We start from the raw sequence: 121,896 nt of genomic DNA on the forward strand, positions 1-121,896 counted from the left end.
AAGGCACACTTGTTTCATGAAAAAAATCTCGAGGCACACCACCATTACAGCCCCGTGACGTCAGCGCGCAGCGTCACGCCGGGAGGGACGCACGAAAGTGTAAGTTTCAATTTTTTCCCCTCCCCCTTGCCTTCCTTCTGTGCCAGCCGCCAAAAAGCCAAGAAAAAAGCCAAGACTTTAGGGCAGCAGGTCGACACGGAAGAAGCTCCTACCTGAGGACAGGTGCGACGGCCGTGTCCTCTTCTGCCACACTTGGCAGCCCTGCCTCACGGTCGTGACTCCCACCCTGATTTCTCCCCGCAGGTCGAGCGGCACAGGCAGCCCAATGTGTCCAGCCCAGACACAAGCCCCGCTTCCCCACTCTAGATCCTGAATGCGACCAAGTGCTCTGGACTCCCGAGCAGGGTGGGAAAGAGGACTCGCATCTGGTAGCCTCCGGGCTCCTCGCCTGCTCGAGGGATGGCATTGCAGGCAAGCTGCCGGCCGTCGCCATCGCCGCCCCCTCATGCGAGTGGACCTGCCCGGAGTGGTGGGCCGGGGGAGGCTCGCTCTCTGTGGGGATGTGGCCCGCACGCGCGGCCCCGCTTCCTCCTGCCCAGGGCTGAGCTCCTTACCCGCGATCTCGGTCTCGCGCACGCGGATCCCACTTATTCCGAAGCTCGCGCCACTAGCCGGGGCTCTCACACCGTGCCAGGGCGAGGCGGCGCGGCCCACTGACGTCATCGCGGCTCGCCGCCGCCCTCGACTTCCCTGTTCCCTCCCCTCCCTCGGGTCGCTGTGGTTACCGAGGACTGCAAGCTGCTCGGGCGAGCGTGGGGCATTAAGTGGGAGAAGGAAAATTAAAATTAAAACTCGCCTGAAGGCCGCCTCTCCGGATATCTTTCGAATTTTTTAATTTTTCCCGCGGCACACCAGGCAACGTCTCGCGGCACACTAGTGTGCCGCGGAACACCGGTTGGGAAACACTGGGCTAGTAGCCATTGATCGCCCTTTGATGAAGAGATGGCGACTCTTGGGGCCTCGGCTGTCCAATCACGGTTGCTGGCTCCCATCTGCCAACGCCAGTTGCCAGCCCGGCAAAGGCCCCCCCCAACCCATTTGTCTTCCATATGAAAAATGCCACGGTACTTTTCAGCCAAGCAAAGGCGGGTTGCGTATGTGTGCTGGGGAAGGAGGCGGGCTGCCTTTTTGCTTCCTTCCCTCTCCGCTCACCTCGAGAGACCAGTAATTGCTGCTGACATTTCAACCAAGAATAGATTCAACACCTGCTTGAGGCTTTTTTCCCTTCTCCCCTCTCCCTTTTCATTTTCAAAGCCCGGTATCCATCACTCATTCCTTTCAACAGCGACGGAGAAAAAGCAGAAAGGACTTGGCTGATCTGCGCCATCGGAAAGCGTTTTGTAAAATAATAGAATTGTAGAGTTCCGGAAGGGGCCACGAGGGTCATCTAGTCCAACCCCCTGCAATGCAGGAATCTTTTGCTCAACGTGGGGCTTGAACCCACTGCCCTGAGATAGAGAGTCAATGCACAGCAGGAGATATGCAATCTCTCACTTATTCTGGTTTGCTTGAAAGCTCCATGTGAGAAGAGGGCTGGTTCTGAGGGTCATGTACTCAAACATGGGGGGCCCAGGTGGACCCCAGGGAGAACCTAAGAAGACCCCTGCTGGATCAGGCCAATGGATCATCTAGTAATTGGGGGATATAGGAAGCCCTGAACACATATTTTTTAGATGTCCCTTGAGGCACATAGAGAAACCATTGACCCCCCCCCCCCGGTGAGGCCTGCTGACCTCCTGGCAAAGCAAAAATTCGATATTCTCCTGTTAGGCAAAGACCGCAAGACGAACCGCACAGATCTGTAGGCACAGACCACCACCCGATTCAATCTAGTTTGCTAAGAAAATTCCCAAACCCGGATCCACGGGCGACTTTGGGTCATTTCTCTAAGGCAGTCTATTTTAAAGTTTTTATGTGTTTATATGCCTATTGCACTTCTAAACTTAAAATCCATTGTTGTACATTGTTTTAAATGTTTATTTTGCTATTGGGATTGTGGTTCCATTTGTTTCTCAAGCTGGTCTCTGACCGTAATAAATTTCATTTCATGTCATCTAGTCTAGCATTGTGTTCTTGTTGGTGGCAAAACAAATAGCTATGGGAAACCCACAAGGAAGACCCAAGGACAAAAGCAGTCTCAGCATCTGGTACTCAGGCATTGCTGCCTTCAACCGTGGAGGGAGAACATAGCCATTTTGGCTTGTAGCAGTCGGTAGCCTTCTCCTCCATGTGTTTGTCTAATCCTCTTAATCTAAATTGGTGGTCATCACTGTCTCCTGTGGGAGTGAGTTCCACAGTTTCACTCTGCACTGTGTGAAGTTCTTCATCTGTCCTGAACCTTCCAACATTCAGCTTCATTGCATGTCCATGAGTTCTAGTGCTACAACAGAGAAAATCTTTCCTCTACCCTCTTTCTCCTCGCCATGCCTAATTCTATAAACTTCTAACATGCCTACCCACCTTTTCTCTGAACTAAGAAGTCCTGACCGTTGAAACCTTCCCTCATAGGGCAGTCGTTCCATCCCCTAGATCGCTTTGGCTACCCTTTAGTGAATCTTTTACAGGTCTACAATATCCTTTCCAAGGCGAGGTGAAAGGGGATGGGGTTTAGGGAACAGACCTGGGACAGAAGACAACCGGCAGCAAGCAGATAAAAACAAGAGCTTTGGCTACAAGCAGCAACCATTTCAGGACCAGGGACAGCTCCCTAGGGATGCAGATGTTGCTGCAGCCAAGGTTATACTTTGACCAGCTTCTTAGATCGCCAATCAGGGCCCAATGATGACCAGAGCTCTACCCTTCAAATAAAACTGTAAGGGATTAAAAGGGGAGGGGCTCTGACAGCTGCACACCTCATTGTTTGGCTTTGAGTTGCAGCTTTTTGGCCTTCAGTAGAGATGTGGAGGATAGCAAGCAGCTCTTGAGTGATGGGTGGAATAATTCTGTGTCCTTTCTTAAAATGCCCACTTTCTGATTAACTAACAGTTCTCTTCCACAAAGATATATGGGGCAAGGGGTCATCTCTCACCGTTCCTGTCTGTGACTGATGGGAGCTGGGGAGTCCAATAGGTTTCCCCAATCTTGGTCCATGGTCTCTTTCTACATCCATTGAGAGAGGAGATGTCAAGGTGGGAGTTGGGTGCAGGTCAGCAATAACTCACAAGGGTGAAGTTAATTCTTTATTCAAAGAAAGAGAACAGCTCAGGCTAATGAGCACAGCAACTCTTCCCAGAAAGCCTTGCCCCAATGAGGCACTTGTGAGGACTGGCGGTCCCTGCCTTCCAAGAGCTCCCTAAGTCTCCTCCTCCTCCAGGTCCTTCCCTTGCAACCCAAGACTACTTCGCCTTGTCTGTCTTTGCTTCGCCCCCTTTATAATACCTCTGCAGGTTCCAGGAGATGGACAAACAGGGATTGGTTGTACCAGGAGGGGGAGACTCCCTGGCTTCTTCAGCAGCCTGTCTCCACCCTACCCTGCCTCTTGCCTCCTCTCGAGTCTCCGCTTCTGCATCCGCTTCTGCACTGCTCTCTGCCACAGCCTCTTCCTGCTCACTATGCCCTGTTGCCTCTTCAGCTTCCAACACCTCCTCCTCCTAGCCTGCTCCCTCTGACCACTTATCGTCATCCCACCACCAATCCCCTGTCTCTGAGTCTTCTTCCCTTGGGGATTCCCCAGCTAGTTCCTCCCATCACTTCACTCCACTGCATCCAGACAGTCCATGACAGGAGATGACTCTTGACTAGAGAATATAGTCAAGACTCTTGACTTGCAGAGGGGTCACAAGTACTCAGGGGTGGATGGGAAAGGCACTCTGCATATTCTCAAGGGACACGTTGTTTTATTAACATGCCCAAGTACTGAGGCCGAGCGATGAGGTTCTGCTCAGTGTGCAAGGGAGCAAAATAGCTCCCCTTTCCCCTGCAGTTGGCCCTGCTGTTAGACCTGGGCTGCAGAACCTGTGACCCTCGTCCAGATATTGCTTCCAACTCCCCTCAGGCCCACAGCCAAAGTCCAGGATCTGCAACTACACTAGACAGCGTGAGATCATTGCCTCAAGCAGATGGTTTTGGAGATCATGAATGGGCAGCAAATTGTCAATCCAAGGCTGCAATCCTAACCTGTCAGCTGGGAACAGGCACCACTGAATCCAACAGGCCTTACATCTGAGGAGACATAATGTCCTTTGCTCTAATGTGTGTGGTTGGGGTTGTGTGTGTGTTTGTGTGTTGGGGGGGGGGGGTTGATCGATACTGTGAAAAGCGGATTAGTCTCTCCTCGTGACTTCCATTCTTGGTGCAGAGGTCTCCCCGAGGGCAAACCAGTGCGATGAATGAGCTTCCCATAATCCGACATCTCCATTCAGCCTTCCCAGGCGAATCGGCTCACTGCAGCGGTAATATTCCGGTTCTAAATTTATTACAGAGTCTTAAACATTCACGTCGTCTCCCTCGCTCTCCCTGCCTGCTGCCTGATTTAATTTTAAATCCAATTCTTCCTGAGCGGAGGCGTTCCTTTGGTTCTGGAGAGACAATGGGCACCCCCAAACTCCTGCGGTTTTTCAGGTGGGATTCAGTTGTGGGCCAGGAATATCGGGTTCTGTGCAACTGAAGTTGGTGGGGGGGGGTCTTGCACATCACACCCGCTCCCCCACCCCAAATGAAAACACTTCATGATAACTATAAAGGTAAAGGGACCCCTGACCATTAGGTCCAGTCGTGGCCGACTCTGGGGTTGCAGCGCTCATCTCACTTTATTGGCCGAGGGAGCCGGCGTACAGCTTCCGGGTCATGTGGCCAGCATGACTAAGCCGCTTCTGGCAAACCAGAGCAGTGCACGGAAACGCCATTTACCTTCCCGCCGGAGCAGTACCTATTTATCTACTTGCACTTTGATGTGCTTTTGAACTGCTAGGTGGGCAGGAGCAGGGACCGAGCAACGGGAGCTCACCCCGTCGCGGGGATTTGAACCGCCGACCTTCTGATCAGCAAGCCCTATGCTCTGTGGTTTAACCCACAGCGCCACCCGCAGACAGAGGCCTAAAGGGGCACGTCTGATTCCCAGACCTGAGCTTTCCCAGCCCTTCAACCAAGGCCCTTCCCACTCCACAAAGTTTCAGCCTGTGAAGATTTAAGCAGCAGTGCCAGAACAAAGAGACTAGCGAATGTTTTACTCTGCAGTCGGTGTAGCTTGAGCCTCGAGGCGGCACAGGCAGTGGTTATTTCCGAGTCCCTGGGGGGACCATTACTCTCTTTTCTCCATCCCACACATGCCAACCATTATTTGCAGCCTGGGAAATCTCTTTTTTTCATCTGCAGAACCAAGATTTGAGCACAGGATCTTTGGGGAGGTTTTTCGCAGAGCCAGTTCTTGGAGAGATTCAAGATTAAATTGGGGGGGGGGGAGAAGGGGAACCGGGGCTTCGTTTGGAAATACTTAATGCTAACTACACCAATGTTATTAAGCCAGGTGGTTGGAGTGAGGAGTTTTGACATGTTTACCTAGTATCTAGGGACACTTCTTCATTTCCGCAACACTTCAGAAGTTGGAATGTGCATCAGCGTTCCGTGACTCCTCAGTGAAAAAGCCAGCCACTAAGGTAGGCTCAGGGACACCAGTGGCGCTGTGGGTTAAACCACAGAGCCTAGGACTTGCCGATCAGAAGGTCGGCGGTTCGAATCCCCGTGACGGGGTGAGCTCCAGTTGCTTGGTCCCTGCTCCTGCCAACCTATCAGTTCGAAAGCACGTCAAAGTGCAAGTAGATAAATAGGTACCACTCCAGCGGGAAGGTAAATGGCATTTCCGTGCAATGCTCTGGCTCGCCAGAAGCGGCTTAATCATGCTGGCCACATGACCCGGAAGCTGTACACCGGCTCCCTCGGCCAGTAAAGTGAGATGAGCGCTGCAACCCCTGAGTCGGCCATGAGTGGACCTAATGGTCAGGGGTCCCTTTACCTTTAAGGTAGGCTCATTTGAATCAGGTCTTGCGGTCAAGCTATGGCGGTTTCAGAATCTGCACCTGGCCTTTGACTCGAGCTGTTCATTTATTTATTTTTGAGCTGCCTTCTTTGATTTGGCTTACCTGATTTTTGCGGGACGCGTTCCAAAATGACTGCGGCAACGTCTGCACTGGAAATTTATGGTTTGCAATTAAATTTGATCCTTCCTTCATCTCTCGATGATCCCACTGACACACCCAAAGGCAGGGTTGATGTTGCATGACATGGTGTTTGTGTGTTTTTAAAAAACCTTTTGAGCAATTGGAATGTTTGCAGACACTCCGTAGCCCCCCTGACAACCGCCAAGACCTCTTTTCCAGTCAGCTGACAGGTGGAGCTCTCCTAGCTCTGCAGCTCTCAAACACCCGCAGCCTCCCTTTTGACTTCCCTTGTGTCAGGCTTATCTGATTTTTCCCCCCCAGGTAAAATTAGCAAGAAAAAGAAAAGGGGGGGGGGAGAGAGAGAGAGCTATTCAGTTGCTTTTCTGTGCAAGGCTGCTGCGTGCTCCTGTGATTTGACATGTCTCCCCACCAGCTCAGCGAGAGTGCGGAAAGATTATCTCAAAGCCGAGGGTTGAAATTGCAAATAGATAATGGATTGAGGGAATACTTAATAAAAATTAGAGGAGAGAATGGGCCCGAGTAATCTTCTGATCTGGGGAAGGAATGAAAGAACAGAGAACACACAGAGAGAGAAAACACAAAAGGGTTTCAAAGCCTTTTATATCAGGACTGTCTAACACGTATATGCTGTGTCCGCGTCTCTCTATGTAGGTATCTACATAAATTATATACCCGCATAGGTGAAGACATAGAGAACGACCTCTTGAGATTCAAGTCCAAGGCACTTTTTTTTAGTTTTACTTTTTTGATTCTTTACAGTGAACAGGTTAAAGCCATTAGTTTGGATTCAGACATGATTGTTTCTGGGTACAGAGCTGATTGTTGTTTTTCGAGTGGTGGGGGGACACGGTTGTTGGAGATTGCCAATTGCTCCCTCCCATCTCCTCCTTTCCCCCTCCTGTGCCACCCCCTCTGGTTAAAGACAACCCGCCCCCCCCCGCTCTTCCTCAACTCGGGCACAATAAAGCATGGCTGCTTAAGGTTGCCAACTTCTCCTGCTCGTGCCAGCTCCTCCGCCACAAAACAGCAGCACGGCCTGCAAGCACACTGTGGAGGGGAAATAGCCACACCTGCTGTTTACTCTTAAAAGGCACAGGAGCAGGCTGGTGATTGGGTCAGTTGGCAACCTTACTAACGAGCCCAGAGGGGGCGGGGAAGGCAGGGGGAACACACACACACATGCTGCTAATAGTTTCTATTCCTCATTCTCCTTCAAGCTAGCTCCCAAGGTCTGCAACTGATGGTCTGCAAGCCCCTGTCCAGCCACTAAAATTCAGCCCTTGGCCTCCTCCATCAGTCTTCTGAAACTTGAAATTGGGGAAAGACATCCCAAGTAGGGCTGCGTGATATATCAACGTATTGTCCAAAACCACTTTGAAGTCCATATCGTGATATCAATTTCCTAATTTTTGACCTGGCAACAGATTGAGAATCACGATGCATCTTAGGGCTGGGTGATATACTGCCCCAAACCATGATATTGGTTTTATCATTTTTAACCTTGCAATATATTGCAAATCGTAGGTGTGCGGGTGGGTGCTATGCAAAAATTGCAATGTGGGGGGAAACCGTGAAGCCAGCCAACGCCTCTACCTGGCTCCATCCTTATTTCAGGCCTTGTGATATATTGGGATGTTTAGCTGGTGATATACAGTGGTACCTCGGGTTAAGTACTTAATTCGTTCCAGAGGTCCGTTCTTAACCTGAAACTGTTCTTAACCTGAAGCACCACTTTAGCTAATGGGGCCTCCTGCTGCTGCCACGCTGCCGGAGCACGGTTTCTGTTCTCATGCTGAAGCAAAGTTCTTAACCTGAAGCACTATTTCTGGGTTAGCGGAGTCTGTAACCTGAAGCGTATGTAACCCGAGGTACCACTGTATCATGAAGTTGAAAACCAGGTATCGCCCAGCCCTAATCACTAGTGCAGGGAGGAGGGGCAGGCTATGTCCAAGATGTTCTTGGACTGCAACTCCCATCACTCCTGACCATTGATCGTATTGGCTGGGGCTGATGGGAGCTGGGAGCCCCATGTCTTGAGCTTCCTCATCCCCGCACTAGACTCTGTTGCTGCTCTGCCGGCCTATTTTGTCCCTCTGGAGCTTCTGTAGAGGCCCCTCCAGGAACTGCTCGGAAGGTTGTACACAGGTGACCAGGCTGAATGAGGCACACTGCACGGTTGTCAGCAGTGCCAGCGTCCAAGAGACATCAAAACTAGGGTTGCCAGCTTGTCCAGCGGCCAGCTGCTTCTCTGCCTTTAACAGCGGCGTTCTCCGAAGATGTTCGAAGGTGACAACGGCAAGCGGAGCACCTGTTCAGGGCAGAGCAGCTGGACAAGGCGGGGAAGTCGGGTGGGATCTCCATGTTAAGAGGTACTCGCTCGCACCCCCCAGCGCTGCCAGTCAGAGAAAACAGAACTGAGCTAGATTGACAAGTAGCCTGACCTGGTATAACAAAGGCAGATTCCTGTGTTCTGAAGGCAGGATAATATAATAATAATAATAATAATAATAATAATAATAATAATAATAATAAATTTTTATTTATATCCCGCCCTCCCCAGCCGAAGCCGGGCTCAGGGCGGCTAACAACAATAAAATAATACAACATTCTAAAATCATTTCATTATAAAATTAATTCAAATCAAATTGATGGCAACCATGGGGCTAGAGTTCTGTGAAGATTGCCAAAGGAGGGAGTCAGGCTGTGCCCTGGCCAAAGGCCTGGTGGAACAGCTCTGTCTTGCAGGCCCTGCGGAAAGATGTCAAGTCCCGCAGGGCCCTAGTCTCCAGTGACAGAGCATTCCACCAGATCGGAGCCACAGCCGAAAAAGCCCTGGCTCTGGTTGAGGCCAGCCTAACCTCTCTGTGGCCTGGGACCTCCAGGATGTTTTTGGTTGAAGACCGTAAGGTCCTCCGTGGGACATACCAGGAGATGCGGTCCCGTAGGTACGAGGGTCCTAGGCTGTATAGGGCTTTAAAGGTTAAAACCAGCACCTTAAACCTGATCCTGTACTCCACCGGGAGCCAGTGCAGCTGGTATAGCACCGGGTGAATGTGATCTCGCAGCGAGGACCCCGTAAGGAGTCTCGCCGTGGCATTCTTCACCCGCTGGAGTTTCTGGCTCAGTCTCAAGGGCAGCCCCACGTAGAGTGAGTTACAATAATCCAGTCTGGAGGTGACCGTCGCGTGGATCACAGTGGCTAGGTCAGGGCGAGAGAGGTAAGGAGCCAACTGGATGCTCACTGAATAGACCAGCTGCTCTGCATGCAGAAGGGGGAAACGATGGCCCTCGAGATGTTGTTGCCTATCATCCCAGACCACAGCCCATGCTGTGGGGTTGATGGGAGCTACAAGTCCAAGAACACACATTCTCCCAGAAGCACGGTTGGGGGCGGCATGAGACGCAGCCTTTTCTGTGGCTGCTCCCTTATTGGGGAATCCCCTCCCGAGAGATCAGACCAGCTCCTTCTGGCCTTTCCTTCCACAGGCAGGCTAAGTCCTGCCTATTCGGACAGGCCTTTGAAAACTAAGCTGCAGACGAGGCCAGTTACTGGGCTCCTGTCAGGGCGGACTGTATTTTAATTGCTGCTTCTCAGTGTATTTTAACTACAGTATTTTTTGCTCTATAAGACTCACTTTTTCCCTCCTAAAAAGTAAGGGGAAATGTGTGCGCGTCTTATGGGGCGAATGCAGGCTGCGCAGCTATCCCAGAAGCCAGAACAGCAAGAGGGATTGCTGCTTTCACTGCGCAGCGATCCCTCTTGCTGTTCTGGCACCTGAGATTCAGAATATATATTTTTCTTGTTTTCCTCCTCCAAAAACTAGGCACGTCTTGTGGTCTGGTGCCTCTTATAGAGCGAAAAATACGGTAGTTTGCGCTTCATGTTTTTGTATGCTGGAAGCCACCTTGAATCCCAACTTAGGAGGAAGGTGGGATATAAACACGTTCATAGAATTAGAGAGTTGGAAGGGAGCACAAGAGTCTATCTAGTTCAACCCCCTGCGATGCAGGAATGTTTCGCCCAATGTGGGGGCTTGAATACATGACTCTGAGATTAAGAGTCTCGTGCTCTAGTGACTGAGCCAGGGTGTGGGTGTGTGGACACACGCACACTCTACATTTGAAGCACTAGGGTGCCAAATCTTGACACTCATGGCTTCCCCCAAAGAATTCTGGGAGCTGTGGTTTGTTATGGCCACTGAGAGCTGTTAGGAGACACCCCCCAATTCCCCTCAAAGAGCTACAATTCCCAGCGTCCTCTATGAAGAGGGTTTGCTAAACCGCTCTGGGAATTTCAGTTTCCTGAGGGAAGAAGAAGAAGAAGAGTTTGGATTTGATATCCCGGCTTTATCACTACCCTAAGGAGTCTCAAAGCGGCTAACATTCTCCTTTCCCTTCCTCCCCCACAACAAACACTCTGTGAGGTGAGTGGGGCTGAGAGATTTCAGAGAAGTGTGACTGGCCCAAGGTCACCCAGCAGCTGCATGTGGAGGAGCAGAGACGCGAACCCGGTTCACCAGATTACAAGTCCACCGCTCTTAACCACTACACCACACTGGGTGTGGGAGGACAGGCGTCTCCTAACAACTCTCAGAACCCTTAACAAGCAAGAGCTCCCAGAATCCTTTGGGGGAAGCCATGACTGGTTGAAGTTATATCATAGTGCTTTAACTGTATGGTGCAGAGAGAGAGAGAGAGAGAGAGAGAGAGAGAGAGAGAAGTGGAGGGAAGGAGGGCAAGAGTGGAGAGTGGGTGGCTGGGAGAGAGAGCTTTAAAAACATTTGGTGGCAATGAAATCTGAGTCAAGTCACACTTCAGAAAACATAGAGCCAGCTTGGTACAGGTCCAACGCAGGGAAGAAGGCCAAACTGGCAATTAGCCACGGAAGGTTTTAAACCCACAATACAGCAAAGTGGGTGTCCAGCTGTGCCTGGCCTTTCCCAACAGCCACCCCGTATTTAATGAAAAACAAAGAGCTGGCAGAGTTCAGGGTGGCAGCGGAAGCCCTGCCCAGCCCTTGCTGAACGGTGGAGTCTGGGAGAGAAAAGACCATGCGGCAGTTAATGAGGTTCCTATTCAGCTCGCCAGGCAGGGGAGTAGCTGTAATCTGCTTTTGTGCCCACTCCCTGCTCCTAAAAGACCTTCAGGGGAGTGAGTGGTTTGGGCAAAGCACAAGCCATTGGAAAGAACACCCCCTTCCTGCCTGCCCTTTCTTGTTCACTGTTGCAATGAAATCCTCCTTCTGCTATAGGAACGCAGAGCAAGCGTGTTTGGAAGGTGTGGGGAGAAAGCACGGAAACGAACAGTGCAAAAACCCACCAATCGCAGCACCCAGCTTCCCACGGGTAGGCTGCCTCTGACAGTAGGGGTTCCATTCAGGCATCGCACCTAACAGCCAGCATCTGTGCATGCCCTCGCTCCCCCTCAAATGTCAGTGCATCCTTGCCGGTTTCATGGGAGTGGGGTGGACAAGAGGCATTAATGTGCCTCTGAACGCCAGCCGCTGGGAATTGCAAGTGGGGCAAGCCTTGCTCTTGCGCCCAGGCCCTGCCTTCAATCTTCTCCAAAGAAACATCTGGGGCAGCCCTTGAAGGGCTGGACGGATCATTGGCCTGATCGATCCGCGAGGCTCTTCTTGGAGTCTTAGGAAGCCCAGGGGTCAGCTCTGCAAACAAAATGCTTGTTCGCTTTGCCAGAAATCTGTGGCCTGTCCATTTTCTGCTTTGATAGCTCCAAAACTCTACTGGGAGAGAAAACAACAAACTCTGCCCACATTCTCCACCAAACCTGAAGGCTGGTGATTTGCAGAACTACCGTATTTTTTTTTGCTCTATAAGACGCACTTTTTCCCTCCTAAAAAGTAAGAGGAAATGTGTGTGCATCTTACAGAGCGAATGCAGGCTGCGCAGCTATCCCAGAAGCCAGAACAGCAAGAGGGATTGTTGCTTTCGCTGTGCAGTTGTTCTGGATCTTGCTGTTCTGGCTTCTGGGATTCAGAATATTTTTTTTTTTGTTTTCCTCCTCCAAAAACTAGGTGCGTCTTATGGTCTGGTGTGTCTTATAGAGCAAAAAACACAGTAGTTTCCAGGTTGTTGGTGGAGAATGTTTTGTTTTGTGGGGCTTAGGAACAGAAACACAGGAAGATGACTTATGGCGAGTCAGGCCACTGGTTGATTCAGCTCAGTATTAATTATCTCTGCTGTCAGCATCTTCCTAGGATTTCAGACATGGGGGTTTCTCCCAGCCCTCTCTGGAGATACCATTGGGGACTGAACCTGGGAGCTCTCACATGCTCTGCAGACACTCTCCCACTGAGCTACAGACCTTTCAAGCCTTACCTTCAGGTGCGGATAATTCCCAGCAGAGATCTCTCTAAGCCCAGTTTCAGGCTCCCTCTCCTTGGGTGGCGGGATGACGACAGAAGACTTCAAACCAGCCTGGAACCAGTTGAAAACCTTCCGCCGTGTGTCGACGCACCACGCCACGTCCCCTTGGTCTGCCAAGTGACCCGTAACCCCAGAAACAATCACACGAGCAAGCAAGGTTCAGGCAGGGCCACCCTCCCCAAACTGCCCGCCTATAAACTAGCTCGTCAGATACAAAAAGAGTACTTTGAAAGTTACAATATTATCCTTTATAATATAGCAATATATTTTCATAGGTAAAATAAAACTATGGTTATGCTTTCCCCTAATAATCTTTTTTTTTTTAAAAAAAAAGAAATAAGAAAAGAAATAAGAAAAAAAAGCGAGCTTTTAAGTGCAGCTTCCTCACCGAAGCTCTTATCGTCTCGAGAAACGCGTCAAGCGCCAGGCTAGGTCAGACGCAGCTATTTTGTAAAGGTGTGCAGTTGCTCCGGCTGTTTGGCTCCTTTTCTGACGGTGGGGGGCGGGCAGGTAGACATTTGTGGGTCAGACCATGGTGGGTTTGCTGAGGCGGCATTAGGACTGTCGTTGCCAACACCTTCTCGGTGGTACCAGTGTCCCCTATTCCTCCGCCTCCGCAGGCATTTCCAGAAGATGGGTGGTTATTAGCAGCAGAGAGAAGTTGTGGGAAGGTGGCTGGAACCTGAGCCCACAATGGCAAAGTCCAGAGAATGAGCATAGGGTGCCTGCTGCACCGGACCAGTGGTGCACCTCCGAGGGGCCAACTAGAAGCCCGTGGGAAACCAGGATCCGAGCACAAGAGGAGTCTCCCCTCCTGAGGTTTCCAGAGGCTGGTATTCAGAAGCACATCAGCCTTCAAAGCCATGGTGGCTAGAAGCCATTGGTAGCCCTCTCTCCCATCAATTTGCCTAATCCTCTTCCAAAACCATTTAGGCGAGTGGCCAACACTGTCTCCTGCGGAGCAGGCTAACGGGGCAGAAAGGAAAAGGGCAGAATTGAGTTTGGGCACATACCACGCCCTGTTTCAAAAGCAGTATGCCATTTCAGGAGTCACGGCTTCCCCCCCAAAGAATCCTGCAGTTTAAGGATGCTGAGATTTGTTGGCAGACCATGCGCTATTCCCCCCATGGAGCAAGAATTCACAGAGTGGTTTGACAATCAATCCCTCTTCCCAGGAGACTCCAGAAATTGTAGCTCTGAGAGAGGAATAGTGGTGTTTCCTAATAACTGTCGTTGCATTTAACAAGCCACAGCTCCCAAAATTCTTTTTTTTGGGGGGGGAGGCCCGAGCCGTGGCTGTTGAAGAGGCATCATAGTGCGTCAAACGGTGCAGATATGACATTTATCTTGTGCCTGGCATCTCATTGCCTTGCCAGATGGTTAGCTGAAGGGGACGTCTTTGCAGAGACCTCTTGTCCCATTTTCCCACCCCACCCTTTGTATACCTGGGTGTGTCGCCTCAGTGGCGGAGATGGCTTGTTTACATTTTTTTTTTAAAAAAAAGGTCGCCGGGGGGGGGGCGGGGCAGGGGCTGCCGCAAGGTGACTTGGTGTCAAAAATACGCTCCAGAGCTGATGCACACATTCAAGAAGTAAAAACAAAGCACCTGATACGGCTCTGCTGAGACTGTACCACTCTGGAATGTCAGGAGGCACCACCCAACTACACTTTCTCCTCATGTCATACATGACCAGAATGCTAGAACGTAGGAAGCCTTCTTGTTCTGAGCCAGATGAGCTCAGGCTTGTCCACACTGACTGGCAGCAGTTCTCCTGGGCTGGCAGATGTCTCCAGATGTCTACCTGGGATAATTTGCACGCAAAGCAGGGGTTGGGCTCTTCCACAGGTGCCCCCTCCCTAAGCTAAGCTGCAATCTCTCTCTCTCTCTCTCTCTCTCTCTCTCTCTCTCTCTCTCTCTCTCTCTCTCTCGTGAAGATGGTGACTTTCCGAAAAAGGGGTTTTAACTGAAGGGGGTGGGCATCGAACCTGCAATCTTCTCCCCTTGCCCAAAGCGGTGTAAGAAAAGCCCCAGGCTGCAGTGTTTCACAAGCTCTTTCTAAAAACCAAGCCCATCAAAACTGGTAAGGCATTGCAAGATTGGCACCTTCGGCTGCACTGAGTGTCTTGGGCTCATTTCTGTTTAGTAAAAGAAAAATAGGGGGGATGATCTCTGGTGAGCGAAGGAGTTACTAGGAGGGGTGTTAAATCTGATCCTGCAGTCTGTAATCATTGCCTCCCAAAAAAACCCTCCTTCAATTTGTAGTTAATTGCCTAACAGCTGCCTTGGAACAGGCTGCTCTACGAAATTCATTTAAGCATTCATCGCGGCCCATTTTTTTCTTTCTAGCTTCCGGTCCCAGCGCGGTTTTGACGCGCTCTTCTCATTTCCGGTGAAACACAGGTGCTTTGAGCGATGGCGGGAGATGCCACAGAAATAAGGGGCCTGACCTGGAGAGACGAGGAGGGGCAGACGCGGGGCTGAGATCCTGCCAGCTAAACAGATAGGATCTGACGCTCCCTTCTCTGGGTTCATGTCAGAAGGACGGGGTAGGAAGAACGAGGCGGCTTTGGGAACAGGGGTTCAGCTGGCCACCAGGGTGAGCAAAAAAGACCCTCCAGCCAAGCACCCAGCAATTTTCTCTCTCTAGACTGGACCAAAAAAAATGTTCTTGCCCCCAAGCCACTGATATGCCAGAAATGATCAACATTGGGGTGGGGTGGGGAGGAGGCAAGTAACTTTTCCAGACTAACAGCCATTGGGGATCTGAAATGGCTCAAGGGAGTGATCAATTAACCCTTTCCTACTCTGTGCAGATCTGCCATGATTGAAACCAGCTGCTAGGGGTCCTGCAATGTGGAACTGAGTCTGCATTCTGAGTAGCTTGAGGTAGAGGGAGGCTTGCCTTGAGAACGGGAGAGCGGAGCTGTCCAGGGTGCTGAAATGGAACTAGGCTCTTTCCGTGCCAACTGTGTGGGCTGCCGCTGCTTCTCTTCCTGGAATTTCCCCATAAGTCCATTGCCCACCGTGCTACCCCCCTACCATTGTGGCTTAGAGGATTCGGGAGGGGTGGGTGTGCCTGCTTCGAACAGCACCTCTGCCCTCTGCGTGGAGCCTTTGAGGACCCGACCTTCTCTCTCTCTCTGAGCCTCCGTCTTCACATCTGCCACATGGGGGCCAGAAGACTCCTGCCTGTCTCACAGGGCTGCCAAACGAGGATTTGCAGCAAAAAGAAACATACAGATGCATGGACATGCTAGGCATAAAGACGCAGGAAGCTGCTTTATACAGAGTCAGACTGCTTTCCCATCTAGCTCAGGGATGTCGACACAGGCTGGCAGCAGCGGCTGTCCTGGGTTTCAGGCAAGGGACATTCCCATCCCTAACTGGAGACGTTGAATCTGGTGCCTTCTGCTTGCAAAACAGATGCTTTAACATTGAGGGGCGGCCCTTCCCTTCAAAATAAAGATTCTAGTCCTCATAGATGCTCGAGCGTGAAGCCAGTCTCTATCTTCCTTTCCCCGCGGTGGAGGTGCCCTAACTCGCTTTTATGTAGCTGAAGGAAAGCAGGGAGGGGCTGCCTTATATAGAGTCAGGCCATTGGCCCATCTAACTCAGTATCACAGACACTGACCGGCAGCTGCTCTCCAGGCGGGGGACATTAACAGTCCAACTGGAGATGCCAGGAACGGAACCTGGGACCTTTTGCATGCAAAGCAGATGCTCTAGTGATGAGCCACGGTTCCTTTCCCAACAGGGGAAGCTGCCTTATATTCAGTCGCAGCATTCGGCCCATCTAGCTAAGTGCTCTGTACCCTGGCTGCCAGGCAAAATGTCCTCGTTCTGATCGCTTCAGACAAATCCCAGCTTTTCTGGGAGGCCGGGGGACTGACCAAGAAGACTCGGAGTGGCTCGCACCGTATATAACCTTCCTCCAAATATTTCCTGGCGAAGCAGGGCCTCTCCAAAGCCCCAAACTGGCATGGTGGTGGTGGGGAGAGAATCCAGTTGGCGTTGTAAGGATCCTGCCCTGAAGCTCCGCTCCGTTTCCTAAGCAACTTCAATTGCAAGGAATGCGGGCCACCTACCATCCTCGCTAAGTGGCAGGTTCCCTCCCTCCCTCTTCCCCGTTTAATGCTTTCTGGCGCTGCGATGTTCGGAAAAGCCTCACACAGCTGCTGAAGGGGAGTTTTGACAAAAGACCGTGCATTCCCCCCCCCGCCTCCCCTGAAATAAAAACCCCACATGCCGAAAAATCGCTAAAAAGCACTTAGATCTACCTGGGGTGTTTTCTCCCTCCCCTTTCTTCGCTCGCAATTAACCGGAGCCGCGGGGCGGCGCGTAATTAATATCGCTGAGCAATTACACGCTTGCTTTGCCTGTTCAAAGGGAACATGAAGAGTCACCTGCTCAGCTCTCGCTGGAACGAGCCAGCAGCCGCCTCGCAGGGCTCAGAAGCCGAGCCAAGCCCCCCCCAAACAACCCCCCCCAAACAGCCTGAATGAGGAGCCGTGCCAGAGGGAGGCATTTGCCTGACAAAAAAGCAGGTGGCAGCGGTTGGGTGATGCCAACAATTGCCTTGACAAAAAGGAAGGGAGGGTTCAGAGCAGAGGGCTGTGGCTGTTTTGCTCCTCGTTCCCTCTGGGAAGTTAAAGGTAAAGGGACCCCTGACCATTAGGTCCAGTCGTGGCCGACTCTGGGATTGCAGTGCTCATCTCGCTTTACTGGCTGAGGGAGCCGGCATACAGCTTCCGGGTCATGTGGCCAGCATGACTAAGCCGCTTCTGGCGAACCAGAGCAGCGCACGGAAGCGCCATTTACCTTCCCGCCAGAGTGGTACCTATTTATCTACTTGCACTTTGACGTGCTTTTGAACTGCTAGGTTGGCAATTCTCTGCCCCTCTCTACTTTAGCCTCACAACACCCCTGCAAGGTAGGGTTAGGCTGGGATACGCTAACCGCTAATGCGAACGGCGGCATTTTACGCATTTCCAAATGGGCTGTAGCCGAGTGGGAAGGGCTCAGCCAGGGCTCAATGAATCAATGGTAGGATTCAGACATGACTTAAGACAGCGGTGGCGGGGAACCTGTTCAATCCCTGGTGTCTCCAACAGAGCCTGGATACGCCCCCTTGACTGAAACTCTGGACAGCCGCTGCCTGTCAGTGTAGACAGCACACAGCTAGATGGACCAAGGGCCTGACTCTGCATTAGGCAGCTTCCTAATGATTCCTAGTAATTGTTTTTTTCAAATAACCTGTGCACTCCACACCCCTGTACCGGCGTGCTGAAAAATCCCAGGGCTTGTACACCCTTCAAATGCAAGCCAGTGGCGTTTCAAACCAGGCTTGGAACTGATTTGACTGCCAGTGGCAATTCAGTCCAACCACTTTGACTGCCGTTTCATTAACCGGTGTGCAGCCTAATTGTCTATATGGCAATTCAAAGCGGGAGCAAACCAATCTAAGTGCCAATAGCGAATTACATTTAAACCGGGTTCAAACCAGTTCAGTCGCCAATGGCTGTCAGCCGCGGATCCTTTGAAAGTGCAGGACTGACTGCCCACCACCATAAAAAACAGACAAACCTACAATTCCCACGGTGCTTTTAGGGGGGAGGGAAGCCCTACTACTAATAAAAAGTTGATGAATCTGGGAAGCCCAGGTGAGAGGTTTGTAATGTGGATAGGCCCTTGGAAACTGCAGCGGCAACGCAGTTCAGGCTGGTAACCGCAACGTTTAAAGAAGGGTCGTGGCCCAAAGGGATGTGATTTTTCAAAGCACCACTGGTGAGCCAAAGGGGCTCGGGGCGATTCTCTCGGGAGGACGATGGAGAACAACGTCTCTTTTGCTCTGTGTTTCTTGGAGCGCTCGGAATCTGAGCAAACCCATTTCCTCAGTGGCAATCTCCTTGCCCGTGGCGAGGGGAGGGCAAACGCCAGCCCATCTGGACGCGTTGAAATCGCTGCTTCGTCTCCGCAAGGACACGCCAAGAACAGCTTTAGTGGTGGAAAACTTCCGATCTCTCCAAGTCAAGGTAACTCTTCTTAGGCCTCAGCAAAAAGGTGACACCTGCCATTTCCCCTTTTTCTTAAAAAACAAAACAAAAAAGACCCAACGCAGAAGAGGCCACAAAGGGTACCTTTACGGCGGTCTCTTTGGCAAAACCAATTCTGAGGGAGCTGGAATGATACCTCGAGATTCAGCAGAGGAGGAGGAGGAGTGGGGGAAGGGGGGGCACCTCTGTTTCGGCCAATTCGCCACCTCCCCGATCGCCTTTTGACTTTCTTCGGCAAGACACTTAATGCGCGGAGGGGAAGAAGGAATAGTAATGTTTTTAAAAAATAAAAACAACCAGGGAAGAAAGAAGGAGATGAACAACCCCAATGCCAGTGGCTTGGGGTCCAACACAGTGGAATGGTCCCCCTACCTTGCGCCGTTGCATCGATGCCCTTGGAGTTGGCTTGTTTTTCGATTTTTGAAGACCTGAGATTGAACGTGGATTCCTACGGTCCACCGAACGCCGCTGCGAGGGGCTCTGCCGAAAACGCCCGTTTCACACCCCACCCCACCCCGACAACAGGGGGCGCTACCACAGAGACGAGCCCGCATTGTTTCCAGGCGACCCCACAAGGCGGCGGCCGGGGTCCTCTGCTCTCCCCCCCCCCACATCCGGGGCCAGGATTGACACCCCCACACGGATAACAAAGACCCACGTGTGCGTGCGTGTGTTGTTTTTGTCGTTTCCCTCGCGTCCGACGGGGCTCAGCAACTACTGGAGCTGGTATAAGGGGTGGGGAAAGAAGTTGAGCTGACCCCCAAAGGGCTGTCCGAGAGCGGCGTCTGGGGGGCGCCCACGCCCATGCTCACCCCCCGGGCTTCGAGGATGGTGGCCAGGAGCTGTTGCTGCTGCTGGCACAGAGCGTCCGTGATGAGCAAGGGCAAGGAGTGGAAGCTGCTGTTCAGCTGTTCCAGTTTGGACTCCAACCCGCCTATCTGCTTCTCCAGGTCTTCGCTCCGGTCGTTCAGTTCCGTGATGAGGTCGTACATGACGTTCTGCATCTGTTTAATTTAAACAAAAAAAGTGAAAGAAGAATTTTTATTTTTTTTAAAAAGAAGAGGCAAATTAGCAGGCTACATTGAGGTCAGAAGGGACGTGGGTGGCACTGTGGGTTAAACCACAGAGCCTAGGACTTGCCGGTCAGAAGGTCGGCAGTTTGAATCCCCGCGACGGGGTGAGCTCCCGTTGTTCGGTTCCTGCTCCTGCCAACCTAGCAGTTCGAAAGCACCTCAAAGTGCAAGTAGATAAATAGGTACCGCTCCAGCGGGAAGGTAAACGGTGTTTCTGTGCGCTGCTCTGGTTCGCCAGAAGCGGCTTAGTCATGCTGGCCACATGACCCGGAAGCTGTACGCCGGCTCCCTCGGCCAATAAAGTGAGATGAGCGCCGCAACCCCAGAGTCGGTCACGACTGGACTTAATGGTCAGGGGTCCCTTTACCTTTACCTTTAACCTAAGGGATACCCTCTCTCCTCAAGCTATCCCTGTCTCTCCAGGCCACGCCCCTTCACCAGCCCTGCTCTGCACCCTCCTCAAGTGTTTTTGCCTGGGTGGAACGTGTCATGAAAACCAGCAAAGCCTCTTTGCTTGCTTAGACGGGAGGGCAGAGGGGGATAAGCATGTGGGCCTCAGTTCCACAGGGATGGCCAGCAACCTGGATGGTTAGATAGATAGATAATTTATTGCGGTCGGAGACCAGCTTATAAAACACACTTGGGGGTACAATCCTGGAAGGAAAGCAATTTTATCCAGAACCCCCATTGGACTCAAAAGAGCACTAAGAAAACTCGCAGCATACTGTGAAACTGAACGTCTCAAAATCAATTACCGTATTTTTTGCTCTATAAGACTCACTTTTTTCCCTCCTAAAAAGTAAGGGGAAATGTGTGTGCGTCTTACGAAGCGAATGCAGGCTGCACAGCTATCCCAGAAGCCAGAACAGCAAGAGGGATCGCTGCTTTCACTGCGCAGCGATCCCTCTTGCTGTTCTGGCTTCTGAGATTCAGAATATTTTTTTTCTTGTTTTCCTCCTCCAAAAACTAGGTGTGTCTTGTGGTCTGGTGTGTCTTATAGAGCGAAAAATATGATATCAAAAGACCAAGATACTTGCTTTTGGGGGGAAACCAAAGCTTAGAAGCTGGGAACTTCAAGGCCATAAATTAGAACAAGTCACAAATCATAAGTATCTAGGAATGGTGGCACAGGCTTCAGGATCCAACAAACCTGGATGGTTTAAAAAGAGGCCCAGCAAATTCTGGGAGAATAGGGCTATCAACAACTACTAGCCACAAAGGCTAGTTGGGAGGCAGGAATGCTTCTGAATACCAGCTGCTGGAAAACACAAGAGGGGAGAGAGCTCTGAGGCTCAGGAGCTGCTTGTGGGCTTCCCATGGAGGCAGCTGGCTGGCCAATGTCAGAACAGGATGCCGGACTAGATGGGCCATTGGCCTGATCCAGCGGCCAGGCTCTTCTCGATGTTCACAATAACAACAACAACAACAACAACAACAACAACAACAACAACAACAATAATAATAATAATAATTTATTATTTATACCCGCCCATCTGGCTGGGCTTCCCCAGCCACTCTGGGCGGCTTCCAAAAAAATATTAAAATACTGTAATACATCAAACGTTAAAAGCTTCCCTGAACAGGGCTGCCTTCAGATGTCTTCTAAATGTCAGGTAGTTGCTTTTCTCTTTTGACATCTGGTGGGAGGGCGTTCCACAGGGAGGACGCCACTACCGAGAAGGCCCTCTGCCTGGTTCCCTGTAACTTGGCTTCTCGCAGGGAGGGAACCGCCAGAAGGCCCTCGGAGCTGGACCTCAGTGTCCAGGTAGAACGATGGGGGTGGAGACGCTCCTTCAGATATACTGGACCGAGGCCGTTTAAGCAAGCAACAAGCAAGCAAGGAAGGAGTGAGCTCCATTAGGTAAATATATTTCTTTCCCTGCTCTACGCACCGCCACCCGTCGCAGGTCTGAGCCGAGAAGAGAGTGTGTTATCACTTCCTTCCACAGGGTTGCCTGGCAACCAAACGTTCGGGGAAGCCCCGCATGGAAGGTGCCAGATCGCTGCCTCCCACCTCTGCCACCACTCCCTGACTCAGAATCCCCATGCAGTCGAGAGAGGATGGAGGGAATGGATTTCGGGCAAGGGGGAGGAGGTAGCCTTGTCCAGGACTGGAGCTGGCTCGGAAGAAAGATCACGGCTGCAGTGTGGGGTACCCTCATCTCCCTTTTGGGGTTTCCTTGGTGAGCATCTTCAGATCAAACCCAAGTACAGTGGTACCTCGGGTTACAGACGCTTCAGGTTACAGACTCCGCTAACCCAGAAATAGTACCTTGGGTTAAGAACTTTGCTTCAGGATGAGAACAGAACTCGCTCGGCACTGTGGCACTGTGGCAGCGGGAGGCCCCATTAGCTAAAGTGGTGCTTCAGGTTAAGAACAGTTTCAGGTTAAGAACGGACCTCCGGAATGAATTAAGTTCTTAACCCGAGGTACCACTGTAGCCACAATGCAATTCTGGTACCATCCTGACGTCGGGCATGGTATAGTCCAAGCCAGTCCACAGATACATACTGTAGGACTCAAATCGCCTCATCCTATCCCCCATCTCCTAAATCAGGCATAGGGGGACCTCCGGCCTGGACCGCAGGGGTCCATGCACTGGTAACCTGGTTACTGCAATGAGCTCTCTGTGGGGCTGCCCTTGGGGGTTGGTCTGGAGGCTGCTGTTGCAGAACACAGTGGCTTGTGGGGGCAAACTCCTGCTAGCGTATGGACACCTGAGGTGCAGGAGGAATTTGCATTGGTTGGCAATCTGCAACCAGGCCAAGTTCAATGGGTCTTTAACTGTTCTAATTTTTTTTTGTGTGAATAGCCTGGTTTAGAAGGTGCTGTGGGTTAAACCACAGAGCCTAGGACTTGCCGATCAGAAGGTCGGTGGTTCGAATCCCCTCAACTGGTTGAGCTCCCGTTGCTCGGTCCCTGCTCCTGCCAACCTAGCAGTTCGAAAGCACGTCAAAGTGCAAGTAGATAAATAGGTACCACTCCGGCGGGAAGGTAAACGGCGTTTCCATGCACTGCTCTGGTTCACCAGAAGCGGCTTAGTCATGCAGGCAACATGACCCAGAAGCTGTATGCCGGCTCCCTCGGCCACTAAAGTGAGATGAGCGCCGCAACCCCAGAGTCGGCCACAACTGGACCTAATGGTCAGGGGTCCCTTTACCCTTTGCTTTAATATAATAATAATAATGATGATGATGATGATAATAATAATAATAATAATAATAATAATAATAATAATAAAAATAATAATAAATCTGGCCCTCTGAGCCTCTGTCTGGCCCCTAGGACTCTCCCCAAAGCACTTCTGTTCCCCAGGCCACACCATTCCCTGCACCTGCCTCCTTTAATGTTTCTGCCATTCCTGAGCACTAGATAATGCCTCTTCGGACGAGTGCATGTGCAGAAACTAGCCTTCTGTAGAAAGGTAAAATCTGCCTTAGTTGCTCCACCCACTTTTGCCTCTGGCCCCGCCCACCCCAGGCACATGGCACCTGGAAAGTTGCCCAGGAGGAAATGCGGCTCTCGGGTTTTGGGAAAAGGTTCCCCCACTCCTGTCTCAAATCCCGGGAGAGAGAGAAAGAGAGAGAGACGGTTACCTTAGAAAGATCGACCAGGGTGTTGGCTTGGTCACTCAGCTTCCTCTGTTCCATCTTCACACCCCTTAACCTGGAAAAGGGGGCGAAAGAGCAACCAATCAGCTTGCGGGCATCAAAAGGTGTGTCCCGTCTGCCCCACCCAATCCGAAGCCCAGAGCTCTGATTCCACCTGTTGCCTTGCTGGGTTCCCAATGAGGACTAGAACCTTGGCAAGCCGAGCCTTCGCCTGGAGGTCAAACACTGCCGGCGGCGCTACTGGAGGAAGACCCGTAGATAAGCCCCTTCCCATTCACCTGTACGCCATCCTGGATTAATCTTCTGCTGGCTAAATTTGCACCCGGGACGGTTTATTTTATCCCACCTATCTGATTTTCAGTTTACTTCATCTTTAGCAGTTTACATATATCATAATTTCTAACCATATTCCCCCCCATACTTACTTTAACCATAAAAACTTCACATTTTATCACTTATAAAATACACTATCTTCTACTTCTAACCCTACCGCCTATATCCACTTCCAAAGCTATTCTAAGATTTAAATATTAACATATTTTTTCAAATATTCCTTAAACTTCTTCCAATCTCCTTCCACCATCTCTTCTCTCTGATCTCGGAGTTCGGCAAGTTCCATATAGTCCATCATCTTCATCTGCCATTTTTCGATAGTTGGTAAATCTTGTTTTCCCTGTCACTTGTTAACTGACTTTTTTTTTTTACTTTCCTTTCCCAAAACAGCAACCTGGGGATGCTGTGGACTCAACTCACAGCATTCTGCATGCAAGGCGGCTGCTGTTCCACGGACCCAAAGCCCTTCCTCAGCTGCCTTAGGACGGAAGCAGCCCTTTGCTGCACCTAGCGCAGAAAAGCCTTGCTCCAAATGGCTACAGCGACTCCTGACGTCCCAGGAGCAGCTCTCTGCAGGCTCTGCAACCTGCTATCCCTTATAGTTAGGAGATGCCAGCGAGGCAGAACAGAGGAGAAAAGAGCCCAGCTTACTGATGAATGGCTTGGAGGAATTTTCTCTGGTGTTTCCGGACTTTGGCGTGGTCGATTTTCTTCAGCAGTTTGGTGTGTTTGTAGATGAGCCAGGTCTCCCGCAAGACGTTGGCAGCCGCGTTTTTGATCTGCAAGGGGAGAGAAGAGAAAGCCGGGCCCCGGGGTTAGCTTACCTGCCCAGGTGAAGTGCACCTTTTCCTTCCCTCTCTTCCTCCCCCAAAACAGCACATAGCCAACATCTTATGCTCCATGAAGGATTAGGCAGGCTCACAGAGCAGAGGGATCTCACCAAGCCCTTTATTTTCCTTTTTTAAAAAAATACATTTTTATTGGGTTTTTTACATATCATTTTCAACAACCATTTAACATAACTTCTTATCTTTTACAATGTTTTAGACTTCCGTCAACAACCTCTGATGATTTCCCATTCTTTATCACTTATTCTGTATTTCTTAATTTCTCTATTACTCTTAATTATCATTAACAAAAACGGGACGCGGGTGGCACTGTGGGTTAAACCATAGAGCCTAGGACTTGCCGATCAGAAGGTCGGCGGTTTGAATCCCCACAACAGGGTGAGCTCCTGTTGCTCGGTCCCTGCTCCTGCCAACCTAGCAGTTCGAAAGCACGTCAAAGTGCAAGTAGATAAATAGGTACTGCTCCGGTGGGAAGGTAAACGGCGTTTCCGTGCGCTGCTCTGGTTCGCCAGAAGCGGCTTAGTTACGCTGGCCACATGACCCGGAAGCTGTACGCCGGTTCCCTCGGCCAATAAAGCGCCGCAACCCCAGAGTCAGCCATGACTGGACCTAATGGTCAGAGGTCCCTTTACCTTTACCTTTACCATTAACAAAAATTCTCTTCATAGTCTTTCTTGCAATATTTCACATAGTCCTCCTTACAGAACATCTTGCAATCCTACTAGCGTAATCTGTTCGTTACAATTGCTTTTCAAGTATTTTCCATCTTCAGGTAAAACGTGCCAATTCTTTTGCAGCTGACATTTTGGTCCTTCCAGGCCCAAGGAGGAGGGATCAGCAGTTTTGGATAAAGTTCAACATTTGTATAAGAACATCAGATCTTTATGTGCAAAAAATATATATCCTAAAAGTGGGGATGACGACCCCAAAACAGTCCAATGAGGGATGAGTAGGCCCTCTTACACTCTCTCTCTCTCTCTCTCTCTCTCTCTCTCTCTCACACACACACACACACACACACACACACACACACAAAAATAGAACAGTCCCTGGCAAAGGTAGACTGCCCCTGCCCAAAGAGGTTCCATTTTGAAAACCACAGCTCAGAGCCACCGATGAGCCTGACACGCCATTTGTCAGGACGGCCCTTCCCTGAGCTAGTGGCTACCTCCGTAAAATTTCACAACCGCAAATCAGTGTTAAGAGGTGCGGAGGCTGCCTGTGGTTAACCCAGAACACATTCACACCTGGCATTCAAAGAGCTATGATACCATTTTTAACCATCGCGGCTTCCCCCAAAGAATTATTGGAACTGTAAAGGGTGATGAGGGTCCTTTGGGGAACCCAATTCCCTTCAGGAACTAAAATTCCCTGAAATCAGGTCTGTGAGGGGAATGGCGGCATGGGGCTCTCCTAACAGCTCTCAGCGCTCTTAACAAGCTACAGTTCCCAGAATCCTTTGGGGGAAGCCATGGCAGTTTAAAGAGTATCATAGCACCAATATACAGTGGTACCTCAGGTTAAGTACTTAATTCGTTCAGGAGGTCTGTTCTTAACCTGAAACTGTTCTTAACCTGAAGCACCACTTTAGCTAATGGGGCCTCCCGCTGCCGCCGCGCCGTCGGAGCATGATTTCTGTTCTCATCCTGAAGCAAAGTTCTTAACCTGAGGTACTATTTCTGGGTTAGCGGAGTCTGTAACCTGAAGCGTCTGTAACCTGAAGTGTATGTAACCTGAGGTACCACTGTATGGTGTGAAGGGACGGCATTCTGCACATGCTCAGAGGAACGTTTTCTCTTCCCATGGGTCTGAGGTAGAAGTTCACAGCTACAGAAGCCCCGCAATGGAAACGGCCAGCAGACGGGACCACAGCTCCTTCTATACGCATAGGATTAAAACATCGCTACAGCCTTGGCTCCAGGCCAACTGATCCTTGATGTACAACTGTGTTGGGAGCAGAAAAGGTTGGGGAAGATGGTACCAAGTGCGACTGGCTTTTGTGAGGCTCTGCAAGGCTAGACCTCCAAATGAAGTTGAATTATAACTTCCAACATCCCCAATCACTACTACTACTTCTTCTTCTTCTTCTTCTTCTTCTTCTTCTTCTTCTTCTTATTATTATTATTATTATTATTGCACTTGTGGCCCAAATGTTTCTCAGCAGCTTACGAACGAACAAAGCTAAAACATTTTATTTTTTATTTTTAAAAAATACATTTAAAAAAAAACACGAGCAAGCAAAGGGTTAATACTTACAGGAAGAAACAATCATTGGGTTGTAAGCGATGTTATTCCTACTCAAGAGTAGACACCCTAAAATTAATGAATACAACTAACTTGGGTGCATCTATTCCAACGGGTCCACTATGCCTGTAAATACTAACTATTTATTTTTTAAAATTACAGTATATATAATATTATTATTTATTTGATTTTCAAGGTGTTATTATGAAGTTAAAATAACAACCCAGTAAAGAGGGGGGGGGGGGTATTATTATTATTGAGACTTCTTAAGTCACTTGTGACCCAAAGATCCCTGACCAGCTTACAACACACTTACCGGTAATCCATAAACGTAAATACAATACGCCACAAAAAAGGCAGAATAAAACAACCCTTATAACAACTACAGAAACCTTTGGCAGCAAAATAGTAAAACAACATGCTCACTGTCTATGGAAAGGTTTCTGTGTTGAGCTCAGTCTTTCCCTGGCTCCAGAAAGATGTCAACGAAGGCACAAGGTTGGCTGTATAGCCCATTAGTTATATATTTGGTCCCTTTCATTGCATATGCCATTTTCATGGGTTTAATTTGTAAAAGGCGGGCCAGCCCTGGGATCCAGACTCCATGCCACCCCTCTCTCCACAAAGGCCTCTCCGCCTCCCTTTTAATCCCGGATGGGTGACAATTCTTAGTACAGAAGGAACTGCACTCTGCACGTGTTGAATGGCACTCTTGTGTGCTGCGTTTCTGGGGACGCCCCAGGCCAAAGCGTGGCATCCTGGGATCTGAAAAGCAGCCGGCCCAAGATACACAGAAGGAGCTGCATTAGATGGACTAATGGTCTGGGCCAAAAAATACTCCAGCACAAGCGAAGGCAGGGAGCCAGAGATTCCCCAACCCTCTGCTAATGACAAAAAAAAAAAAAAAAAATTCCTTCCAGTAGCACTTTAAGACCAACTAAGTTAGTTCTTGGTATGAGCTTTCGTGTGCATGCACACTTCTTCAGATACACTCTGCTAATGAGTTGCTGTGCGAAATTTTGCATCCAGTTTAACTCTAATTGTATTTTTAATACTGTATAATAATTGTGTTTTTAATACTGTAACCTGCCCTGGGACCTTTGGGTGAAGGCAGGTTAAATAATAATAATAATATGTTGGAAATGTAAGCTTAAGGATGGGGATCTCTACCATATGTGGTGGGAATGTGGAAAGATGAAAAAATTCTGGGATCTAATATATAATGAACTCAAGAAACTTTTTAGGTACACATTCCCCCCAAAAACGGAGGCTTTCTTACTAGGAATAATAGGGAAGGAAGTAAAAAAGGAGGATCATAAATTATTCCAATACGCCATGGTAGCAGCTAGGATCCTTGTAGCTCAAAAATGGAAGTCGCCGGAGATCCCAACGGTTATGGAATGGAAGGCTAAATTTTCTGAATACACAGAATTAGCGAAAATGATGTACAAAATCCGACACCAAAAAGGGGCAAAGTTTTGGGGGTAAATTTGTAACATATATAGGAATTAACTGCAGGAGTTTAAAAACTACAGCAGGGTTAATATAATTCTTGTGACATGTATAGAAATGAAGAAGAAACTGTAAGAGAAGATGTATAGTAAGAAAACTGCAACTGGGAAGGAAGGAAGTCGAGGTGTGATTCTACGCAGTGTAAATAAGATGATACTAAGAATGACTGTAAAGATTGTTTTATTTTGTTTGTGGAAAAATTCAATAAAAAGCATTTTAAAAATAAATTAACAACAACAACACCCTCGTCACCCATTCCCTCAGCCCAGAGAAGGATCTCAAAGAAACTCTAACGGCCTGGGTTTGTTGAAATCAGGAGAGGCATTCCAGGAGGTTTTGGGGTCCTGAGCTGTAAAGAGCTTTCTAGGTCAAAACCAGCACTCTGAATTGCACGGGGAGCCAATGTAGCTGTTAACAGAATTGGTGTCATGCGATCTCGTTTGCCTCAAAGCTGTCAACAAGTCGGGCAGCCGCATTCGGTCCTAACTGAGGCTTCTGAGTCATTTTTAAAGCACATTGCAGTATTCCGACCTTCGAGTTACCACCGGGACCACAGATTCCTGTAGTCAAGTTACCCCAATCCCCAATCTGGTTGTAGCTGAGCCACCGGCCTAAGCAGATCGTGTTGGCTGGGGTTGGGTGGCAGTTACATGCAGCCTACCCCCGTCTATTAGTAGTATTAATTATAATTATTATCATGTTGTTTAGTCATTTAGTCGTGTCCAACTCTTCGTGACCCCCTGGACCAGAGCACGCCAGGCACTCCTGTCTTCCACTGCCTCCTGCAGTTTGGTCAAACTCATGCTGGTAGCTTCGAGAACACTGTCCAACTATCTCGTCCTCTGTCGCCCCCTTCTCCTTGTGCCCTCCATCTTTCCCAGCATCAGGGTCTTCTCCAGGGAGTCTTCTCTTCTCATGAGGTGGCCAAAGTATTGGAGCCTCAGCTTCAGGATCTGTCCTTCCAGTGAGCACTCAGGGCTGATTTCCTTCAGAATGGAGAGGTTTGATCTTCTTGCAGTCCATGGGACTCTCAAGAGTCTCCTCCAGCACCAGAATTCAAAAGCATCAATTCTTTGGCGATCAGCCTTCTTTAGGGTCCAGCTCTCACTTCCATACATCACTACTGGGAAAACCATAGCTTTAACTATACGGACCTTTGTTGGCAAGGTGATGTCTCTGCTTATTATTATTATTATTATCCTATTAATGATTAATTCATTCATATTTATATCCCAGCTTTCCCCCAAGGAGCTCAAGGCAGTTGCATGCTTGTCCTTCTCCCTGTTTTAAGCTGCACAACACCCCTGGGAGGTGGGCTAAGCTCAGTCAGAGACTGGCCCAAGGTCACCTTCATGGCCGAGTGTGGACAAGAACCCAGGGGTCCCCAAACCACTACCCTAGAGCAGGTTTGGGGAACGGTTGGCCCTCCAGGAGTTGGTGAACTACAACTGCCATCACTCCCAGCCATTGGTTATGCTCTCTGGGGCTGATGGGAGTTGTAGTTAAGCAAAAATAAGATCTGATCACCTCTTCTAACTCACGGAATCCTTGACCCTCGAGATCAGGGGTCAGCAAATTTTTTCAGCAGGGGGCCGGTCCACTGTCCCTCAGACCTTGTGGGGGGCCGGACTATATTTTGAAAAAAATATGAACGAATTCCTATGCCCCACAAATAATAATAATAATAATAATAATAATAATAATAATAATAATAATAATAATTTATTATTTGTACCCCGCCCATCTGGCTGGGTTTCCCCAGCCACTCTGGGCAGCTTCCACAGAAACCAAAAATACACTAAAATAAATAACCCACAGATGCATTTAAAATAAAAGGACACATTCTACTCATGTAAAGACACCAGGCAGGCCCCACAAATAACCCGGAGATGCATTTTAAATAAAAGGACACATTCTACTCATGTAAAGACATGCTGATTCCCGGACCGTCTGCGGGCCGGATTTAGAAGGCGATTGGGCCGGATCCGGCCCCCGGGCCTTAGTTTGCCTACCCATGCTCCAGCTGCTGCTGCTGGATGATGGCTCCTGCCTGTCCCTGAACCCTGGGCCTCGCTGGCAAGGTCTGATGGGGGCAGCGACAGCATCCAGAGTGCCACTGGGCCCCTGCCCCTGTTCTAACAGAGGACACTGAGGACTCAAGCTGTGACCTTCTACATGCAAAGCATGTGACCTGCCCGCTAAGCGGCAGAGTCCCTCCCTCTGGAGGAAAGGAGCTTCTTTCTGGATCCAATTAAATTATCTGCAATGTGTGGTTAAGCTAATGCCAATAACAACTCAATTTCCACTTTGATTCCCCAGCCCTGGAGATGCCACACCGAGCAGCTAATACCTTTTTAATTTACAGGGCTATGGAGACATTTGCAAAGGGGGTGGGGGTGGGGGTGGGGCTGGCAACTGGCGGAAGGGAGATTGGGCAGGCAGGCAGCTCGCAGCAGAAGCAATGCAGTTTCCTGCCCCAAAGAAAGAGAATCTTGCCTGGAACCTGGGAAGACAGCTGCCAGTCAGCGTAGACAGTATTGAGCCGGTGTTCTGACTCAGTCAATTATTACACAGCTTTCTGGAGACATATGAAGGCAGCCCTCTCTTGGGAAGTTTTTAATGTTTGGCGTTTCAGTATGTTTTCTATATTCTGTTGGAAGCCACCCAGAGCAGCTGGGGCAACCCAGCCAGATGGGTTGTTTGTTGTTGTTTAGTCATGTCCGACTCTTCGTGACCCCATGGAGCAGAGCACGCCAGGCACTCCTGTCTTCCACTGCCTCCCGCAGTTTGGTCAAACTCATGCTGGTAGCTTCGAGAACACTGTCCATCCATCTCGTCCTCTGCCGTCCCCTTCTCCTTGTGCCCTCCATCTTTCCCAACATCAGGGTCTTTTCCAGGGAGTCTTCTCTTCTCATGAGGTGGCCAAAGTATTGGAGCCTCAGCTTCAGGATCTGTCCTTCCAGTGAGCACTCAGGGCTGATTTCCTTGCCAGATGCGTAGGTATAAGCAATGTGGTTTTTTTCTGGGGGTACACATACCCCTAAACATTTTGTAAATATAAGTTTTGCCTCATTGAGGGGCAGTATTTCAATATGAGTAGGAAAATGAGCATACCCCTAAACATTTTTTTAGGTGGGGGAAAAGTACTGGGTATAAGTAATAAATCATATCATCATGATCATGCCTGGTCTTTGGCCATGTTCGCTAGGAGTGATGGGAGTTATACTTCAGAAACATCTGGGGGGGGCAAAGGTTCCCCACTTGTGGCCTACACAGGCTAGCAGCAGCTCTCCAGGGTTGGGGGTCTCTCCCGATCTTACCTGGAGATGCCAGAGATTGAAGCTGGGACCCTCTGCATGCAAGACAAAGATTCTCTACCTCTGAAGCTGATGGAAGGCACTCTGTGCCACTGAGGCCACCTGAACCTCAAATGACAGCAAAGGAATCAGAAGTATCCCCAAGCTATGTACCCGGTCTTTCAGAGGGCAAGGCTCTCTTGCCACCCCCATGTCTAGGGAGATGTGAAAAAGCAAGCCTTGCTCTCTCGACTCCCCCTTCACACTTCGTCTTTTTTCTTTTTCTTTTCAAGGAGCTAAAAAGAAGCAGCTTCGAGGCGGGGAAGGCCGGTTCCGCCCACGAATCATTCTTGCTACGCACAAGGGCTGCTCCTTCGGAAAAACTCTCGAAGAAAATGGATTCTTGGAATTAGCAACCTGGGAGGGCAGCAAACCCACCATGCATGTGTAACATAAAAATGATGGATTGGGAGCTGTGCTTTGCTCATCACCTGTGAAACGTATGTCCGTGCCTGGATGGAGCTGGAGAAGGAAGAGGCTGGCTGATTGCACGTTGCATCTCAGTGAGTGTAAAAATGAGAATAGGCTTCCTCTTGCTAAGAACTCTCCTGAGATGATCTTCTGTAGATTTGGTACTGGGTTTAGTTTAAGGGAGAGGTTTGCTTTCCTTATTACCTGAAAGGCTGTCTGCCCCTTTACAGATCTGTCAGTTTGCTTGGATCTTCTGGGGAGATTCTTTTGGAGGGGTTTATTTCCTTATTGTGGCTGGCATAACCCTCTTTTAAATAAAACAAATAAATCATTTGACAATTATTAACAAAGCCGCTCAAGGGGGGGGGGGGGACACCAGGTCGTAACATTCTGCAAGAAAATATTATTTAGCATAAAAATGACAGGATTTCTGTCATTTCAAAACCCTCAAAACCTACTTGAATTTGCTTTCGTGAAAGTTAATCATTTTCTTGATGGGACAAACAGTTTCCCCATAATTTATTTCTATAGTGACTTGCAATTCTTGCTTGTAGGTGTGTGTGTGTGTGTGTGTGTGTGTGTGTGTGTTTTGTAAGGTTCTCCACTTCTGGCTGCCTGAGGGGGCCACTGGCCCCCTCTTAAAAGCTTTCTGCAAGCAATCAGTTCAGGTCCCTTCTGAAAACAGCCAGTTCTTTCTCCCCAAGCATCCCACCTGGTGGGGAAAAAGGTGGGAAGGATGTAGGGAAGAGAGAAAGGGGGGTGGCCCTGTCCAGGTTTGGGTTTCATCTTGTCCGCCTCTGACTTTAGCCCTACCCACAATCATCATAAGGGATGCTGGTGGCCCTGTGGGTTAAACCATAGAGCCTAGGACTTGCTGATCAGAAGGTCGGTGGTTCAAATCCCCGCGATGGGGTGAGCTCCCGTTACTGTATCCCAGCTCCTGCCAACCTAGCAGTTCGAAAGCACGTCAAAGTGCAAATAGATAAATAGGTACCGCTCCGGCGGGGAGGTAAACGGCGTTTCCGTGCGCTGCTCTGGTTCGCCAAAAGTGGCTTTATTGGCTCCCTCGGCCAATAAAGCGAGATGAGCGCCGCAACCCCAGAGTCAGCCACAACTGGACCTAATGGTGAGGGGTCCCTTTACCTTTACAATCATCATGGAGCCCCCGAAGGATTACCCCCCCAAGGGAAATGAGTCGCTTGATGACACCCTTTCACCCCAAAAATGTTGAATGCTTTGAAAAACGTATCCTGCTCTGGGATCTGATTCCGATTAAGAGTACTTTAAAAAACAAAACCCAGAAGAAACAAATACATAAATAAAATACAATTGGCACACAGAAAACTTATTAACACCTTGATGCTGCCTTGTCAGATAAATCTCTCTCCCCCTCCAGTTGTCTGACATGCACGAGACCTGGGAGATCTTCACGCAGGCTTGGAAGTGTTGGGGAACTTGTCATGATATGGAGCCTCTGAAGAAACAGCTTCTCGAATCATTAATTTGCTCTAGTGCTCCCCTGATGGACATGCACACAGCCCCTGCCTGCTCCGAACAAGCCTTTCAGGCCGTTCTCCTCTTTTTCTCACTCCCCTTCAAAGAGAACACCTCTGACATTTCTCCCGGCTCCAATCTCGGGCAGCTCAGGGATCTTGCAAAACCTGCCCCTGGGGACCAAGAGCTCCTGTTCTCCGCCTCATCTAAAAAAAGCCTTCCATAAGCAAGCGAGGGAAATTATCCAGAGAGGCCGGAGAGAAAGCAATTTAGATAATGAATCTGGCGGAAGGGGGAGGGGGGAGGAGAGGTGGCCCCGGAGGACCAGAGGGGAAGTGCGAGGAAGTTGCTAGGCAAAAGCAACAGCCTAAAAAAAGAAGGTTCTGAGGCAGCCTTTTCCGCCAAATCCAAGCATAAGGATGAACGAAATCAGAATATTTTAATGTCTACATTGGACCCGTTCCGTTGCCAATTAGCATTGCTGTAATATCAGGAACTCGAGTCCCAGGCTGGACAACTTTGTGGAGGATATGTCTATCGGCAGCTCTTAGCCGTGATTTCTTATGAACCTCCAGCATCAGAGGCAGTCTACCCCTGAATACCAGCTTTCCTTATGCTCCGTCTCACGGGAGGGTCTCTCCCCACCCGCTCGCAGGCTGCTTACCCGCTTGGTGAGCTGTGTGTCCATCATGAAGTTGTGGACGTGCTTCTCGGCTTTGGTGAGCTCCAGCTTCCGTGCCACGACAGCCACTACCAGGGCAGTGCAGCCAGCCCCCTGGCAGGCGAAAGAGAGAACCAAAAACAAAACACAACACTGAGAGTTAGCCAGAAATCCAACCCAAATATTAACTCAGCTTCCTGTTTGCACTGCTGCCGCAGCCTGTTTGAAATCCCCGTGGCTGCTGTTTTGAATTTCCCCAAGGACAGAAATCCTAATGGCTACTACCATTAGTATTTTTGTTTTCTAGCCCACGGTTTTGTTTCAGGCTGATACCCCCAACCATTCTGTATAGTGAGGATCCTCAGGCCTGGGGGACCAAGGTGACCTAGGCCAATCTAGCCTAGGTCACAGCCCCTTCCTCAACCCCACCTCTATCCCCAAGGCCACACACTCCTGCTGGCCTTGCTCTGCACCCTCGTGGGATGTTTTTTCTTGCTTGGACGTGTCCTTGAACTCTGATACTGCCTCTGGCTTGTCTTGAGGGGAGGATAGATAGGGGAACGGGTGTGTAGAAACAAACCTATCTCTGCCCACTCTCACCTCTCTGTCCCCACCCATCACAGACATAATAGATTATTCAGCCCTGATTGATTGATTGATTGATTGATTGATTTGATTGATATATTCCCCTTTATCAAAAGATCCCAGGGCAGTGTACAACATTAAGAACACATTTTACGAACCATAATAATAAAAACATAATACAAAGCATAATAATAGACAGCACAGGGCACCTGCCCTGTGAAATGCCCTCCTGTCAGATATCAAAGGCAGAAACTATAATACAACCTTCCATAGAAATCTGACGGCAGTCCTATATTGGAAAGTTTTTGATGTATTGTGTGTTCTCTTCTATTCTGTTGGAAGCTGCCCAGAGTGGGTGGGGCAACCCAGTCAGATGGGCAGGGTACAGTAGTTGTTGTTGTTGCTGCTGCTGCTGCTATTGTTGTCATCAATACAGTCATACCTCGGATTACAGCCACTTCAGGTTGCGTTTTTTCGGGTTGCGGACCGCCGAAACCCGGAAGTACTGGAACGGGTTACTTCCGGGTTTTGGCAGTTGCGCAGGCGCAGAAGCGCTAAATTGCACTTTGTGCATGCGCAGAAGCGCCGAATCGCAACCCGAGCGTCCGCTGTATTATTATTATCGTCATCAGAGTCCAAGGCAGCTGCAATGTCCTGGTTCCCTCCAGCCCCACCATTTGGCAGGTGAATGATGGCGGGGGGGGGAGTGTCAGACGAAATATGCCATTCACAGTTGTCCTGGGACCTCAACTCCAAAACTCCCCAAAGCCACATAAGCAAGGAGAAAAAGACAAGGATATACAACAGCCTCTGCCCTAAAGATCTGCATCTGAGCCGCTGTCCATGGTGCTGAAACAGCACCTGCTTGCTCCAAAAGTGGACAGCGGTGCCTGCTGTTCATCCACAAGCCCCGTTAAGCAAGAAATTGCCTTAAAAGAACTGGGTTTTTTTTTAAAATGAATTTGCTTATTAATGAGAACATTAAGGATAAATGCCTTTTATTGGTATTCTTACAAGCAACAATAAGCACCTAGGAACTGTAAACCAACACAGTCGGGCTAGACTGCAGGCTTACAACCTATGGCAGCCCTCCCTGATCAAGGGCAATCCAGAAGTGCTTGGGACTCCAACTCCCATCAGCCCCCAGCCAGTAGTGCCAATGGTCAGTGATGATGGGAGTTGTGGTCCAACAACATTTGGAGGGCCACAGGTTCCCACACCCTTTGCTGCCACGACCTTATCACAGCCACCTTACGGGTGGTGGAGGAACTACACACCTGGGGGCCGAACGTGGCCTCCAGGCCTCTCCATCTGGCCCTCCGGTCTCTCCCCAGACCAGCCCTGCTTTTCTCATCCTCCTTAAGTGTTTCTGCCTGGCTGGAATATGCCCTTGAGCTCTGTTTGTGGACCTGGCTTCCCTTGGCGAGAATAGAGGAGAATGTGTGAGTGAATGCTGGAACTAGCCTGTCGTGCAAAGGTAAAACGTGTATAATAATAATAATAATAATAATTTTTATTTATACCTTGCCCTCCAGGCTCAGGGCGGCTAACAAGCAATACTAAAAACAAGTTGAATGAATACAACTTAAAAACAAGATTAAAATACAACATTAAAATATTAAAATGCAGCCTCATCACAGGAGGAGAAAGGAAAAAGGAAAAAGAAAGAGGGAGAGGGAATCAAATTGGCTCCAAGCCAAAGGCCAGGCGGAACAACTCTGTCTTACAGGCCCTGCGGAAAGAAATCAGATCCTGCAGGGCCCTGGTCTCATGAGACAGAGCGTTCCACCAAGCCGGAGCCAGTGTTGAGAAGGCCCTGGCTCTGGTTGAAGCTAATCTAACTTCCTAAGGGCCTGGGACCTCCAAAGTGTTGTCATTTGTGGACCTTAAGGTCCTCCGTGGGGCATACCGGGAGAGGCGGTCCCGTAGGTACGAGGGTCCTAGGCCGTGAAGGGCTTTAAAGGTCAAAACCTGTATTTGCTCTGCCTCCTTTTGCCTATTATCCAGCGGCCCTCAGAAGGTGGACCAGAAGAGAATGGAGCCCTCAGCCCCTCAAAGGCTCCCCCTCCCCTCCCCCACCCCTCCCCTCCCCCCTTGGCCCATTGGCCAGAGGGGAGGGAGCAGCAAAGCCGTCACAAATTGCCATGTAAAGAGTGAAGTGGTCCTTAAGCTCCGGGTGGCGGGTTACAAAACAGAGGCCGGGTGCGGAAAGAGATTGTAGCTTGTGCCTCCCTGCCCGCCTTCCCCCCTTGCCGGCCCAGAAGAATGACAGCTGGGCTGTGTCTTTTCTCTTTATCCGAGTGATTACATCCCAATCAGGGCCTGCTGGGGCAGCAGAACGGCGCATCTGGCAGAGGGACGGTGGGCAGAGGAGCCGCTTCCTCTGCTAAATGCAGACAGATGCCAGGCCTCCAAACAGTTTAGGTAGAAGTGTTGTTTTATGGGTGTCGTGGCGTGTGTCTGTGTACATGTCCACAGCAGGTGTTTGGCATATGAACGCATGTCCAACTTGACAGAAACACACATCTATTTTTGCCCTTTCTCTCTCTCACTCTCTCTCACTGCTTTCCCTCCGCCCTGCCACCACCCTGGAGATTAGACACTCCAGTAAGCCCATCTCAGTCTTTAATTAACAAGCCTGGTCCGATCTCAATTCTGAAGCATTCCCATAAGCCCTGGCCTGGTGGGGTTTAGGGCTTTTGTTATCTCCAAACACACACACACATTCACACCACTCTCTCTCCCTGAATATGCAAAGGTTTTCTTTTTAAGGCCGCTCTTTTAAGGCAAAATCCTATTGCGGCAAAAGAAAGAACCCCAAAACCCAAACCGTGTGGAAAATGGTGAGCCTGCTGCTTTCGAGTGATAGTGAACGACAAACCTTTTGAGGAAATCATCTTCAGAAAGACTCTGAATGAGCAGCCACCTGGAGTGAACTGGATGCGAGAGGTGTCAGCTAAACCAGAGAAGCCCTCAAAAAAAAACCCTGGGGCCATTCAGATGTTGGGGGACGTCCAACTCCCACCAGTCCCATCCAGCAATGCCATTGGTCAAGGATGATGCTGGAGTTTGAACCCAGGGCCAGGGGGGCGTTTTCAAAAAAAGGCATCTCTCCAATTGCCAGGAGACTGGGCAGCGAGTTGTAGGTGCCCAATGCCATGTGTGGGTAGGTAAAGGTAAAGGGACCCCTGACCATTAGGCCCAGTTGCGGACGACTCTGGGGTTGCAGTGATCATCCCGCTTTATTGGCTGAGGGAGCCGGCGTACAGCTTCCAGGTCATGTGGCCAGCATGACTAAGCCACTTCTGGCAAACCAGAGTAGCCACGGAAACGCCGTTTACCTTCCCGCCGGAGCGGTACCTATTTATCTACTTGCACTCTGATGTGCTTTCAAACTGCTAGGTTGGCAGGAGCTGGGACTGAGCCACGGAGAGCCTCAAGGTCCATAAATAGCAACACCCTAGTGGTCCCAGGCCCTAAGGAAGTTAGACTAGCTTCAACCAGGGCCAGGGCCTTTTCAACACTGGCTCCAGCCTGGTGGAACGCTCTGTCTCATCAGACCAGGGCCCTGTAGGATCTGATTTCTTTCCACAGGGCCTGTAAGACAGAGTTGTTCCTCCTGGCCTTTGGCTTGGAGCCAGTTTGATTCCCTCCCCCTCTTTCTTTTTCCTTTTTCCTTTCTCCTCCTGTGATGAGGTTGCATTTTAATATTTTAATGTTGTGTTTTAATCTTGTTTTTAAGTTGTATTCATTCAACTTGTCTTTATTATTGGTTGTTTGCCGCCTACCTTGGCTGGGGAGGGCGGGGTATAAATAAAAATTATTATTATTATTATTATTATTATTATTATTATTATTATTATTATTATTACTACTACTACTAGCCATGGTGGCTCTGCTCTGCTTCGACTATTGGATGTCAATGAGTCTGCTAGAGTTCATAACTTTATAATTTTATAAACTTCTATCATGCCAAATTTGCCTTTTCTCTCAACTTAAAGTTCTCAAATGCTGCAAGATGGAGGTGCATAGAACCACGCTTGCTCTTTGATCTCTGCAGGAGGGAGAAACAAAGGAAGGGGGGGCCTTCTCTCCCAAGGTGGTGCTGAGAAGGAGGAAGGGAAGTTAGCAACCCTGAGAGCATCCGTCCAAAAGCAGAAGGAAGGTCAGCACAGGTTAGCTCAGAAACACAGTCTAGGAAGTCGGGAGGTTATCCTCTCTATCACCTTCCTTCCAAGGCAAATCCCATCAGCATCAATACAAGCCGAGTTGCACTGCAACAGGAAGCGTACTTCAACTCTGGAAAAATCTTAACACTCCTATGTGTCATTCCACATATTAAACCTGGGTTTGCCACTCAGCGGGGAAGCGAAAGCTATCCCAGCTCTCTGAGAAGTAGGGGGATTAATTTACCTTGCAAACCTACCAGCTGCACCCCTTCTCGAAAGCAATGCATGAACCGAAACACACTTATCCTCTGAAAAGCTGCCCTGGATTTTGAAATGCAATTCTCTAGCCAAAAATACACATATCCGTGAAAGGAATGGTCACTGATGCATCATCTGCTAATTGGAATCTGCGGGAGATATTCCCTGCCAAGCTTCAAAGATTTCAGAAGCCTGCTCCACAGTAACTCAGAACCAGCGTTAGAAATTGAGATATATAAACCAGGTGCCGAACGGCTCCTTAAACCAAGGTTACAGTCGCTGAAACGGAATGCCTAGTTGCCATTTTGGGGCCAGAAGGCTCGAAAGTCGTATTTTTCAAAACGGCATTTTTGGTTCCTGAAATTCATTCTGATTGTGCAGATAAAATATACCATATTTTTCGCTCTATAAGACGCACCAGACCACAAGACGCACCTAGTTTTAGGAGGAGGAAAACAAGAAAAAAAATATTCTGAATCTCAGAAGCCAGAACAGCAAGAGGGATCGCTGTGCAGTGAAAGCAGCAATCCTTCTTGCTGTTCTGGCTTCTGTGATAGCTGCGCAGCCTGCATTCGCTCCATAAGATGCACACACATTTCCCCTTACCTTTTAGGAGGGAAATAGTGAGTCTTATAGAGCAAAAAATACAGTAACTGGTGGAGTTCTGCAGGATGTGTTGCTAGTGTGTGAAAGCAGTCAAGACCCAATAATCCCCAGGCATACACCTTCAGATGGTGGAGACCTCAGACGGCATCCTACCATCTTCACTAGGTTGCAAAATGCACCTTGCACCCAGCAAATTTTGAACGTTGCTTGGAATAATGCTTTTTAATTCTGAATAATTCCAAATGCTTTTTTTTTACAGGGTAGGGGTGAGTATACGGCACAAAGGGGTGGGGGTGGCAGCCCCCCAAAGTTTGGGAAACACTTGCTACACCACCGCTGGGAAAGCGCTTGCAAAAAAGTAAACATTAGGGTCACGGGTATTTGAAGAAATACACCCAAAAATGCAAGCCGATGCGCACACACAAGAAAGCTTGTGGGAATGGGGAACAGTGAGAAAACAAAATTGACAAATTAAAGGATGAGCTGGTGAGACCCACCCAATACTCTCAGAGATGCCCTACTAAAATTTATCATTCTTCATTTAAGCATTCACATAAAAGTACCGCATTTTTCGCTCTATAAGACGCACCAGACTACAAGAGGCACCTAGTTTTTGGAGGAGGAAAACAAGAAAATAAATATTCTGAATCTCAGAAGCCAGAACAGCAAGAGGGATCGCTGCGCAGTGAAAGCAGCGATCCCTCTTGCTGTTCTGGCTTCTGGGATAGCTGCGCAGCCTGCATTCACTCCGTAAGACGCACACACATTTCCCCTTACTTTTTAGGAGGGAAAAAGTGAGTCTTATAGAGCAAAAAATACGGTAACTTGCCAACCGAGCCCTGGTTTTAAATATTAAGCAGAGCCCTGCCGCTCTGGAGGAACTCTGCAGTTATCCGCTCCCTCCCTCCTGCCCACTCGGCCCTGAAGCTGCAGGATCCTACTTAGCGGGAGATTTCGTTGTTGTTTTCTAATACCCCTGTGCTCTGAGATCTGCCAGCCAGAAGCCTCAGGTGCTAAAAGACTCATTTTCTGGATGAATGGCGTAGAAAGGTCACTCTTGCCAGGTCTGGAGGGGATTTCCTCTCCAGCTCAGCTTGAGCTCTCCCAAGCAGCCAATGCGCAGCTCGGCTGCGTCTCCATTACTGCCCTGCCTGATTCCTGCTTTATCCCTGGCTGTGTCCCGCAATCCCACAAGTGTTACCGTGTAAGAGCGGAATATTGCATGGAGCGCAACTATCTGGCGTCTTGAAAAACTCGGCTTTCTTCTAAGAACAAAAAATAAAAATAAAGAGGCTAGGCATGAGGAACTGGTAACCTGCAGGCCAAATGTGGCCCCTGGGGGGCTTTCATCCCCTCCCCTGATGCAGTTAGGTTTTAAAAAAGCTTTCACATCAGCTCCAATAGAAGGGTCCCACCCCGCGGTCTAATTGCAGGGCAAGGGGTTTGTGATCTTCCTGGAAAGGTTAACCCATGGGTAGGCAAACTAAGGCCTGGGGACCGGATCCGGCCCAATCGCCTTCTAAATCTGGCCCACGGACGGTCCGGGAATCAGTGTGTTTTTACATGAGTAGAATGTGTCCTTTTATTTAAAATGCATCTCTGGGTTATTTGTGGGGCATAGGAATTGGTTCTCCCCCGCCCTAACATATAGTCCAGCCCCCCACAAGTTCTGAGGGACAGTGGACCGGCCCCCTGCTGAAAAAGTTCGCTGACCCCCTGGGTTAACCCTTCACTCCCCAGCTGCAACTTGCAGGAAATTCATTCATTCATTCATTCTCTCTCTCTCTCTCTCTCTCTCTCTCTCTCTCTCTCTCATTCTCACACACAAAATCTGGCTTGACAATAGCTAATTTCCAGCCTGACAGCTGGGTGTGTCTGTGTTCATGAGGTGTACAGTATCTGTGTGTGTGTGTGTGTGTGTGTGTGTGTGTGTGTGTGTGTACGCGCGCACATACCCACATTAATGTTGTGTGCCCATTACTTTTTAAACCACATGTGTAAAATAAGAAGAACTCTTATGTGTGCCTCTTGTTTTTGTATCTATTGCATGCTCAGAATAGATCTCTTGAAAGTACAGTGGTACCTCGGGTTACATACGCTTCAGGTTACATACGCTTCAGGTTGCAGACTCTGCTAACCCAGAAATAGTACCTCAGGTTAAGAACTTTGCTTCAGGATGAGAACAGAAATCATGCAGCGGCGGCGCGGCAGCAGCAGGAGGCCCCATTAGCTAAAGTGGTGCTTCAGGTTAAGAACAGTTTCAGGTTAAGTACAGACCTCCGGGACGAATTAAGTACTTAACCTGAGGTACCACTGTAATGGGCTTGACTAACTTTAGTGGATCTACTTTGAGTAGAACTTAGCTGGGCAGGATTGGAACCAATGATTTAAAATGGAAGGGAAGCAGATTTCAGCTTGAAGCAATAGTAATTGACCTATATACCAATCTTGGCTCATGAGGCCATTCCCCCACAAAAAAAAACCAACCCACTCCCAGCTGTCAATCAGCTGATATCACCGTTGGTCAGCCATCATTCTCCATCAACATATGTAGCAGAACAAGTAAATAAAATGAATGGCACCATTTCGGACTGCACCACTTCAGAGTGCTCTTCCAGATTTAAAAACTCCATATATTCCTGCAATGTAATTGGAAATTGTGTTGTGCATGTGGTTCCTATACACACGGGATTCCCTGCAAATATAAAAGGAGAAGGAACAGCAGAAATTTGCTCTAGCTATAGAAGAAATCACTGTATATAAATAATATACCTTATTGCATTAAGCCCGAGAACCATGAGTTAATGTTGCTGGTTATAGTATTTATCATTTCCTTTCTATAAAATTATTCCATAATTTGCTTTTTGTGTATGTAAGTAAAACTTAATAAATGTTGTTAGGTGGTTGTTGTTTTAAAAGTCTTACAAGTGTGTGGGGGGGGGGGATAGCTAGGACAGGCATAGGCAAACTCCGGCCCTCCAGATGCTTCGGACTACAATTCCCATCATCCCTGACCACTGGTCCTGTTAGGTAGGGATGATGGGAATTGTAGTCCCAAACATCTGGAGGGCTGGAGTTTACCTATGCCTGAGCTAGGACATGTATGCTGGCTCATTATTTGTAGGGAGCTTTTTAAAGGCAAGAGAGCATCTTTTTTTATAAAAAAGAGGGGAGGGGAGTAACATTTCCTCTTCCCCTGCAGTCTAAGGTGGTTCAATCCATTTCATCATTCTGCTCCATGTGCAGATGAGGACTGGAAAGAGATTGGCGATGCTGGGGAGGAGCTGTAGCTCACTGACAAATTGGCCACCTTGCATACATAAGAGCTGAAGGTTCAATCCCTGGAATCACCAGTAAATGGATCACAGAGAGGAAGGGGAAAAGGCTGTGTGTGAGAGAGAGAAAGCTGAGCTGACTCAATAAAGGCCGCTCCTTTGGGTTAAAAGCACGCGCGCGCACACACACACACACACACACAAACCTACATGACTGCAGACAGCAGGGCTGTTAACCAGCACTAAGGGGAAATCGATCTGCGTTAAGAGATCCCGATTATGTGCCCCAAGGAAAAGCACACGGCTGATCAACCCTTTCCAGCGGCGGGTGTTCAAAGAAAGGTTAGTGAAAATAAACAAGAGCAGGTGCCAAGCTCAGAGGGATGGGAACCTCAGAGAACAAACGGCAGGCCTTGAGGCGGGGTGGAATCGAGCTTCCAAGGTTTCCAGCGGGGCAGGAGGCAGAGAAGCCGCTGTTTTGTCTCTCATCTCCGCTTGGTCCGGGTCAGAAAGTAGCAAGAGGCAGCCACCAGTCAGAAAGAGAGGGAGGGACCCTCTGGTTCCGTGAGATGGCCCCTCTCAGGAATGCAGAAAGTTCCCTTATGCTGCAACCAGAGACATCTAGCTCAGTATTTATGGTGTCGTTCTTCATCTTGGGTCTCAGGATGTTGAGAACGCAAAAGCGCTGCTGGATCCGGGCGATGGCCTGCCTAATCTAGCATCCTGTTCTCAGGGCGGCCAACCAGGAAACCAGCAAGCGTGTAGGATCCAAGCACACATTGCTGGACTGCAATCCCCATCATCCATGATCATCAGGCTAAGCTGGCTGGGGACAATGGGAGTTGTAGTCCAGCAGCACCTGGGGGACCCAAAGCTGGAGAACACTTGGTCTACCCAGCAAGCACCACTGGGCTCCAACTGTTGGGTCCATAGGATCACAGGAGAGTTGGAAGGGATCCAACCCCTGCGAGATCTCTCAGGGTGAGAGGTGGGAGAAGAGAGGGATGCTCCCAGGTGAGAGCTGGGGGTACGCACCTTTTTCTGTATGGGGCAAAGTTTAAGAAATATTTGTGAGAAGGGATCTTGCATTCTTCCGTCTCTTTTCATTTAATTTCTTCCTCTTTTTATGTAGATTAGGTTGTCTTCTATTATTGTAAAGCAGACACTTGGGTTGCGAACGTGATCCGTGCAGGAGGCACGTTCGCAACCCACAGCAGTGCATCTGCGCATGTGCGGATTGCAATTCGGAGCGTCTGCACATGCGCAAAGCGTGATTTAGCGCTTCTGCGCATGCACGACTGCTGAGACCCAGAAGTAACCCGTTCTGGTATTTCCGGGTTTCGACGTGTCTGTAACCCAAAAAAACACAACCTGAAGCATCTGTAACCCGAGGTACGACTGTATTGTGAAAAGTGTTAACAAAACACACACATCCCAATACTGTATTTTATTTAAGTTGGAAACCCCACCATAGACCCCCACCAGCTTCTAGAAGTGAATGTGGCCCCCAGGCTGCAAATTGTTCCCTAGCTCTGCTAAAGTTCAAAAGGAAGCCAGATTGAACCCTGGAAACTTTAAAGAAGTTGCTGTGTGTGTGTGTGTGTGTGTGTGTGTGTGTGTGTGTGTGTCTTTCCAGAATCCATCCCAACATGCGTCAAGAGGTCACACCAGGATTATTTGGGTGCCGCTGAATTAATGATTCTCCAGCTGCAACGGAGATGATCCTTGAAGGCTGCCGTGCCAAAGCACTGATAAATCGTGTGGAAACCTCCCTAGCCTCAGATTAATGATGGGTCTTTTAAAAAAATAGTTCCCAAGAAGAAGAAGAAAAGAGGTCAGGACAAAAGGAAAGGTTCTAGGCTGGCCAAGCCCTTCCAAATAAAGCACGTGGCATTTATTTATTGACGACTGATTGATGGCGAAGAATTGCCAAGGCACCGCTGCACATCCCAGAGAACTGACCTCTGGGGAGTTGGGGAAATGGTGTTTTTAAACATTGCGCTGGCAGGCTTCTGAATAGTGAAATAAATAAACAGGAACGTTTTCTGGCAAAAGAAGGGGAAGGCTTACCCATTCGCACAAATCGTTTCCCTTGGTTTTGCTCATAAGAAGAGCCCGACTCATGGATCAGGCCAATAGCCCATCCGGTCTAGCACATCCTGTTCTCACAGTGGCCACCCAGATGTCCCAAAGGCCTAGCAGGACCCCAAGAGCAACAGCAATTCTCCCCACCTCCGATCCCCAACAATGCGGCCTCTGACGGTGGAAGCAGAAAATAGCCATTGTGGCTGGTAGCCACTGATAATCTTTTCCTCCATGAATTGTGTCTAATCCTCTCTTGAAGCTACCTAAGTTGGTGGCTGTCAATACACCTTGTGGGAGGGAGTTCCACAGAGTAACCATGTGGAGTGGAGAAGTGTCTTCTTTAAATCTGTCCCAAATCTTCTGACATTCAGCTATATCGGATGGCTCCAAGTATCATGAAAGAGAGAAGCTTCTCTCTATGCATTCCCCCCCCCCCCCATAATGCCATGCTTACTTTTAGATACCTCTATCATGTCGCCTCTCATTCCCCCGTTCCTCTAAACCCCAAAGCCCCAAATGTTGTAAGATTTTGGTTGGCCTTTTCCAAACCTTTTCCAGCAAGAGAAAAAAGTTTTCAAGCAACCCAGCAACTGCTGGGAAATCTTTATTCAACTGCCTTTTCTGAGCTATAGGCTGCAGTCCTCTATCCACTGACCTGGGAGTAAGACCCGCCAAACTCCATGGGATTTAGGCTAATTTACACCATTCATTTTGGGACGTGGGTGGCGCTGTGGGTTAAACCACAGAGCCTAGGGCTTGCCGATCAGAAGGTCGGCGGTTCGAATCCCCGTGACGGGGTGAGCTCCCGTTGCTCAGTCCGTGCTCCTGCCAACCTAGCAGTTCGAAAGCACGCCAGTGCAAGTAGATAAATAGGTACCGCTCTGGCAGGAAGGTAAACGGCGTTTCCGTGCGCTGCTCTGGTTCGCCAGAAGCGGCTTAGTCATGCTGGCCACATGACCCGGAAGCTGTACGCCGGCTCCCTCGGCCACTAAAGCAAGATGAGCGCCGCAACCCCAGAGTCAGCCACGACTGGACCTAATGGTCAGGGGTCCCTTTACCTTTACACCATTCATTTAACACCTCATGGTACCACTTTAAACAGTTTCCCCCAAATAACTTTGGGAGCTGTAGTTTGTTAAAGGAGCTGAGAGTTATTTGGAGAGTCCTGTTTCCTCCACGGAGCTACAGTTCTCTTGAGTGGTTTAATAATCAAACCTTCTTTACAGGTAACTCTGGGACCTGTAGCTCTATGTGGGGGGCACTGGGGTCTTCTCTCAGCACCCTTAACAAGCAACTGCTCCCAGAATCCTTTGCAGGAAGCCACATAACACTGCGCTTTAAATGTATGCTATGAGCTGATCCTCAGTTCTTGGTAGACACGTATAGGAATGGTATCCAAAGCAGGCAATTCAAGAGCTTCTTCTCCACCATGAGGCCTAGAGGCATGGTTTTGAAATTAAAGCCATGCCTCTCAGGGAGCTGGACATTGCCGCAGAGCCTGTGCTCCTTCCCTGAACCCTGAATGCGCACAAGTTTTGGACCGTGGCTCGTTGACTCATAAAGCTCTGGGATTCTCACCAGGCTGTGGATCCGGCTTCTGAGAAATAAATCTGGCAAAGGAATATCTCCACCCAGTTGCAAACCTTCAGCAACATTCGGAAGGGGAGAGGAAACAGGGCCTGCCGCCTCTCTATATTTCCCCTGGGTGGGGTAGGGCAGCCCAATCCAGCTCATTAATTAAAAGAGAGATAAACAAACCAGAAATGGTGCTGTGTGTGTAAGTAGCTTGGATTAATGGAGTGGGCTGGGGGTGGGCAGGCGAGAACGCTCCACAGCTGGCTCCGGAAGACATCTGGGACAACTCTAGAGAGGTTGGAACCACGGCAGAAAGTGTTCAGGAAGAGCCTTGCTGGATGGGACAAGCAAAGACCCATCCAGCAGTCCAATATCCTGTTTCCCACAGTCTTGGGCCAGAGGCTCTTGAGAAATCACACCCCGCAGGGTGCGGGGGCAACAGCCCTTCCTGTGCTTTGTCCTCTACAGCTGGTAGCAGCTGGGTATTTAGAGGCAGGCTGCCACTGGACATGGAGGTTCCATTCCTAACCAGCAGAGGTTACCAAAGAGGCTCTGCCAAAGAGGCGAGAACAGCCATCTTCATTCAACATCCCACAGCGGCAAGCAGTGGAGGCTGCTGGCAGGCAGACCCCACTTGCCTACATTTATTAATTATTGTTATTATTAATTAAATATGTACACCGCACAACGCCCGCAGGTCTTAGGGCGGTTCACCACATAAAATCACAACCGGAAAACACAAGGTAGATAATAAAAATAGAAACAAGAACAACGCAATAATGCCCCCTCCCCAATGTATTATTATTCTTATTAAAGGTAAAGGTAAAGGGACCCCTGATCATTAGGTCCAGTCGTGACCAACTCTGGGGTTGCGGTGCTCATCTCGCTTTGCTGGCCAAGGGAGCCGGTGTACAGCTTCCGGGTCATGTGGCCAGCATGACGCTTCTGGCGAACCAGAGCAGCACACGGAAACACCGTTTACCTTCCCGCTGGAGCGGTACCTATTTATCTACTTGCACTTTGAGCTGCTTTCGAACTGCTAGGTTGGCAGGAGCAGGGACTAAGCAACGGGAGCTCACCCCGTCGCGGGGATTCGAACCGCCAACCTTCTGATTGGCAAGTCCTAGGCTCTGTGGTTTAACCCACAGCACCACCCACGTCCCTTTATTATTCTTATTATTAAAGCACTAGTGGTGGCTTCTCCCAAAGAATTCTGGGAGCTGTAGTTTGTTAAGGGAGCTGCGAGCTGTTAGGAGATTCCCTGTTCCCCCCTACCAGAACTACAGTTCCCAGAGTTCCATGGGAAGAGAGGACCAATTGTTAAACCGCTCTAGGAGCTGTAGCTCTCCGAGGGGAACAAAGGGATTGGCCAGCGCCTGCTGGGGCTGATGGGAGTTGGAGTCCAACAGCATCTGGAGGCTGCCAGCCCTGAAACAGCACTTCAGACGAGACGCAGAATGTTTAATCTTCCCCCAGGACTGCCCCCACGAGGTTCCCACTTACCATAATGCCTGTGAGCAAGCAGACGCCTTTGCCGCAGTATGTGTGTGGCACCATGTCGCCGTAGCCGATGGACAGGAACGTGATGGAGATGAGCCACATGGCACCCAGGAAGTTGCTGGTAACGTCCTGCTGGTCATGGTACCTGCCGAGGAAATACAGGCACAGGTAAGGAACTTTTTTTAAAAAATAAAATTTTCATTAAATTTTATGTTACACAGTTTAAAATACTCATTTTAACATCCTGAAAATATCAGTGTGACTTCCCTTCTTCTCCTTCCATTGTCCGTTTTGCATATTGTTATGTACTGAAGTTCTCAGTTTTCACTCAGGTCCACATATGCAAATAAGGGATTGAAAGTTATGTTCAGTGATTGGATAGTTACAGAAAATGGTTACTGTTGCATTCTAGTGGAGCTCTGTATAAGCAGGCTGGCTGAACCCTTCAGTTCAGTTCTGTTCTGGCCTGTAAATAAACAATAGCTGTTTGAAGAATCGCTGTGTCGTCTGATATGTTCACCCACAACTTAACACATATCATAGATTCCTGCATATTTTTCAAAAACTAAACCATTCCGTATTCCATTATTGCACCCATCAAACCTTATTTACACTATCGAGTTTATCTTAACGCTGCCAACGTTTTCAGGTGTGCACAATTTCCCCCCAGATACTCAATAAACGTTTTCCAATCTTCTCTAAACCTATGTTCTTCTTGTTCTCTAATTCTGTATGTTAAATTTGCAAGCTGCACATATTCCGTCAGCTTAAGTTGCCATTCTTCTTTAGTTGGGACCTCGCTTGTTTTCCTTTTTTGGGGGGCTAACAAAACACAGGCCGCAGTAGTAGTTGTTGTTGTTTAGCCGTTTAGTCGTGTCCGACTCTTCGTGACCCCCTGGACCAGAGCACGCCAGGCACTCCTGTCTTCCACTGCCTGCCGCAGTTTGGTCAGACTCATACTGGTAGCTTCGAGAACACTGTCCCACCATCTCGTCTTCTGTCGTCCCCTTCTCCTTGCGCCCTCCATCTTTCCCAACATCAGGGTCTTTCCCATGGAATCTTCTCTTCTCATGAGGTGGCCAAGGTATTGGAGCCTCAGCTCCATACATAAATAACATTTTTCAGCCAAGGGCCACATTGCCTTTGGGGCAATCTTCTGGGGGCCATGAGGCAGCAGGGGGAGGGGCCAAAAGTGGGCGGAGCAATAAACGCAAACTTTACCTTCCTACAGTAGGCTGGTTTCTACACACAATTCTCGCAAGACTACATCCATGGAAGCAAGAGACATGATATCAGATTAGAAAGATGCAGAAACACTCAAGGAGTCAAAACAGGAGCAGGGATGGGTGTGGCCTGGGGAGAAGGGGTGGGGCCTACAGAGAGTCCCATGGGCCAAACAGAGAGGCTATCCTATTATTATTATTATTATTATTATTATTATTATTATTATTATTAACTTGTACCCTGCCCATCTGACTGGGTTGCCCCAGCCACTCTGGGCAGCTCCCAACAGAATATAACAGAACACAGCAAAACATCACAGACAATAAAATCTTCCAGATACAGGGCTGCCTTCAGGTGTCATATAATTGTTTATTGTGTACAGAATCAATCTTTTATTCTCTGGAACAACTCGCCCGTTGAGATTAGGCTGGCGCCTTCACTTTAGTTTTCGGTGCCTGCAAAAATATATATATATTGCTTAGGCAAGCCTGCCCAGCTGTGTAAAGCTGATGTGGATTTTTATATATTTTTATCCAATTTTATTATAATTTTTTGGGGGGGATAAGGCCAACCTGGATTGTAGCCAATGCTAGCCCTACTCAGAGTAAACCCATCAAAACGAACGAATCTAAGTTAACCATGTCTCTTAACTTCCAAATGTGTCTACTCTGAGTAGAACTAGCACTGAATGCAACCCTCAGCTTTTAGCTTCTGACTTCCATTGGCAATTTTTATCTGTATTATTTCATTTTATGTAAACCTGTTTAGAGGAGTTTTTAAAAAATAAAATATGTCTGTGGTGAGAATGAACAGGAATGGTGAGACAGTTTCAGACTAGTGCAGAGAGACCTCCAGGAGCTGTAATCAACTCTTGCCATTGTGCAAAAAGTATCGCTGCACGTTAGACAGGGACCATAAAACATTTCAAACTGAAAAACGGGTACTGCGTTTTCAAAATATTCTCAAGAGGAAGCAGCCCAGGACTTATTATTTCCTAGAACGCCAACCAGACATCAAATGTACCATTCTGGGGCAGCAAGAAAACGTGCAGCTGGAAAGGGACATTTCTGTGAATCAAAGAAACCCACGTCCTCAAAAATGCCCCTGGCAAGAATCTGGGAACTGCATAAAAGTTCTTGCGGTGCTGCATATATCCACTGTTCCCCACCCCAAACGAAAAACTTTGTGCCTGACCACACTAAAAGGGGGAGGGAGGGTGCTTACTTTCTGAAGAGTAGTGGGTTCAATCGTTTTATTTTTAATTACAGCGGTACCTTGGTTCTCAAACTTAATCCGTTCCGGAAATCTGTTCCAAAACCAAAGCGTTCCAAAACCAAGGCGCGCTTTCCCATAGAAAGCAATGCAAAATGGATTAATCCGTTCCAGACTTTTAAAAACAACCCCTAAAACAGCAATTTAACATGAATTTTACTAACAAGACCATTGATCCATAAAATGAAAGCAATAAACAATGTACTGCAGTTTCACAATCAGTAGTTGAACTGGGTTCCACACAACCACAAAAACAAAACAAAAAAGAGCCACAAAAATGTGAAATAAATAGCGAAAACAGACAGACCTCAGCATAACACTCAAAGGGAAGTGTGGCACTCAAATCGGAAGGGTAACACTCAAAACGGAGCATGTTCGGCTTCCAAAAAAAGTTCGCAAACTGGAACACTTACTTCCGGGTTTGCAGTGTTTGGGTTCCAGGTTGTTTGAGCACCAAGGCATTTGAGAACCAAGGTACCACTGTACATCTATATCCCAACTTTTATACCCCGCAAAGATACAGGTTTAGATCAGGGTTTTCCCAAATTTGGGTACACACTGTTTTTTTTCAGACTACAATTCCCATCATCCCTGACCCCTGGCCTCGCTAGCTAGGGGTGGTGGGAGTTGTAGGCCAAAAACAGTTTATGAACCCCCTCCTATTTATGAATCACCGCCTCAAGGCAATTTGCATATGGCTCTATGGCTGAGTGGGGATTTGAACACACGTCTCTTGGGTCCTGGGTCCAGCGCTCTAACCACTACACACCACACTGATGTGCAGCCTCTCTTCTCTGGAACGGAACATACTCAAATCCTGCAGCTTTTCCTTACAGGGCTTGTTCAAAAAAGTCTCACCGAAGGATAGTGCTGGTAGGACAGAAGATAAGGAGACCAACAGCAGGGGGCACCAGAGCCAACTTCAGCTTTGTCCCCCATTCTCCTTCTTCAATATATAGATAGATAGATAGATAGATAGATAGATAGATAGATAGATACACACACACACACACACACGGATACCATACACAATCTTAAATACACGTACAAAGAAAAGGTAAAACTAATAATAATAATAATAATAACCTTAAATAATTATACCATTAAATATTGATTTAAACTTGTACTTATAAGTGCTCTTATATGCGCTCTTTTCTTATACTTTCTAACTAAACAAAAATAAACCAAAGTAGAATCCAATAAACTATGTCAAGGTAGACTTCCCGTCATTTCCCGATATACTTTACATTTACAACACTGAATGTGCTTATACTTATTACCTTACACTTAATATATTTTCTAATACTTTCTTATAACACATCGTACCATTTTTCCTTATTTATTAATGTTTAATTTACACAAGGGTAAGTGCAACACAGCAACTAAGGAGGTCACAGTGCAACCCATTGGTTTTAAGTATAAAAACGTGACTGGTGTTGGTGGAGAGTTTGAGGCAGTGGTGCCCTGTTTGCCCTAACAGACTGGCCTCCACCGGCTGGAAGTGTCTGAGTGGGAAAGAAGTGAGAGGAAGCTCAGCTGAAGACGGGCTTCAGATTCTGACAGGTGATGATGACCCGTGAGGACAGCAAAACTGCTGTCAGGCCAACCCAGGCGCCAGGCTGCCAATGGCGCCAATACTCTTTAACGCTCCTGCATCACATTTGTAAAAAGTACACTTGGACAGGCAGCTGAGAAGCCGGCTTTGCCTTGCAGCGCGATTGAAACTAAGCCCCCAAAGGGATGGGTTTTTAAGAGGATTGGGCAAACTCACAGAGGGGGAATAAGGCTCCCATCACCTCCTGGCAAATAGAAGGGGAAGAAATGGAGGCAGTGAGAGATTTTACTTTCTTGGGCTCCATGATCACTGCAGATGGTGACAGCAGCCATGAAATTAAAAGACCCCTGCTTCTTGGGAGAAAAGCAATGACAAACATAGACAGCATCTTAAAAAGCAGAGATATCACCTTGCCAACAAAGGTCCGTATAGTTAAAGCTATGGTTTTCCCAGTAGTGATGTATGGAAGTGAGAGCTGGACCATAAAGAAGGCTGATGGCCAAATAATTGATGCTTTTGAATTATGGTGCTGGGGGAGACTCTTGAGAGTCCCAAGGACTGCAAGAAGATCAAACCTCTCCATTCTGAAGGAAACCAGCCCTGAGTGCTCACTGGAAGGACAGATCCTGAAGCTGAGGCTCCAGTACTTTGGTCACCTCATGAGAAGAGAAGACTCCCTGGAAAAGACCCTGATGTTGGGAAAGATGGAGGGCACAGGGAGAAGGGGACGGCAGAGGACGAGATGGTTGGATAGTGTTCTCGAAGCTACCAGCATGAGTTTGACCAAACTGCGGGAGGCAGTGGAAGACAGGAGTGCCTGGCGTGCTCTGGTCCAGGGGTCATGAAGAGTCGGACACGACTAAACGACTAAACAACAAACCACCGTGGTTACGCTCTGCCTCCACAGTCAGAAGCAGCATTTTCCCCCCTGAATTATCAGCTGCTGGAAACGGCCAAGTTGGGAGAGGGCTCTTGTGTTTGGGGGTTCCTGCTTTGAAGGTTTCCTGCAGGCATCTTGTTGGCCACTGTGAGGATAGGATGCTGAACTGAATGGGCATTGATCTTATCCATGTCCTTCTTATGTCCTTACATCCTCAACCAAGCTATTCCTTTTGGGGGGGGGGTTCCAATCATGGACTGGAAAAGGCAAGGTGAGCAATTATAGTCGATGGGGAAAGTCTTGCACAACAAACCTGCTCTCCACCCCCCACCCCCCAAAAAAGAAATTGGACAAATTACAATAAGGAAAGTCATGGAGGCGAGGAGAAGCAGTGAAAGGGCAAAAAGTCATAGGATTGTAGAGTTGGAGGGGACCACAAGGGTCATCTAGTCCAACCCCCTGCAATGCAGGAATATTTGGCCCAAGGTGAAGCTCAAACCCACAACCCTGAGAATAAGAGTCTTGTGCTCTACTGACTGAGCTATCCTTTTATTTGATACAGCATTGCCTGATCTCCTTGCAAACCAATCAGGACGTAGGCTCGTTTCTGTAGATGCTTTTGCCCCCCCTCTCTATCCCTCATCTGGCCGTGATCAGAGTTCAAGGACAAATGCCAGCCTGGCAAAAACACTCCAGGACAGGGCACAGCAAGGCCAGAGAGTGGGTGTGGCCTGGGGAGAGCCCCCAGGGCCAGGAAAAGGGGTTTGGAGGGCCAGAGTTTCCACACCCCTGGCAAAAACACTAACGCTGCAGCCCTGTTCACTCTTATTCCATTGGAAGATGCCAAAAAAATCTTTTTTTCGGGGGGACGAGGGGCATAGTGGTACACATACCCCTAAAAATTTTGTGACTTTTTCTACTTTTGTCCATTGACTGTATTCATTTTCCCCGATTTGAAAAATAAAATGGTGATTTTCTTGAGTCAAAATGAGAGTACCCCTAAACTTTTTTAAAAAAGAAAAAAGAAAAAAGCACTGCCAAAAATCATTTGCATCCTGTTACAATGCATGCATGAGATACAGTAGACTTGTACTCCGATGCTCCAGAAGGCAGGATTAGAGAACCAACGGGTTAAAATTGCAACCAAGAAGGTTATTGGCTAGAAAGGCATATTTTGGCAACCAAGGAAGAAAACACTGGGGAGGTGGTCTCTGGAGAGAATTCCAAGGGCCAGACGGAAAGGTCTGGAGGGCCACATTCAGCCCAAATGCCTGAAGTCCCCCTTCTCCCCGCTCTAATTCAACACACACACACACACACACACACAGAGGGGAGAGAGGGGGGGAATCATTTCCTACCCAGAAGCACTTGAACCAGGCAGGAAAAGACAGGGTTAATATAATAATAATAATAATAATAATAATAATAATAATAATAATAATAATATCCCACCCTCCCCAGCTGAAGCCAGGCCCACCCCTATCAATACCCTGGTGCCACGGCTGGACAACAGCAACATAAAATCAAGTTGCCGGCCAGTTGACAACGCTGGACATTCTCATCTTAAAGATGGGATTCGTCTTGCTTTTGGGGGAGGACAGAGGGCCCAGCTGTCAGCAACGGGATCCCAAAGTACGTCTCCCTCATCTTCCGCAGCCTCTCTACCAGATCGTTAAACAGGCAAAAGCCAGATGGGGTTATTTTGGCTTGGTTTCTGAGGGATCAGTTGGGTCCAAGTTTCTCAACCCATCACTCTCAGAATTATGGGGGTTTTGGCATGCAATTTTTTCTTCTTCCCAAAGAAGGAGAAGGGGGGGGGGGAAGGAAATCTAATTCCCAACATCTCCTGGATGTGAAGAGGCTCGTGAAGTATGGGAGCATAAAAGTGAAATATGATGTACGTACACAGAGACAAACAGGCCCATCCGATGTTCGCCCGAAAGACTTGCCTTCCCCGAATTCTATTTTTGCAGAAAGTGGAGGAAGTTTGGGCAGGGGCAATTCAACCAAAAGCTCAGACCCCCATCTACTAAGCTAAGGCTCAACCCAGGGAATTTGAAGGATTAAAGAACACTTGAAAATCTCTCAGTGTTTTTAGATTAAGTCTAGGACTTTGTCCAGGTTGAAGGGTGGGGAGTAGTGTTTTTTTTTTAAAAAAATAATAATCTTCCACGTTACACAGAACTCTTAGAATACACAAGGTTTGAAGTTATACAGAGCTTTGCATCAGGATGAATACGGCTAATGCCTTTGACTAGGAGGTCAGGACTCTTGCCCCAGCTTAAGGTGACTCATGTCAACAGCACTAAATTGTGAAATTCCCACCCCACAGAGCTGCGTTGAGCATCTTTGTTCCGGAACATTTGCTTTAGGCTGAAGACCTCTCTGCACAGGTCTTTGGCAGTTAAGGTGTGGCTGGTTTGGCAATGGGGATTTGCCAGCTATCCTACAGGGAGGGAGGCAAAATTTGCCCAACAACTGACTTCAAAGTGATCCCTCCTGCAAATAAAACGTTATCTGCCGATCAACTGTGCACACAGGGACAAACTTGTCAAGAAACTGAGGTCCCATGTTAAAGGTCAGAGCTAAATAGGGAAGGGAACTGAAAGGTCAGAGATGATTTATGACAAGGCTCACGCAAAAAGGGGTGAGGAACGAGAGTCGTGTCCTGCCTCCCCTGTCGGAGGCAGTCCCTCTGAATTATCCGTTACTGGGAATCGCAAGCAGGGAGAGCGGCTTTTGCTCTCAGGTTCCCATTGCAGGATCCCCAAGATACATTTGGCTGGACACGGTGAGAAGATGCCGGAACAAATAGACCACTGGCCTGGTCCAGCAGGCCTCTAATTATATTCCTAGGAATAACAGAACACGGCAGATGGTGACAGCAGCCACGAAATTAAAAGACGCCTGCTTCTTGGGAGAAAAGCAATGACAAACCTAGACAGCATCTGAAAAAGCAGAGACATCACCTTGCCAACAAAGGTCCGTACAGTTAAAGCTATGGTTTTCCCAGTAGTGATTTATGGAAGTGAGAGCTGGACCATAAAGAAGGCTGATCACCGAAGAATGGATGCTTTTGAATTCTGGTGCTGGAGGAGACTCTTGAGAGTCCCGTGGACTGCAAGAAGATCAAACCTCTCCATTCTGAAGGAAATCAGCCCTGAGTGCTCACTGGAAGGACAGATCCTGAAGCTGAGGCTCCAATACTTTGGCCATCTCATGAGAAGAGAAGACTCACTGGAAAAGACCCTGATGCTGGGAAAGATGGAGGGCACAAGGAGGGGGACGACAGAGGACGAGATGGTTGGACAGTGTCCTCGAAGCTACCAGCATGAGTTTGACCAGATTGCAGGAGGCAGTGGAAGACAGACGTGCCTGGCGTGCTCTGGTCCAGGGGGTCACGAAGAGTCGGACACAACTAAACGACTAAACAACAACAACAACAGGAATAACAGTGAGAGAAAGGCTCTTTCCTTTACGCTCTGCCTTTTGGCTTCCTGCAGGAATCCAGACGGCCACTGCGAGAAGAGGGTGCTGGACTAGACAGGGCTTTGCAAGGCTGTCCAACCTTATATGGAAATGTTATTTGGATTTGAACCCAGGGCCTTCTGCATGCAAGGGAGACACCATGCAGTGTCCCTTTCCTTTTTTTATATACGAGCTCGCCTGGAAACTGCTTTCGTTGCATCCCAGAGGAGGTGGGTGGTTATGCTGTCAAGAGACTCTCCCTTGTTGTTTGGTCTGTGGTCAGTATGAGGTGTTCGAAGGACCACGATGGGGTGGTTTGTATTTCCTCTCCTAGTTTGAGGGTAGTTTCTACTGGAGCATGGCCTGTGATCTTAACGTTGCTGATATTTGTTGTTTCCACTAAGGGGATCAGGCCTGGTGCGAGCAGGATCCTACCTAGTCTAGACGATGGCGGCCAGACTGCGCCTGTTGTCACCTGGGTTCTCATCCCCATATATCATACAGTGGTACCTTGGGTTACATATGCTTCAGGTTACATACGCTTCAGGTTAAAGACTCCGCTAACCCAGAAATATTACCTCGGGTTAAGAACTTTGCTTCAGGATGAGAACAGAAATCGTGCAGCCGCGGTGCAGCAGCAGTGGGAGGCCCCATTAGCCAAAGTGGTGCTTCAGGTTAAGAACAGTTTCAGGTTAAGAACAGACCTCCAGAACGAATTAAGTTCTAAACCCAAGGTACCACTGCATAGGCCTCCACCTTTTAGCATTTTTAGTAGCCTGTGGGAATCTTTAGTTTTTCAGGGTTTTCCTTGGAGAAAAGGGTTGCCAATGGGGTCGTGGGGTGCCGCTCCTGGGAGGTGCCACTCATGTTTAGCTTGAGGTAACTGTGTGTCCCTTTCCTTAAATATGATATTAAGATTCTAGTCCTCATGCTTCTGAACCGAGGGTTGATTAAAACAGGGTCTTAGGAAGCTGCCTCCAATGGGGCAGCTTCTGATGTTCTTAGCTCAGCAATACAATGAAAACCTGGACAAGGAAATATTCTGCGCATATAAGGAGGTGCTCACTTTTTAAAATCTTCTATAGATAATTAGGGTTTTCACATTATTAAAAGAGAACAGGACCTAACAAGTCAGAAAGCCGCATCCACCCTAATGTGACGTGGATGACTTATCTAAGACTTATCCAAAAGAGTTTTTAAAAAGAAAACTTTGCTGTGATTCCCAGCACTGGGATGGCGAGGCAAGCAAGAAGGTCAGGGTGAGAAGACCCGCTAGGGAGAAGACCTGCTATTATGGGCCACATGGAAGGCACTGGCAAAGCACAAGAGCCCACCACTCATTATAAGATAAAGGAAACGTCTCCTCTCTGAAGAAGACATACAGGAATATTGCAGATCTCTGGCTGTGTTCGTTAAGGGAATTGGAGGCAGGCAGGTGTGTGCAAGCAAGCAAGCAAACAAGCAAGCAAGCAAACAAACAAACAGAGGTTTACATGGAGGAAGAGGAGGAGGAGAACAGCTCCCAGTACCTAATGAGAAAAGGCTGCATTTCCTTTGCCAAGAAGGCAGAAAAACTGACACAAGCCTTGGATGCTGGAGGAAGGCTTCACAGACCAAGGATGCAATAAGAGCCTGGCTGTTGGATCAGACTAAAGGTCCATCTAGGCCAGCAGCCTCTTCTCCCAGAGGTCAAGCAGATGCCTCTTCCAGGAAGGCCGGCAGCAGGACCAGACTGCAATGGCAGCTCTCTCCCTGGTGGTGATCCTCAGCAGTTGGCATTGTTGTTGTTTAGTCGTTTAGTCATGTCCGACTCTTCATGACCCCCCTGGACCAGAGCACGCCAGGCACTCCTGTCTTCCACTGCCTTCCGCAGTTTGGTCAAACTCATGCCGGTAGCTTCGAGAACACTGTCCAGCCATCTAGTCCTCTGTCATCCCCTTCTCCTTGTGCCCTCCATCTTTCCCAACATCAGGGTCTTTTCCAGGGAGTCTTCTCTTCTCATGAGGTGGCCAAAGTATTGGAGCCTCAGCTTCAGGATCTGTCCTTCCAGTGAGCACTCAGGGCTGATTTCCTTCAGAATGGAGAGGTTGGATCTTCTTGCAGTCCATGGGACTCTCAAGAGTCTCCTCCAGCACCACAATTCAAAAGCATCAATTCTTCGGCCATCAGCCTTCTTTGTGGTCCATCTCTCACTTCCATACATCACTACTGGGAAAACCATAGCTTTAACAATACGGACCTTTGTTGGCAAGGTGATGTCTCTGCTTTTTAAGATGCTGTCTAGGTTTGTCGTTGCTTTTCTCCCAAGAAGCAGGGGTCTTTTAATTTCGTGGCTGCTGTCACCATCTGCAGTGATCATGGAGCCCAAGAAATTATTCGGCTTCAATTCCCCACATCTCCAGTTAAAAAGACCTCTGACGGCAGCGGAGTTCAACAGGTCAGTGGCAGAGCATCTCCTTTGCATGTGGAAGGTCCTGGGTTCAGTCCCTGATGGCATCCTTCCAGGCAAGGCTGGGAGAGAGACCCGCCTGAAACCCTGGAGAGCCACTGCCGGTCAGTGTAGACAGCATTGAACTAGATGGGCCAATGGTCCAATTTGCTATGGGGCAACTATTCAAATCCCTGTTTAAAGCAGCCCTTTGTTCAGAACCATGAGAACCGCAGTCTTGCTGTTACCTTTAAGGAAAGCACCACAGCTTAGGGGTAGGGCACCTGCCCTGAGTGCAGAAGGCCCCAGAGGTTTACCCTCCAATGGCACTGGAAGGGAAGACAAGCAGCTCACACAAATACCTAAATACAGACGGTCATTTACCCCCGCTAGATTCAATGTGCTGCCATCTGCCTTATTGCAGGGCAGATTCAAGGGTAAACCATACGCGGAACAAGTCTGCCCCTGCGGCTTGACGGAGGTAGAAACTGTCTCTCATGTCTTGTTACACTGCCGTTTCTACGGGGATATACACTCGGTATTTCTTACCCCTGCTATGCAAAAATCTCCAAATGAATCCAAACTTCCATGTCTAAAATCCTGGTAGAGGACAAGGATCCTGAGATCACGGTAAGGGTAGCCAAATTCTGTGCGATTGCCATAAAACTTAGGGAACAAGCTGTGCTATCATAATGATTAAAGTTTTAAATGATAATTTTAGGTTATATGTTAGTGACTAACTTTTAATTTATATATATTTTTAACTGTTGCTATATCTGTATTGTCCCTGTTATAAAGGTAAAGGTAAAGGGACCCCTGACCGACTTTGGGGTTACGGCACTCATCTTGCTTTATTAGCCGTGGGAGCCGGCGTACAGCTTCCGGGTCATGTGGCCAGCATGACTAAGCCGCTTCTGGCGTACCAGAGCAGCGCACGAAAACGCCGTTTACCTTCCCACCAGAGCGGTACCTATTTATCTACTTGCACTGTGCTTTCGAACTGCTAGGTTGGCAGGAGCTGGGACCGAGCAACAGGAGCTCACCCCGTCACGGGGATTCGAACCGCCGACCTTCCGATTGGCAAGCCCTAGGCTCTGTGGTTTAGCCCACAGCGCCACCCGCGTCCCGTCCCTGTTATACCTAACTGCAAATTCAAATGTATCCCTATCGTGTTTTATGACTTCCTTGATATTGTATGTGGGCTGGAACTGGTCTTTGACCGAAATAATATAATTCATTCACGGGAAGCAGCTCAGTCGTAGGAGTGTTTGCAGAAGAACCCAGGAAGGGTCCTGCTGGAGATGGCCAATGGTCCATCTATTCCTGCATCCTGTCCTAACAGCAACCAACCCAATGCAAGCAGAACCTGAGCACAAGAGAGCTCTCCTCTCATGAGCTTCCCAGCAATTGGCATTCAGAAGCACGACTGAATCATCACAGTGAATAGTCACCGGTAGCCTTTTTCTCCATGGTAAGAAAAGCCCTGCGGGACAAGACTAAATAAAGGGATCTGTCGACCGCAGCATCCTGACCCCGCAATAACCGACCAGATGCCCCAACAGGGAAGCCTGCACAACAGGACCTCCCTCTGCAACCGGTAATCAAAGGCATTTATACAAGCCCTATGAGAATAACATTCTACACCTGGCAAAACATGGAAATCCAAGCACCCCAGCTCCAAGGGGTGGGGTAGGGGTAGCAGTTTTGTCAGTACTCTGTGCATGCTCAGGAGCTCGCTATTTCTGTGCGGCTCGTTTTCAAGTCACAGCCCCGCCTGGCATCAGAAGTGCTCTCCCGGCTTAAAACCCAGCAAGCTTAGCAGGAGTCCCTTCGGAAAGCGGTGCCGCCCCCCCCCCCCCAAAGCAATCCTCTGTGGCTAATAGACTCTGGCTAAGCGGAGGAAAGAAACTAGGTCTCAGCAGGTGGCGCCCATGAGTCAGATAAACTCCCCTTATCCATTTCAAATCAACCCACAGCCTTTGTAGAAGCAGAGAAGGAAGAATTGCTTGTCTCCCCCATCTGAAAGAGGCCCGGGGTGTAATCCTACTCACAAGTAGGCACAAGGGCCTCAGTTTGCTTGTTCATTTCAATGGGTCTAACTCGGAGGAGGGCTAGCATAGGATACAACCACCCTCTCCCCCAAATATTCTGATCCCACAAGCAAACCATTCGTTTTCCAAAAGGGAGGCGTTGATGGTTTCAAGTGTGATTGGAAATGCAGTTTGCAGGACCGCTAGCCGTCCACCCTAAACCAAGCACAGACACCAGGCGGTCTGGTGTGGCTGCTCAGCTGTGCGCTCTGCACATCCTCAAGAGGTGCTCATGGAAAAAAAGAGAAGTCTCAAGGGCCTTTTCGGTAGTGGCGCCCTCCCTGTGGAACGCCCTCCCACCAGATGTCAAAGAGAACAACAACTACCAGACTTTTAGAAGACATCTGAAGGCAGCCCTGTTTAGGGAAGCTTTTAATGTTTGATGTATTACAGTATTTTAATATTTTTTTGGAAGCTGCCCAGAGTGGCTGGGGAAGCCCAGCCAGATGGGCGGGGTATAAATAATAATAATAATAATAATAATAATAATAATAATAATAATAATAATAATAATAATGTCTGCCAGCACGTCACTGAAACCGAGCTGGGAAATAGATCGCAGATATAACTTCAAAGGCAGGTGTGGGTGGGTGTGGAGATTATAAAACTGTTGTGGCTGGCCCTGGCTACAATCTATTATTGTTTTATTTATATTCATTGAACTGCCCATTTTTGCCCCGGTCCTGACCGTCAGTGGCATGTGGCCCCCAGAATGTTGCCCAGATGGGAATGCAGGCCTCCGGCGCAATGGTACACTGGGCTATAGGTATCGGAGTATAACAGGCATAGGCAAACTCCGGCCCTCCAGATGTTTGGGACTACAATTCCCATCAACCCTAGCTAACAGGGCCAGTGGTCAGGGATGATGGGAATTGTAGTCCCAAACATCTGGAGGGCCGGAGTTTGCCTATGCCTGGGTTAGAACATCGAAATCATAGCCTGGGAAAAGCTCTGGAACAAAACCATGAACTGTTCCGCCTGCTATTTGATAAAGGAAAGCATACAAAAAAGGCTCTATAGTTGGTATCTGATGCCCAGTCAATTGGTTAAAATGTACAAGAGAGGGTCCAAACTGTGTTGGAAATGTGAAGAGATTGAGGGATCTTTTATACATATCTAATGCTTATTTCCCCTAAATTGATTTTTTTAATTTTATTGTTATTCATGTTTTTATACTGTATTTTATGCTGCTTTTATAATTAAGTCTTTTAAATTTGTTGTTAGCCGCCCTGAGCCTGGTTTTTGAACAGGGAAGGGTGGGGTATAAATAAAAATTTATTATTATTATACATAAAAAGGTAAAGGTACCCCTGCCCGTACAGGCCAGTCGTGTCCGACTCTAGGGTTGTGCGCTCATCTCACTTAAGAGGCCGGGAGCCAGCGCTGTCCGCAGACACCTCCGAGTCACGTGGCCAGTGTGACGAAGCTGCTCTGGCGAGCCGGCACCAGCGCAGCACACGGAAACGCTGTTTACCTTCCTGCTATAAAGCGGTACCTATTTATCTACTTGCACTTAGGGGTGCTTTCGAACTGCTAGGTGGGCAGGAGCTGGGACCGAAAGACGGGAGCTCACCCCGCCGCGGGGATTCGAACCACCGACCATACAATCGGCAAGTCCTAGGCACTGAGATTTTACCCACAGCGCCACCCGCATCCCGCATATTATACATAGGTATAATATGCGGTATACATAGGTATTATACATCACCCGCATACAGTATTATACATAGGTGGTGGCAAATACTATGCCGCCAAATACTAAGAGATGGTCTATGGTGAGCTTTTTTTATTTTTTTAAAAAATGCATTTCCAAAGAAACCAGAAACCTTTCTATTAGCGATAATTGGGGATGAGCTCCCCTCGAGGGTACTCAATTTATTTCTTTATGCAACAGCGGCGGCTGGAATAGTGCATGCTAAAAGTTGGAAAGGAAAAGAAATATCAACAAAAGAACAATGGCTGTATAAATTGACAGAAGACGCCGAACTCACAAGCATGACAGCCAAAATAAGGAATCAGGATGGAAAACAAATGAAGGGCGAATGGGGAAACTTTTGGGGAGTTGATGCTAAATCAAAACTACAAATAGGGGTAATCCTCTGAACAACAAATACAAAGGAGGTAAAGGTAAAGGTAAAGGTACCCCTGCCCGTACGGGCCAGTCTTGACAGACTCTAGGGTTGTGCGCCCATCTCACTCAAGAGGCCGGGGGCCAGCGCTGTCTGGAGACACTTGCAGGTCACGTGGCCAGCGTGACATCGCTGCTCTGGCAAGCCAGAGCCGCACACGGAAATGCCGTTTACCTTCCCGCTAGTAAGCGGTCCCTATTTATCTACTTGCACCCGGGAGTGCTTTCGAAGTGCTAGGTTGGCAGGCGCTGGGACCGAACAACGGGAGCGCACCCGCCGCGGGGATTCGAACCGCCGACCTTTCGATCGGCAAGCCCTAGGCGCTGAGGCTTTTACCCACAGCGCCACCCGCGTCCCCATTTCCACTGGAAGGGAAAAAGTAGGGTGAATTAATATATGGATATGCAGCAATAGTGGATCTATTACGAATGCCTTGGAAGGCTATATGGAAAGAATATTTGACAGTAAAGTATGATTTGTAAATAGAAAAATGGAAAATGCATTTTAAAAAAGGGGGGTGGAATGCAACTCTTGGGCTTTGGAAAAGGTCCCCCCACCCCTGCTGCTATATATTAATAAGCAAATTCATTCCGCCAGCTGTATCCTCATGTAGCCAAAACAGCACTAGGTGCATGAGAAGCAGCAGCGGTTTGAGGGAAACCCCAAATTTTGCAACAGTACAAAAATGAAATTGGAAGGAATTCGACAAGGAGGGGAACCCCCCCTCCAAAAAAGCAAACCAATGAGGACCGAGCATGTTCAGCAGGCACAGAAGACTGATGGATTCATAGGGGAAAGAGAAGAAAATAAAATGGCAGCGATAAGTGGCTGGCACCCTGGGCAGGAACATTTCCTGCTGAAACATTTTGTTACAGCACCCACTTGCCTTTCTAAAGGTAAAGGTAAAGGTACCCCTGCCCGTACGGGCCAGTCTTGACAGACTCTGGGGTTGTGCGCCCATCTCACTCTAGAGGCTGGGGGCCAGCGCTGTCTGGAGACACTTCCAGGTCACGTGGCCAGCGTGACAAAGCTGCATCTGGCGAGCCAGCGCAGCACACGGAACGCCGTTTACCTTCCCGCTGGTAAGCGGTCCCTATTTATCTACTTGCACCCAGGGGTGCTTTCGAACTGCTAGGTTGGCAGGCGCTGGGACCAAGCAGCGGGAGCGCACCCCGCCGCGGGGATTCGAACCGCCGACCTTTCGATCGGCAAGTCCTAGGCACTGAGGCTTTTACCCACAGCGCCACCCGCGTCCCACTTGCCTTTCTACCCTTTAAAAATGAGGGGCAGCCAGAAAGCCCCTTCCTTATAAAGATACCAGCCCTCATGTTTTTGCACCAACAGCTGATTTTAAAGAAAATCGGAAGCTGCTTTTATACTGAGTCCATCTAGCTCCATACTGTCTACACTGACCAGCAGCAGCGCTCCAAAGTTTCAGACGAAGGGCATTCCCAGCCCTACTTAGAAATGGTGGACTTGCAATCAACCAACGCTCTACTGCTGAGCTACAGTCATGCACTACGCTGCGTCGGAGGACCGGTCCATCCGGCTCAGCATGGTCCGCACTGACCGGCAGCAGCTCCCCGGGGCTGCAAGCAGGGTTTCCTAGCCCGACCTGGGGAGGCCATTGGGGATTGAAGCTGGGATCTCCTGCACGACAAGCTCTGCTGCTAAGCCATGATTCTGCGAGTGAGTGGGTGGGTGGGGCAATGAAAAGGGCATGACTTAGGGGGGGGGGCGCATAAGGAAATGTGGTGCCAGAGTGCCGGCCAGTGCCAGCCACCTCCAGCAACTCAAAAGAGAGATCCATTGAGCAGAACGGGTTTTTAAAAACCGATCGACACATGCCTTTTTGTCCCCGCCGCATCCCTGCTCGTTCCCCATTTTCTAAATTAGAGCTACTCTGCAAGGCAGGTGCTTATTCCTGGCTCTCTTCCCCGGTTGCCAGGGAGTCCCACCTGCACCCCATGTGCGTGCTATCTGCCCCCCCCCCCTCACGATTCTTCCCCATGCAACTCCTGTTTGTGAACACCAAGGCTCAGTGTGTGAGAGAGAGAAAGTGAGAGAGAGTGTTTGTACATCTCTCTCTAACTGCACATTTATTCCAAGCATGGGGTGCCGGTTCCCAGCTCTGTATCTGCTGAATAATGCCATAGCACAGCAGAAGGGTATTTTTAGTAGAGGAAAAACCGCAGGCAGGAAGGGGGGGGTGGCTAACTAAACCCTCTCCCTCCTCCCTCACCTGTTCTTCCAGTGGTGGTTAACTGAACCCCTTCCCTCACATACACCCATTCAAGTGGTGGTTAACTTCACCCCATCCCTCATACACACCTCTCTGGGTAGTGGTTAACGTAACCCTTTCTCTCTCCCCCCCCCCAATTCGAGTGGCGGTTATCTTAACCCCTTCCCCACCACTCCACCTGTTTTCTATGCCCTCCATCTCTCTACAGTGATACCTCAGGTTAAGTACTTAATTTGTTCCGGAGGTCTGTTCTTAACCTGAAACTGTTCTTAACCTGAAGCACCACTTTAGCTAATGGGGCCTCCAGAGCACAATTTCTGTTCTCATCCTGAAGCAAAGTTCTTAACCCGAAGCACTATTTCTGGGTTAGCGGAGTCTGTAACCTGAAGCGTATGTAACCTGAAGCGTATTTAACCCGAGGTACCACTGTATTTTCCTTTTTTAAAACACAGAACAACAGACAGTGACAGTCAGAACAGAGGCCTCCTCAACTGAGCCAGCCTTGCCCTGTTTAGCAGCGCTTAGCAGATTCGTTAATTTGGGGTACCACAGCCATGGAAGGAAACCCCCTCTCTCCCTACTCCTCCCTCTTGCTGGGTGTGGGGAGGAAGAGGGGAGGACAACCAAGGAAACAAGCAAGGCTGGGTGTCCACAGAGAGCAGATGATATCTGCACTTGGCACCGGCGGCCAAATTTCTGTTCTGTCCCTTTGGGAGTTTTTTATGGGGGGGGGGTCTGGTTGGAGGCCAGTTGTTGCTCTCATGTGAGCTGTTCCTGCTTTCGGTGAAAACATCTGGACCCTTGGCGTGCGCATGCATATTCTCACGCACATGCACACTGTCTCACTGTCGGCCCCCGACAAACGGTTTCTCTCCACCCAGGTCCCAAGCACTGCGTTCGGTGCGTGGGGGTTCCTTTCCAAGGGAAAAGAGCAAGGCTTCTGCAAGCTAGACTCCTAGAGCCAGGCTGTCCACACACCCCTTTGCAAAGAGGAAGAGATGAGGGTCAAGTTAAACACCACCCCTCCCCTACCGCTGAACAGATCGACCCCTTGCAAGCAGAGAAACAGAGGTGGAAAGGGGCGTCTGTGTTTAACTTGACCCTTTCCCTGCAGCTGCATCTCTGCCTATGGTACGACATCTGCCTTGCGTGCGGAAGGTCCTTGCATGCAGAAAAATCCCGTAGGGCTGGGAAGTGTCCCTGCCTGGAACCCTGGAGAGATGCTGCCAGTCAGTGTGGACAATACTGAGTTGGGTGGACTCAGTAGAAGGCAGATCCCTAGGTTCCTCAGAAGGGATGTAGTTCACTGGTGGAGCATCTGCTTCCTACCAGGTGTAGTCCTGATTGAAGATTGCTGTTTGTTCACCATCAGGAATGAAGCCTAAATGGGCGTCCTAAATGGGATGCGGGTGGCGCTGTGGGTTAAACCACAGAGCCTAGGACTTGCCGATCAGAAGGTCGGCCGTTCGAATCCCCGTGACGGCGTGAGCTCCCGTTGCTCGGTCCCTGCTCCTGCCAACCTAGCAGTTCAAAAGCACGTCAAAGTGCAAATAGATAAATAGGTACCACTCTGGTGGGAAGGTAAATGGCGTTTCCGTACACTGCTCTGGTTCACCAGAAGCGGCTTAGTCATGCTGGCCACATGACCCGGAAGCTGTACGCCGGCTCCCTCGGCCAGTAAAGCGAGATGAGCGCCGCAACCCCAGAGTCGGTCACGACTGGACCTAATGGTCCGGGGTCCCTTTACCTTTACCTAACAACAACAACAACAACAACAGCAACACATGCCCATGAATTGCATCTGCGAAATGACTGTTGTGTTGATGTTGACCCTTAAGGGGCTTCTTAAGAACCTAGATCAGCTCTTCTAGATTAGGCCAATGGCCAATCTAGTCCCAGGATCCAGTTCTCCCAGTGGCCAACCAGTTGCCTCTTGGAAAGCCTGCAAGCAGGACCTGAGCACAACACAGACCCCACCTGCGATGCCCAGCATACCACTGCCTCTTACAGCGCAGGTAGACATTATCCACTGGGGAGCCAGCATGGTGTGGTGGTTACAGCATCAGACTAGAATCAGAGTTGGAAGGGACCCTAAGGATAATCTCATCCGACCCCCTGCAATGCAGGAATATGCAGCTGTCTCCTGCGGGGATCGAACCTGCAACCTCGACGTTATCAGCACCACGCTCAAACCAACTGAGCTATCCAACCTGACTAGGACCTGGGAGACCAGGGTTCAAACCTTCATCTCATCCACAAAAGTTCACTGGGCGCAACTTTAAGACAGTCCCTGTGTCCTCTCAGCCTAACCTACCTCAAAGGGTTGTCATGGAGATTAAATGAGAAGGGAGAGAGCCACGTAGGCCACCTCAAATTCTTTGGAGAAAAATGCAGGATACAGATTAGATAGATAGATAGATAGATAGATAGATAGATAGATAGATGATGGATAGATAGATTAGATAGATAGATAGATAGATAGATAGATAGATAGATAGATGATAGATAGATAGAGTGGTACCTCAGGTTACATACGCTTCAGGTTACAGACTCCGCTAACCCAGAAATATTACCTCGGGTTAAGAACTTTGCTTCAGGATGAGAACAGAAATCGTGCTCCGGTGGCATGGCAGCAACGGAAGGCCCCATTAGCTAAAGTGGTACCTCAGGTTAAGAACAGTTTCAGGTTAAGAACGGACCTCCGGAACGTATTAAGTACTTAACCCGAGGTACCACTGTAGATAGATAGATAGATAGATAGAGGAGAATGAATCGTTTTTCTTCCTCTTCTTAAACGCACACACACGTGGAATTAGGGTGGACCGGATTACTCAGTGTGGAAGGCGAAGGGGGAGTAAAAGAAGCTGGCAGCTAGAGAATTGTTGGCATCTGGCGTTCCGCAGGGCACCCGCTGGCATCCTGCCAACCTCCCCCACCTTGGCAAAGATCCGCCGCTCGCTGAGTCTTTCATTCTTCTCTCCCTTCTCCCTCCACTTCCCAGGGAGCCTGGCTGCTAGGGAGCCTGGCAACAGGGGTATATTCCACCCTCTAAGCCGCTCCCATCGCTTGCCAGGCACTAATGAGGTCGTGGGCGTTTGGGGTGGGGGCAAGGCTTAGTCAGTCCTTTCCCTTAATTATTATTTTTGCAGGAATGCCCACCAGTGGTGACTCTTCCTTGGCACCCAGCCTCGCAAACGGTTCGGAGACTGGCACACACAATCTCGCAATTTTGGGAGGGTTTTTTTTGTCTTCTTCAACTGCGGGTTAGCTTTTGCCCGTAGCAACAGGTCTTTTTTTGGTGGGTGGGTGAGGTTTTCTGGGGACGGGTGAAAAGAGCAGAAACGCAGTTGCCGCTTTAAACCGATCCCCTGTCAAAGCGGGAACCGGGCTGACGGCAGCAGGCGGGGGTCGCCTGTCTCGTGCTCTGCTCGCCAGAGGCCTCTCCTGCCAATCGGAGGCAGCTGGTTCGTCCTGAGTCATCTGTCGCCGGGCAATGCCACCTCTCTTTGTGGCAGAGGTTTTGTGACAGGAAGGTCTGGCCAACAAACGCTGCCCAGTTTTGGCTGGGGAACCGATGGGCCCATGAGTGGTTGTCGGAGAAGAGGGGCTAAATCTGGATAAACACAAATGTCATTGGACTCCAACTCCCGCAAGGGTCAGGTATAATCAGAGTTGCAGTCTGAAACATCTGCAGAACACCAGGTTGGCTACCCTTGACCTGCATTGATTGACAGCTGCTCTCCAGAGCTTTCCCAAACAGGAGTCTTTTCCAGCCCAATCTGGAAATTCTGGGCATTGGACATGGGACCAGCTTGAACTACTCTCAATTCCAACCTGATACAGTGGTATCTCGGGTTAAGTACTTAATTCGTTCCAGAGGTCCGTTCTTAACCTGAAACTGTTCTTAACCTGAAGCACCACTTTAGCTAATGAGGCCTCCTGCTGCTGCCGTGCTGCCGGAGCACGATTTCTGTTCACATCCTGAAGCAAAGTTCTTAACCTGAAGCACTATTTCTGGGTTAGCGGAGTCTGTAACCTGAAGTGTATGTAACCCGAGGTACCACTTTAATTGCCCCCTGCCCAGATTTTAACTTGTCTGAATTAATTTTAAGATGCATTTTAATTAATTGATGTCTGTTTTTATGCATATTGTGTTGTTTTTATGATGTTAGCTGCTCTGAGCATGGCTTAGCTGGGGAGGGCAGGATACAAATAAAAAATTATTATTATTATTATTATTATTATTATTATTATTATTATTATTATTATTATTATTATTTCCACAATGGTTGTGCTCTGCCTCCACGGTCAGAGGCAGCCGTGCTTCTGAATAAGGAAAAAAGGTAAAGGACCCCTGGACACTTAAGTCCAGTCAAAGGCGACTATGGGGTTGCGGCGCTCATCTCGCTTTCAGGCCAAGGAAGCCGGTGTTTGTCCACAGACAGCTTTCCGGGTCATGTGCCCAGCATGACTAAACCACTTCTGGCGCAGCAGAACATCGTGACGAAAACCAGAGCGCACAGAAATGCCGTTTACCTTCCCGCCGCAGCGGTACCTATTTATCTACTTGCACTGGCGTGCTTTCAAACTGCTAGGTTGGCAGGAGCTGGGACAGAGCGACAGGAGCTCACTTCATCCTGGGGATTCGAACCGCCGACCTTCCAATCGGCAAGCCCAATGAAGCTGGTGTAAGCCACAGAAGCGCAAAGTGTTATTGCATTCGGGTCCTGCTTGCATGTTTCCTCTGGGCATGTGTTTGGCCGCCGTGAGAACAGTGGACTAGACGGGCTTTTAGTACTTCTTAGGCTCTTCTGCATGCAAGCGCTCCACCCATGAACCACAGCTCTTCCCTTCTGTGCCCTTATCACTTTGTGAGTGGCAAAAAACCCCAGCAGAACTTATGCAAAGCAACGAAACAAAAGGAGTGCACAAATGTTGACTTTTTGTAGTTTATTTAATGCTGGATGGCAGGGCTGCATGCTGGCACACACAGAACCATATCGATAAAGCACTGGTACTAGTCATGGCTTCCCCCAAAGAACCATGGGAATCCTGGGACTCGGGTGGCGCTGTGGGTTAAACCACAGAGCCTAGGACTTGCTGATCAGAAGGTCGGCGGTTCGAATCCCCGCGACGGGGTGAGTTCCTGTTGCTCGGTCCCTGCTCCTGCCCACCTAGCAGTTCGAAAGCACGTCAAAGTGCAAGTAGATAAATAGGTGTGAAGGTAAACAGCATTTCCGTGCGCTGCTCTGGTTTGCCAGAAGCAGCTTAGTCATGACCCGGCCACATGACCCGGAAGCTGTACGCCAGCTCCCTCGGCCAATAAAGCAAGATGAGCGCCGCAACCCCAGAGTCAGTCACGACTGGACCTAATGGTCAGGGGTCCCTTTACCTTTACCTTACTAGTCATGGCTTCCCCCAAAGAATCGTGGGAACTATGGTTTGCTAAAAGTGCCGAGAGTTGTTAGGAGACCTCTGTATTCCCCTCACAGAACTACAATTCACAGTGGTTTAACGATCAAGCCTTCCTCCCAGAGAACTCTGGGAACTGTAGTTCTGGGACAAGAGTACGGCTCTCCTGACAACTCGCAACATCCTTAACAAACTACAGTTCCCAGGATTCTACAGGAAAAGCCACGACAAAGTGGTATTATAAGAGTTTCAAATGCCTGGGGCAGGCGAGTAAGACCCCCATCGGCACTACACATTTAAAGCAGTATCGTACTACTTTGAACAATCATGGCTTCACCGAAAGCACCATGGGAGCTGTTGTTTCTCAAGGGAGAGTTAGGAGGCCCCTTATCCCACACACACCCGAGCTACAATTCCCAGAGTTCACTGGGAAGAAGGACGGATGGTTAAAACCACTCTAGGAACTGCCGCTCTGTGAGGGGAATAGGGAACTCTCAGTGCCCTTAACAAATGGCAGTTCCCAAAAATCCTTGTGAGAAACAATGGCTGTCAATGTGCTTGAACTGTATGGTGCAGAATGGCCCAGGTTGCAGAGGAATGATTTACCAACATCCATCTTTTCAGCTCATAGAATAACCTTTCCCCTCCTCACACAAATATAGGCCCTTGGCAGCAGTGGTCGCACCTACAGGCCTCCAAATTTCACTGGATTCCAACTCCCATCAGCCCCAGGCAGCACGGCCTATAGACAGGGGTGATGGGAGTTGTAGTTCAATGAATATTCCTGGATCCCAACTCCAATAAGTCCCAGACAGCAAGGCCAATAGACAGGGATGATGGGAGTTGTAGTTCAATGAATATTCCTGGATCCCAACTCCAATAAGTCCCAGACAGCAAGGCCAATAGACAGGGATGATGGGAGTTGTAGTTCAACGAATATTCCTGGGTCCCAACTCCCATAAGTCCCAGACAGCACAGCCAATAGACAGGGATGATGGGAGTTGTAGTTCAATTAATATTCCTGGATCCCAACTCCCATCAGCCCCAGACAGCACAGCCAATAGACAGGGATGATGGGAGTTGTAGTTCAACGAATATTCCTGGACCCCAATTCCAATAAGTCCCAGACAGCAAGGCCAATAGACAGGGGTGATGGGAGTTGTAGTTCAATGAATATTCCTGGACCCCAATTCCAATAAGTCCCAGACAGCAAGGCCAATAGACAGGGGTGATGGGAGTTGTAGTTCAATGAATATTCCTGGATCCCAACTCCCATCAGCCCCCAGCCGGACACACACAAGAGGCACCTCCCTACGGCACACCCCCTGCGTCTCTGTGCGCGACTCGCGAGCTCACCTCTCACACACACGCACCGTCCAGGCAGCAATGATCCACAAGGAGATGCTGAAGACCAGGAGGACAGTCCCGGGGCAGATGGTCATGAGGGTCTTCATGACGAAGCGGGTGTTGAAGTTGATCTTGTTGAGGGCCCCGATGCTGCGGGACGAAGCGTCCGTGAAGAGTTTGCTATGCAAGAGCATGACCCGGGCGATCAAGTAGAGACGCAGGAACATGGGGATGGAGAGGATAATGTCCACGTCCGCCTCCGCCCGCGAAGGCGTGTACGAGAAGGCCAGCCGGGCCGTCCAAAAAAACTTGTACTCCCCAGGGATGGGGTGAATGGCGCACACCAGCATCTCCAGGCTGATGTAGAGGATACGTTCGTAGGTCATGGCGATCCGCCAGTCGTCGGCACCATTGTCGATCACGAAGAGCTGGCGGGGCAGGGAGGGAAGGGAGAAAACGGCAAGGGTTAGAAGAGATAGGCGGGCAGGGCTGGCAGCAGAATGTCGTCGCAGTGTGGGGCATTCCTGTAAAAGGATGTCTGCCAGTCACCCAGCCGTGCCCCACTCCACGATACTCCATTCCGTCCTGCCCCAGTTTCTCCCCAGCAGATGCTTAACATTCAATGGACATTGAGAATGATGAATCCATCACTGAGTTTAGGATTTTTTTCCACGAAAAGTTTCCCCCCCCCCCCCTCTCTCTCTCTCTTGTTCTTCTGGGGATTCCCTCAAGATGTGTCAATACCTCCCTTTTGTGAGTGGATAGGTTCAAGCAGTGGTTTTTTTCGGGGGGGGGAGTATGCAGGCGTAAGCATTCCCCCCTAAAAATTTTGTGACTTTTTCTACTTTTGTCCATTTGCTGTATTTATTTCTCCCAATTTGAACTATAAAATGGTGATTTTCTTGAGTCAAAATAAGAATATCCCTAAACATTTTTAAAGAAAAAAAGCACTGGGGTCAAGCTTAAGTGACCTTAACTTAGGGCTATACTGGATAATGATTGTTATTGTTATTTACACTATTTCTATACTGCTCCACATATACATATATATACATTCATATATATGTATATATGTGTATGTGTGGGTGTGTGTAAGTGTGTATGTATATGTATGTATATGTATATATGTACACACAAACACAGTACTCTCATTTTCCTACTCATATTGAAATACTGCCCCTCAATGAGGCCAAACTTAGATTCACAAAATGTTTAGGGGCATGTGTACCCCCAGAAAAAAAAGCAGAGTGTGTGTGTGTGTAATTCTAAGCAATGTACCGACTAAAGCAACAACAGACAATTGAAACAACAAGTATTAAAAGTTGCATAGTTAGCTTATAAAAATGTTACAAAATTACAAATAGTAATTACAAAATTACTAATAAATATAAAGCAATATTCAGTTATTGACTTTGGACGCACCTTCCCTTTCAGCCTCCTGGCTGTCACTCATAGTCGTCCCCCCAACTACCCCCCACCCACCCCCGCTCTCCACAGAACCCTCAAGACTGCCCATAGCTGTGTCCCATTCATCAGGCAGCCGCATAGTCCACACCCAGTTCCAAGTACCAAAGTTTGGCGTGTTTCCTAGCGGATACTGAAGAAGATGGAAAGAAAAGACACCCTTTCCAACTCACAGTTCTCTCTCCGGCCTCTGCCCCCTTCTTCTTCACCTCAATAGTCTCCACTTGTCCATTTCCTGGAGACATCGGGCCGGAGGACCAGTGTGAGAAACAGGATACAGGGCCAGAGACAGCGGTGGCTCAATTCAAGTGGGCTCATAAGCAACCTTTGTCCCCACAGAGCAGGGAGGATGCCCGCTGGCCAATAAGGTGGAGATCTTCCATTGTGTGTATAGGAAACCAATGCTTAATTACAACCTGCATTTCTCACAGATAATCACATTAATACACCTGCAGGAAATATTCCCCATTGGAGAGGGGGGGAGTCGAGATTTCCTGCAGGTATATTAATGGGATTGTGTGTGAGAAATGCAGACTATTATTTCCCACCCTCCGCCAGCCATCATCGTGACCTAGAGGCGCGTCTGGGCTCCCCCCCTTGGAAAGTTTTCATGCCTGCCTATCTGCAAGGCAGCTGTAGTCTATTTAAAGGGAGCCAGAGGCCTTGGGCCAACCGCCAGCCAGCAACTCGGCCCTTCCTGCCTGGGGCTCCATTACATACACACAGAAACCCACAGAGGGGGGAAATGCGACTGATCTCTCTTGACATCCGTCCTCCCTCTACCCCAAACAACAGAATGGATCTATTTCTCGGAGACGGGCTCTCCACCCAACAACTTGTGAGCGTTGCCACCGGGTTTCCATGGCAACCCCATCCTAAGTCCAGAGGTACCTAATTAGTCTTCCCTGATGCTAAGTTGGCAGCAGGGGAAGAGAGAGCAGAGTGGAGGGCCACATCTACAACATTCATTTAAAGCACTATGATACCTCATGGCTTCCCCCAGAGGATTCTGGGAGCTGTAGTTTAAGGGTGCCGAGAAATGTTTAGGGGACCCCCCCCCCGTTCCTCTCCTAAAGCTATAGTCCCCAGAGAGGTTAAATCATAGACCTTCTCGTCATCCCAGATAACTCTGGGAATTAGGGCTCTCCTAAACTGAATGAACGCCAACTCCCAGAATTCTCTGGGGGCAGCCATGGCCGTTAAGGGTGAGGAAAGTTGTCAGGAGGCCCCAATAGGCCCCATCACAGAGCTATCGCTTCCATAGTTGTTTAACAATTAGTCCCTCTTCACAAAAAAACTCTGGGAAATGTCGTTCTGGGAGAGGAACGGGGCTTTTCTAATGACTCTGCAAGTGTAACGAAAGGCAGTTCCCAGAATTCTCTGGGGGAAACCATGACTGTTTATAGGAGCATTACAGTACTACGGCAAAAAGAGAGGTATTGGTGAACAGGGAAAATAAAAAATGCAGTTCCCTTTAACAAAGGACTTTGTATTACAGTGGTACCTCGGGTTAAGAACTTAATTTGTTCCGGAGGTCCATTCTTAACCTGAAACTGTTCTTAACCTGAAGCACCACTTTAGCTAATGGGGCCTCCTGTTGCCGCCGCGCCGCCGGAGCACGATTTCTGTTCTCATCCTGAAGCAAAGTTCTTAACCCGAGGTAATATTTCTCGGTTAGCGGAGTCTGTAACCTGAAGTGTCTGTAACCCGAGGTACCACTGTACTCTTTCCCCTCCCCACTTCATATTTGTTTAGATTAGTTTGGCTTTATATTTTATTTTGTTTTTTGAAAATCTTATTAAGGGGGGGAGGTGATAATAATAATAATAATAATAATAATAATAATAATAATAATAATACAGAGGAGGAGGGACTACCAAATGCCTCTTACTCAATACTGCCCACCTGCCCCCAAAGCATAATGGAAGCCAATCAAATCAAGGACAATTGCCCACACCAACAACCTTTCCCCTCCTCTCTCGTTGCATAAATAAAGCAGCATAAATAAATAAATACACACCACACTCCATGCCAGAAGCTTGGCTTTCCCAACCACAAACACTCCCTTTTTAAGTCTCTCTCGGGGCTGTGGTGGGATTGCATTGCGATTCAGAGAGGAAACCCATTTGGAATTGCCCAGAGTGAAATGCTAATTAATGAAAGAGCGAGGGGGGGGGGTGCTGTCAGGCATGGCAAGGATTCCCTTGCCTGTTAAGGAGCTTTAACTCAGGCAGGTGTTAACTCCAGAATCCGCCACTCATTGCCAGGGACAGCTCACCCCAGAAATATTTGCCGCTAAGTAGCACTTACTGAGTGCTCACTGGAAGGACAGATCGTGAAGCTGAGGCTCCAGTACTTTGGCCACCTCATGAGAAGAGAAGACTCCCTGGAGAAGACACTGATGCTGGGAAAGATGGAGGGCACAAGGAGAAGGGGGCGACAGAGGACGAGATGGTTGGATAGTGTTTTCGAGGTTACCAGCATGAGTTTGACCAAACTGCGGGAAGTAGTGGAGGACAGAGGTGCCTGGCGTGCTCTGGTCCATGGGGTCACGAAGAGTCGGACACGACTAAACGACTAAACAGCAACAACAACAAAAGCACTTACTGCAGGACAGCATCTTTAAAAGCAGAGACATCACCTTGCCGACAAAGGTCCGTATAGTTCAAGCTATGGTTTTCCCAGTAGTGATGTATGGAAGTGAGAGCTGGACCATTAAGAAGGCTGATCGCCAAAGAATGGATGCTTTTGAATTCTGGTGCTGGAGGAGACTCTTGAGAGTCCCCTGGACTGCAAGAAGATCAAACCTCTCCATTCCGACGGAAATCAGCCCTGAGTGCTCACTGGAAGGACAGATCCTGAAGCTGAGGCTCCAAGACTTTGGCCACCTCATGAGAAGAGAAGACTCCCTGGAAAAGACCCTGATGTTGGGAAAGATGGAGGGCACAAGGAGAAGGGGACGGCAGAGGACGAGATGGTTGGACAGTGTTCTCGAAGCTACCAGCATGAGTTTGACCAAACTGCGGGAGGCAGTGGAAGACAGGAGTGCCTGGCGTGCTCTGGTCCAGGGGGTCACGAAGAGTTACAGACTCCGCTAACCCAGAAATAGTACCTCGGGTTAATAACTTCAGCTTCAGGATGAGAACAGAAATTGCGCAGCAGCGGCGAGGCGGCGGCAGTGTGAGGTCCCATTAGCTAAAGTGGTGCTTCAGGTTAAGAGCAGTTTCAGGTTAAGAAGGGACCTCCGGAACAAATTAAGTTCTTAACCCGGGGTACCACTGTATTGTGATTTTACGTTGTGAACTGCCCTGAGACCCGAGGGTATACAAATTTAATCAACAGCTGCAACAACAACAACAGCAACAACGCCAGTTCTGCAGTTTGGAGAGGTCCAGCAAGCATAGATGAGGTTAGGCACCCTTGCAGACTTTTAATGACCCACCACCTTTCCAAAGCTAATCCTTGGCTTTGTGCAAAGCCCAGAGTCTGGAAACACACAGCTTCCTAGCCCAGACCTTGAAGACAGATAAAAGTAACTGTCTGAGCAGAATTCACGGAAGTTGGCAAAGAAGACAAGATGAAATTGCTTCTCGCAGTGGACATCTGTCCCCAGAAACTTCCCTAGTGCAAACTAACACATCTTAAAAGGTAGCGCAGTTCATACGAAGGAAGCTGCCTTATAATTTTCACAGACCCTTGGGCCCACCTAGCTCCCCCCCCCAATATAATCTTTATTAGTTTTACAAATTTCATATTACACATTCATATTATATTACATTTTACATTTGTACTTGCTCCTAAGAGCTGACTTCCCTCCTTTTTCTTCTGACTTATTTATATCACCTCTAAATTTTTCGCATTATCTTTATTCATTTTATATATTTTAATATATTTTATATATTGTTATTCTGCTTCCACATTTGTCCATAAAATGTCTGTAGATGAATAAATCCTTCTATATATACAATTCTTATTGTCTATCTATACTGTATATCATTTGCAACTATTGATTACTTTGATCACATTGTACATTTTACTTCTTATTGATGTTATTTTTCCAATAAAGTTATTTGTATTGCATATTATGGGGCTTGTTTCAATTCTGCTGGTTTCTCTATTTCACACATATCTTTCCTATGTACAGCATATATATTTTTCCATTCTTTTTGAAATGTTTCATCGCCCTGTTGTCGGATTTTCCCTGTTAATTTAGCTACAGCGGTACCTCGGGTTAAGTACTTAATTCGTTCCAGAGGTCCGTACTTAACCTGAAACTGTTCTTAACCTGAAGCACCACTTTAGCTAATGGGGCCTCCCACTGCCGCTATACGATTTCTGTTCTCATCCTGAAGCAAAGTTCTTAACCTGAAGCACTATTTCTGGGTTGGCAGAGTCTGTAACCTGAAGCGTATGTAACCTGAAGCATATGTAACCCAAGGTACCACTGTATTTCTGAGTATTCCATTACCTTCTGTTGCCAATCTTACACTTCCTTGGCCCACCTAGCTTAGTGTTGTCTATACAGTGGTACCTCGGGTTACATACGCTTCAGGTTACATACACTTCAGGTTACAGACTCCGCTAACCCTGAAATAGTGCTTCAGGTTAAGAACTTTGCTTCAGGATGAGAACAGAAATCGTGCTCCAGCAGCGCGGCAGCAGCAGGAGGCCCCATGAGCTAAAGTGGTGCTTCAGGTTAAGAACGGACCTCCGGAACAAATTAAGTACTTAACCCGAGGTACCACTGTACTGACAGGCAGAGGCTCCTCATCATTTCAGGCAGGGGACATTCCCAGACGTCCCTGGGATTGAACCCGGAGCCTTCTTCATGCAAGGCAGATCCTCTACCACTGAGCTATACCCATTCTGTAACAATAAAAAGATCTGGAGGTGGGGAAACCCGTTTGCAGGGGGGGGGGAGAAACCAATGAGCACAGAATGCTAAATGCCGGGGGGGGGTCAAGAGTGGAAAACCAGGGAGAGTAGGAACAGAGCTGCTGAACAGAACGCAGCAACATTTTGTTGCAGACTTGTAATTACACAACCATTCATTCCCCCCTCCCGGCCTTCTCCACCAACTTTCTATGCCAACCCGCAATAATTTCAGGTTCGGGAACAGGAACGGCATCGCAACGCCATGGCCGTTTTTGCAGAGTGCCAGAATTCAATCACATGTCTGATTCGGAACAAAGCTCTCTTGCCTCGTCTCCCCCAGAGGCCTGACCTTTACCTGAGACACATCAATAACATCTGCATCACCTGGAGCCAAGCAGGGAGGAGCCCCTGGGGAGAAATCCCACCTGTATTTCGGCAACTTCCACACCATCCACCAAAGCCTGGACCAGTCTACAAAGCAGGTTCCTTTTTGGATAGCACAGAGCAATGGCCGTATAAACACATTAAAAAAAATATCACCAGTATTCACACATTATCTACAGTAGACAGAAGCTCAAGTGATCTACGCCAGATCAGCGAGAAGGTCTTCCGACTTCCAAGCGTCTAACCCAGTGTTTCCCAAACTTGGGTCTCCAGCTGTTTTTTTTCGGACTACAATTCCCATCATCCCTGACCACTGGTCTTGCTAGCTAGGGATGATGGGAGTTGTAGTCCAAAAACAGCTTGGAACCCATAGAAATAGAAGTTACTTTCTGAAAATACTACTATACAATAAAGGTAGTAGAATGATTTTTTTTTAATGTAAAAATCCCCCTCGCTCACCAAAAAGCAAATCTGAAAACTTTACAAAGAGGCTCAGGCATGCCTCTTTCTGTGCAGGAGCTAAACAACAGGCACTGTTTCAAGAAACTTCTGTTACAAAGGTATGGCATGTCTACTCAGAAGTCTCTTAATGGGGCCTAGCTCAGAGTGTAATATGAGCTGTACAGGAAGTACAGGTGGAGTTTCACTCTCGACTGTTGGAATTTGAAGAGAGCAGTCATGTTTTTTGTAACGCTGCAAAGACAGAAATAAAGGCATGTAAATACGTTTTCTGTCTATCTCTTTCCCCTGCCCGGGGGGGGGGGCAGAAAGAGGGGTGTGTCCTTCTCACGATGAGAAGGATCGCCTATCGCGACCTCTGCCTGGATCTTGCTGGGGAATGCAGACAGGGAGGTCAACAGGAGATCAAGCCGGGTGCCTGGGAGAGTTGCCAGTTTCTCCTGATAAAGGCTTGATTCCCGACACTCCCAGGTAAGCAGGTACAGGATGCAACCTAGGCTTTGGTTGGCATGGGGGGAAACAGGGCTCTTGTGCTGTATAGCAGGCAGAAATTCAACAGGTTAAGTCTCTTCTGGTACAATTATGGGAAGGCACGCCAGGATCCTCCTGTTTAATGCTTTGTTGGTTTTGCTGTGTATTTTCCTTGTACAGTGGTACCTCAGGTTAAGTACTTAATTCGTTCCAGAAGTCCGTACTTAACCTGAAACTGTTCTTAACCTGAAGCACCACTTTAGCTAATGGGGTCTCCTGCTGCCGCCGCGCCGCCAGAGCACAATTTCTGTTCTCATCCTGAAACAAAGTTCTTAACCTGAATCACTATTTCTGGGTTAGCAGAGTCTGTAACCTGAAGCATATGTAATCTGAAGCATATGTAACCTGAGGTACCACTGTATTCCTTTTTATTCCATAAAGACGCTTAAAGAATTTGCCAGCCAGCACTGAGTTATGCCTTTTCATTTGTGGCTATGCATATTATAGCTGGCTGCAGTAATTCAAAATGATTCCTGGGTTCAGGGGGGGGAAATGTTTTCTAACCTACAGCAGCAGCACACCAGTGACAGGTGATATAACAACCAAGATGGAACAGTGCTGAGAAAAGAAGAAAGGGTTTCAAACATGTTCATTTATGAACAGCAACAACAAATGAATACAGTGGTACCTCGGGTTACATACGCTTCAGGTTACAGACTCCGCTAACCCAGAAATAGTGCTTCAGGTTAAGAACTTTGCTTCAGGATGAGAACAGGAATCGTGCTCCGGCGGTGCAGCAGCAGCAGGAGGCCCCATTAGCTAAAGTGGTGCTTCAGGTTAAAAACAGACCTCCAGAACGAATTAAGTACTTAACCCAAGGTACCACTGTAGATTATCTCCCCCCAATCACTTTACGTTCCTTTCTCTTTTCTGCTCTTTCGGTGGGAAGGCAGCCATTTTGCATTAGAGTCTCAGCCCCGGCCTGATCTAGAAGGGCTCTTCTTATCTTTGTATGTTCTCTGACTGCCCGCAGTTCTTCCCCCAGCATCCACTATTCAGAGGTAGACTGCCTCTGAATGGGAAGGCTCCATTCAGAATTCACTCTAGAATTCACCCCTGCAAGATAAATAATGGCGAACAAGTTGGATAGCTTTGGAGAAGATGGCATGAGTTAAAGAAGAAGAGACTATGTTCTCCCTCAGCATGCCTCTGAATACCAGCAGCTGGGAACTGAAGAGAGAGTTGCTGTTGCACTTGGATCTTGTCCGTTGTTGTTGTTATTATTATTGTTGTTGTTGTTATTGTTGTTGATGATGATGACGATGTTGATGTCCAAGGGCAGGTTACAAATATTACATAGCTCAGAATGACAACAAAATGATCAAGAGGATGAAACAGCTGCCCTAGGAGGAAAGATTGCAGCACTTGGAATTTATTAGTTTTAGATAGAAAATCTGAGAGAGAGATGACACAAAAGCAATTTATGCTAATATGCATGGCGTCGAGAAAGGGGATGGGTTTTCTCCCTCTCTCATAACCCTAGAATATGGGAAAATTCCTTCCAGTAGCACCTTAGAGACCAACTAAGTTTGTTATTGGTATGAGCTTTTGTGTGCATGCACACTTCTTCAGATACAGCTCATACGGTACCAATAACAAACTTAGCTGGTCTCTAAGGTGGGATGCGGGTGGTGCTGTGGGTTAAACCACAGAGCCTAGGACTTGCCGATCAGAAGGTTGGCGGTTTGAATCCCCGCGACGGGGTGAGCTCCCATTGCTTGGTCCCTGCTCCTGCCAACCTAGCAGTTCGAAAGCACAAAGTGCTTGTAGATAAATAGGTACCACTCCGGCGGGAAGGTAAACGGCATTTCCATGCGCTGCTCTAGTTTGCCAGAAGCGGCTTAGTCATGCTGGACACATGACCCGGAAGCTGTACGCCGGCTCCCTCGGCCAATAAAGCGAGATGAGCACCGCAACCCCAGAGTCGGTCACGACTGGACCTAATGGTCAGGGGTCCCTTTACCTTTACTTTACCTTTAAGTTTGTCATTGGTATGAGCTACTAGAAGGAATTTTTTTCTTTTGTTTCGACTACAGCAGACCAACACGGCTACCTACCCGTAACTAGAACATGGGGACATCCAATGAACGTTGGAAGATTCAGGACAGATCAAAGGAAGTCCTTCTTCACACAAGGCATAGTTGAACTATGGAACTCCCCGCCACAAGAGGCAGGGATAGCCACCAACTTGGACGGCTTTAAAAGGAAACTAGGCAAATATGCAGAGAAGGCTATTAATGCCTGCTAGCCACAATGGCTAGGATCTCCCTACGTTCTCCCTCCACAGTCAGAGGCAGTAATGTTTCTGAATCGCGGCTGCTGGGAAACACAGTAGGGGCCAGCAGCTCCTGAACCCGGGTCCTGCTTGTGAGAGCCAGTATGGTGTAGTGGTTAAGAGCCGTAGTCTCGTAATCTGGGGAACCGGGTTCGCTTCCCCGCTCCTCCACATGCAGCTGCTGGGTGACCTTGGGCCAGTCACACTTCTTTGAAGTCTCTCAGCCTCACTCACCTCACAGAGTGTTTGTTGTGGGGGAGGAAGGGAAAGGAGAATGTTAGACGCTTTGAGACTCCTTCAGGTAGTGATAAAGCGGGATATCAAATCCAAACTCCTCCTCCTCCTCCTCTTCTTCTTCTTCTTCTTCTTCTTCTTCTTCTTCTTCTTCTTCTTCTTCTTCTTCTGGGCTTCTTGTTGAGGCATCGAGGTGGCCATTGGGAGAACAGGATTATGCACAAGATGGGCCTTTGACGGTCAAACTTTGACCTGATCCTTCTGGGCCATGGGTAGGCAAACTAAGGCCCGGGGGCCGGATCCGGTCCAATCGCCTTCTAAATCCACCCCACGGACGGTCCGGGAATCAGCGTGTTTTTACATGAGTAGAATGTGTGCTTTTATTTTAAATGCATCTCTGGGTTATTTGTGGGGCATAGGAATTCATTCATTTATATTTTTGTTTCAAAATATAGTCCGGCCCCCCCCACAAGGTCTGAGGGACAGTGGACCGGCCCCCTGCTGAAAAAGTTTGCTGACCCCCATTCTGGACTCCTCTTCTGAAATGCATCCCTGACCAACAGCAGAGCATTCTGCGCTGCAATCTCCGGGCATCTTTTTCTTAAAAGGAGGAGGAAATTGCCAACAAGGCAAATTCTCCTCCTTTTTTCCTGGCTCCCACCAGTATCAAAAACGTCGTGCCTTGGCTTTCGGGGGCCTGAGAAAAACCGGGAAGGGAAGCTGAGCCTAGAAGAGAAGAAAGCAGATGTTCTGCACAGGGCGAGGAGGTGGGATTAGCACCCTCCGCAGCTGCCGGGTTCATGCTTAGTTACACGAAGCCGATTTCTCTCTGTGTACTCAAGGTGAAAGGGCAGCTGGGAGCGGCTGTGTATTGTCACAGCAGCAGCAGGAGGCCATCTGTGCAATAGCGTGCAAGCCATCCCAGCTTCGGGCTGGATCATAGGCTCCTCGCCACACCAGGCGCTGCTAGATGCATCTGCGTCGTACACCCTCTGAACCACTTGCAGAATCGCAGAGTTGGAAGGGGCCACGAGGGTCATCTAGTCCAACCCCAGGTCATGCAGGAATCCTTTTTGCCCAACGTCGGGCTCGAACCCCTGACCCTGAAATTAAGAGTCCCATGCTCTTACCGACTGGGCTGTTCCAGGGATTTAAAGTCTCCTACACAACTTCAAGGAAAACTGACCTAACTTGAAAGTAATCAAGGGACAAGCAATATATACTATATTTTTCCATCTATAAGACGCCCCCATGTATAAGATGCCCCTTATTTTTGGAGACTCGGATTTAAGAAAATGGGAGGAGATGGCCCAGAGTATAAGACGCCCCCTAATTTTTCCCTTTTTTTTTTTTAGGGGGGGAAACCTCGTCTTATACACAGAAAAATACGGTATACAGTGGTACCTCAGGTTACATAGGCTTCAGGTTACAGATGCTTCAGGTTACAGGCTCTGCTAACCCAGAAATATTACCTCGGGTTAAGAACTTTGCTTCAGGATGAGAACAGAAATCGTGCTCTGGCGGCGCGGCGGCAGCAGGAGGCCCCATTAGCTAAAGTGGGGCTTCAGGTTACGAACAGACCTCCAGAATGAATTAAGTTCTTAACCCGAGGTACCACTGTATATTACTTTGCCGGACAGTGTTAGGATTTTTATCACTTTCGTTAATGATAAAACTAATGATTTATCTCCTTCACATTATATGAGGGTTTGGGTGCCTTGCAGGAAACTGCTCTTTTGACAGATTTTATGTATTTTGCTACGTGTTATTCCAAAACTGCTGTTTCTTATACCTCGCCACCCACGCCTAGAGCACAGCCGACTTGCCATCCCCGCAGGTAAATCGCCCACGGGGGTCCATCAAAGGAACATGGTTTTATGAGTCGCCCTGACAGCTCGTTCAATATTCAAGGCAGCTGCATTCACAGCAGTGCTAAACAAAGCTGTCCCCGTGCTACGATTGTGTGACACACCCTTTTGAGCATGAGGGCCGCATTTCCTCCTGGGCAGCCTTCCGGGGGCCAAGAGGCATATGACAGTGGTGGGTGGGGCCAGAGGCAAAAAAGTGGGCGGAGAAACTAATGCAGGGAGAGACCTGAGGGTCAGACAAGGAGGTCTCAATGTCCATATTTGGCCCTAGGGTGGAGGCTCCCCACCCCTGATTTCCAGATCCTTTAAGCTGAGGGGATGGGGGACTGCCCCACTGAGACTTTCTGTACGCAGATCTATGGTCTATACAGTGGTACCCTGGTTCTCAAACTTAATCCGTTCTGGAGGTCTGTTCCAAAACCAAAGCTTTCCAAAACCAAGGCGCGCTTTCCCATAGAAAGTAATGCAAAATGGATTAATCCGTTCCAGACTTTAAAAACAACCCCTAAAACAGAAATTTAACACGAATTTTACTACCTCTATTGCTCTTCTGTTAATGGTTCTCTTGGCTTTGCAGCTTTTATCCATTTCTTCAGTCACACAATCAACCAATCAGTAGCTGAACTAGGTTCTACACAGTCCCAAAAACAAATTAACCGAAAAAGCCGCAAAAACAAAAGCAACAAATATAAGCTCCAAATATCTAATCGGAAATGGGGGACTCAAATCAGAAATGGAACACTCAAACAGGAAGAGGAGTGCTCTAATCGGAAGCAGAATACTAAAAACGGGGCAGATTCAGCTTCTGAAAAAAAGTTCGCAAACCGGAACAGTTACTTCCGGGTTTGCTGCGTTCGGGTTCCAAGTTGTTCGAGAACTAAGCTGTTTGGAAACCAAGGTACCACTGTAGAGAGAGAGAGAGACCACCCTAAGTGTCAGAAGCGAGCCAGCAATAAACCACATGGAGTAAGGGAAGACAACTCTTTATTAGAAGAAACAAGGTCTGCTCAGGAGGACCAGGCCTAATGAGCACAGCAATTCTTCTCAGTAGGTCTTGCCCCTATGATGCAGTTGTGGAGGCTGAAGATCCACCCCCCTTCCTACAGCTGCCTCAATCTACTCCTTCCCTGGTCCTTCACTAGCAATCTGAGACTATGCCGGCACACCTGCCTTTGCTCCTCCCACTTCACACCTCCCCTGTTCCTGGGAGACGGGGTGAGGGAGGAGACACCCATGTTTCTTCACCAGCCAGACTCATATCCGCCTCTTGGCCTCCCTGCTCACTAAACCCTGTTACCTCTTCAGCTTCGGGCAACACCTCCTCCCTGTCTTCTCCCTCTGACCACCTATCTTCGTCCCTGTTATGTACTGAAGTTCTCACCCTGGGCCAGCAGGGGGATACTGTAGATAGTTATGCAAATGAAGGATCGAAAGTGACGTTCAGTGATTGGATAGTTTTAGAAAGTTGCTACAGTTACGTTGTTCTGGAGCTCTATATAAGCAGGCTGACTGAGCTCCTCAGTTCAGTTCTGTTCTGGCCTGTGAATAAACAAGAGCTGTTTGAAGAATCGCTGTGTCGTCTGATATGTTCGCCCACAACTTAACAGTCCCACCACCCATCCCCAAGCTCTAAGTCTTCTTCCTTTGGGGGTTCCCCAGCTGGAGCATCCCACCTCTCCTCTGCATCCAGCCAGTCCATGGTGTTGAGGGTTAACTCTGCGCTCCCACCCCTACAGCCTTCCACTTCTCCATTAGGTCTTAGGACCGCTGACAGCTGCCTGACAACGGGACAAATGTGCCCCCAATTCCCTCCCTCCACCGACACGGGAGCAGGCTCGCTCCAAACTGATACGGACAGCGCACTCCCAAACAGAACACGTCCCTCTAAAGAGAGCTGCAATCCGTGAACAGGCGTCAGACTAGCCCCGAGGGAGAGCTGGTGGCGGCACTGAAACTGGAGAGGCAGCCAGCATGCCCTTATTGGAAAAACAGGTTTAGAAGGGCACAAGAGCAACTGGGATTCATTCAGAATCACTGCTGCCTCCGGCCATGCGGGCAGAAGACAGACACTGTCATGGTTGGAAGCAGAGGAATGCTGGGAGGAACGAGACGGGAAACCGCCAACAGGAGAACCCAGCGCCATCCCAAGACAGACTCCAAAATGGCACCAGGAAAGAAGGGGGCGAGGGAAGATCTACGGCAGGAACGAGGAGGAGAAGAAAGATAGGCATCGGGATCTGTTGTCCCTGCGGATCCTGCCTCCAGTTGCCTCCCTCTGCCTTATGGGTGGGCTGGTCCCAGATTAGGCTGAAATCCCAGATCTTAGAGATGTTTAGGGAAGCTTTTAATGTTTGATGCATTACTGTATTTTAATATTTTGTTGGAAGCCGCCCAGAGTGGCTGGGGAAGCCCAGACAGATGGGCGGGGTATACTTATTATTATTATTATTATTATTATTATTATTATTATTATTTGATGGTTCTGGAGACCCCATAATTGCAAAATGCAGGCTTTATACCAGATGAGTAACTCCACATCCAGAAATATCCAATTTCTTTCTTTCTTTCTTTCTTTCTTTCTTTCTTTCTTTCTTAAAAGGATGGTTCTAGACCTCAAGATAGGCGTTTTAAAAATACATGGGCCAAAAGTTGAATTTTCAGAAGCGAGAGCCCCAAGAGAAGTAATATAATGCATGCCAATGGGCACATGCAAATTTGGATCTATTTATTTATCAAGGGAGCTTTTACTAGATATACAAATTTGGGTTGGGTGGGTGTGCTTAATTTATTTAAAACGTTATAGGCTACCTTTCCCAGATTCTTTGGCTTATGTAAAAATGCATTCTAAAAATAAAGCAATCAGCAAGACAAGCACACAGAAAACTCAGCAATGACAACAGCAAAAAGGAGTTCAGCGGACAAAATATCATTAACTCCGAGAAGCCCGAAAGACGTAGGCAAGTGTGCAGGCTCATCACAAACAAATCTCTCAAACACCATTTATTTTTAGTGTCTGACGGGCAGAAACTCAAAATCTGGAGCTTCTCTTGGTATAGAGCAGAAGCGTTCTGAGTTGCTGCATCTGTTGAATGCCTACCTGCCACGAAGCAGTTGTGTAAGTACAAAAACGGCAGGCCACAATTCTGTTGGAGAGCATGATGAGCCCTCCCTCTCCTTCCAGCCTTGGAGCTGTAAGAAAGGCTGTTGCCTTAGGACATCACAACAAACCATGGTTTTACCAAAATGGGAGCAAGCCCAATTTCCACCCTGGGCTCTTACTCTTCCCCACCTCACTGCTGGCCTGACCAGGAAAAGTTTCAAGGTTTCCTCTTCTGGTTTTGATTAACTACAGTGTGTCTTGTCACCCGAAGCAAAAAAACAACCTGTGGTTTGTCTGAAACAAGCCAACTTCAAACCACAGTTTACAAAGTCAGCTTGTTTCAAACATCCACACCCTAAACTGTGGTTAAACTGTTCAAAAATGAGGTGAAAAGGGGGGCAGGGCATGCACAAGCCAGGTTCAACCCCAAAATGACAAACCACAGTTTACCATGACATTACAATGCAGCCGATATCCCCAGTTGCTTGGGATCCACTTGCAGTTCCATTGCAGGATCAGTCCCCCAAAACTACCTCCCCGGCCCCAAGCCTAGAGCTGGGGAAAGGGGGGGGGTCTGGAGATCACCCCCAACTTTGTGCTTGATATCTGGAGGTGCAGGGGCAAAACCTCACCCCTTTTGGAATGCCTTTTTGGCTAAAGGGTATAAATGCTATAAATCAGGCATAGGCAAACTCGGCCCTCCAGATGTTTTTGGGACTACAACTCCCATCATCCCTTGCTAACAGGACCAGTGGTCAAGGGTGATGGGAACTGTAGTCCCAAACATCTGGAGGGCTGGAGTTTGCCTATTCCTGCTATAAATCAACAAAATAACATTGAAATGCACAGAAATAATTGTGATTTGCAGTAGGGGAAGTGTCTGTGAGATGGGGGTTGCGATGGGGAGTGTGACTCCAAAAAGGCCGGTCGCCTGCACCCAACAAACACCTAGCCTGGACCCAAAGACCCCCATGAATGCTTCAGACCGAGAATCGGTTCCATCTGGCAGCGTTTCCCGTTTAACAAGCAAGGAAAACACACACAGCTGAAGGAGTAATTCCTTCTCCCATCGCTTTCCTGGCACGCTGCAGAGCTAATAAAATCTGTGGGGAAGGAGGAGATGAGCAATGGGGTCAGGGTGACCCCGGCAAGGGTGGATTTCAGAGGGAACCACTGGGTATACTCGTTTGCGGAGGGGAATGGGGTGGGTTTTCTAAGCCAAGGCCAAAGCAGAATACGGAAAGAAAGAAAAACAGTGTGAATTGTTCTCCAGCTCCTCTTTCATTGCTTTTAAATATTGGCAGCTGAGGGGTAGGGGGGGGGGGTGTAAAGGAGCCAGAGTCGAGTCATGGCTGGACTAGGAAAGGGTTAGGGAACGTCCGGCCTACAGATCTTACTAGGCCCAACACGGCTCCTAATTTGGCCTGTGAGACTGTTTTCTGCAAAAAATAAAATAAAATAAAATAAAAGGCACCGTTCCAAAGGTTCAAGAGAGCTCCTGAATGTTGTTTTCCAAGAGGGGCTCGCTGATCAGTGCTGTCAACAAGCCCGTCTGAAACTGTGGCGTCGCCTCACTAACAGTGAAGGGCAGGCAAGAAATCTAATAATTAATAATAAAATCCCCTCTTCCACCCAATTATCTTCGTATTGTAGCAGGAACCCCCCCACCCCAATCATTCTGTTTGTACAAACTTCACACACACACACACACACACACACACACTACATATGCCACATTTCTGATATAAATTCATAGAAAATCAACCATACATCGGATTTGCACTGTTCCATTTTTATTTTACTCCATATGACAAGAACTAACAAAGGGGGGTGACTTGGCCCTGGTCAGCCATAATCCCTTCACAGTCTCAGCACATCTGCAGGAGCCCTGCCCAGTGGCTGTACAGACCCTGATGATCCCAGACAGAAGACAACTTGCATATGGGAGTGGATTCAGCATGGACTGAAACAAAGGACAATGATCAGATCTTCCCTCAGGGGGCAGGAAACTGCAAACTCCCCTTTGTCTCCTGGAAGTGACTCATGGGGAGGGGGGAAAGGAGGAACCAGCCAGGTGACAAGATATTCAGGTTACCACCAACTCCTCCCTCAACCCCTCCTTTCTGTAATGTATGCATGATGTTTCTGGGGGTGGGCTTGACCTAGAGGAGGGGAATTTGAAAAGTTTTTATAAGACCTGGCACACTATTTTTCTGGGTCTTTCCTCTCACCTGCGAGTGAGGGGAGCACCCTGTCGCGACAGTCTTTCTTCAATAAAGACCAATCCTACAGGCTGCTGATTTGCTTCAATTTGCTCTGGTTGGTGTTTTATTTTTGTCCAAGGGAGCCCTCAGATTTTTCCTGCAACAGTATGTGCATAAAAATGTCAGGTATCGCCACACGCTGAAGTTGGACACTCACTTCCATGCCTCTCATCCACTTTGGTTTCTGCACCGTTTGAAGGGCACTCTGCACATGTTCAGAGGGCAGACCTAATCCACACATGTGGGTTCTAACTTTTTTTTAAAAAGGAGGAGGAAGAGGAAGAAATGCCTTATGGGAAAGATGAGCCTGGCATGAAAGGTTGTGGGTTTAGTTTAGTGCCCATACCACCACCCCACCAAAAAAAAAACCCCAAATAAACCCAGAGCCTGATTGTGAGCACCCGATTCAAGCCTGCTGGAAGCGGGCAGGAGAACATGCAATCAGCAAAAGCAAAAATGCCAGGAAGCCATGTCAATTGCTCTGGTAACCTTGGCAACCCACAGCCAGACAGTGGCAAGGAGGAGGCCTAGCTGTCACCCATTGGGCTACCCCCCCTTCCCCCAAAAAAGAATGGGACCTCAAGCCATTTGGGTCCATGGAACACTTCCTACTGATCACAAAGCATTTTGGGGAAGGGGAGAAAGGGTACGCTCCCTCCCCCAACACATCCATACATATTTTTTTACTTTATATATTTTCACACAGATGCGAAAATCAGCTCTCTAAAGCAGGGGTAGGCAACCGAAGCCCGGGGGCCAGATGCAGCCCAATCACTTTCTCAATCCGGCCCCCGGGTGGTCCAGGAATCAGCGTGTTTTTACATGAGTAGAATGTGTCCTTTTATTTAAAATGCATCTCTGGGTTATTTGTGGGGCATGGGAATTCGTTCATTTCCCCCCCAAAAAAAGAAATATAGTCCTGCCTACCACATGCTCAGGTTGGCGCTGTGGGTTAAACCACAGAGCCTAGGGCTTGCTGATTAGAAGGTCAGCGGTTCGAATCCCCGCAACGGGGTGAGCTCTCGTTGCTCGGTCCCTGCTCCTGCCATCCTAGCAGTTCAAAAGCACGTCAAAGTGCAAGTAGATAAATAGGTACCACTCCAGCGGGAAGGTAAACGGCGTTTCCGTGCGCTGCTCTGGTTTGCCAGAAGCGGCTTAGTCATGCTGGCCACATGACCTGGAAGCTGTACGCCGGCTCCCTCGGCCAATAAAGCGAGATGAACGCCGCAACCCCAGTGTCAACCACGACTGGACCTAATGTTCAGGGGTCCCTTTACCTTTACCTCTGCCACATGCTCTGAGGGACAGTGGACTGGCCCACGGCTAAAAAAAGGTTGCTGACCCCTGCTCTAAAGAAACCCCAAATTTGTGGGAGAGGCTGGGAGGGATCTGGTTTTACTGGAAGGATGGCGTCAATGGGCTGAGACGAGGAGCTGCACAGCTATGCCTAAACCCCAAAGACAAACCTAATCCTCTCTCCACACTTATTGCCCACCCTGAGACCTGCGGGTATAGGGCGGAATATAAATTTAATAAATAATAATTTCCCCTCCAGGCTGGTGCATGTTGGAAGTTGTCAGGCCTCATTCCAGTCCCCTTCCTTCTATGACTTGGGGTTACTTCAAGTTGTACCCACAAAACTCTTCATTTAAAGCAAGGGTGGGCAGTAGCCCTCCAAATGTTGCTGTCCCCAACTCTCATCCGTCAAACCAGAATATTCACCAATATGGTCAATATTCACAGACTACCCCTAGAAGGGACGCGGGTGGCGCTGTGGGTAAAACCTCGGCGCCTAGGACTTGCCGATCGTATGGTCGGCGGTTCGAATCCCCGCGGTGGGGTGAGCTCTCGTCATCCGGTCCCAGGTCCTGCCCACCTAGCAGTTCGAAAGCACCCCTAAGTGCAAGTAGATAAATAGGTACCGCTTTATAGCGGGAAGGTAAACGGCGTTTCCGTGTGCTGCGCTGGTGCCGGCTCGCCAGAGCAGCTTTGTCACGCTGGCCACGTGACCCGGAAGTGTCTTCGGACAGCGCTGGCCCCCGGCCTCTAGAGTGAGATGGGCGCACAACCCTAGAGTCTGTCAAGACTGGCCCGTACGGGCAGGGGTACCTTTACCTTTACCCCTAGAAGACCACACCTTAGCTACCCTGCAGCTTCAAATCTTTCAGCTGCCGTTCCTCAAAAAGGGATTCCAAGGTGGCATACAGAAAAGCGAGAATGAAACTCTTCACCGAAGCATAAAGAAGAAATGTTAATGTACTTGTTTGGGGTTTCGAAAGTCTATTCGGGGTTTCTAGTCCTTAAGAAGAGCTGGCGGCAGCACCCATTTGTTCTCTAGCTAGGGAAAGCTCTCTGCGGGTGCCCCGGCTGATGTGATTTTGCTGACTGATTTATGCCACTTTTATCACACCCTACGGTGTGTGTATTTCGTTTTAGTATGCCATTCCTTGCGTTCGGGGTCCCTTTAGGCTAAAAAACAGTATATAAATAAACTGCGTTAAATTAAAAATAAATAAATACACAAAAGTCATCACCAGCACGGGTGCCCTCTGGGGGTTTTTGGACTACAAATCCCACCAGGCACTGCCAGCCGGAGAAGACTGCTGTTCTGCTGAAACCTTTCAGCGGTTCTCAACCTGTGGGTCCCCAGATGTTGTTGGACTACAACTCCCATCATCCCTGAGCTCTGGCCTTGCTAGCTAGGGGTGATGGGAGTTGTAGTTCAACAACATCTGGGGAACTTCAAGCAATTGGTAATAATAATAATAATAATAATAATAATAATAATAATAATAATCGAGAAATCAATCTAACATCAACTCGGAGGACCGCAGGGGCATTACCTGAACTTCTCGGGTGTGATACGCAATGATGAGTCCCAGCAAGATGATGGTGGAAAGGCTTATAAGGCATTTGAGCGCCAGTGAGAACATGGAGCCCTGTCAAACCGAGAAGGAAGGGAGAGGTTAGCTGTAAAGTTCAAAGCAACACACACACAATAACCCTGCAGAGCAGGCCCTTCTCCCTTTCACAGGGGGTGTGAAGCAGCAGGGTATTTTAGGGTGATGGATAATAGCAATAATAACAGGGTTGCAACCTATACTTGTCCTACTCATGTTACATTCACTGAAATCCACATAACTGAGGCCGCAGTCTGCACCATACATATAAAGAAGAAGAGTTTGGATTTGATATCTAGCTTTATCACTACCCAAAGGAGTCTCAAAGCGGCTAACAATCTCCTTACCTTCCTCCCTTGCAACAAACACTCTGTGAGGTGAGTGGGGCTAAGAGACTTCAGAGAAGTGTGACTGGCCCAAGGTCACCCAGCAGCTGCATGTGGAGGAGGGGAGACGCGAACCCGGTTCACCAGATTACGAGTCCACCGCTCTTAACCACTACACCACACTGGCTCCACTTTAAACATAGAATCATAGAACTGTAGAATTGGAAGAGACCCCATGGATCATATTATTATTATTATTATTATTATTATTATTATTATTATTAATACTCCGCCCATCCGGCTGGGTTTCCCCAGCCACTCTGGGCAGCTCCCAACAGAATATTAAAAACACGACAAAACATCAAACATTAAAAACTTCCCTAAACATAGTTGTTTATTTCCTTGACATCTGGTGGGAGGGCGTTCCACAGGGCGGGCGCCACCACCGAGAAGGCCCTGTAACCTCACTTCTCGCTGTGAGGGAACCAGCGGAAGACCCTCAGAGCTGGACCTCAGTGTCCAGGCTGAACGATGGGGGTGGAGACACTCCTTCATCCCATCTGGACTATTTATTAACTTGCACCAGAGTCCTAACCACATCTACTCAGAAGGGAGTCCTACTGAATTCAATGGGGTTTACTCCCGGGTAAGTTGGGTGAGGACTGCAGCCTCATTTCTCAGCAACTAAGGACAGCTTGAGCTGGGGAGATGATTTTGAATGATTTTGAAACAGCAACGGGCAGGGGGGTGGGGGCGCCACCACCGAGAAGGCCCTGTAACCTCACTTCTCGCTGTGAGGGAACCAGCGGAAGACCCTCAGAGCTGGACCTCAGTGTCCAGGCTGAACGATGGGGGTGGAGACGCTCCTTCATCCCATCTGGGCTATTTATTAACTTGCAGCAGAGTCCTAACCACATCTACTCAGAAGGGAGTCCTACTGAATTCAATGGGGTTTACTCCCGGGTAAGTTGGGTGAGGACTGCAGCCTCATTTCTCAGCAACTAAGGACAGCTTGAGCTGGGGAGATGATTTTGAATGATTTTGAAACAGCAGCGGGCAGGGGGGTGGGGGCTTTACACGCTTCCCCATCCTTGGGTGTCAAATAAAAGTGATCCAGTCGTGTCTCCTTGTCTCCCCCTCCAAAAAAAAAAGAAAACAGAAAAAGCCACAAAGAAGTGCAAAGGCATTTCGATTTCTTAACAAGCATTTTGTTCCATCAGTTGCTTTTGCAAGGGGTGCAGCGCCTGCTGTTTCTGGAGGGCAAAATAAAGCTTGGAACAAAAATAATCACCATTTTCATTCATGCCCTCATTTACTGAGCACACATCCCTCACTGATTTTTGTTTTTTAATGGTAATTGCTTCCTCGGTGGCCCCAGTACACTTTCCTGTGCACACACACTCATTAGTTTAGGATATTACTTGGGTAATAACTGTGTCCTTTCCATTTCTCCACCGTGCTCGTATTGGCTGTTGCATTCCGTTCTCCCTGCCCTTACTCCCTCCGGCTTCTTTCATTTTACAGAAAAAGAAATACAGATTTATTCTTTTCCAGGAGGCAAAAGCAGAATAAGCATCTGGCAGCATTTCGCTGCTGCTGCTCTACTTGCCGTGAGATGCATTTATGAGGGCTGCACTCGGCATGTGCTCAGGGGCACCTCGTTTATTATTTTTATTCATTGAAAAGCAGCTCCCTCTCAAAGGGGGAGAGTTGAGAGCCAGGTACAGAATAGCTCTGCTAAATGGGGGGCCTCATCTGCTCAGAGCAAAACCCAGCAGGGTCCTCATGCTGGCAGTGGGTGTGACTAAGAAAGCGGGGTTCACAATGCACCCCACCCCATCTCTCTTTATTGCTTATTCAGCTGTTTCCCAACCCACTGGGCAGTGGTGGGTGTTGTGTACTGAAGTTCTCACCCTGGGCCAGCAGGGAGATACTGTAGATAGTTTTCACTCAGGTCCACATATGCAAATAAGGGATTGAAAGTGACGTTCAGTGATTGGATAGTTACAGAAAGTGGTTACTGTTGCGTTGTAGTGGAGCTCTATATAAGCAGGCTGGCTGAACCCTTCAGTTCAGTTCTGTCCTGACCTGTGAACAAACAAGAGCTGTTTGAAGAATCGCTGTGTCGTCTGATACGTTCACCCACAACTTAACAGTGGGGATCTTAGAAAGGGGGTGGTGAACCTGTGTTATCTCCCTTCCTCCTGCAGAAATTCAACAGGGCTGACAATGGGGAGAGGTAAAACATGCCTGCTGGATTTTTGCAGCTGTTAAAAAGGCACAGGAGCCCCGCAGAGCAAAGGACTGTTGGCAATTTTCTAGAAGAGCTTAAAGCAGAGGCCCTCCAGGCAGCGGAGAACCCAAAGTTATTTCTCAGAACGATTTCCTTCTGATCCTCTCCATTACTGTCCATCGATTTCTCTCTCCCTCGTTGAGGAACGGAGGAGTTAGCCCTCCGTTGGAAAGAGCCCCTTCATTTACCAAAAAAGGCATTAAAGCCTCATTATGCTTAGTACCATCCGCAAGGAGCACACACTCCTGCCCTGACCCTCTCGAGGCTTTAGATATTTCTCATCCCAGCCTAGCGCAAAACCCAATTAGTGTCTCTGGATGGATCGAAGCGACCTGAAATTAGCCACTTGCGAATCGCTTGGGGAAAGAGCAAATGGCGGCGGTTACCCCACACGCACCTGCCCATCCCAAAACTGCTTTCCTCCCAAAATCCACAGGCTGCAATCCAGAACATAGCCAATCCCCACTGAACATAACAGCAGCCTGTTGGATCAGGGCAACAGCCTATCAAGTCCAGCCTCCTGTTCTCACAGTGGCTGGCCAAACACGCCGGGGGGTAGGGGGAGCCCGCAAGCAAGGCCTGAGCCATAGCTGTCAACCGTCCCTTATTTGGCGGGACAGTCCCTTATCCCAGTGCCATGTCTCGCCGTTGTCCCTTATTGATGATGTCCCTTAAATTTCCCGGGTTTCAAAGGAAGCAGCTCCTCTCCCTCCCTCCCTGCTGGCCAGGGAGAAGGGAGGCTCCAACTGCGTTGCTTGGCTGCGTTGCTCACCCAATAAGGAGCCTAAGAACAACTGGGGGGTGGAGCTTGCATGCCTTGTGCTGATCCAATCGGCCGCATTGCCTGGGGACTCGCCTTTGCTCAGCGCTTCCCAGCGGAGAGGTGAAGGTGGTTTTCCTTGCTGCATCCCCTTCGCCGGGTTGCTGCGCTGTGGGAACCACCGCTTGAGGCTTTGTTTGGCTGCTGGCTGGGCTTTCTGCCCGTGGCTCGGAGGGGCTCAGAAGTCGAACATACCTGGGCTCTGAAAATCTCTTATTTTGGCTGCTGATCCCTTATTTCCGAGGCTGCTGGTCCCTTATTTTCAAATCTGTAAGTTGACAGCTATGGCCTGAGCGCACCAGCAACTCCCCCCACCTGCCATTCCCAGCCACTTGTATTCAGAAATTTCCAGAAATTTATTCTGATTGTGCAGATAAAATATAACTGATAGAATTCTACATGATCGGGGTGTTAGTAGGTGAAAGCAGTCCAGATCCAATGATCCCCAGGCATTCACCTCAAAATGGCAGAGATGTTAGGCGCCCAGGAATCTTCACTTAAAATGCGCCCAGCGCCTGGCTAGTTTCGAACACTGAAAGCCCCGATGTTGCTCCATCCCCTTGTTAAACAGGGGTGTCATACAGGTAGCTATGCTGGATGGCAAGGTCTGAGGTAAAATCCTCCTGCCAGAGAAATCAGGGAAAGGTTTCATTTTTTTTATTATGTTAGCCTGGAATAGATTTGGACTTGCTGGCGGAGAACAGGCAAGGAAGAAACACAGAAATTGGGATGGAGCGATCTCTCTTAATAGTTTGGCCTTGCTGCGTTATGTATTTGAAGATGGCAGAGACGAGAGAGAGAGACCGGAAAATGTTTGATACTCTCTTTGTTAAACGCTACCTGGATCAAATCAACTAAACCTGAGCAATCAGACCATTGGCCACGGCTGCTGTGGTTGATAGGAGCTGGGAGTCTAGCCACATCCATTCAACTCAAGCCAAGTGCCTTACTCATGAAGCGAGCTTCGCGGCTTAGCTGGGATTCGAACTGGCGTCTCCCAAGTCCTACCCCAATGCTCTAACCATGTGGCACAGTGGTTCAAGAGTGTCAGCCTAGGATGGAAAAGGGACGCAGTCAAATCCACACTCAGTCACAAAGCTCACAAGGTCAGCTTGGGCCGCTCACCATCTCTTGGGCCTACCTCACAAGGCTGTTGGGGAGAACTAGTCTCTCCCCTTGCCATTATTCCACACCTTGGGTCTGAGGATGTGAGGGAAACAGGCTTAACATTTTCCCCCTCTCCATTTTTGTTTTATGTCTAGTTTCAGACCTTTCACTCAAGCAAGAGGAAGATAACAACCTCATGAAAATACAACCGCCCACATGTAACTATGGGGGTTTGGGGTTTTTTTTTTGCGTGAAATCTATTTTCACCTGGATTACTTAAAATGTTGCTGGACTACAATTCCCATAATTCCCTGGACATTGTCCACATTGACTGGCGCCCCAGGGGTCCGGTTCTAAGGCAACAAAATACAGTGGTACCTCGGGTTACATACGCTTCAGGTTACACACTCCACTAAGCCAGAAATAGTGCTTCAGGTTAAGAACTTTGCTTCAGGATAAGAACAGAAATCGGGCTCCAGCAGCGCGGCGGCAGCAGGAGGCCCCATTCGCTAAAGTGGTGCTTCAGGTTAAGAACAGTTTCAGGTTAAGTACGGACCTCCGGAACGAATTAAGTACTTAACCCGAGGTACCACCGTAGCCATAATCTCTCAGCCTATCCAACCTTCCAGGGTTGTTGTGAGTTTAAAATGGAGAGGGAGAGAGAACCATGTACGCCGCCTGGAGGTCCCTGGAGGAAAGTGGGATAGAAATGTAATAACAGGCAGTGTGGTGCAGTGGTTAGGTGTCGGACGACGACCTGGGAGACCAGGGTTCAAATCCCCACTCAGCCATGAAGCTCATTGGGGTCAGGGCCTCTTGGCCTATCCTACCTCACAGGGTTGTTGTGGGGATTAACAGAGGAGGGAGGGAATCATGCAAGCCACCTTGAGCTCTGTACAGGGAAAAGGTGGGATATGCATGCAATAAATAAACAGCTTGAAGCCACTCCTCTGCATTCAGCCCCCCTCCAAAAATAAAAACTCTGTTCCTCCCACCCCACAAAATAAAAAGGCATACCCAGTTGGGAGACCATGGGGGCTGAAAGCAGAGAGGGAGGAACTGGCAAAGGTTTCGGCACAAAATGTTGCCCATTTCGAAGAAGAAGAGGACTGCAACATGCAGATTTCTAAGGATAAAGGCAGGCTGATTGGCATCCCTGCAGGGGCACTGCTGGCAAGGCGCCACCCGAGCCCAGCCCTGGTGGAAGGGAATTCTCTGCCCGCCTCTGCTCACAGCTGTTAGTTCCCCTCTTCCCCAGCCGCCCACGCAAAGGGTGCCCCTTGCCAACTCAGCTCCAATTTCCTGAACACAATAGGATTGGCCGGGGAAGGGCAGGGGGAAGGAACTGGGGCTTTTTGGGGTGGGGTGGGGAGAGGCGCGGTTGCGGAGCATTATTTATAGCTCCCAGGAATCTCCGGCTCCACCGCAAAAAGCGGGAAGCAAGGGGAGCGGCGTGCCACCCTCTCCTTTGAGCCAAACGGCATGGAATCGAGAGCAGGAAGCTGCCAAGCTGTCCCCTCAACAGTGGGTGCTGCCCCCCACCTGCTCTACCCTGGTCCGGCTGGCACAGCGGGTAGCGACAGCCCTGGCAGGGCAGAAAGAGATTGGTCCCATCTGCAGTCTGCATGTGAACCAGCATCATACCGCTTTGAACAGTCATGGCTTCCCCCGCAAAGGATTCTGGGAGACGACATTTGTTAAGGGTGGTTAGAAGACCCCACTTCCCCTCACGGAGCTATAATTCCCAGAGGAGAAGGGACTGTTCCTTAAACCGTTCTGGGAACTGTAGCACTGCGAGGGGAAAGAGAGGAGGTCTCCTAACTCTCAGCACCCTTAACAAACTACAATTCCCATAATTCCGTGGGGGAAGCCATGACTGGTTACAGCACTCAGTGCTTTAAATGGATAGTGTATGTGACCATTATTACCACCACAGTTGTTTGGCCGGGTCCTGTACAGTGGTACCTCGGGTTAAGTACTTAATTCGTTCCAGAGGTCTGTTCTTAACCTGAAACTGTACTTAACCTGAAGCACCACTTTAGCTATTGGGGCCTCCTGCTGCCACCGCGCCGCCAGAGCCCAATTTCTGTTCTTATCCTGAAGCAAAGTTCTTAACCTGAAGCACTATTTCTGGGTTAGCGGAGTCTGTAACCTGAAGCGTATGTAATCCAAGGTATCACTGTACTTGAAATTGCCTCTGTTAAGCCATATTCACACCCTTGTTTAAAGCACTATGGCAGTCATAGGCAAACTCGGCCCTCCAGATGTTTTGGAACTACAACTCCCATCATCCCTAGCTAACAGGACCAGTGGTCAGGGATGATGGGAGTTGTAGTCCCAAACATAGTTGTCAACGTTCCCCTTTTTAAAAAAGGTAAATTCCCTTATTCCAAAAAGGATTCCTCGCAAGAAAAGGGAAATGTTGACAGCTATGGTCCCAAAACATCTGGAGGGCCGAGTTTGCCTATGCCTGCACTACGGTATCACAGTCATGGCTTCCCCCCAAAGGATTCTGGGAAGTGTTGTTCGTTAAAGGTGCTGAGAGTCCTTCAGAGGAGGCGTACGTTCCCCTCACAGAGCTACAATTCCCACCGTTCCCTGTGAAGAGGGATCGATTGTTAAACCACTCTGGAAATTGCAGCTCTGTGAGGGGGAATATGAGTCCCCGACAACTCTCAGCACCCTTAATAAATACGAAGAAATGTGCAGGGAGATCCTAAGCGGTTTCTGCAAAATGAGAGTGACTGTGGCCACCTTGCATATTTTTCCTGGTACTGTACTGAGGAATGCTGCTCCCTGTTACTGTTAGACAGCAACAGCATCTGTTTGTGTGTGTAAAAAAAAAAAAAATCAATATTGTGTAATCGCCACAATCAGGATCAGCAGGAAAAAACTGATTTCCTGTGGTAAGAATACAGTTGCATGGGGTGGCTGTCTCTCTAATTTTGTGTCACGCTGCAGCCATTTTGCGTTAGGCCGTGTCCATTCCCCTAAAAGCAGCTTTTTTGTGACAGGTGCCCTCAGTGCTCTCACATTCAAAATGTGCCTGTTAACTGAGCTTAACCACTGCATATCACTTCCTTGTTTACCTAGGCTGCTAAGTTGTGGGTGAACATATCAGACGACACAGCGATTCTTCAAACAGCTCTTGTTTATTCACAGGCCAGAACAGAACTGAACTGAAGGGTTCAATCAGCCTGCTTATATAGAGCTCCTGTACAATGCAACTGTAACAATTTTCTAAAGCTTCCAATCACTGAACGTCACTTTCGATCCCTTATTTGCATAACTATCTACAGTATCCCCCTGCTGGCCCAGGGTGAGAACTGCAGTACATATCATAGGCCTCCAGTCTTCTTCTATTGTTTCACCTGTGGTCAAACCTGTAAGACTGTAAGCTCATGGGGCAGGGCCCTGTCCTCTTGGACTCTGTATAGCACCAGACACACCCAAAATAACAATAAGGTGTTCTTATTTCTGTTACAATTCCCAGCATTCCCTGGGAAAAAGAATCGATTGTTAAACCATTCTGGGAACTGTAGGGGGGAACCTCTCAGCACCCTTGACAAACTACAACTCCCAGAATTGTTTGGGAGAAGCTATGATGTATGATGTGAATGTGGCCTTGATGACAAGCTGGAACGTGTGCAGAGAAGGGCGACCAAGATGACCTAGGGTCGAAATATGATTATGACTGTGATATGGTTTATGAAATAATGATTTTGGAAACTGCTATATATAATTACTAAGAAATTCAGATGGAAGAGATTTGAGGAAGTCAAATAATATGTTTATGAAGATGGATTATAATTAATTAAGTGTTAGTGTAGTGAAGATTTGTTGTATTTTATGTTTTATACGTATTCTTTTTTCTCTTTCTTTTTTCTGTGTTATTCTTTTTTCTTTATTATTGTCAATCTTTTCTTTTGTTATATTTATGTATGGAAAATAATAATATATTTTTTTAAAAAAGATGATCTAGGGTCTGGAAACCAAGCCTTATGAGGAACGGTTGAAGGAGCTGGGTATGTTTAGCCTGGAAAAGAGGAGACTGAGAGAGGGTTGGACTAGATGACTCTTGGGGTCCCTTCCAACTCCACAATTTTATGATTCTATGGTGATCTTTAAGCTCTATCAGATTCATTTGAGAAATTTCAGACAGTGCCTACGGCCTCTCTCACTGAACAAACAAGATTAACCGTGCAGTTCTCAGTCTACTTAGAAGGAAGCCCCACTGTGTCCAATGGGATTTACTCCCAGGTAAAAAAAACAAAACAACAAAGTGAGGATGACAGCTTTCAGGAGTGCTTAAGTTTTTCCTTCCAGGATCTCACTTGTCCCATCACCCCTCCTAAAAATTTCACAGTTCCTAGATTTCAGCTCAAGCTCATAACAGGCACAACAGCTATGCTCCAACCAGACCTTGGGCTGGCAAGATTTATTTACACATCAGCAGGGGAGAGAGAATAAAAGTCAGTTTGGGAAAGAGAAGGAGGAAACCTAGCTCTGACTGTTGCATCTCTGCAGTTTCATTTTGAATATCCAGAACCTCACAGACAGAGCCTGCAAGGCCCAAGGAAAGTAACCCTCCAACAGCGGCAGAACAGTTTGATAAAATCTGGTGTGTACAGTGGTACCTCGGGTTACAGGCGCTTCAGGTTACATACGCTTCAGGTTATAGGCTCCGCTAACCCAGAAAAAGTACCTCAGGTTAAGAACTTTGCTTCAGGATGAGAACAGAAATCACGTGGCGGCAGCGGAAGGCCCCATTAGCTAAAGTGGTACCTCACGTTAAGAACAGTTTCAGGTTAAGAACGGACCACCAGAACGAATTAAGTTCTTAACCCGAGGTACCACTGTAGTAGCTTTGATTCAGATGACAAACTTAAGCATCTAAACAAGCAAGCAGATACATTTCTGGGTCTGCCTATTTTCACCCTGTGTTTTTTTCCACTGTTTCCTCTGTATGAAGTTTTTAAAGATTAACAAATATGTTGATAAAAATGAAACAAAAATGCACTAATGTTTTTCTAAGTAACGAAGGGAATGGTCAACTCAGTAAATCACAGAATCATACAATTGTGGAGTTGGAAGGGACCCCGAGGGTCATCTAGTCCAACCCCCTGAAATGCAACAATCTCAGCTAATGCAAAGGTCCACAATCTCCTGAGGGTTGTTTAGTCGGAATCGCCTTTCTTGTAACCTGAATCCATTTGTTCAGGTCCTACCCTCCAAAGCAGGAGAAAACCATCTTGCTCCATCTTCCATGTGACAGCCCTTGAGATATTTGAAGATGGCTGTCCTATCGTCTCTCAATCTCCTCTTTTCCAGGCTAAACATACCCAGCTCCTTCAACCGTTCCTCATAAGGCTTGGTTTCCCGACCCTGGAACTCTGGCAACTTAATATTTCTAGTTCCTTTTATTTTCCTTTCCTTTCCTTCTCCTGAAAGCTGCTATTAAAATTCAACTGGGGGGGGGGGGGTTTGAAAAAAAAGCAAAATAAGAAGGTAAGAAGGATCTGCATAAAACAAGGGTGCCCCTGAGGATGCGCAGATTACCTCGCACAAAGTAGTTCAACTCACAAGGAAGCAGGGATTTGGGGCTGGGAGCTCACACTGCTTAGCTGACTTGATCTCCATCACCTCCTTAATATATATATATTTTAAAAAAGATATCAAGCGCTGCTCTTCCTCAGAGCTGGGAAAAGAATGAATGCAGAATCAAGATTTGGGGGGGGGGAGAGAAAGAGAGAGAGAGAGAGAGGAGGCAAGAGATATATTTAGCTCCCAACTGGCATGAGAAGAAAGCAAAGACACGCTTCCCCCAGCCTAACCTTGGGACCTGCTATTGTGTTGCAACAAGGGGCAGGCTGCGGATCACACCAACCCCAGAGGTGGCAAAGTGCCAGCGTCACACACATTCTTCGTGGGGTTTTGTTTTGTGTGGTGTTTTTTTTTCCGGGTGGTGGGGGGGGGGGGAGAAGAGTGTGAGGGTGTGTGTGATTTTCCTTGGCAAGTCCCCAAAGAGCAGCCCTGCCTCCCCGCCAGGCTTCTCAGGCCCTGGAAAGAGTTCCCATGCCAACGTTCCCTTCCCCGCAGAGAACTTCACTCCTTCCCCCAGCCTTCTAAATGCAGACACGCAGGTACCCAGGCGAGCCTGGCAGGAGAGCGAGGAAGGTGGTGTCGAAATCAGAAGCAATCAGGGGAAGGGAGAATATCTTAGCATTCATCCCAGGGATTAGGGGGGGGGGACCCAGTGCCCTCGGGGGAGGCGGCTGGACTCCCAGCAGCCCCCAGACAGCACATGGGGTGATGGGTGCTGTAGTCCAGCAACACCTGGAGGGCTTTGGTGGCATCCTAAACACATGTCCCAACCCATCAGGGTCCACATATTAAATGCACTCACAGAAGGGTGCAGTGATGTGTCCTGGACTCCAGCTCCCACCAGAATGGCCAATGGTCAGGGATGATGGGAGTTGGAGTCCAGCAACACCTGGAGAGCTTTGGTGGCGTCCTAAACACATGTCCCAACCAATCAGGGACCACATATTAAATGCACTCACAGAAGGGTGCAGTGATGTCTCCTGGACTCTAGCTCCCATCAGCATGGCCAATGGTCAGGGATGATGGGAGTTGGAGTCCAGCAACACCTGGAGGGCTTTGGTGGCGTCCTAAACACATGTCCCAACCAATCAGGGACCACATATTAAATACACTCGCAGAAGGGTGCAGTGATGTCTCCTGGACTCCAGCTCCCATCAGAATGGCCAATGGTCAGGGATGATGGGAGTTGGAGTCCAGCAACACCTGGACGGCTTCGTCGGCATCCTAAACACATGTCCCAACCAATCAGGGACTACATATTAAATGCACTCGCAGAAGGGTGCAGTGATGTCTCCTGGACTCCAGCTCCCATCAGAATGGCCAATGGTCAGGGATGATGGGAGTTGGAGACCAGCAATACCTGGAGGGCTTCGGCGGCATCCTAAACACATGTCCCAACCAATCAGGGACCACATATTAAATGCACACACAGAAGGATGCAGTGATGTCTCTTGAACTCCAGCTCCTATAAGCCCCCAGCCAGAATGGTCAATGGTCAGGTCTTATGATACTTGCAGCATCTGGGAGGGCCATAGTAGTGTGGTGGTTCGAGTGTTGGACTAGGGCCTGGGTGACCAAGGTTCAAATCCCCACCTGACCAAGAAGATCATCGGGTGACCTTGGGCCAGTCGCTCCCTCTCAGTCTAACCTACCTCACAGGGTTGTTGTGGAGATGAAGAGAGTTATGCACACTGCCCTGATCTTCTTGGAGAAAATGGTGGGATATAAATGCAATCAATTGGGGGTCACAGTTTCCCCTAACCTTCATTTATGCATCACTCCACAATATCCTCACAACAACCTTGCAAGGCAGGGCAGTATGAGCTTAAGGAAGGGGCGGGGAATCGAGGCAGCCTCAATCGGAAATCCAAGGACACAGTTCGGCCTGGGGAAAATAATCCGGGTGCAATGCAGAACCAGGGAGGGGTGTTGCGTGGAGAGCCAGACAGAGAGGTCCAGGTGGACACATGCTCACCCTTAAGATTCCCAATCCCACCCACAACTTTGCAAGCCTGCATGCTCTCTCCCTAGGCTAGGATGCAGTACAGGAACAAGCAGATGAATTAATGAAGGAGAATGCCTCCTGCGCATGTACACAGCAGCCGCGCTTTGCCGGCTGACAAACCGTCTCACACCCACCCAGCCAGGAAGGTCTATTTATTTGTTTTATTCCTTGCATTTCTCGCCACCTCTTCCTCCAAAAAGCTCAAAAGTGGTAGTGCCCTTGCTTCCCCCAGCGCTTCATCTCTGTAAGGGAAGGTTATGTGCAGAAAGAGCAGCTGCCAGATTTTCTTGCCACACAACAACCACCCTGCGAGGTAGGCAAGAAAGAGCAATTAGCCCAAGGTTGAGAAAGATTCATTCTGGCAGCCTGTCCTCAACCAACCCCACCTACCTGCCCTTTTAACAACAACCAATCAGGGGATGGCTCAGCCTCCCACTGGCTCTGGCTCCACCCACTGCTGGGCTGCCGGCCTTCCACTCTGCTATGCCCACCCCCCTTTACGCTCACAACATCCCTGCAAGGTAGGTTAGGCCAAGATTGGAGCAAGATTCCTGTCCCCCATGAACATAATTGGCTGGGTGGGGATTTGAACCCATATCTCTACCAGTCCGAGACTGGCGCTCTAACTGCCACACCGCTCTCACTTCCCCCAGTACTGAGTTCAGCTCCAAAGAGTTTGCAAGCCCCTAGCTGCTGGACAGCTCGGTCAGTAGAGCAGGAGACTCTTAATCTCAAGGTCGTGGGTTTGAGCCCCACATTCGGCAAAAGCCTCCTGCATTGCAGGGGTTTGGAACTAGATGACACTGGTAAAAGGTAAAGGGACCCCTGACCATTAGGTCCATTAGGTCCAGTTGCAGATGACTCTGGGGTTGTGGCGCTCATCTTGCTTTACTGGCCGAGGGAGCCGGCGTACAGCTTCCGGGTCATGTGGCCAGCGAACCAGAGCAGCGCACGGAAACGCCGTTTACCTTCCTGCTGGAGTGGTACCTATTAATCTACTTGCACTTTGACATGCTTTTGAACTGCTAGGTTGGCAGGAGCAGGGACCGAGCAACGGGAGCTCACCCCGTCGCGGGGATTCGAACCGCCAACTCTCTGAGTCTGAGCTTAAAAGTCCCGTGGCACAAAGGGGTCTCAATAGCAGTGCAAAAGCACGTACCTTAGGTGTCAGAATCTTAAAGGGCACCTTCCCCGTGTCTGCCCCAGACTCTTGATGGAAAGGCAATGGAGAGGGGGATCGAAATGAAATTCAGAATGAACAGGATCTAGGGCAGATGAATGGGTCCATTCCCTAAGGAAGTCAGACTATCCTCCACCAGGGCCAGGGCCTTCTCAGTGATGGCTCCGACCTGGTGGAACGCTCTGTCCCATGAGACCAGGGCCCCGCAGGATTTAACTTCCTTCCGCAGGGCCTGTAAGACAGAGCTATTCAGCCTGGCTTTCAATTTGAACTTAGCCTGATCTTTTATTCCCCTTTCTTCCCTCCCCCTCCCCTTTTTATGAAGATTACCCGCTCTGGGATCCCACAGCTAATTCTACCCTGGTCTCCTCGCTGGCCCAAATAGGACTAATTTAGCCAGCTAGCCCCGGTGATCATCTAATGTTTATTGGATGGATTTCCCCCCTAAATTGATTTTTGAATTCTGAATTTATTGTTATATACATTTTATACTATATTTTATGCTGTTTTTTGTTGCATCAATTAAGTGTTTTAAATTTGTTGTTAAAACCTGAGCCCGGTTTTCTGAACTGGGAAGGGCGGGGTATAAATAAAAAATTATATTATTACCCTAAAAACACATACGATTTCAGCCCCTTCCCTTACAAAGCAAGAAAAGAGGCCCCCGTGGGGACATGACGCACGCCCCCCCATTATCTGTGTTTAGCAAGAGGCCAGGAAGAAGAAGCAAAATTAAAATAAAAAAACTAAAATTAATATTTACGCCTGGGCCACAGATGGGAGTGTCTTTAGCCCTGCAGATTATTGGTTGGACTACAGCTCCCATCATTCCTTGCCGTGGCCGTGCCCGCTGCTAGGGCTGCTGGGAGTTGGAGTCCAACAACACCTGGAGAGTTGCAGCCTCCCCAGCCCCCTGTGCACTCATATAGCTCAAGCCCTGACCATCAACCCTGCTGGTCAGATGCTCTCCAGCTAAAGCACCGCAGCCACTTTCTGCCCTCCCAGAAGGAAAGGCACCTTGAAATGCTGCAGAGTGTCATTGTGAAAAGAAAAGCAGCAGCATAGATATCCCCGGAGGGAGATTCCTAGAGGGGAAGCTAGGTCTCCGCCTCCATGGAGCTTACAGTGCCAAACACACAAATGGGGGCAGGGGCGGAACAGAGGGAGACAGGACATGCTCAGTGATGGGAGGAGAAGAGGGGACCTTTTTTCAGTCTGAGGGCCACACTGCCTGCTGGGGGCCACATGCCAGGTGTGGGCGGGGCCAGAGGACAAAGTGGGCAGGGCAACGGATGCCCATTTTCACGTCTGTACTTCCAGCTAGTTTCTACATTTAGCTGAGATTCCTGCACTGCAGAGAGTTGGACCAGATGACACAGACGGTCCCTTCCAACGCGATGATTCTACATTCCCACGACATTTCCCTCCAAGGAAAACAAGGCGCATTATCAGAGTTCAAGAACACATTCCAGCCACACAGAAACATCCATGGAGGATGCAAAGCAGAGACTTTAAAAAGTGTGGCTGGGGAGGGAGGGAGTTAGAGAGGCTTGAACCCCCAAGCCTAAAATTCTCTACCCCACTTCTGTGGCGTATGGAACAATTTTTCCAAACGAGCTAGTTGAGGGGGCAAAATCAATCCACCTGTGTGCGGGTGGCGCTGTGGATTAAACCACAGAGCCTAGGACTTGCTGATCAGAAGGTCGGCGGTTTGAATCCCCGTGACAGGGTGAGCTCCCACTGCTCAGCCCCAGCTCCTGTCAACCTAGCAGTTCGAAAGCACGTCAAAGTGCAAGTAGATAAATAGGTACCGCTCCGGTGGGAAGGTAAACAGCGTTTCCGTGCGCTGCTCTGGTTCACCAGAAGCAGCTTAGTCATGCTGGCCACATGACCCAGAAGTTGTACGCCGGCTCCCTCGGCCAGTAAAGTGAGATGAGCCCAGAGTCAGTCATGACTGGACCTAATGGTCAGGGGTCCCTTTACCTAAATATGAACTTCCATGTCTGGTGACAGTCTATCTCTCCATACCAGGCCCCTTGGAGGGGAGCAAACATCAAGGAATGCTCCACCACCACATATTGCTTCCTAGTTTCATCCAGCACCTTTAGCAAACTGCAGTTCCCATAAGTCTTGGGGGAGGAGGCAGGGAAGCCATGACTGGTTAAAGTGGTATTGTGGTGCTTGAAATGTAGGGTTCAAATGTGGCATAAAACAGGGCTGGTAACATCTGTCCAGATGTTGTTGGACTACAGCTCCCATCATCCCCAGCCAGCACTGGCCTGTTGAGATGGGAGTCAGAAGACAGCAATATTGGAAAGGGCCACTGGAGTCCTCATCCTCAGGTTGGAAAATAAGGTGACTGATTCGGGATGTGTGTGTGCATAACAGGAACTTGTGAAAATCAAGGGGGTGGGTAGAAAAAGCTATTGCCTTTTCCTCCTGATATTGGAATTTGGGGAATGACCCAATGACATTAATTGGCAAGAAGGTTTCAGAACAGATCCCGCCCTCCCAAAGGATCATATGCACAAATGATATTATAATTTTTTATTATTATTATTATTATTATTATTATTATTATTATTATTATTATTATGAATTACATCTATATCCCACCTTTCCTCCCAAGGAGCTGAAGGCGGCTTACGTTGTTCCCCTCCACCCCATTTTATCTTCACAACAACCCTGGGAGGTAGGCTAGGCTGAGAGTAAGCGATTGGCTCAGGATCACCTACTAAGCTTCACGGCTAGGTGCGGATTCGAATCCTGCTCTCCCAGGTCTGAGTCTGACATGCTAAGCTCGCTTGTATCTATATGATATATGAGCGATTGTTCTTGCTGTTTTAAGATGGGTGTTATATATAAAATTAAGACTGTCTTTAAAATACGCTAATATTTTAACTGTTTTTAAACACATGCAGCTGTTTGATATATGCTTTCTCGATATTGCAAAATGCTTTGGGATTTCCCGCTGGGAAATTATTTGTAAACAAAATTAACGATAAATGAATACGTTCTTATATTATGTCAATTGTTGGTAGCAGCATCTAGCTGTCCACACAACGGAGGACGGTCATTCTTTAAACATTTGTTCTTCCAGCACCACTCCTTTAACAACGGATGGAGAACCTGTGGCGGAATTCCAGCTCCCATCACTCATGACCAATCCATCCAGAGTCCAGCAACATACAGAGTGCTTTGAGTTTCCCCATCTCCACAATCAATGAGCCGAAACAGGGGAGTTTCCGGCACAGAGTTCACCTCTGGAACTCCATGCCACAGGGCAGCACAAGACTAACTGGGCTCAGATAGGGAGCCAACAGCCCCCAAGGGGAAGGCAGCTCCCAAGCTATAAAAGCTCTCAGCAGATACCAAGCCAGAGCAACATCCTTAATTCTGCCCCACACAGTCCTGGTACCCATGAAGCTCAAATGTCAGGTTGGAGGGACCCCTAAACAAGGGTTCGAGGAGTTATTTCATCCCCAAAGCCCTTTAATTCCTGCATAAATCTAATGGAGGAAAAGGTGTGCCCTACTGAGAGCAACATGTTAGATGGCCTTTGGCCGGATCCAGCCAGGGTTTTCTTAGGTGCTTTTTTTATTGAAAGGGGCCAGCAAAAAGGGAACATGGGAAGGTGCCTGAGTTCAGACCACTGATCTCAATATTGTCTACACAGGTTGGCAGCAGCATTCCAGGGTTGCAGGAAGGGGATGCCACTGGGAATCGAACCAGGTACCTTCTGATGCAAAAGCGGATGCTCTGCCACTGAGCTACAGCAGCAGCAGAAGGGAGGAGGGAAGAAGAACCACTGTGCATTTCAGATTCAGAGGGGGGCCACGAACCCAGCAGCATCAGGGCCCAGAAAGGGGGTGCCTCATTTCTCAAATGATTAAGGGGTTTCCTGTCCATTATCCTCCTCTCTCTCTCACTCACACACATTCGTCAAAAATCACATGATTGCAAGCTGAAAAGCAGCTGCAACCCCCAGTAGCTCCCTACAGAAATCAACAGCCGGATTACCCCATAGAAAACCCCAATTGAGGAAAGAGGGGGAACATGGAGGACAATCTTGGCTCTGAGTCAGGGGGTGGGGTAGCTCTCAAAATGCAACCCATCACCCCTCCGCTATGATGTACTACAAGCCTTCAACGGCAGCCACCAATGCCCACCCCCCATCCTGGAATATTCTCCTATGGAGACAGCAGTAGGGTGTGCAAGCCAAGGAGTCAAGTCGGGTGGGTGAAAAATAAGAGAATACTGTGAGCAGAAACCCACTGACCATTTTTCCCCCTGCTCCCCACCCACAAGCATCTTCCAATAGCGATTATAGAGATGGACGCTGGCTAGGTGGGAAAATGCACTCCAGGCTGCATGCCCGATCCCATTTACACGCGAGTAAACCCCGCCGGGTTGAATGGGATTTAATTCCGAATAGGCACGGTTAGGATTACACAGCAGGGGGGAAAGCACTGTGACCCCGCCCTTCTCTCTCTTTCTCTATCTACCGCCTCCCCCCCATACCACCTGTATCCCTCTCTTACTGGAGAAGGGGGTGGGGGGGTTCCATCAAGCCTTCTTTCTGGGGAGGTAAGGTAGCAATTTGGGCGGAAGGAGCCACCAGTCTTCCCTCTCACCTAAGCATACCATCCCTTCCGTCGCCCCCCCCCCAAAAAAAAGAATCAACCGCAACTGTGAATGGAGGGAGGGGAAAACCCAGGCAAACTTCAATTGGCGCTAACGTTACCATGGGGAGCACATTCATGCGCGCAACTTCGGTTGCTGTTGGGGGGGGGGAGCAGCTTTCCATCCCACCCTCTTTACGACTGAGATATGTTAACGCCACCTCCCACCCCCCACAAGATGCTAGATACCCTCACCAATTTTTAGACGTGGCCCCCCTTTTTCCTCCCACCCTCCCTCCCCAGCAAAGTCACGCGTCGCGATTCAGAAATTGCCTTCTTGGTTTGGAGAGCGCCGGTGCGCGCTTTTTGGAGAGGTTGGAAGGCGCCTTCCAGGACATCCCCCCCCCCCATAAAACCACACACACGCCTTCCGAGGCTCCGGGGGGGGAGCCGCGCCTACCTTGGAGTACAAGCCCCAAGACAGCTCCGTCTCGATGACCATCACGACGATGCCGAACATGCCGAAGATGAGCGCGTAATCGCTGAGCCTTTTCCGCTTCTCGAAGAGGGCGCGCCGGTGGCCCAGGCGGTAGCCGATGTTCTGGTTCTTGCGCTTGGGCGCTTTGGCGAAGGAGGGGCCCCCGACGGGCGGGTGCTTGTGGGGGCCACCTCCGGTCCCCGACAGCACGGCCGTGTTGGGGTGCAGCCCTTGCGGGGAGTGGTTGTCCTCCCGGGAGATGACGATCTCCGGCGGGTGAGCCCCGGCGCCCAGAAGTTGCAGCGGCTGCGCTTCGGCGGCGGCCTCGGCGTCCAGCAGGTTCCGACGGGAGGCGCTGAGGCGGCTGAGCGGCTTCATGACGCCGCCGCTGTACTTGCACGAGCTCATGGCGATCTCGGTGAAGGGGTTGCTGTCCCGCCGGTGCGCCAGCGGGCTGGCCTGCCGGTGCTTGCCGCCCGCGCCCGCGCCGCCGCCGCCGCCGCCGCTGGAGCTGGGCGAGTGGCCCGGGGCCGCCCAGTGCTCGCCGCTTACATTGGGCTGGCTCCCTTGGCGGGAGGAAGGGCGGAGGGCGGCCACCGGGGGAGGAGCCCGCAGGGGACCCGCCGCCGCCGCCGCCGTCGCCGCCGCCGCTGGAGCCAAGCTGGGGGGCGCGGCGGACGGGCGCGGCTCGTCCCCCGAGGGCGGGCAAGGCGGGCGCGACTCGTCGGCGTCCAGATCGCCCACGCCGGAGTCGTGGAAGGGCCCCGACGGCTCCATCTCCCGGCCCTGGCTTGCCCCTGCCCGGGCTCAGCGCGCTGCCTCCCCCAGGGCAGGGGCATCCAAGCGGCCCCCTCGGATGCCCAGCCTGCGGGGCGGGGTGGCGAGGCGGCGGCGGCGGCGGCGGAGAAGCGACGGCCCGGAGCTGCCGGCGCCAGCTGCTGCAGCCGAGCCGCGAGCGGGGCTTGAATGGACAGCCAGCCAGCGCTGCCTCTCGCGCGCGCCGCCAGCCAAGCCCACCTGCCGTCGGAGGCCGCTCATTGGCTGCCGGGGAGCAGCCGCCGGGCTGACATCACCCCCTCCCCCGCCCGCCGCCCCCTCCCCAAAGGCGCCGGAGGCCAGTGCGCCTGTGCGCGCCCCGCGGCACCACGGGAATTGGAGTCCGCCGCGCCTTTGCCCTCGACTGGGCGTACGGCTGGGCTGCGCTTTTGGCTCCCTCGGGATCGGCTGATCCATCGGCCGCGCGAATCCAGGCAGGAGTCCGCGGCAGGGCTCGGTAGCACCGAGGTGGGGTGTGTGAGGCAGGTGGGGAGATCAACAGGTGAAGCTTTGCGCGCCGGCATCCGCTGCGAAGCTTGGCCGGTGGGATTTTCACGTGTGTCTGTCTCCGCTCTCTCCATCCCTTCCCTGATCTAATTTATACCAGTCTGTCTATCTGCCTGTTGTCTTTGTCCATGGAGTTTTCTTGGCAGGGATACTGGAGTGGCTTGCCGGTTCCTGCTCCAGGTGGATCACGTTTGGTCAAAACTCTCCACTATGACCTGTCCATCTTGGGTGGCCCTGCACGGCATAGTTCATAGCTTCTCTGAGTTATTCAAGCCCCTTCGCCACAGTAAGACAGTGATCCATGAAGGGCCAACAAAGGTCCGTATAGTTAAAGCTATGGTTTTCCCAGTAGTGATGTATGGAAGTGAGAGCTGGACCATAAAGAAGGCTGACTGCCGAAGAATTGATGCTTTTGAATTATGGTGCTGGAGGAGACTCTTGAGAGTCCCCTGGACTGCAAGAAGATCAAACCTCTCCATTCTGAAGGAAATCAGCCCTGAGCGCTCACTGGAAGGACAGATCCTGAAGCTGAGGCTCTAAGACTTTGGCCACCTCATGAGAAGAGAAGACTCCCTGGAAAAGACCTTGATGTTGGGAAAGATGGAGGGCACAAGGAGAAGGGGACGACAGAGGACGAGGTGGTTGGACAGTGTTCTCGAAGCTACCAACATGAGCTTGACCAAACTGCGGGAGGCCGTGGAAGACAGGAGTGCCTGGCGTGCTCTGGTCCGTGGGGTCACGTAGAGTCGGACACGACTAAACAACAAGTCTATCTGCCAGTCAGTTTTATCCCTCTTGAGAGCACGTGGAAGGATGGAGTGAAACAACTCCAAACCAAATAAATATCTCTCCCTTTAATCTATGTATGTTTGTTCGCGTAGGTAACAAGAGCCTTGCTGGATCAGGCCAGGTCTGGGATAGCTCAGCCAGTAGAGCGTGAGACTCTTAATCTCAGGGACATGGGTTCGAAACCCACCTTGGGCAAAAGATTGTTGCATTGCACGAGGCTGGACTAGATGACCCTTGTGGCCCATTCCAGCTCTATGATTCCGTCTAGTCCAACATTCTGTTCCCAAAATGGCCAACCGGAGGCCTCCCCAGGTTCAATCCCCGGCAGCATCTCCAAGTGAGGCTGGGATAGATTCCTATATGAAACCCTGGAAAGCTGCTGCCAGTCAGTGCAGACATATCTGACTGAATAAAGCCGCATAGAGAGACATATAACATGAAATGAGAGTTGATCCCCGGAGTGAATAAGGACATGGTGTATCACAGGCATAGGCAAACTCGGCCCTCCAGATGATTTGGGTCTACAACTCCCATCATCCCTAGCTAACAGGGCCAGTGGTCAGGGATGATGGGAATTGTAGTCCCAAAACATTTGGAGGGCAGAGTTTGCCTATGCCTGGTGTGTTACCCAAAGCACATACAGTGGTACCTCAGGCTACAGACGCTTCAGGTTACAGACCCCGCTAACCCAGAAATAGTACCTCGGGTTAAGAACTTTGCTTCAGGATGAGAACAGAAATTGGGCTCCGGCAGCAGTGGGAGGCCCCATTAGCTAAAGTGGTACCTCAGGTTAAGAACAGTTTCAGGTTAAGAACGGACCTCCGGAACTAATTAAGTTCTTAACCTGAGGTACCACTGTACTATGAATTTTGCTTCCAGGAAAGAGAGAAATGGCCACCGATCTGGATGACTTCCATAGGGTCTGGATGACTTCCCAAGGGTCATCTAGTCCGACCCCCTCCAATGCAGGAATATCAGTGAGATCATACATGACAGATGCCCATCCAACCTCTGATACTCCATATCAGAAGAGGGCAGGGTACCACATGGTGACTTTTTCTCTCTTTTCTGGAAGCAGAAAGCCGCAGCTGAGCCACCAACAACAACAAAAAAACAGATGGGCAGAGGGTAAATAATAGAATGATCATGATGGAACAGGACGTCCCTATTTTCATCGGAGAAATGTTGGAGAGTATGTATTCCCACCTTAGAGGGAGGAGAGAAAGTGGATGGGATAAGTTTTTCGCCGTCTCCTCTTACCAGGACATGAGGTCATCCTATGAAGCTTGGAAGGTTGGAAGACCCAGGGCAGGAAGAAGAAGAAGAGTTTGGATTTGATATCCTGCCTTTCACTCCCCTTAAGGAGTCTCAAAGCGGCTAACAATCTCCTTTCCCTTCCTCCCCGACAACAAACACTCTGTGAGGTGAGTGGGGCTGAGAGACTTCAAAGAAGTGTGACTGGCTCAAGGTCACCCAACAGCTGCATGTGGAGGAGCAGGGAAGCGAACCTGGTTAACCAGATTACGAGTCCACCGCTCTTAACCACTACACCACACTGGCTCCACACTGGATTGAGTATCAATCTTGATGCATTTTACATCCATTAACACAAAAAGCAGCTGAGTGTTTGCAAAAAGCTCTTCTCTGACCAAGAGGCTCAGCTCCCTCAGGGGCAAAGCTATCATCTCTTGGCCTGGCCTCTCATTGGCTCTGGCGCCACCTACTGTTGGCCTCCTTGCCTTCCCAGCCCCAATGGGCCCTAGCCATCACTGCTATTTACCTGTTCCTCCCTCCCCAAATTGTAACCTCCTTGGGGCAGGGACTTGCCCTTAGGCTTGTTCTGCAAAGCTGCCTCACTCCGTGTCAGATTGTTTGCCCATCAAGCCCAGTACCACCAGTTACGACTGGCAGAAGCCTCCCAAGGCAGAGAGTGGTATCTTCCATAATCTCCCAGTCATTTTAATAATGGCAGAAATTGAACCTGAGACCTTTTGGGTGCACTATTGATCTGTCATCCCTCTCCAAAAACCAGACATTCTGATGATGCTCTATGAATTAACATTCTCTCTCTGTTTTCAGTGTTCAGGCTGCGAATAGAGGGGAAGCCAAAAGATTAACCAACCAAATGCAAGGAGCACCCGAATTTAGTACCAAAAGTGGGGATGGAGGGGACTAGGAGAGATTAAACAAGCTCAAAAGCAGACCAGTGAGGACTAAGAACAGAAGAGACCTGCTAGATCAGGCCAGCGGTCCATCTAGTCCCACATCCTGGTCTCACAGTTGCCAACCAGACGCCTGTTATGAGAAACCCCCTTGCGCACAAAAGCAGGTCTCCTGTGGTTTCTAGCAACTGGTATTCAGAAGCATTGGTGCCCCCGGCTGTGGAAGCAGAGCGGAGCCATAGCAGCTAGCAGCCATTCACATAACCCTCCACGAATTTGCCCACTCCTTTTTTAAAGCCACCCAATTTGTTGGCCACCACTGCCTCCTGTGGGAGTGAGTTCCACCGTTTAACAATGTGCTATGTGAAGAAGTAGGGACACGGGTGGCGCTGTGGTCTAAACCACAGAGCCTAGGGCTTGCCGATCAGAAGGTCGGCGGTTCGAATCCCCGCGACGGGGTGAGCTCCCGTTGCTCGGTCCCTGCTCCTGCCAACCTAGCAGTTCGAAAGCACATCAAAGTGCAAGTAGATAAATAGGTACCGCTCTGGTGGGAAGGTAAACAGCATTTCCGTGCGCTGCTCTGAATCGCCAGAAGCGGCTTAGGCATGCTGGCCACATGACCTGGAAGCTGTATGCCGGCTCCCTCAGCCAATAAAGCGAGATGAGCACCGCAACCATAGAGTCATCCGCGACTGGACCTAACGGTCAGGGGTCCCTTTACCTTTTATGTGAATAAGTACTTTCTTTCATCTTCCAACATTCACCTTCATTGGGTGCCCACCAGTTTGGATGTTAACGAGGGAGGAAAAACTCCCCTCTGTGCTATGGATATTTTTGTATACCTCTTACTCTCCTTTTCTCTAAAGCGATAAAGTCTCAAATGCGGCCCCCTGAGCCTGCTCTGTAGCCACAGACTGCTGGCTGTTGAAGGACGATTATTTAATTAGATTATTAAAAGGGGGGACTGTTGTGTAACACTGGAGGTTAAACCATTTGGGCAGCAGGATGCGGAAAGCCCCCTGAAGACGAAAGGCAGTAAACCCGCTTGATAGCTGGCCTACCAAAGAGGGAAATGGCGCAGGGCACCAACTGTGCAGTTTGCGAAAAGTGCGCTTAGATAGTACACTTAAAGGTTCCTGGGCGTTAGCCACCAAATGGAGCACATTAATGTTATTTCTGAAGCAAGAATGACGGTTGGTGCCATACGCTTTACACCTCTCTGCCCGCGTCCTGCTTGCCCTAGGCAGCGGGACGGGTTCGTTTAAGAAATATTGCTTTTAATTTCACATCCCGTTAGACAACGACATCAAATGCAGAAGGAGCAGCGGGGTTCCCTTCTCCTCCAAACTCTCAGGAGTGAGGCGTTTTGCGCTTTGCATTAAATGCAAAGGTTGCCTCCGGCCAGCGAGGATCTGCATCAGATGCTTCCCGAAGGAACTGCAGGGTGCTGACTCGAAATGGCCCATTAGCGAAGGGTTACTTAGAAAACCAACAGAACCGTCTGTCTCAGAATGGTCTTAGAAAAATATCGAAGCCGAAAAAGAAAGAAATCTGAGCTCTACAACAAGCTTCTGTGGTTGGAGAGACATTGGCCCTGCTGGGCATTTGGGGATGGGTCCATCGCTGTCAACTTTCCCCTTTTCTTGCGAGGAATCCTATTCGGAATAAGGGAATTTCCCTTTAAAAAAGGAAAACGTTGACAGCTCTGGATGGGTCTGCTGGGGCCCACTTGTAAGAACCTCCTGGTCCTCCCCTAAGAAGTGGCTTTATACTCAGTCAAAGTGTTGGTCCCCCTGGCTCAGTACTGAACTGTCCACACCAGGCTTCCTCAACCTCAGCCCTCCAAATGTTTTGAGACTCCAATTCCCATCATCCCTGACCACTGGTCCTGCTAGCTAGGGATCATGGGAGTTGTAGGCCAAAAACATCTGGAGGGCTGAGGTTGAGGAAGCCTGGTCCACACCAACTGGCAGCAGCTCTCCAGGGTTTCCGGCAGGGGATCTTTTCCCAGCCCCGACTGGGGATGCTGGGGAAGGAACTTGGGGCTCTTTTGCATGCAAATCTGCTGAGTCAATATACCAGGCATGGCCAAACTTGGCCCTCCAGATGTGTTGGGACTACAACTCCCATCATCCCTAGCTAACAGGACCAGTGGTCAGGGATGATGGGAGTTGTAGTCCCAAAACATCTGGAGGGCCGAGTTTGGCCATGCCTGCAATATGCTCTCCCTCAAAGCAAAGTAATAATGTTTTTTAAAAAAATATATTTATTTGTTTTTAACATACAAAATTATAAAACATACCACACAATTTATCACAAATACATTCTTATTGGACTTCCATCAGCACCTCTGATAATCCTCCGTCTTAAACACTTCTTATGCACTTCCTAACTTAATATTGCCTTTACATCTCTTAACATATCATCTCTCCTTCTCCATTTTTACAATATTTCTAATATTATTCCTCACAGAACTTCTTGTAAACCTACAAACGTCGTCTGATCATCACATATACTTTTCAAATAATCCGTAAATTTGCTCCAGTCTTCGGTAAATTTCTGGTCCCACCGGTTTCAGATCCTTCCCGTTAGTTTGTCAAGTTCCGCATAGTCCATTAATTTCATCCTCCATTATTCCATCGTTGGTAATTCTTCTTGCTAGTCTTCGTCAGTCATAGAGACATAGAGTTGGGAGGTACCCAATCATCTAGTTCAACCCCCTGAAATGCAGAAATATGCAGCTGTCCCATACAGGGATCGAACCTGAAAGCTTGGCCTTATCAGCACCACACTCTTACCAAGTCCAAATGAAGGACTGGTTTAAACAGGAATGTCGGATGCTGCCTATCAACTAAGACAACTGGTCTACCCAGCTTAGTTGTGTCTGCAGTGACTCCCAGTCCCATCTGGAGACACCAAGGATTGCCTCTGAGACCTCCGGCCAGCAAAGCAGATGCGCTACCCACTGAGTTATGGCGCTTACCCCCCCCCAAAAAAAAATATTATAGTCCTCATCGTTCTTAATAAAGAGCTGATTTAAATAGAAGCGTAGACATCTGAGCCATATCATTGGTTCACCTATGTCTGATGCTCCGCCCACTGAGCTAAGGCCCCTCCCACAACCTCCTTGCTCCCTCGCCTTTCGCTCTGGCTCAAACAACAGCTGCATCAAGCGGCTGGTGCAGATTTTTGTTCCTTCTGTTCCGAGTCTTTTGAATGACTTTAAAAATGGAATAGATTTATGATGAGTGTGTGTGTATAAATTTCCTTTGTTCCTTCTATAAGTGACATGAGGTGGTGGTGAGTGCCAACACAAATACTTCCAAAAGGGAGTAACTGGGGAGGTTTCTGTATGCTTAGACTAAGGAAACATGAAGTTTGCAAGAGTACCAAACACATCCCCTCCCCACAAAAATATCCACTCAGGCCCTGTCGTCTTCTTCTTCTTCTTGAGAGCCAGTGTGGTGTAGTGGTTAAGAGCGGTGGACTCGTAATCTGGTGAACCGGGTTCGCTTCCCTGCTCCTCCACATGCAGCTGCTGGGTGACCTTGGGCCAGTCACACTCCTCTGAAGTCTCTCAGCCCCACTCACCTCACAGAGTGTTTGTTGTGGGGGAGGAAGGGAAAGGAGAATGTTAGCCGCTTTGAGACTCCTTAGGGGAGTGATAAAGTGGGATATCAAATCCAAACTCTTTCTTCTTCTTCTATCTGCCCTTCACCCTAAGGTCCCCTGGGCAGGTTACAACAATTAGATGGGTATTATACAGTTCAGAAAAGGGCAACAAAATGATCATTGAGACGAATCAACTCCTCTATGAGGAAAGATTGCAGCATTTGGAGTTTAGAGAGAAAAGGTGAGAGGTGACACAAAAGCAATTTATGAAATTATGCATGACATCGAGAAAGTGGATTGAGAAAACAGTTTTCTCTCTCCCATGACCCTAGAATTTAGAGACATCCGATGAAGCGATTGCTGGACGATTCAGGACAGATAAAAGGAAGACCTTCTTCTCACAGTGCCGAGTTAAACTGTGGAACTCCCACCTGCAGGAAGGCCGACAATGTGGGAGGCTTTAAAAGAGGATCAGACAGATTCACGGAGGAGAGGTATATCATTGCTTCTGAATAACAGTTGCTGGAAGCTGCCGGATGGGTGAGGGTTTCCCAAAAGTGTCTGGGTCGCCAGCTCTGAGAACAGGATGCTAGACTGGATGTTTACCTGCATAGCTGTCAACCGTCTCTTATTTGGTGGGAAAGTCCCTTATCCCAGCTCTGTGTCCCGCTGCTGTCCCTTATTGATGATGTCCCTTAAATTTCCCGGGTTTCAAAGGAAGCAGCTCCTTTCCCCCCCTCCCTGCCGGCCAGGGAGGAGGGAGGTTCCAACTGTGTTGCTTGGCTGCGTTGCTCACCCAATAAGGAGTCTTAAGAACGACTGGGGGGTGGAGCTTGCATGCCTTGTGCCGATCAAATCGGCCACGTTGCTTGGGGACTCGCCTTTGCTCAGCGCTTCCCAGCGGAGAGGTGACAGTGGTTTTCCTTGCTGCATCCCCTTTGCCGGGTTGCTGCGCTGTGGGAACCACCGCTTGAGGCTTCGTTTGGCTGCTGGCTGGGCTTTCTGCCTTTGTCTTGGAGGGGCTCAGAAGTCAAACATACCTGTGCTTTGAAAATCCCTTATTTTGGCTGCTGATCCCTTATTTCTGAGGCTGCTGGTCCCTTATTTTCAAATCTGTAAGTTGACAGCTATGTTCAGCTGAGATTCCTGCATTGCAGCGGGTTGGACTAGATGGCCCTTGGTGTCCCTTCCAACGCTACAAATCTATGATTCTATTGCTAGATGGACCATTGGCTCATGTTCTTATACGTATGTGTTGTATGTCCATTACAGAGGATAATCCTCTATTTGAAGGTAATTTTTTTGGACAAAGTAATAATAAGAAATAAATAGGAATAAAAATGTGCACCCCACCCCTAGATCATTCCATTGTAACTATCCAACCTCCTAGAATTTCAACACCTCTTGCGATGGTTCGATCCATTTCCATTTTAACAGTACAAATTCTACAAATACCTTATTTGAATGTATCTTCTGCCTGAAGGACTGTCTAAAGGTAAAGGTAAAGGGACCCCTGACCATTAGGTCCAGTCATGGCTGACTGGGGTTGTGGCACTCATCTCGCTTTAGTGGCCAAGGGAACCGGCGTACAGCTTCTGGGTCATGTGGCCAGCATGACCAAGCCACTTCTGGTGAACCAGAGCAGCGCACGGAAACGCCGTTTACCTTCCCGCCCGAGCGGTACCTATTTATCTACTTGCACTTTGACATGCTTTTGAACTGCTGGGTTGGCAGGAGCAGGGACCGAGCAACGGGAGCTCATCCCGTCACGGGGATTCGAACCGCTGACCTTCTGATCAGCAAGTCCTAGGCTCTGTGGTTTAACCCTCAGCGCCACCCGCTAGTGTACTTTAAACCCGAAATTGGGAGGGCAAGAGGGAGCCCTGAAGTGGACCATTCACAACGAGCGCTTAGACCGCAGCAGGTACACAGGGCTGTCTTCCCCACCAGGCTGAGATTTCTTGTACATTCCTATTGCAATTGTAGCTATTCTTTCTTTCTAAAATGGCACCGAGACAAAAACACAGCCACATTTTCCTCTTTCTTGGTGACGCATGTTTTTTCTCGGGAGCCATGCCAGAGACCCAAGGAGCCACAGAACATTTAAGTGTCCACTGGGAAAGGAAACTGGGGAAACTGGGTAGAGAGGGCATGGAATGGAGTAGCCCCAAGTGGGGCATGGCTGGCCAATTGGAACCATGAACAGGATCACTCAATGCTGCAACGTTTTTGCTGCAATTCCCACTTGTAAACTCTTCATTAAACAAAAAACAAAGACCACAAATAAATCTCTTGAGCTCTCCTTTCTGCTGGAACGATTATCTCTCCAATCTAGGCACCTAGTTTCTCCCAAGAATTTTCTTAGTTCCCCTCCATGTTGCCTGGACCCAGCCTGTGACCACTGACCGCTGCACAATGGTCTCTCTCCACTTGCAACCCAGATGACCGCTCTGGAAGCTGACGGCCGGCCAATGTCACACTGCCCCTTTGGCCACTTCCGTCTCCCTCCAGTTGTCCTCTGCAAAAGAGTCCAAACTTGTTACGTAACCCGGACTGATCGCCATGGAAGCCAGGAGGAAAAAGTGCCCATTGTAATTTCGTGGGAAACATTTGCAGCCTTTGTTCCGAAAGCCAAACTCCCCCCCCCCCCCCACTTCTTGTTGAAGTCCTTGCCTTTGAGAAATAAATCTCTTTCATCCATGAGCCTTACAAAAAGAAAAGAGAAACAGCCAATCTGCCAAATACAGAGTCCCAAGTGGAACACCAAATGAAGCCAAAAAGAGTGAGAAAGACCACAAGTAAACCTGGAGGCTTCTGGGAAAATCACAACTTTAGGGATGGTTTGGCAGGCCTCAAAGTGGTTGTTATGACGATGGAGCCGGTGTCTATTTTCAGTTATTTAATAAAATTTACATACTGCTTGGTTGTACATAGAACATCTAAGTGGGTTACATTATTACA

General features: G+C 49.0%; 1 protein-coding gene across 1 annotated transcript; it reads right to left on the minus strand.

Moving 5' to 3' along the window:
* Positions 1 to 6,758: 6,758 nt before the first annotated feature.
* Positions 6,759 to 112,007, minus strand: KCNN3 (potassium calcium-activated channel subfamily N member 3). The gene is made up of 8 exons (XM_028710133.2): positions 111,032 to 112,007; positions 92,558 to 92,653; positions 72,270 to 72,688; positions 48,217 to 48,358; positions 34,164 to 34,274; positions 24,286 to 24,413; positions 23,287 to 23,356; positions 6,759 to 19,620 (listed from the first exon to the last, which is right to left on the minus strand). The coding sequence occupies exons 1-8, from the start codon at positions 111,824 to 111,826 to the stop codon at positions 19,324 to 19,326; spliced, it is 2,058 nt and encodes a 685-aa protein (XP_028565966.2). The 5' UTR covers positions 111,827 to 112,007; the 3' UTR covers positions 6,759 to 19,323.
* Positions 112,008 to 121,896: the final 9,889 nt, after the last annotated feature.

The sequence above is a fragment of the Podarcis muralis genome, chromosome 16 (genome assembly GCF_964188315.1).
Source record: "Podarcis muralis chromosome 16, rPodMur119.hap1.1, whole genome shotgun sequence".
Classification (NCBI taxonomy): Eukaryota; Metazoa; Chordata; class Lepidosauria; order Squamata; family Lacertidae; genus Podarcis; species Podarcis muralis.

Excerpts from the sequence above, each read along its gene's own strand:
- KCNN3 (XM_028710133.2), bottom strand. The coding sequence starts at position 111,826 with ATGGAGCCGTCGGGGCCCTTCCACGACTCCGGCGTGGGCGATCTGGAC. Across the intron at positions 34,275-48,216 it reads GCTTGCTCACAGGCATTATG|GGGGCTGGCTGCACTGCCCT; the intron begins GTAAGTGGGAAC and ends TTCGCCTGCCAG. Across the intron at positions 19,621-23,286 it reads CCCTGGTCGATCTTTCTAAG|ATGCAGAACGTCATGTACGA; the intron begins GTAACCGTCTCT and ends TAAATTAAACAG.